We start from the raw sequence: 144,179 nt of genomic DNA on the forward strand, positions 1-144,179 counted from the left end.
GTCAAGTAAAGTATTGTGCACCAAAGTCATTTGAATTCATTCTTTAGTGACCTCGAGTGTGTGTAGCAAATTTAATCTCAATCCATTCAACAGCTTTTGATTAATTTCACTCTGTACAGACCGAGATTCATGTTGTTGCTAAAAACAAAAATAAAGCCCATGTTAAAATTCTGATGTTAGATAAAGAGATATGAGAGGTTAAACAATCCCTCCAAAAAAAGGAAGCCTGTTGATGTAAACCCACAAAAGAATAAATATAGCCTGATGATTTTTTGCTCAGGAATCTTGCATTATTTCTAAAAAAAATGTAAACATTTCTTTCCCACAAGGAGACATGCAATAAACAAGCCCACAAACTTCAAGCTACCTGCTCTCCTTCTCTCTGCAGATACAAAGAACGGCTCTCTGCAACAATGGCAAGCTCTCCTCTGTGCCTGCTGGACTGCCCGACAACTTAGAGGAGCTTCAGCTCAACTACAATCACATTCAAACACTACAGGACACCTCTCTCCTCCGTTACCCCTCACTAAACACTCTGAGCTTAGCTTGTAATAGTTTGGAAAAATTTGAATCAAACACTTTTCAACACTCAAAATTGTTAGTAAGCCTCAATTTAGCAAACAACAATCTTCATATTGGCTGCCAAGAAACCAGCCACGCATTAAAGACTCTACCCAGGCTTAGAGCTCTGGATCTCTCCGAGAATGTGCTCGAGGACGAAATGGTGGCCACTCTTCTCCAAAATCTGACATCCCTGGAGTACCTCAATCTCTCTGGAAACTTGCTGCAAAGACTGGATGAGACGTCATTCAGAAATCTTCACCAACTCAAAGAACTCGACCTACAGAGAAACATCATGTACGAGATTGATGGCGCTTTCGATGGCAATCCAAAGCTCCAGCGGCTCAACTTGGCCTTCAACTATCTGCTTTGCCTGACAGACTTTCATATGACCCAGCTGGTGGTCCTCAACGCCAGCCACAACTTTATTGAGTGGTTCGTCACCAGACCAGACCTTAACGACACTTTCCAGCTAGAGACACTTGATCTATCAAACAACAAAATGCTCTTCTTTCCTTTCTTGCCTAACCACAGCCACCTGAGGAATCTTTACCTATCCCACAACAGCGTTAGCTTTTACGAACACTTGGCAGACAACAGTACATTCCCGAACTCCACCACAACTGTTGAGTTCTACAACATGAAGAAGTACACGGGCAACGTGACTGCTCAGCTGTGGAACGAGAGCCTTTCCGGGGACATCTCCTCTCTTGAGATTTTGGACCTAAGAGGAAACCAGGTGAGGTATTTTCCTGAAGGATTCATCCAGAAAATGCCTGCCCTGTCTAGACTTCAAATGCGCACGAACTGTCTGGAAACCTTAAATCTAGCGTCGGAACAGTTCTCTGGCAGCTTGTACGAGTTGGACCTTAGCAACAACAGGCTGAACCAGATCGTTGCAGATAGAAGTACGCTGACCGCTCTTGGCAATCTGACGTACCTTAACCTTAGTTTGAACAATCTTGAGCGGTTACCCTCGGGTTTATTTTCCTCATTGCCAAGCCTCAGGTCAGTGGATCTCAGTTACAACAACGTTGACATTTGCCATGCCGAGGAAGCTGAGACCAGTACAGACACAAGCTCAGCTTGCGCAGATTGGAAAGACATTGCATCCCTAATGCAACTTTACCTTAAGGGATGCAACCTTACAATAATTCCATCGTCTGCGTTCACTGGGTTGTCGCTAACGCACTTGGAACTGTCCGACAACCCTGGACTCATTGTCCAAGAATCAATACAAAGTCTCAGCAGAACATTGCAGCATCTAGGTTTAGGAAACACTCAAATACAAGATTTAGACTTCTCCCATTTACACAGTCTTGAGTCTCTGAACATTTCAAGGAACTCTCTTGGTTATCTTCCCCCTTCACTTCTAAATCTTGACCTGAAAGTGCTGGATTTGAGGGACAACAGACTGTCCACTATTCCCTCTAGTCAGGCAAACACATTAGCCCCCAAACTGCACACTGTTTTTCTCACAGGAAATCCGTTCAACTGTTGCCAAACTGAATGGTTCAGGACATTTGAAACAACAAAGACAATCAATATGGTCGGACGATCAGACATTGAATGTGAAGATCTCATGCAAATGACACACAGAGTGGAGCGCTCCCAGTCATTTTTTTGTTTGGAGAAAGATGGGGAATCTATAATCTGGTATCTTCTGCTATTTGTACCCATCTGTCTTTTGTTTGTGGGCATTTTGATCATTGTTCTGCTCACCTTCAAGCCTAAAATGCTACAAAAGTCAATCAAAAAGAATTGTTTGAAGCCTACATCTTACTGATACTTTATAAACCTTAAACAAATGTGTTTTGTACAGTGTAGTGTTGACAAATGTAACTGAATGTATGTTGGCAATAAATTCAATTAATTGTAAAACTGTCTACAACAATGAATGAACAATTCTATGATATCTATTCAAGTAAGGGGGCATTAACTTTTTGGCAATGATGTGCTGTTGACGTGCGATTAAAAAAACCAGACCCCTTGCCCGATACCCTGATATAGCAATGTAGCTGTGTGTGTGTGTGTGTGTGTGTGTGTGCGCGTGTGTGTGTGTGTGTGTGTGTGTGTGTGTGTGTGTGTGTGTGTGAACATATGCAGAAGTAGTGTGATGCAAGTTGTTAAGCAGCAGAGGAAACATGAAATTTCCTGTTTTGCTAAGATGTGCAGGAACTGCCCAGTTCAGAATCTCGAAGAGGAGGGGTATGAGGTTTCCTTCCCATCAGGGGGACACAGATGCAACATATGCATGAACTTTTAGTGTGTCAGAACAGCTATCATAATAAACCTTACAATCCCTTTTTTGTTTTACAGTTACAGTTACACAGTATGTGTGTTGTTTCTCAGGAGTCGGAGGCTGGTATATCAGTGTGTCGCTGTGCACGGTGCAGAAGTCCTAACCAGAAAGTAACCAGAATACCGCTGTGGTGATGCTCAGGGTCATGGTGGTTGGGACATAAAAAAGAGAAACCGGAGAAAAGTTGTGCCAAAGCCAAGAAACTTCATACTTTTTACATATGTTTTATGATAAAGTCATCGGAGTCAAAACATGTTTCTTTTTGGTGTTCATCTGCAGAGCAGAGAGGATACGTTCTGAGCATGCACATGGGTTCAACTCAGGGCAGCAGCTGACTACAGGTGGAGGAACAGGCTTGTGAGTTGAAGGTTTCTGTTTGAACATCTTTAACCAAAATTAAGTGAAGAATAAGTCGTGTAAACAATGACTCATCTTGCACTTCTGAATTAATTTCAACTTGAAACCAGTGTAAGTGTACGTGAAGCAAAAGTACCAGCAAATATTGCTGGTACTTTTGCTTCAATTGCTGGTAAGGTACAAATTGAGGTTTTCAGTTTCTATCAGGAAATTAACAGCAGGTTCTGACAAAGCGGCTCAAGCGTCTGATCCTATTGGGAAAGACTTGATGTCAAGAATTCATCATTTGCGGAAGGCCCTTTTCCACTGGTCACAGATTGTTGACCAAGGGGAATTTCATTTGATTACTCAGCTATATCAGGTCAGAAGTTAGAAGACAACTATATGAAATAGGTTAGAGGACATTCACACAACACGGCAGCCAAACTTTGATAACTTCGTATCTAACTTAGCATGGTGTATAAATGTGATTGCACAAGCCATATTTAGTGGTGGCTGGGGACAAAACATAAATATGAATTATATCACCACCCAGTCAACTTTGTCGTGTGGACATAGCACAGCAAATTTGCAAAGCACACATAAATAGAGCGGATTTGTTATTGCAAAACAACCAGCTGTGAGTTAGGGGTCCGCACTTAAAGTGAACAACCAAATATACACCACAATACTCAATGCAATGCGGCTCAGTGGTCACAGTTTCTCACAGAGCAATGCAAAAGTAAATGGGGAAGTGAAATTTGAGCTTAAGTGGTCAAATGTGATTCTTTCGTGTAGCATTCTGCTGGCGAGTACTGTGGTACATCTGAGCTAGATCTATACTGCCCCGCCTCCCCCCACAGCAAATATGCCTTATTTGATTTGATGCCCCTTTAGTACATACAATGTATTACAAGATAACACGAAAGAAAATTAATCTTGTCAGGCTTCAAGTAATGCTTTAGTGTCCAGCCAGCCAGTGACCGGACCAATCAGCGTCCTGTGAGGAGCTACTGGGCGACTGTTCGTTCTAAACAACAATGGCGGTTCCTTAAGAGGTTAGCGTAGCTGCAATAGCATCAGTTATAGCAGAACTGGAGCGTGTTTCTTTATTGAAAGAAGAGCAAAGAAGCTTTCTGCACGCTGGTGCCCCACCACATGCATTCCGTGCCCTCTTTTATTTATATATATATATATATATATATATATCTGCACAAATTGCAGCTGAGCCTGATTGGAATATCAGAACATCATTAGTATTGCAAGTATTTGGGCGTAAATCACCAACTGTCTGAAGAAACTAGCATTGCCATCCATAGAGCCTGGCTAAAAACAACAACACAGCCTGTTCAGTAGAGACAATTTGTCTTTGACAGTGATAGTATGGTGGCTACTTGTTACAGTGTGAACCAGCATCCTCAGCAAACACATTAGATAAGCAGCAGTTTATCTTCTCACTTCACTTTTTCACCCAGTTTTTTTTTTTTGTCAAAAAAAACTACTTGATTTTGCACCCAAACTAACTTTTTTGGCCCTCAAACTGACTTGTAGCTGTCAAAGGGAAAGTAGAATTGCCTGATTTAAAGTTGTTAATATGTGAGTGTGAAAGCCTTGTTCAAGATGAATCACAAAAAAACTGTCATTTTGCTTTTTTCCCCTTAACATCAAGTGAACCTAAAGGACGCCTAAAATGGCAGATGTCAACAACTTTTTTCTGTGCAACATTCGGAAGAAAATTAGGACTGATGAAAGAGGAAGTGTTTCTTTCTCAGGATCACTCATCTGATCTGTGAACTGGTTTAAGGCTTACTTCATCTTAGCAAGTGATAAAGAAAAGTCAGGTTTCAGAATACTGTGCAACTGAAAGGTCCACAGCTGAGGTTTTATGAGGTCCAATGTTAGCCGCAAATGACACTTAAGGATCTTTTTCTCCATTGTGCTTTCAGGCTTTACCTTTCAATATCGCACTCTTTTGGAAAATGGTAACACAAGCTACTGTAGGTCAAAGGTTAGTGGTTAATGTGATGCTGATGGCCGCATGTTGAAAAAACGAATTATTATCCAATGTAAGCTGACGTACAGGCAGCTTCTTAGTCAACAAGCAGTTTGCAAAACTTCACTTCCTCTTAACCCTTCCTGCTCTTATCACAGGCGACGATGGGCGCTTTGCACTGGACTTATTGTTTAGCCAGGAAGCGCTTCATATCAGTTGTTAACTGTGTGACTGCCTCAAGACTGCTAAAAGTGACGAATGAAAGCATTTGAGTGTGAAAAAAACAAGTTTTCGCTATGTTTTACAGGCTCATTTTATTACGGTCACTGTATAGAGTCTACCCAGAACAGGGTTCCTTGGAAATCTTTTAAATCTTCTGCAAATTAAGAGATTCTTTCAAACTGGGTCAGAGTTTTGAGATGTTTTCTGGGGATTTGTTTGTTTTCTGGTCCACAGCGGCTGGTACTGCAGCATGAAGATTCAATGGGAGTTGTGGAAGTCACTGGGGATCGGGCCAGGAGAGAGCCCAAGACAACTGGGTAGAGGGAATCTACTCTTCTGCTCACCAAATTCTCTTTGAATGAGTCAACATTGAGAAAATATTTTGAATCACTTTAAAATAGAGCTGCTTTTGGATGAAGCAGGACAAATCATCAGAAGAATAAGCGTTCATTCAGAGGTGTCATCCATGTCATAATAAACAGCCTTTTAATCATGGTGGGCATGACTTCAGTCAGAGTGCATGTTTATCTCCTTTCACAGGAAATGTCTCCAACCACTACTGTAGAAACCCTTTGTCGGTGTTAAAATGAAAAACTTTACCTTTTAGGCTCAACATTTTCTTTAATTAAGATCTACAGTAGATTATTGAAGGTTTGACATGTGCTTTACTGAGAACTAATGAGAAAATAGTTTTGGAAATTGACCTGTAGGAGTACTAAACATAATTAGTTTTCCTTGAAAATGGTTAATTCCAGTTTCCTCTTGGTTTTTGTTCTAGTGTTAGTATGTTAATGTTTAATCCTTTAATGACAGTTAGCACTACATCACTGGGTCTAAAATAGCAGCTTTCAAAGGTGTTCATGCATTACATGACATTAACTTTCTCTAGCTCAGTAACGTGTCTCAATCATAGGTCTCAATCTCACATCATTCTGCCAAATTACATTTCTTCAGTTGTATTTAACAGCACAAATTGCTTGCTCTGCCCTCTAGTGGTTCCACTAGGAATCAACAAAAATCAACAATCAAGACGACAGTAAATGCCACATTTTGTTCCCTCACTACTGAAAGTGTGTATGGACATAAATAAAACAAAAACTCGAAACAGACCAGTGTTATTTTCTTGTTTTAACTCATATTGTATATTTATTTTACAATTGTATGCCATCTTATCAGTTACACACAAAAACAAAAAGCAGCCATGGAATAATATACTTTCATCTCCCAGAATGCAACAAGGCTTTTTCTATTTTTCAATGTGAAGCTGAAATGCAGGTTTAAGGGAAATTGATGTTAGTAAGGTAAAAAGAAAGTGTAAATGTTTTTACTTTAAGGCTTTTTCTTCAAAGTGAACACATGTCGACAATGAACATGTCACTGTGTATTTATGTACAATACACAAGTCAATAATTTAATCAAAGACAACAGCTGTCTTCAGATAAATGAACTTCCAACAGAAACGTGGAAATGCTGGTTTCCAATTGTCAATAACTTAAATAGAAGTATTGGGGTTCAATAAATGCAGAGGAGACTGAATAGACCGTCTCAATACGGCTGGTGTAGCTGCAAACAAGGCTCATGGTTTCAGAGAGGTCGATTCACTGCGATAGGCACTTAACGATGTCTGGCATGAGAGTTTGGTAACTGCGCGGTTATCAGCAGGTAACAGTCTCTTATTCCGCCTCGCTCATCAATCAAATGTACTGGAACAATGTGTTTAAACTCGCTGTCCATGTGAATAAAGCTGACGAACAATACTTACGATAATGTTTAAAAAACAATAATAATTCTTTGGATAACCATAACAGCTACTGCACCGTAAGATTATCAATTATAGAATAAGGCTTAATAATCAGCATCACTCTCCAGTTCAAATTGAAGTGCATTTTTGTATTTAAAAAAAAAAGTGTCTGCTGTATTGTTACTTGAGAAAACTTGCAGTGAGGGAAGAGAAATACAACCCTCACATTAAAAGCATTTATGTCACCATCTGAGCTGTGTGTATATATATATATATATATATATATATATATATATATATATATATATATATATATATATATATATATATATATATATATATATATATATATATATATATATATCGTAAACAAAATTTGTATTTTTTTTTTTTTAAATGGGAGATGTTCTGGCACATATTTGCAGATTGCATGGCGTCAAGCACAAAAGCATGGAAGCATGTTATAGAAATGTACTACAGTTGCATACAAACACATCAGGGACTGGGGGTCCGGTTCCTTTCCCTTCTCTCAAATGTATTCACTCAAGCCAGTGTCTGCTGAAACTGAGACTCCTTTTCATAGAAATATAACTCATTCTAAAATGGCCAAATGGAAGGGAAAGTGAAGCCCGTCCCTGGAACACAATATAAATATGAGATCACAGCTGGTTACAGAGGCCCGGTGGTGGGGTGGGCGATCTCAGTTAAGTAACTCCAGGTAAGTGATCGGCACTTTGCCCATCTGGTTGCCACGCTCGCCCATCAGCCAGTCTGAATCCATGCCAGGGACGCTGCTGACGACGATCACCTGCAAAGACAGGGGAGGGGGTACATTCTCCGTTTCTATTAAAAACGTTACACTGGACCATGGCAACGTTTATTTGTCAAGGCACATTACTGACATAGCAGAAGCTCTCACGTCAGTAGAATTCGTTGCACTCATCCACTTTACTTACAATTTTCCGTTTGTCAAAGACACCAAATGTATGAACTGCTTGGTTACCAATCCCTGTTATTATCAAAGTCAGTTCGGCACGGGCAGACTGGAAAATGTGCCTGAATGTGAGTATTAGGGTGAATGAGGTAATGCTGGTTCATTGTTAGTCAACCGCTGGCTCGTCATGGACCGTTCGGTGCTTTTCCAGGAAAAGGGAGTGGCTGATGTTCTACTGTACAGGAACTGCTCCAGTGCAGTTTGGCTTCAGACTCCCAGACTTCCCAATTTTGTTAGTTTAATAAAGGTTGATTCTAATATTAAAATGAAACTGGAAAATAATCTACAATAAAAGACAAAAAAATGGAAACAAGTAAGAGTTGATGAATATGGAAACCTACAAAAAAAACCCCAGCTTCTTAAAATGTGTATGTTTCACTCCTTGTTGACAGTTTTTCTCCGCGGTGATGAGAGAATGGAGCAATGATTATCTCGGACTCACCTCATCAGCCAGCAGGGAAAGCTCACTGCTGCTGGCAGCATCGTAGTCGTAGAGCACTCGCGCTTTGCGGCTGCCGTTGGAGCTACGCAGCTCATTGAATCCGCCCGACGCCGTGGAGCTGCTGCGGCCCGCGGACACACTGGGCAGGGAGGCCGACACCGGGATGGTGGGCACAGAGTTGCTGGCCCCGCCCGACACCGACGACTGGTTGTTGTTGGAGAACGTTGAGGGGAAACTAGCGGGAGGAAGGGGGGGGGGGGGCGATGAACACTGGCAACTGCAGACTGCTGTGCCACCCTGCAGCAGCGCTGGGTGATTACGTGTTCTGCACTGATGCAGTAGATTATTTACCAGTCCCATTTTTAGTCTCTCTCCCCCTGTATGAATTAGATAAAGCTGACTTCTCGGTGACCTCATCGCTGATTAAGTATTCGTCACTTTCAACAGAAAAGAGAAAGGTTTATGTAACCCTACTTGAACTACTTAATCGCAAAAAAGAATGAGAAGATCATTCAACATCAATAGTTTTGTTGACAGAAAAAGTTTCTAAAAGTAAGACAATAATATAATAACTGCATTAACACTATATTAATACTATTCATTTTGAAATGAGCACTGCAGGTCCTGTTTGGAAAGTATTGAGACGAGTAATGATTAGGGTTGTAACGGTACACGTATTCGTATTGAACCGTTCGGTACAAGGCTCACGGTTCGGTACGCATGACGAACCGAATACGTTTTGGGGAAAAAAAATAAAAAAATGTAAAACCTTTATTTAACCAGGTAGTCCCATTGAGATTAAAAATCTCTTTTGCAAGATGTAAGTAACAATACAAGATGTAAGTAACAATACTACATAACATTAAGGAGCAGTTTTTGTTTTTGATGCTTATGTGTTGCTAAGAAGACACCCCAGAAGACGGGTCACTCAGGTATAGTTCCATCATTGTTCAAAGTCAAAGAATAACTTCATGATGTTAGTTGTAATGAATAAATATATTTTAAAGTTTCAAGTACATTTCTCTGGCATTTATAGTTTTCTACTGTACCGAAACATACCGAACCATGGCTCCACTGTATCGTACCGAACCGTGAATTTTGTGAACCGTTACACCCCTAGTAATGATCCTTGTATCTCAGAACAAAAGATGTCTCCTATGTGACATTACAGAAAAACTGCCCTCTAATGTAGTGCGATGCCAGTGAGCTTAGTTGAATGAAGAATGGATAAATGGTCACAGTGGTGTTTCACCTGCCCAGCTGCTTTTGGAGATCCACCATGTACTGGTAACACTGTGCGTAGTACGTAGACTGGGCCTCCACAAAGTCATTCAAGCAGCGTAGGTGATGTGCCTGGTAATGCACAAGGAGACGAATACTGAAGAGAAGAATACTGAAACTTTCACTGGTTTGTCTCAAACTTTTTTTAACTCACATTGTATAAAAAGGAGTTCAATAGATTTCTTAGCTTAATTATTGTTGTATTTAAAGTTAGATATGCATGATTCTAGAACAAACATTTTGTTATCTTTTAAATGGTAGCTCTACCCACTTCACGCACCAAAATCGGTATTCGTGGCAAAAACCAGCAGCACGACAACAACATCCCTAAATGATATCGGTTTAACGACTGAGTGATGATTACAGCAGACGCCTGAGAGAGGAGAGGGTGTGGGTGTGCCGGGCTGGGCTACGTACATGGGTGCTGCTGACGCCTTCTAGCAGCAGCCGGGTGATCTCTGCCTGCCGGTCAAACTCACTCTGGGTCATCCTCAACTCCTGCTCTGCCTGAGAACCAAGAACCAAAAGTAGACGTTTAGAGAGTAACATCACCGTTCCACTGGTGATGGAGAAATGATGATGATGATCCAAGGGAGCAAAAATCAAGTATACTGTTCTTATCATTTATGGCTGTAATCACAATGCTTTACAGAGCGAAGAACAGACATATGGCTTAAAAGTAAGAGTGAATGAACATGCATCACACTAACAAATTGGTTTGCTGATATTCTGTTTTTGAAAGGCTATATTATCTGTATTTGAGTATAAAGTTTATGTCCCGTGGTATCTAATATGGAAATAATCACAATCATTTAAGCGGAATATCAACATTTACCACACATTAGTCCATAAAAACGCATTAAACAAAATGAAAAGTCAACCACAAGAGAAGATAAAGCCAGAGTCTGTATATGTGCATATGACAGGATATGTCTTCAGCAGGTCAAGACCAGAGAGGACAGAGGCCCATCAAGGACAGACGGGGAAAAGGACAATTAAACAACTAAACATGATGTTTCTGTCCTCGTATTGAGCCAAAGGATTCCATGAGAGTCTTGTGGAACAATGGTTTGTTGAGACTCTCTAAAGTCCAATAAACATACGGTCTGGAGCTGAGACTGACGGGGACAATGGCCGTACTGTCTTGAACCCTCTACAGAGAGAACATTGACAGCGTTTGGTTCTTGTGGGACTCGTCTACAAGGATCCAAGGTTCTCCATGAGATACGACGGTACGTGTCATGGAGGAGATACAGAAAGCTCCGGGCAGCAGCTGTTCACACTGCTACCAGGGGGTTTGGTGTGTGTGTGCGCGCGTGTGTTCAATTCAAAGATAGCTCCAACATTCCACTCACCTCTGTCACTTCCTCTCCTCACATCTGCTGCTTTGCGTTGTGAAAACAGTGACACAGTAGTTAGAGCTACAGCTGCTGCACGGCCGCCGCCAACACACAACACATCCTCACACTCGGTGTGTGTTTGTGCGAGGGCGAGACGGCGGCGTGCTTTCACAAAAAACCACACTCTGTAGACGCTAAGAGGACGGTGACAATGTAGCACAGACATGTTTCTCATCCCTCGGCATTCACACAGCCAAACCACCTTGGTGTGATGGGTGTAACACCCGCCACACCAAGACTAATGGTGTGAATAAGCTGACACTGTTGATAAAACACACCTTTGTTTCTATGGATTAAAGCCACTCGAAAACGCTGCTGTTTGGAAAAGCTAAATGCTTAAAATGAGCATGTTGACAAGCCACAGGGATAACATGGCTCGGAATTCGCCAAAGGAATCACAGTAATGGATGGAAGTTGGGCTCACTGGGTCTCATCTAGATAGTTTCAAAAGCCACTCATTTACTCAAGACTGCAGCCAAATAGCTTTGCTGGGATGTTGCCCAGCGCTGTAATGTCCATCCAGGAGTCTAACATTACATCATATTGTCTCATGATTCTTGTAGTTCTATAATATCAGCAGCTTAGTTGGGAATTTGCCTCGTTTCTTTACTCACTGGCGTTCTACTCTTGATGCATGAGGGGAAATGCAAGAGATATTATCTTCCAACATTGTTATCTGGAAGACGGTCTCGCAACAAAGTCAGACCCTTCAAGTGCCAGTGTGAATCAAATGAAGGTTTCTTTTTGCAACTAGACGTGTAGATGAAAAGCTGCAGGTCAGCACGACTCTTGATTTTTCAATAGAAAACATCATGCATCATCTTTGTAGTGTTATATATTGTGACATGCATCAAGATATATAACTATGAATGCAGCAGTCGGTGAATACACCATATTAAAGCTTTATGGGACAATAAGCAAAGCTCAGCATCACTCTGTAACACCAATGGTTGCTCTTGTAAAACCATCAGCTGATCACATCATGTTATTTCTAACTTTCATTTAGTCCTGCATAATAACCTTCAGTATGTGAAGCTTTTGGAAAATATGGTGTGTCAAAGTCAGGAGGCTAATGTCATTTGAATGTGTGAATAGTAGTGATGGGCAAGTTAACGCATTCATTAATTAACGCCGACAATTATTTTATCGAGCGTTAATGCAGTTTTTTAAAATTATTATTAAGCGGACATTTTTAACACAAGAAATGGGCAGCGAGCGGTGTTTGTGTGGAGTCACTTTCTGCTGCTTTGCAGTTTTCAAGGTGTATATTTCAAATTGCATCTCTTACACACATGAAAATAAAGTTGTGAACACCAGCTGAATATCTATTATCAGAATCATTATAAATGTATTATAACTGCTACTGTGTAAAGGGAATACTGCTGTTAAAAAGCACCTTATTTGTTTAAAGCAGTGGTTCTCAACTGGGACCCACAATCACCCCTTAATGACAAGCCACTCACCCACTACCCAAATTATTTATTTTTATATATACACATACATACATACACAAGAAGTCTAGTAGTAGTAACGTATCTGTGTAGTAAACAACTGCCAAATCAAATAAAGAAAGTACCCATCAATTATATTTTAACAAATATTATTCTAATTTTTCAAATGCAACTGGATGGATTATAAATAATGCATAGAAATTCATGAATAAATGTTCTTCTCATTTCAAGTAAAATAACGGCTGGATTAAAAAATAAATTTCGTAACGAAATTCATTTTAGGAAAATTATTTTCACTGAAATGCCCTGCAGCTTTAAATTCAGTCCATTCAGGAGGAAGTGAAAAGGCCACAATATTATATTTTTCTCATCTTCTAAAAAGAGAATTTAGTGTTGGAAGAATTCACCTCTATGACTCTGGTCTCTCTGGCCAATTTTCTCTTTTCGAATTCGTCCTATGATTTGACTTTCACAACTCAATAGTCCTGCTCTGCTCTCTATATCCTCATCTCTCCCCCTTGTGTCACGGTGTGTGTACATCTCACTCAAGTCAGGAAACTCGTTAGAATACCCATATTTGATTGGATGAGCTGCATCACATGATGTGATTCACAACGCATTGGTCGTTGTTTTTCCTGCACCACTGACAAGTGCCGTAAATGCTGTAATAATTCCGCTGCATAAAATATGCCCTTCAAAATAAAATCACATTTTGTTTTTGTCAGTCAAAGGCCCGCGACCCACTGAAAACAGGTCCGCTTGAGTTGAGAATCACTGGTTTAAAGTGTTTGCAAACCAAATGTTATTGCACTTTTGTTCATACAGCAGTACTTTTAAAATAAAAGTGCGCAATACACTACTTTTGAATTCATGATTGAACTTTGTGCATAACAATGCGATTAATCGCAAAATAATCATGCGATTAAAAATTGTAATCGTTGCCTAGCACCAATATATATATATATATATATATTTGATCAACATTATTAGATATTTTCTGCTGTTTGTATAATATTAACTTTACTATGTCAGCATATTTGGCACAAACATTTCTTTAAGGCTGAATGTTCAATCTTATCTCATGCTACAAGCTGTGAACATTAATGAATTAGGCTGCAGCTTATTTAGAATTTGAAATAGGTTCACCAAGAGGTTGGAAAGACATCAGATTACAGTGAGTGAATTCAATACAGGATTCAGACTGAATAAAATGCAAAAACCCAAAACTTTAAGAGCCTAAAAAGACTTTGTTGACTCTATGCTGTTTGAAAAGTGATGCATTTGGGAGCGCATGCTGTTTGTTGCATCCCTGAAGCACAATGCTGTCTTTGAGGTCCCAAATACACGTACGGTTTCACAATTCTTTAGTGATCTCCTAGTTACGTCAGTTTGCCCCTGCCCCTTATGAATATATGGTTTATTTAGCGTTAAATGTTATACAACTTTATTTTTTTCTTTTTAAGGACACTAGTGCCCGTGAACAAATGTGAGCAGCAAAGAAAAAGAGAAACCCAGATGTCAGAAGAAAAAAGGGGAGACCATAGCAAGAAAACAACAGTCCAGAAAAAGGGAAGTCTGTGGTTCCCAGAGCTTCTCATGTGACTGTGTTGAAGTCACAAGAGACACAATGATCAGCTTCATGTTGTGTAACTCGGTGTGGCAGTCATGACTTGTGCAACTTCAGACAGAGGGGCTGTAGGATATATACGCACAGACAGATTTTCTTCCTCTCAAAGGAAATTGGCTAATGATTTTAGAGAATACAGAATTCACTAACAGTGTTCATTAATGAATATTAAAATGACCAAAAGGCATCCAGATGCATGGATGATGACGGTGTGCGTGCATGCGTGTGCGTGCTTACCGCAGCTCTAGCATCAGCCATCCTGGCTTTCTTTAGCCTGGTTTTAGCTGCATCCAAATCCAAACGTTTGACCTGCAGTAGCTTCTTCTCTTTCTGGACACAAAACACAATAAAACAGAAATCTTAGGCCTGTGCACTTTTTGCAGATGACATTGCGTGCATCTGCTGTCGTCCCATACTTTATGATAGAGGGTAGAATGAACATTAATGTTGTCTTGATTAAAAGGTCTAATGGGGACAAGTAACATCAGCATCGAACAGCTACACTGGGTCAAACACAGAAGGAAAAGCATCTGAATGTTCATTTCTTTAAGGATGCCACCATCACTCACTAAAAGGCTATTGGATGCTGTCGCTCCTCTTCTATAGCAGCTTCACGATGGTCAGCTGCAGAAAAGCTTAGACTCTGAGCTACAGGAAGTGGTGTGTTTGCGTTAACTAAAACTGAACGGCAGCTTCGTGAGGATGATAATGATGATGTAATGACCTCAACCCGACATTGCTGAGTCCTCCTAAGTACAAGTCTTTCTAATGTTTTTTAATCAACTTCCCAAAACAATTAGAAACCTTTGATAATGTATCGATAATTATCTTTTAGTCTAACTTCTTAACTAAACTGAGGATACAGGAGTTCAATATGATTTCTGATTATTAATGCTGCAAATTAGAAAGGGACCGTCATCAAGACACTCGTGCTGAGAGTCAATTCCATATAAAAGTTCAAAGTTCAGTGAAAAGTGAAAATGATTGAAGACCCGTAGCCAGCAGTCCAACTCACCAGGATGGTTTTGAAGTCTCCCTCTAAGAAGTTCCTGAAAGGTGTCAGGAAGTTGATGGCGGCACTTTGGATCAACTCCCGTTCGGCCCCGCCAATCTGCTTCTCCGTCTCACCACATTTTATCAGAGCATTTCCTGTAACGGTCAGCAGCACACAAACACACATTCACTCCCAACATAGCACTGGGCGGCATAATGTGGCACCGCAGTCTAAAAGGTAAGGCCTGAACTCGTCCGTTTAAGACACAGAGGCCTGTGGATATGCACAAAAGCAAGAAGCTGCGTCTGCCGTGACTGAGGAATGACACTTACCACGAAAAACTGTTGCAGGGGATTGAGGTGATGTTTAGCATCATAACATAAGAATGTTCTCTACAAACACAAAAAGACTCAAAGTATACACTTGACAGAATAATCTAAACCATTTTATGCAAAGTGATGTGCTTTACTGAATTTACCAGATTGTAAGTTTTACTGAAGATCATTTATCAAAAAATCTCATTGTGTAAATATGTTACGTACCCTACAATATATCAGTGTTGAGGTATTTGGTCAAAAATATCGTGGTATTTGATTTTCTCTATATCGCCCAGCCATATTTTCAATCATTCTATGCTCCATAAATTAGGAAATATTGTGGGGGAGGATTGTGTTTGTCAACCAACAACATGAATCATGTAAAAAATGAAATGAAGTTGCAATTAGCCACAGCCAAAGTTGACCAGAATACAAGTCGCAGTATGTCGCTCAGTGTTATCGCTCACCGTAGGCAGTGCCAGGACCAAATTCACCGCCCGACTCAATCATGGACTGACCCAGCAGGTCGTGGTTGTTCAGTCGCGTAGGGGCTTTTTTCTCCAGTTTCTCATACACAAACTCTTCTAGCCGGACATCTGCAGATTGCAAACAAGAGAACGTAATTAACAGAAGTCATAAGACCACAGCGAGGGAGCCAAATGTAGGCGGCTGCCTTGAGGGCAGAGAGATAAACGCATCAGTCAGCATTTCTGTGGCATGTTGTTTAGATGTACATTAGGTAAAAAAAGAAGAACAAATCCAGTTTAAAATATCACAGGACTGTAATCACCAGCTGGTCTGTGTTGTGTGCTGTGTTGTTGTGCCACAGCGTCATGGTGTGAACGGAGGAGGATACACAGCTGAGTTTACAGACACCCTACCTACTGATGTATGCCAAACACCACCTCAGAGACATTAAGCATGGCTTTTATGTGACCCTTGTAAACATGGAAATCCAGGCATCTTCTGGTTCAACGAGCTCCGCTTGAGTGTAGCTGCTATCATTTATCAAAACATATAAACTAGTTTATCAGTCTAGTCAAGTTCACCCCAGAGTCAACAGTGGTCTTACTTGGGTTGGGCTGCAGTAAGACTTCCGTCTGCTTCATAATCCTTTCTGTCCATAGCTTGGTGTTCTCAGCTCTGACCAACAGGTTCTCCAGATGAGCATCCAGCTCTGTCTTTTCAGCCTGGCCAAGTTTCTCTTCTGTAAACTGGAAAAAAGAAAATATCCGGTTACAGTGTCCACATAACCTTCCGCATGTGGGCGTCATGCGAGGCATGTTTGTAGGAAGGTGCCAACATGCGTTAGAAAGTTGGACGGAGTAACCAAAGAAATAAGCGTTAACGGTATCTGCTTAGCTAACGCTAAATGTTGATGGCTCTAGCTAACGTTAATGGTTTCTGCGGCCTGCTTTGATGGTTATGTTGGAATACGGTAGTGTTAGCTATAATAGAGACTGAGATGTCGCGGGTACTATTTAAACAACAGTCATGTAACCGCAGACAACTTTTAAGGATATAACATTGTCTCTCAGATGACAGCAGGCTACTTAGCAATACAATAACAGCCACAGGAGAATTAAGCTAGCTGCTTAGCATGAGAGCTAACGCTACCTGACTAATTAGACAAGCAGCTGACGTTGGTTAGCAACAACTTCCACAAACTAGACGGTCAAACTTACTTGTACCGCACGGCTTAGGAAAGTACCGGCGTCTGCGGCTAACCGCTTTACATTAAAATCCATGGCACCGCGGGGGTAATAAGCACTTCAAACAGCTAGCTTGTCTCACAGTCAAACTGCCATCCCTATACGCTGTAGCAACTTTTTTTTGTCGGAGTTCCACCCAGCTGTTAGTCCTGACAAAGATAATGTACGGACGAGATACTTCACGTCTACACCCGTATCTGACAGCTGAGAGAAAAGCTCGCGCTTGCGCATATCGTCACACGACAAAAAGGGAAAGGTGACAGCAGAAAATGATGTCAATACATTGAAACAACTCAATATTTAGTCAGTAATACGTGTTGCTGTTGTTTTTGGTCGACTGCCCCGCAAATACCCGCAATACCCTGGGCTTGTAAGAAACAACTTTTATCTGCGTAATATTTTCATGATACATGGGAGTGCTAACGGATTTTGTCCGGTTTATTGTCCCAGCATCTTTGACAATGGTTAAGAGGTCGACGCGCTCTGCTGTGCTTAGTTGTATGTTAATGAAAAGTCGCTTCCATTAGGCTCATCTTTTGTTGCATTCATGTCATGCGGAAATACAGGAATCGTGTTACGATTAAAGCGGAACAAGAAGTTGTGAAAATAAGAGGGAAAATCGAAATGTTCCACAATAACAGCATAATCAAGATGTGACCTTTGTGAACAGAGACAGTTCAAACTGAAGTTAATGCTATGGAAAAAGTAATCTAATTCATATTCACACGTTAGAAAATGAAAGGACATAAAAAGGAGTCATTTCACTCTACACGTCTATGTGGAGATGGAGAAATGTGAAAGAGGGAGGCTCATTTGTCCCCATAAGTTATGCATTTTCATATCATTTGCAGTTACGGCTAGACTCAAAACTTGGCGGTGTGCACTGCCAGTGAGGCAACAATGGAAGACAGGGAGAGATTTTTAGATCCCTCCCCCCTCCCCTTTAGACTATTGTCTATTTTATACCACCATAATGCAATTTAGGTACATGCAGGTCATTTGCAATGAGCATAGTGTTCTTCCAACATAATATCTTCTGCAACACTCGCCTCTTTCTTAGAAATTGTCCCGAGGAAGAGGACTTTGGCAGATTTTGGAAAAACAAAAACACTCTTCAGGTCTGGATGTAATTATGCCAGACAGAGCCTGCTACCTGCTGCGTGGGAGGATGTCAGGCAGAGAGAAATCAAATGACTTCCCCTCTGTAGGCTAGCAACGCACCGTCAGCTACAGCCTTTCTAGTCAGCCAAACGATGGCTCGAAGGTTTCCTCATCCACACATGTGTTCCTCTGTTGGGTTTGGGCTTCACAAATAATAATGCCGTGGGTTTTCCCCATCACACACATACGCTCGTTTCTTATTGCACTGCCAAGATGTCATGTAATACCAGTTTACATAAAAGGTATTGATTTACAATGGTAACCTGAAATGTTTCAGATTTGAACAAGCTGGAACTATTGCCTATTTATCATCGAGTATAAGCTGTAAAACAGCAAATGGTCTGCAACAGTAGCCCACACACTGCATTTTTTTAAATAACCACACTATGTCAAAGATATTATGGCTTTGGCTTTGCTTCATGCTTGGCTAACTTTCAGAATTGTTGGGGCGGGTGCTTTAAACACGTGAATATGGAAGTCAGCACTTTCAGGAAGGCCGAACAGCTCCTTTGAGGGAGGAATCGGTTGCTGTCTGGTTGTTCCATGTAGTAAATCTGTGTGTATCTGCTCTTTCACTTCACAATTACGGAAAGCACTCAAGGGTAAGAGAGGACCAAAACCAGCTGAAACTTCAGCAAAATTACTTTCTCATTAACGTATGTTTCCTGGGATTTGGAAATCCCAACTGTCCACTTTGCAGCAATGAACTAATGGAACAATGCATGTATGTCGGTGACATTTTGGTTCTTTATTTGAGACATTTGTTATAATGCAGCTGTCGAGGATAAATGAACTCCAGGACTCAACACAACATAAATACCTTGCACAGACTTTCACTTTTTTACATGACGCAACTTTGACAGAGCAAATGGTTTCGAGTTTCATTCACACAAGACTTTAGAATGTAACTGTCATGGATCGTCGTATCAAAGTACATCTGCAACTTGAGAAAGTCTTCTAGCTTCAATTATGCACACTCCATAAATACTTCATATGGGATAAAAACAACGGCATTTAGGGAAAAAATCAAAGCTGAACTACAATTGCAGCTTTTTTTCGACCAAATTTTCGGATAGCTCCAGCAGAAGAGGATATCTCAGTGTCCTCTTCCTCCAAGACTCTGGGACTCCCTGGAGACCAGTCTGAAAACACATCAAGACGACAGCTGAAAGGCAGCACAAAGCTTTCAGAAGATCTGAGCTCGCTGTCAAACTCATCACACAAGCATATTAAACACTTATATAACAAAATATAAGTAGCAACAAAAAATATCCATATAAGAAAAACAACAAATATAATCGTTAATATGAAAGGATTGCATTCAAGGTGATGAATATTGCACAATCCTGTGCAATATTCATTGCCTTGAATGCAATCCTTTTACGGTATGTCTTGTTTGTTCTTAAATGGATGATTGTATTGTTTCTCATATTTTATTTCATTATTAATCTTTGTTTATGTCTTTCTCTAATGAAGCCTCCCAGCGCAAGTATTTGATAGATTGTACTTGTACAAGCGTAGTGACGATAAACATCTGGAATCTTGAACAATTACAGACAACAATATGCTAAATTATAAATGTGAACCATGAAACACACATGGTTGATATCTTTGCCTGCTTTTAAATGATTCTTTTCCCATTGTTGATTTATTATGTGACCAAGTTAACTCTTGTACTCTTAGAGTAGCATTGTGCTGTCACACATTATTTGCATATATGTCTATTTCATTACAAAACAAAAATCGAAACACCTTTTCCTCAAATCACTCTTTAGAAATATAAACTATTATAGAAAAAGCACATTTCCGAACGCATTTCCTACTCAAAACAGTATCGGTGACTAATGACTATTTCATATGCCTGAGAGCCACACTCCTGCAGTACCTGTGCCCCAAAACAGGCTCCTATGAAGGAGGCTCTGCTGGCGGTGCATCCCCCGCACCGCATGGTGTCCCTGACTGCTTCATCCAGCTGTTTCAGCTTCAGGACTCCATGAAGCGCTCCCTGGAACGCACCAGGCAAAGCTAGACGCAAACCCAGATTTAGCAGGTTAATGCAGTTACTTCACCGTGCATTATTTGATTTACTTTTGCAATCTCATTATAATATAGGCTTGTAAATTAAGCAGACCTGGGCTGCACAATCTCACATGTACATTAAGCATCTCAACCTTTTAGCCCTGTAAAACCTGGGACACTCAACTCAGCAGGAAGGGGGAAATGAAAGGGAAGGAGGAGGGAGACCATTAGTCAGGAGATCAAAGGATGGAGGACCCTCCTAACGGATATGCTGACAGGGAGGGTACGCGAACCGTGCCAAGTCAACAGACCTGGATCCTGCTGCCACCGCCTGGCTTACCTCATGTGCTGGTGAACACAGCAGGTACGAGCTGTTGGGATGTCTTGGCTAGGTTGTCCTTCACCTGGTGGATATGCACTTCAGCGGAGATCCAGGAAGAGAGATAGACTGTATTGTTTAGTGTTCAAACATTGAGGCCCATTTTTGGATGTGGCTGCTTATTGTCATAACACACATTATGTATCTTCTTCATCTTTTCTGTGACATTATATATTGATTTTGAAAGACAAATGCTAAAAGACCAGAAAGACCATTTTGTGTTTCGTGCAGTTTTGAACATGCACTTTTCCCACGAGACCTTTTTGTTTGTGTGGTCTGTTCTACCTGCTTGTTTGAAGGAAGGATGAGAGTTGACAAAAGTAAATAGTTCCTGCTTTATACTGGTAAATACTCGGCTTAACCAAATACAGCAGATTTCACATCAAAACCATGACTGATTACGTTAAATGCAATGTACCCGCTGCCAGCAACTACAGGTCACCTGCCATGTTTTGTCACAGATATTACACTTAATTAAATAGTATGACATTTTGGGAATCATTCACCTTCTTGCTGAATGTTAAGTGAGACAACCAATTCTGCTCTCATGTCTGGGCCAGGAGTCAGTTAGCTTAATCTAACTTGTATTGCCATTTTTTGAAAATAATCATTGTGCTGAAAGTTAGTTAAAAATTTTGATCAACAAGTTTATTCGCTTGCACAGAGCTATGAGAAGGTTGATACCACTCCAATATCGATCCATTTATTGAAATATGAAGCTAGAGCTAGAAGCGTATTAGCTTAGCTGAAAGAAACAGTTAACCTGGTTCAACAAAAGCTCACTAATTAACACGTTATATCTTGTTAGCTCAAGCGGTTCTGAAATTAATATAAAAAATAAAAATTTACATTTTGTTTAAAATGTTTGAATTAAAACTTTTGGCTTTAGAAATGCCGGTGAGTTGATTTTCTTTTAGCTTTGGAGTTAGCCAGGCTAACTGTTTACCTCTGCCTCTGGTCTATATGCTAAGCTAAACTAATTCATATTAATTAGTTCATATTAATATACTCTTTTCATCCAACTCTTGACAGGAAAGTGAATACGATTATCTTGTTGCTATAATGTCATTATTGCTTTGAATCTCAAAAGGACCAAGACACATGTAGCCTTACCAACGACAGCCCCGTCCAGCTCCTGAGGGTTCTGTCTCTTCGGGTCGTTCAACTGAGCCAGAACTGCATCCAGGGCAGTGGGATCTGGACCATTCAGAATGAAATGCTCCAAAAACCTTACGATGTTAGACAGACAAACAAAGGGTAAGCCTCCCTCCACTCATGTCAACATAATTCTGCAGCTTGTGTGCATGACCAAAAGTTGATCATCTTCTTCAGAACCTTCTCTCACCTCGCTGCAGCCAGCGTCACAGCCACACACATGTTGTTGTTCTGGGTCACCCGCACGGCTCTCTCCACTTTCTCCAGCATCTCAGGACGGCCTGCGTACATGGCCACCACCGGAGCCAGCTTAGTGACCCCGTCCATCTGACAGTCCACATCACAGCCTCAAAAACAAATACACAAACAGAGATTAATGCCACCAACAAAAAAAATGTCTTCACGCACTTCTGATCTGTGCTCTTTACCAGTTTCTTCTTTGCCAGCATCCACATTTCTGATGAAAGCCTTTAGGCTGGCATTTCTCCATGGGCCGTCTATGGGGAGGATGGCTTTGGGACCTAACAAATGCAGCAAACAGCTGGTTTATATAGGGAAGTGAATGCATTTGACAGCTTCACCCTCATTAATAAGATAGAATCAGAGAGGCCTGGATAGGGGACAAAAGAAGGGAGGGAGGAAGAGAAACATTTCCTTGTCTGTCGATGCAGTTTATGTTTCTGTAGGTGGAGCCATTTTCTTTGTCTACTCCGTCGTGGTTATCACTGCCAATGATGGTGACACAGCTCGTCTTATATTATTCAGAGACATAAAGCCGTCTACAGTTTACTGCACCCAAAAGTGCCCTACGTGCTGTGGTGATATACAGCAGCACTGTAGTTATATGATATTCTGACCGTAAAAAAAGCAGCACCAATCCAAAGTTCTCAACACCAAGAACAGAGAAGTCTGACTGTATGGAATATCTTACAGGGAATTCCCCATCAGCTGGTAGGAAAAACGCTATGTACAGAGTTATCAGACAGTAACAGAGGCTCTCACATCTGTCTGGGCCAGTTAAGTTGATGATTAACACATATGGACATCACAATATCGACAGTTGCATGAGAGCAGAATGGGCACAGTATACCTCCTTTCTTCATGTAAGGATCATTGAGAGGCACGTCGTACACGGTTCCTGGGCCAAAGAACTTGTAGATGCGCTTGTTCAAGTCTTCCACATTAACATCTGCCAACACATGACATACTGTATCTTTAAGAAAACAGTCATTTTAGTTCACTATTAAACATGCTGAGGTGACATCGTCATCAGCCCCAGGAAGTCAGAGCACTCAGAGGAAAATAGTCGAGCACATAACCTCTGATTAAACCACACCATGTCCTTTTTAAACTTCAGCTTGGCTGAACGGTTCCCCATGCTTTCAGTGTTTCAGTCTCAGCTAAAATACTTGTCTCCTGGCTATCATTTACAAAATGTTCACTTGTGTCAGGAAAGACAAAGAGTACATCTTAAACATCTGAGAAATCTTTCAAATCTTTGAGGAGTCGTCCGTCCTCCTTGAAACATCAGGATTTATGGGAAATATATTCTTAATTTTACCAACAGTAACCATAATGATTAACTTTGATGATTTATTGGCAATCGAACAATGCTAGTGTAACACGTTGGCACTGAGAAAGTCATGTTGCTGCCTGTTTTAGTACCTCCACACTGGCTCAGTGACTCAAGCAGGACGTATGCTTGGTCTCCATAGCAGGTCTGCTCGCCAGTCGTCCTGCGGTAGAAAGGATTCGCTGACTGAGGCCGGAACTCAGGACAGGGCTCCAGATCAGAGAGAACTTCTTTGAGCCTGTCTGGATCGTAGATCCAATGCATGGGCTGGGCTGTATGGGTGGGGAACACACACAAACACAACACACACACACGAAACAGAGAGAAAAATAGTAAAACATTCGATAGCATGTTTTTGACATGAAACAGTGTGTCGGTGACAGATACCATGGAAAGGGAAATAGATGTGTGTTGTTTGAACCTGATCGAGAATGACCTGTTGGACATTCACCAACCAGGAGCTTACATTTGGGAGTACTCCCTTTATTATGCATCATTATATGGTGAGTTAAGAATTGCGTGGTCATAAAAAGGCAAGTTTATTGATAAAGCATTTCAGCAACAAGCCAATTCAAAGTTTAGGTTTAGCATTGCAGCTATTGCAGAAACTGTGCTTTCGTAACACTATGGGTGAAGTCAAACTGACTTACACAAGTTAAGGAAACGCCCGTATTTTTATCAGCATGTACAGATGTTGCTTATGCTGTGTGACACCTAAGAAAACAACGAAACAGTGTTTGAAACAGAACACTTTTAAAGATGTATGAAAGATAAGTGTGATGTATAAACTCTAGAATTAAACATGTATATAATATGAAACAGTAGAAGCCGTAACATGCTGTATGAGTAGAACTTAATGAGATGAGATGTAAGTGTAGGAAGCAGATTTGGTTTGTACTATGCAAAGCCCTGTTGCTCTAATTAACTCAGTCCCAACACCAGTATCACACAGTTTATCTTACCTGCTGCATCTGCTGCTGCTGCCCCAATAATGGCCCCAATGGCTCTGTCTGCCAAAGTCAAGGCCATCTGCTTTTATTTCAGACACGAGTACAGAATACACAGGAAACAATGTGAGGGTTTACTCGTTTGTTCCAACATAGATCGCCTGACATGAATGTCTGTCATTTTAATTTAATGAAATATAAATACAGCGCAGTGTTGTTGGAAATGGTCTAATGCAAGTTACGAAGATCATTTTGCACATTGAGTTTTATTTCAGTTTTAATTTATAAATGCAACATTCCGTATATCCATATGCAGAAGTCATTTTGTCTTTTTTGTTAATTCTTTTTTTTGTGAATCAAGCTTGGTTTCATGTAGTTTTCTACCTTTTATTTAGGTAGACAACAGAAGTTACCTTGTAAACGCATGCAACACAGCATTTGACTACATAACATCTGATAAAAAGGTTGAAGGATTATTCTTATGCATCCAATAATTTAACCTTAGACAGAACACACTTTGTATTTTGGTTCAGTTTTTTTTATAATATGCTTAGAATATTAATGTGTATGTTTTTATTGAATACACCAGAAGTCCTTGAAACAATGAGGTGCATCATAAGGAAGTGCTAGAGGACCTTTAATGTCAATAACGGGATAACTTGTTTATCCTTACCTTTGAGCCTCGTCTTCACCTTTTAGCAAACCACTTGAAGTGTTGGAAAATGTTGTCTCTGTGTCAGTTTTCTGACAAGGGGTGGGTTCCATCAGCCCAGTGATAAGCACGCACCAATGGTAACCCGAGAAAACTGTTTTGTATCGTATACAGGAGGGAGGCCAAATAGGTGGTAAGATAGAGGTTACAACACAGGACTACAGTTATGTATGTAATGTATGTAAGGTTAGGTACATTTTTTTTACTTTTAACATTCAGAAGGCAGCATCTTGTTTGAAGGATGAAAAACATTTATTGTGCTTCAGGCTATACTGTTGTGTTGCGAGGCTCAATGTTGGAGGTGTTAACTCTATTTTTGGGAACCTGCAGTATTTATGCAATAGTGTCTCATTAGGGGATTTGGCATAATCGTTACTTGCATACAATATATTTCTAAACTTTATTCATGACAGCCAAGCTAACGGCGCTGTGAGGTTGTGCTTATAGGCCCAGTGCTTTGAGCGATATGCTAAAGTAAGTATGCTAGCATGCAATTACAATGTTAACATGTTGATGTTCAGTGAGTAATGTTTACCAAGTTCTTGCTGTAGCATGTTAACATGCTATAATCTGCTAATAAGCATCAAACACAAAGCTGATGAGAATGTTTTGCAGATATTTTTGAAATATCTGACCTCACAATGGCGCTCAATGAAAAGCGAGTGAAGGTCAGGGCCATGAATGTCAACCTCTTGGTGGTGCTTGTGGAAAGGTAAAATCCACAGTCTGGGGACAGTGTATGTCTGTACAAAATGTCATGCCAATTGATCTGATAATTGTCAAGATATTTCAGTCCGGATCAAAAATAAAAAGTGAAAGTTAGTAAAAATAAATAAAATAAAAGGAAGAGAACATATAACTTGCAAGTATGTTGATCAAACTCAGCTTGTGTTGCATCTTGATACGACCGACTGTCCCAAATGCTTTTGGAGATGCAGAACTGTCTCCATGCTTCTTCAGACAACTTCTGCTTTGCAGGGTTTTTGAGGCCCTCTACAGACATAACACTGGGGGTCACCCCCCTCACCCACTGAGCTTGGAGCTCCAGCCGTATGGACTGTTTCTGAGCCTGACCTCGTGACTAAACTCTGACTGTTTTAATAAAACCATTAACGTCTTTTTTAAATCCCTCAACTCATTTATCAGTTCATTTGCACTTGACGAACTCTACTGCGACACCGGAGGGCAATTTACTATGTGTTGCTTTCAAAGACTCTTTGTCATTTTAATTCATCATGCTCTCTCTGTATATCTTCCACTCCATTACGTCCATCCTGATGGATCCCCAGCTGATCCCACTGTTCCAGGACTGGCCAGGCGCCACTTATCCCTGGCCTCTCATGGGTATCCCAGGCCATTGATTACTCTCCTGTCCTCCTAAACCAGCAAAATAGAGTGCTATGGGTAGGGTCAGGTAATCAATAGCAGTTAGACAACAATGAACAAAAGCTGATAAGGGGGTATTTAGTAATACCTCTGTGTTATGGTTGTGAATGTCATTCTGGAAGAAATCTGAAGGTGTTTATGCTACTTTATGTTTAAACTTGCCATGTGTACCAAAATCCTTCTCAAGATACTTATTAAAATTGTGCATCATTTAGGAGAAAAAAGGAAAGAGGAGTATGAAGGTCCTTTGATGAACATTAAACACATTACATTCAAATGTATGTAAATACATTAAGTCTCAGTTACAGCAGAGACATTCATTTTCATAGGACAAGTCCGCAGGAAATGGATTTGCATTTGCTTTCTCTGGCAGGGAGATAACATGCCCTTCACAGAGGGTATAAAAGAGCTGCACAAATAGATCAGCCACTGTCATCAGATCAAGTGACCAGCAGGGTGAAGCTCTATAAATGAAAGCCTGGCAGAATTTGCAAGAAGATATTGATGGAGTGTGTGCAATGTGGCAGTGCCCGCATGTTCGGGGAGCTGCCAGCTATGCTCATCTGACGGTGGGGAATGGAGGGGATGCCACTCTGTTTTTTGATGCCAAAACTTGCAAAGCAACAATAAAGAAGGCATGTGTATGTGTTGACCTGGACACAATGCTGTTGTGTACAGCAATGATGACTGTAACCAGAAAAATAAATTTGTCAAATTACGCATCTACTAGCAATGCTAGTGGCTCTGTTAGGCAGAGTGAAGCTTTGTGCTAAATGCTAACACCAATACGTTAACATGCTCGCAATGACAATGCTAACATGCTGATGCTAAGCAGGTAGCCTATAAGATTTAGCATGTTGCTGTACTAGCATTAGCTAATTAGCACTAAATACAAAGTACAGATGAGGCTGTTGAGAATGTCATTAGTTTTGCAGGATATTTGGTTATAAAACAAAGTATTGGAAACATTTAAACTTGAAAAGTCAGATGATCATGAGGACTCATCCTCGTGCATGCATGTATAAAATGTCATAGCAATCCAGCCCGATCTCATTCTCAGGTTGTCAAATACATATTGTCTGTATATAACACTGGACTTCAAGGATGGATGGGTCAAACAAACACAGGACTTTCACCTTGGAGACCACCGTTTGTGTCCCATAAGGAACCAAAAGTCAAAGCAATTTTAACTCATTTCAAGTAAGTCACATAAAATAACTCGAACCCAAACCACGATCTTTTACTACATCTAACGAAGAAGTTTTGTTGCCTAAACCTGAGTGACGCCAACGGAGTCCTAACCAAGCGCAATTTTGTGACTAAATGGGAATGGATACGTGGTGGGCAATCCATCCCATTTACCAATCTCAGCAATCGAGATTTTTTTCCTGTTCAAAATGTTTAGCCATGCTAGCTTGAGGGGTCTTGGGATGACACGGAGCTGATGGCTGCAGACTCTCCCTTCAATCTAATTGATATACCGGTACTTGCTTTTGTGTGATATCTTTTACTTTTTGATATCCTACATTCAATACCCTCTTATCGTTTGCCATCTTCTTGTTTTTGCTTTTCTTCAGTGAATGTTTTTTTTATCTCTTATTTGATGTGTTGTGTTGTAATGGTGAGAGAAAAAAAGCCTTGGCAGTCAGATCAAATCTGCCATATGTGCCCAGACATGATCACGCTGTTTCTTGGAAGCCCACATGGATAGTCATTACTTTCTAGTTCTGGTCATATTCCAGGTGAAATAACCCAGAAATAGGCCAGTCATTCATCTGTGCATTGATGGAAAATTGAAAGCAATAACAACATTTTTTTGATGCGAATGCCAAGGTGCCACGAAACATCATAAACTGGCGGAATTATTGGGGACGGGCAATTTAAAAAAGAACTGGGAGCATTGCAATTTCCCAAATGTATGATTGTGTTACACTCTTGTGTTTGTGTGCCTCGCCTCATCCCTGCACAGCATTAATCAGAGGAATGCTGATAATTGTCTGGCTGCATGGCTGTCCTTCTCGGCTGCGGAGAGAGAAGCTGAAACAGGAGAAGGGTGCTGAGAGGTGTGCCAGCATCCGGCTGCTAGCCACCTCTCCTGTCATCTGTGCTATGCCAGCCATGGCATCCACTTCGCAAGCCAGCGGAAGACAAAGCTGGATGCCGAGCCACACAAACTCCCTCCACTCCTGATCAGTCTTGATTTGAATACAATGTGGACAAACAAAAGAGTGGGAGACCTGACATCTCTGACATTCATCCAAATCATCTGCACAAGTATGAAGAGAAGAAGGGGAGATGACGACCTCACAGAAGGGTTTACAACTGCAAAATGCTGGAAACTAATCTTCACAGCATTGTTGGCACAGGCCTCTGTATGTAAATGTCCCGGTATGATTCATCGGCATACATTCTTCTTCTACTGCGTAGGGTCCTTCCTCTGCAAATCTTAGGGTCTCTGTGAATCTCGTTTCTATCTGTAAAAGGAAATGAATCTTGTCGGTGTGTAGTTCTCTTCTTCTTATCTTCCATCATTTCTGCACATACCATAAGAGCAGCCTCATGTAGCGCTGTTAATGTGATCAGCACACCCTGCGCTATATAGAGGATTATCACATGGAGGCAATATAAGATAAACCCAGCTTCAGTTAGACCATATATTGGCTCAGTCATGCCAATCATGCTCGCCTCTTAGCGAGATGATTAGCGGGGTTATGCATTTGGCAAGATGGTTAGAAATGTTAATGCTTTGCAGATGTCTTAACACGTATTCGCCTCTTTCTGTGGGAGTTCCTACAGTAATTAACGAAAAAGGTTCTCAAACCATATTATTATGTGGGTATATAATATTGTTACAGTGAACAGTGAGGCCATACATCATTTGTGATGTATGGCCTCTTCTTTAGATGTTTGTGTTTGACACAAATCTAAATGTCACACCTACAAATGTGTGTAAAACAGAAGTAGTTCTGTTTACTTTTCCCACAACAGAGGAAACAATGGCAGGGGCGGTGATCATAAACTGAAAAAGGCTTATTTAGATGGAGGAGAAACACCTAATTGGTCTTTAATTGTAAAAAGGGATAATATAAATTGTTAGGAGACAATCTGTAGGCTGATGAAGATGGGGGAGGAATAAGATACATATATGTCACTCTGTACTGCAATAATCCAGTCAGTAAATGCTATTAAAAACAACTTTCCCTCCTAAACCGATGTAGCTGTACACGTCCTTTTTTGTTATTGTGTCAAAATAAGGAAGCACAATGCTCTCAAAATTCCATTCCATTGAGTGTGAACACCACAAACCCAAATGCCAACTAAATAAAGATGCAAACCAGAAGACAGGTCTCTTAAGTCTGAGGAGCAGAATTACAGCTCACATACAGTACAAAGATTACGTTTAAACACAACACATCAGCACTGTTAAACACTACTCTACCAAAACCTCCAAAGTTAAAAAAAATCAGTACAGTTTCCTCCCACACACCATGACTTTCTTTGATTATTATTATTAGAGATTCATGCAAATGAAAGGTTCAAAGTTCTGGTAAAAAAGACCTGCGATACATCACTGAACAAACATGCAACCATTCATTAATATATGAAAGTACAAAGCATAAATAAAAATATATACCAACAAAAGATGTCACATTACCTGTAATTTATTGATACAGCATTAATTATAGAGGAGATATCTCAGAAACTATTTATAAAAGTATGCAGTGCATAGCCTTTCACTTAATGCAATACAAAGACTGTTATTGAACTGTTGACTATACTTTCAACTTACCTCATGATGACTAATGTCAAATGAAGACTTTCAATGGCTTCATGAGTCATAAATCATGACTACATCATCGTAAATGTCAAACTTTTTTGGAAACCATAACAGTAAAGTGGGTCTGTATCTCAGAGAGATGCACTCATTTGGTTTGTTTAATCATTACGGCAATAGACAGCACAGCTCTGTTATTCTACTCAATGTGCAGCTGGGATATTTGCATTCAGCGAGGAACTTGGACATGCTGCTTGATAATATAGGCTGTTAATAATTAGCATGTTCGTTGATATCATTTGAGAAATGCATGTTTCCCCCCCCCCCCCCCCTTCAATATGTTTTGTTCTATACAAACAAGTAGGAATATATTTCACTGTCATTTCAGATAGTACACGAGTCTGGGTGGCAAGCGGAAGAAGTGAAGAACTGGGTGAGGGGGAGGGAGGAGAGACATTTAGACACATTCAGAGAGAGCGAGAGAAAGAGAGAGCGATAGAGTGTGTGTGTGTGCGTGTGTGTGTGAGTGAGAGAGCGAGAGAGGAAGAGTGCAGGCAGAGCTCCATCCACAGCTTCAGTACACCGGACTGTCATCCTCCACTAGACCTCCGCCGTGGTCCCCTTCTCTTTTCATCGGGTTTTACAGTCGGCGGATGTAGCATGGAGACGATTTAAGACGCACGACCGAGCCGTCAGCAGTTCCACTTGCTGAAAAGAACAGATTATCTTGACGCTCGTCCGGCTGAAGTCAGAATAATGATGGAGTATTGGAGGCAATGTGCGCTGTGGTTAATAAACTGCAAGGTGCTTCCAGCTAACCACCGGGTTACATGGGAGTCTGCACAGGTATTTGACTTGGCCCAAACCCTCCGGGATGGAGTCCTCCTCTGCCATCTGCTCAACAACCTGAGACCCCAGTCCATCAACCTAAAGGGAATCAACCTCCGACCCCAAATGTCACAGGTAAGGAACGAAAGGCAAACCTGATATCTGCTGCTCGCTCCGTCCCCAAAGTACAACTGAGAGAGCGCAACCAGACACCATAAACAATGATGCTAGTTTAAAGTTTCCTTGCATGCCGGCAAGATGAGCATACCTGCTAGAACACTAATGCTATGATAACAATATATATATCAAATTCGGCATAGCATAATCCACAAGTTAGCACTTGGTTTTAAGAACATTTTCACTTTTAAACATTTGGTTTAGCGCTCGCTTACGCCCCCAGTGGTTATTTTGGTCGCGGAAAAACGGTGAGAAGAAGAAGAATTACAAGTCAACAAATGATATAAATTAAAATTATATTCACTCTAGTCCGTGATAGCCTATGGAATATGTGCAGAAGAAAAAAGGCAATCCATGCCTCTGTGAGGGGCTCATAGTTGTTGCTTTATGACGTGAACATTTCATACAATAAGCAAGGAAACACTAAATTGACAATGAATTTAACGGGATTTGATAGCATTGGGTGAAATGTATAAGTCATACTGTGAAATAAAGTTTGGTTTATGTAATTTTCGCTGATTACTTTACTGCACCCCTTTGTTGAGGTTACTTATAGTAATTTATAGTTGGCTAACAGTTACACATAACAGTTCAGTGAGTATGCAGAGCTTAATCTGCCCTCAGAGACCAGAGGTTAAGTGATGACAAGGCTTTGTAGGCTATCCCAAACAGGGAAGTGGATGTATCTCATAGGATTAACAACATGTATGAATAATCCGGTATTTTATGATAATACGCTATACATTTTTATTCACAATTCATGCAAGTACGTTATTAGTTTGTCTTGCCTGGCAGTATGACGGAACAAATGTAATTACAATCTCCTGGTTGTTTTTGTTTATTTCTCTTTTTTGATTTATATATCATATTTAAATGCATATTATTATATATATTTTTAAAATCTATTTAAAATTTAGTTTTTAATCTATATGTAGCAAGAGCTGTGGCCACATGGCTTCTGTTTGTCAGATGCCATCTGTTTCAAATACAGGACAGCCGGAGCTATGAGCAGATTAATATTCGCCTTCATAACAGTGAATCTGGTTGTCTGGCTCGGTGTCAACACACAGTGAGGTAGACACTCACCTACTGAGCCTGCAGACCTGCTCGATAAAAATTAGACTGTACCAGTAACACACACAGACAGTATTGTATGTAATTGATGCCCCAATGCGCTCATCTGATGCAAAGCAGGTGATTGAGGTTTGAATATCAGTACTATTGATGTTAGGCTTGTTTCCTGGAAAAAAAAGCACATCAACTCAATGTCACAGTGGGATGGTTACTATAATATGCAGTTACTTTCTTTCAAAATTGAATTTGGTACCCACTGTTCAACTTAGGGCACACAGGTCGAGTGCACAATTAAAAAAAACAGGATTTTAATGTCATCAATGGCAATGGAAATGAACTTTTAAAGGATCTGCTTACTCGTAGATTTCAGAGGCAACTAGATTGGGACTGTAAGACGAGAAGCTGATTGGTCCATTTACTGTTCGAAGTTTTTGCTAGCAGCAATACAATTACTGATTGAGAGTCATCAATAGGTCAGTGTTTGCTGTCAGTCATGACATAATAACATGGAACGGAGCTGCCATGCATAAGAGAGCTTGTGAACTATTATTACGCTCAGTGCCTGGCCTGGCCCAGAGTAGACTGGGTTATTTTTAGGCACAGTTTGTTTTATGCATGGCTGAATGGCTTACTCACACAAGGCACTGATGAAGCGAAATTTAGGGGTTAAATTAGCATTAGTAGTAGTCCCATGAACATACAAGGCGCACATGCAAGTTCACATGTGTCGGGCTTGTTTATACAATGTTTTTGAACTGCGTTTCCAAGAGGTCATCTGCCAATTGAATAGTGTCAAGGGTGAAATATTGTTCTTGGTAAAGTGTGAGGTTTATTTCGGTGGTCCTTGTCTCTTTGCCAGATCAACCACAGTGGTCATAATTTCTCATGAAATACAGCCGCTGCAGTTTCGTCTTTTGTTTATTGATTTTTACTGGGAATAACCTGCCAGACACCACTGTTGTGATAAATAGTTCAACATTTGTAAACATTGAATATTAATCGTTGGTTCAAGCACTTTACTACTTATGTATGTTAGTAGATCATGCGCTCGTGCCTTCTCCTTTCACACACATTCACACCATGTGATGCTGCATCAACTCCCTGACCCCCCCCCCCCCCCCCCCCCCAGCACCTTTCCTCCCTGTGTCTCCTCAAAGTTAAATTTACATAACTGAGGGCGGAGTCGCTTCTCCTTTTTTACCTGCATAATTCATGAGGGCCGTGGCAGCTACTTTATCATTGGCCAATAATAACACATGGGATGCCACTGTGGACTCACCCATGGGACCCATGCGATGGAAAGACAAAGGCAGTGAAGGGACAGAGCTACAAAGAGTCTGCCGGGCCTCCGCAGACGCATCTCAGAGGACATAAAGGGCCCCGAAGGGCTAGCCCGCTGTGTCGCTCAATGCTCTGGAGGGTTCACATGTGTGATGTTGGCATCAGGGCGGGCTGCTTTTCATTCATCTCAACCGTGTTTGGGTGATTTGTATGGGCTATATACAGTAAAGAGTCAGCTCTGTCCATGAAACAAAGAGCCAGGCAAAATAAGTGAAATCATGGGATCAGTCTATTTACTGATGAAATGACCTGTGCTCTTGTGGTGAAAGATGAAGAATGATGCATGGGTTTGTGAATGTGTGCTCTGTGCATGTGCGCATGACAAAGAGCTCAAAGTTCCAGTTCAGGGTGTTACGGTCAGTGTAAAGCAAACGTTCACCCTCTTTGATCATAGTTTTAACAGGGTTGTAATGACTCAATTACAAAGTCTAGACGCAGCACGACCGCAGAAACTGCTGCATTTTGCTGCATTTTGCTGCCATACAAGAGAATACACCACATAATCAGCAGTTGTTTTTTTGTCTCACTGTGAAAATCAACGGCTTAACGTTAAGAGGAACTCTGCAATGTTTGTCGTGGCGTAACGATCCAACCATGTGGTCATACATGCAGCATGCAGCCTTTCCATCCTTCAGTTTCTTGAAGCATTTGGGTCAAAGTTCTGCTGGATCTCAGTTTTTACTTAGAAGACTATAAATATATTCATAACGCTGCTTGTATGAATTGGTGTGTGTGACTTTCATTCGGTCATAATGCTGCTACCAAAAACGTGTGCTAAAAACAAACTAGCTAACAGGCCGGCACCATGAGCCAGCCATTGATAGATTCTGTTTAAACAAACACAAACAACTGCTTAAAAACACAAAACTGAACTTGTATGGTTTGATTGAAATTTTAATCTTGAAATTTGCCCCTAACTTGTTAAGCCTACTGTTGCCTTGTTCTCCATGACACAGGATTATAAACGGCGGATTCAGAGTTGAGCACAATGTGGCAAACCCACCGGCAGCTGAAAGCCTCTCACACAGACCAGCCGTGAGCCTCAACATGCACAGGAAATCAGGAAATGGAAAAGAGGAAGGAAGTGAAACTAAACATGCCCTCGATCACGCTCAGACCCAAGCGCTGTGCTGATGTCAGACACAATGAAGAGAAAAGCAGCCGCTCTCTTCTTCACACAGCAAAACAAAAACGCTTTTCTCTTCATTGAGCCAGCATCAAAGACTTCACTTCATTTTTTTGGAAAGTGAAAGTGAGAGAAAGACGGAGTAAGAGTCGGTTTCGAATTTAAACGAGCATCAAGCTTCAGAAAGTGTTTCACAGAGCGACAAAGTGCATCATGCACCAAAAAGACACGAGAGAAAAGGCTTCATAGATTTTATGCAGATTCAAAACCAACATAGAGATGCCATGAAGACTTAATCAACACATTTATGAATGAATTATCAGTTCATTCTGCTATACAGAATACAGTAATGTTAGGCGAGCATGTATAGCTCATACACATGCAGAGAACCACTGCCAATACATATGATGGCTTTATTAGAGCATGTTTTCAAGCACATGAATGGAAATGGTGTGGAATGGTGACTGCTCAATGAATAGCACAGTTGATTTGCCACGCAAGCTCCTTAAAACAAGCTGCACTGGAAGCAGAGCAACTGAGGAAGACAGTAGCTGTGCAATGAGAAAATAAGATAATGGGAAACATATTTTTATAAATTCTAATACATGTAGTGTATTTAAGAAAAAATATTAAATTATAAAACAGCTATAACTTTGTGATTTAGGCCAGCAGAGAAGGCCTTGCAGGCCCTGACAGCCCGCCACTGCCCGAGTTACTGTGGCTTGGCTCCCCTCCTTGATTCACTTTAAAGAAAGGATTGCATCTGTCAGTGTGTAAACACCACGTTACTGCAGCCGTGCTCGGCGCATCAATGCATGGCACCACAGCCCTACCGTTTGCAGCGTAATGCAGTCGCACCACGTTAGCTTTATTCCGTGCTGCGTTATGTACAGGGAAGTGGATGCCGACATTAGCGGCGACTCGATTGCGATGCACCTCACTTGTGCGCGAACACGTGCACAGAGCGAAACTGACCTTTCATTCCGTCACCAAGGAAACAAGCCTGCACTCACAGCCAACCGGTAACGGCTGTGGTCTAGTGCACGTTAAAGTATGGATAGTGTATATGCTGATTTTATTAGGAGATATTCGGCGGTGGAGAATGCACCTGCAATCAATGTTTATTGTGTTACTCGATTGTGCCGTGGATGGTTCAGTTAATCACTGTTGAGTGCTCTGAAAGCTCTGAGTAAGTCAATACTGGCTGTTGTCTTTACTGGCAAACAATCATCATCATCATAAGTGACATTTTAAGTGTAGACAGAGGCTTAGACACATCAAGAGGAGACCTCACAGCATACACTATAAATGTGAAAGTTTCAATATTCCCAAATGATGATTTCACCTTTGTTTTTAGCTTGGTGGAAATGTCAAAATGCTATCTAGAAGTCAGTGAGCAGTCAGGAATTGTAGCTTTAGATCCAGATGATACCAACCTACAACCATGGTCATAGCCAGCAGCAGTGTGTCTGCAACCTTTTACTGTCAGGTTCACTATAGTGGAAACCTGGAGCCAAGCGAGGGGGAGAGCACTGGATCAAGCTCTACAGAAAGCTGATTTAAAACATATAAAACCTCTATATACTGCTCAAATAGACTTGAATGGACCTGCCTTTTGTTTTTTATGACATATTGTGTGCATTGTGCAAGTGTGGGCACCCAGTATCGCCTGCAGATCAGTGTCCTCTTTTTCAGCAGGGACAGTTCTGCATTCTGCTGTGAGCGACTCAAGGTGGAAGTGATGGATGACTGTAGTCTATTGGAAATAGGAGTGTCCTTATTTGTGTAATGGAGACAGAGAGGGAAAGAATGCAATAGAAATAGCAGTGGCTCCATACATGTATGACAGATCACACACAGAGGACCAGCAAAAATGATAGGGCCATGTGCAAGTCTATACATTACTGGTATTACCAATATAGTGTATGCAATTTTATGATAAGGCTACTTTAAGGCTACAATTGATGAATTTATTCAGCAACGTTTCACTTTTAGCACTTAAGTCCAAAAATATCAGCACGGATTCTGTATCAGCCATAGCGGTCACACCCCACACCTGAATGGACACACACACACACACACACAGGTCAGACAGCAGTTGACCAGGCTCTGTCAAATGGCGCAGCGGAGCATTATTCACACCTTTTTAACACAATCTTCCAAGAGGAATAAATGAGGGGCGCAGAAGGAAGAAGAGGGGGGGATACTGCTTCAGTGTTTGAGCATTCGGTGTGTACATTTTATTTAGTGCACACTTTATATGACATTCAACCCTCCGATCTCCTCCACCCTTTTAAATACCTTCTTTTGAGCCAATCACACACAGTTGAGATTAAACAATTTGACCTACGTTTCTGTAGCCAAGAGGGTTCGTATCTCACACAGTAACACTAATTTAATTCTCCTATCTCGTGTGGGGGATGGAGTAAGTGTTGTGTATAAGTGGGGTCATAGGGGTTAAAACAAGGACTTAATGGCAAATGGCCTCTGACACACTCATTGGTGTTGTGGGGGAGTTACAGGAGAACGGAGCTGGCTCTTCCCTTATTGCCTTTATTGTGATTACATGAAAGGACTATACGCCTTTGTCTGTCATCTGGTCCTGTGATGGGGACGGAGAAATCAAAGCTTCCCAGAACTTGCATGTGCTGCGAGGCAGAAATATCAGGAGGCCAGTTTTCTGTCATCTTCAATTTATTCCGCGATTGTTCACTTTCAATGACACCATAGCTGATCTCGCAATTTGGGTAACCTTTATTCATGTTAATGTCGTCCAACAACTTTGAGATAAAGAAGTGAGGTGATCTCAGTGCAGCGGAACAGTAATTATTAGAAACGACTGGTATTTGTTTCAGCTTGAGAGTCTGTGTGTGTGTCATCTCTAGGTAAAATGTGTTACTGACAACACCTGCATTGTATGTTTGGCTATATTTTAACACACCATCAGTGATACTGACAATGGCTGTGATGCAGTTTTGTTGTTTGCCAAAGCAAAAATGATAAAAAGGTGAAGTGGTATTATTGATGTTGGGTTTTAGTGTGTACAGTACCGGTAATCGCTTTGGCAACATGACATCATTGTCTTGAACTTTATATGGTGGGTCTTTAAAAGAAGATCTGCAGCAAAACTACAAGAACCTTTTCAAACTGAGTCTTGTGGACACGGCATCAGTCTGTTCAGTCTGTATGGAAGTTAAATGCCAGAGAGAAATGCCAAATGCTCATTTGACGTTTGTCGGCTGTTAATGGCTAAACAGGCAGCATGTATTTGGTTTGTCAGGGCTTTTTTTTACAGCGTTACTGTTTTTGGCAAACCCACTAGCTGTGGGCCGTACATGAGCTGAAAGATGCTAAAACGCTCTGTAGAGCTGAGGTGAACAACAGAGTCAGGTGATAATGATGTGCGAGTCATGTGATCATCCAGTGATCCATTGTTAAAATAAACAGTTTTATTTGTGCAGCTTTTACATTTAGTCTTCAAAAAGCCACATGTTCTCATTTTCTTTTGGACAATGCTTCATTTCCCACAATTACTTAGCGTACTGAATGGAAGGATTAGCATGGGCCCCGCACAGAGCTATCTCCTGGAAACACAGATGACTTTCATGCCGGTCCTCTCCTCACCTAAAACGGGAGGTGACCCACGAGCCAAACTCCTGACAAAACAGAATAGTCCCTAACCGGAAACGTGAGACGATAAAGGGGTGATAAAGAGGCTGTCACTAACTAGCAGGGGATATTCGGAGTCACGAGAGTGACTGGAAAAAGTGAGTGGAAAGACTGCATGCTAGGTCAGTGTTTTTCAGTCATGTGGGCTTTCATTCCAACCAAACCAGCAGCTCACTTCACAGTTCATCAGAAGCAGAGAGGAGGAGCTATGAATTCAAGTTACCATCGTTTTTTTTGTTTTTTTCTAGATTAAAAAGCTGAAAAGTTGAAAAGCTACTGACCACTGTAAAATTTACAATACTCCATCAAGATGGTGTCTGGCCGGGCCGTCTGCTGTGATGACCCCGACCTGAGAGTCTGAGACAGAGCAGCGGCGCTTTCGTCAGCGCCAGCCTACGTGCCACCTCACATTTCCTGGTTACACAGCTGACAGAAGCACCAACATGACATGGATGTGACCTGATGGCTCGGACTGTGATGTGTGTCACCCACTGGTTATGACTTGTAGAGTCATATATGTCTTAAGGTTTATTACCTCAACATTGCTTAGGCATGGCTTCCTCTGAATACTATCCCTCTTTACTTTTCCACACTGCTGTCAGTTAACATGTAAAAGAGAGTCAGCGAGAGAGAGCCTTTAATTACCAAATTTGATTCTTTACACAGGCCTTTATTCCCTCTGCAAGAGATTCATCTATTTGATTGCCATTAATTGACGCTCAACAAGGTTTAAGCAGTAAGATGGCCGGACTCTGGCTGTCTTTCATTGTGTAAATCTGGGAGAGAACAAGAGCAGGATTTCATTAAGCTCCACAATACACACGGGGTCCATAAAAGGCTCCAGCTTGTTGCTATGGAGCTTTGACTTGTATCAAGGAATACATAAGCAGAAATTGGATACTTATTGTGGATACAGAGCACGACCTGGCTCATCTCAGAAACGCAGCAGCGAGATGGCTTGTCTTACAGGAATATTTTTCCCCTTATATTCCAGATGGCTGGCCTGGTGGGATTTTAAACCCTCCATACACTGGTCGTGCGTAAGCTGCACATTTTTTATCCTGAGTCGACGTGTGTGTTTGGAGTTTCCTGCTGAGGTGTTGCGGCATAACTTACACTTAATTCCTTATTTTACACAATGAGGTTATTTGCAGGTTTCATTGAAATGCAGAAATAGGTATACTGACAGTGTTGGTTATATTTGCCTGGGATTTGATACAGTTTCACTTGGTACATTTATAAATACCAGGGTTATCATCAGAGCCCAACCAATACTGTTCTAGGATTCTAATTAGTTGTGAAAACAAATCTGACAATAATATATTAATGGGTATTCATTTTAATTAATAAACACATGACATTTTTTAAGAATTGTGACTATACTATGTACTAAGGAAGGGGGAAATGTCTGTGCTAATGGACCAACCATATTTTGGGGACACTCTTTTAAGTACTGCAATTTCTGTATTGCGATTTCTTGTTTCTTACCCACCGACATATATGCTAATACCTCTTTGTATTATACCAGCCAATCTGTCCGCTCTGACTTTAGTTGTAGTAATCAGGGATGTTTTAAAGACTGGATTTTATTTCTAAAAAGCTTTAAAGTTTTTGACCCAAAAGTCTTAACCAAATGACCACTTACTAGCTTTTCCCAGGCCTTTCAACCGCATCATATTTCAGCCTTTGAAGGAATATTAAGGGTATATGGACATTTTGGGCTCGATTATTAACTCTCTTAAGGAGAGTTAGATGTAGATGGAAAGATTGATAGCTGTCTGTACGCTAAACATGAATCTACTGCCAGTTTGCTTAGCTCAGCATGAAGACTGAGACTGGCGTAAACAGCTAGCCTGGCTCGAGATATAACGAGTAAGCATGTTATATTTTCTTTGTTTAGCGCGTCTATAACCAGACAGCAATAGGGAGAAACAGAGCAATGCTCGCAGTGAAGAGCACAAATTGCCATTTTAACACTATAGGATGTACGGTGTTAATTACTGAGCTTTAGAGGAGCTGGTAGACAAATTGCTTTACTTAGAGAGCCAGGCTAGCTGCGGCCAGTCTTTGTGCTAAGCTAAGCTAACTGGTTGCTGGCTGTAGCTTCGTACTGAGTGGACAGAGTTGAGAGTGGTATTAATCGATCAAAAATACTTCATGCTTATTTAAAAAAAAACAGCAAAATAATCCTTTAAAAGCTATAATATAACAAGCAAATTCAAAATAAATTTGTGTTTATTACCATGAATGTGAAGGAAATGACTAAACAACATACATTTTTGGCATGTGCATGGGCTATATGCATGCAGATACAGATGTGCACGCACACACACACGCACACACACACGAGGCCATTCACATCCTGAGCCCCAGAGAGTCAGTAAAGCAGAAGAAAAGCTGCCAGCGGAACAGTTACTGCTTGCCTCATACTGCTACACTCTTGTTAATTAATACAATTCCCCCTCTACTGTCTCGAGCAGTGTAGCAGAGACACTGTCTTACATATGCGCTCTGTGAAGCTGCTTCCCTCAGATAATATACCGAGGTCCTTTGGGACTCTCCGGAGACTCCAGGCAGACAAGATGTGCTTGTCTGATAAAAGAAAGTGACGTGTACAAGTGTAAACATTCAATATTATTCACTCGCTGCTTTGCGCTGCGTCTTATCTGGAGCTCGCTGGCTGCATGGGGGCTTTTCTCTCTATTTGTGAAGCCGTCTGTAAAGCCTAATTCAATCGGAGTGGAAAGGCATTTCATATTTGATGCACGGACATGCGCCATGCAGACCAGTCCGATTTTGGGGCGAAGGTGTGTCATGACTAACAGAAGAAGTCCGGCAGCTTCTTCTCTGGAGATATTTGTATTTTCAAGATGACACTGACTCAATTATTGAAGGTTTTTAAGTTACGCTTGTCAAACATGGTTACAGTTAGGCCTTTGAGTATGGACTCCACATGTTAACAGTATGGCACAGGGTTGTGCTCTCTTTGAAAAACAGGAAAGGCCTTATGAAATCCACTTCCTGTAAACCCGTTACCCAACAAATAGAAAAAGGAGAAGGAGGTGATGATGAGACATTGTAATATGGAAACGTATCGCTGGAGAATTTGAAATCAGGTTAGATAGTGAGTGCTATCGATGCAGTTACTATACTATATGTGAAGTTGTGGACAAAATGACAAAAAAAAATATCCAAAAACATAAACGGCTCCAATGCAAATAAAACCGACTCTCACCTAATCTAATAATTTAGCCTTTTCTATGATTCAAAGAATATTTTTCAAAGCTGCACTGTTCAAAACTGCCTTTATATGTACAGGAGTCCAGTGTTTTCAGCAGTCTTTGTTCATTTCAGAAGCTGGGGCCTTGTACTGGTGCAGACAACGCCTCACGACCACGCAGTTGGTCTTGCAATGATCACCTCTGTGTTGGCTGTGATATGCTGTTGTCTTTGTACCGCATGTCAATATTGACGCTGATGATACTCCGTTAAAGTTCCATCATGCAAGCATCCCTTTGCATTTAGCCCCATTACAGGTGTTATGATTTCCCTGTGACAGGTCATCATTATAACTGTCTGCATTTTTTTGATAAAACATAGCTGCAACAATGCCAAACAATGTAGTTTTCAGTGTAACATGAATGCACTAAAAATGCACATTATCAGGTGAGGTAATTTGTGGTGGACAGTGATGTGGCAAAAAATAAAGAAAAAAACATCCCTTTCTGAAAACATCCCTTTCACCAGCACCCTGTTTTTGCTCCATCCTGTATAAACTACAGGAAGGCTAACTGGTGTAAGTCACAGATACTGCCGTTGGCTAACTACCATATGTTGACACCTTCCCCTTCACTTCTGCCTGCCACTCTTCATAAAGAGAGTGCACCACCTCAGAAAGCCTGACTTAATACTGTGCCCCCCAGTTTTCTCAGTTTCATTGGTGTCGTTGGGCAACATTCAGCGCTAACTAATGCATAATGTGGATAAATCGTTTCTGGATGAAGCCTCATTAGCATCATTAGCGAGATTTAGATTTAGGATGCAGACGAGGCAGAAAACACACAGTCAGTAAATTACCTTGTTTATTGGAGGAGTTGCTTATTGATTCATTCAATTTTCTCGGGTCAAGGTGCACCCTCAGCTGTGCCTGTAATTAAGCTTACAGTGAATAAAAGCTAGCTGAGAAAGACCATGTCATAACACCATGATGAGTTTAGATACACAATTCACCCCAGCGGAAAACAGAATTCCCTCAATTTATTATGAAAGCTTCTACATTTGCAGTTTGGTCTTTCCCGGGAAGTCATTTGCTATATTGTTTGTTTTTGTTTGTTTTGTTTTATGTCAAACAGATTGAAGACAAAATTATCAGTGTCAGCTGATAATTAAAAAGACATTGCAAATGCCAAATATATGTAGAGTTAATGAGAACAAATTGACCATCTCCAAACAGAGAGGTGAGAAGTCTAAATTGCATTTGTACTGCACCGTCAAACTGCAGTGACATCATACTTTAATAGTAGGAGAAAATATGATCTCTGCCTTTGTCTCCATGCTCTGATGAATTCTCTCTTTCTAATTACGCACCCTTCCATTGTCCTTCCTCGACAGGAAATACATCCTACTAATGAAACAAGACGCCCGCATGGCGCCTGTAAACAGCAATTCATCTATGTTTTAGAGCTGTGGTCCTCCAGTGTGTCTCGCTGGTCCTCAGCTGCACGCCCTGGTTAGACTTCCAGAGTGAAAGCTATACTGTAGCAGGAAGAACAGCAGCATGTGAGCCCATTCTGTGGCGTTAAAACCATACTGCTCTATGGAAATGAAAGTGAAATATAATCACGCATCATATCATTTTGCGCATGCCGTGTTTATTTCTCGGTCACTCACTCACAGATGAACCCTCTCCGTCTTCCCAACACAGTTCCTGTGCCTGAAGAACATCAGGACGTTCCTGGCGGTGTGCAGCGACGTATTCGGCATGAAGAAAAGCGAGCTGTTCGAGGCCTTTGACCTTTTCGACGTCAGGGACTTCGGAAAGGTAAGGCAGGGTTTGCTCCGTGACACAGAATGAGGCGGAGGCTTGGTTCTCTGTGACGACAACCCGGATCTGCCCTCGCTGTGTTTGCCAGCTGTCCCCAGAGACTGAACTGAATTAGCCAAATGTGTTTTCACGCCTACTCTTGTCCTTGTGTTGAAGCTATGGAACGTAGTCAAAATTATTCATAGAAGGGAGAAAGCTCCTTTATCTTGGACGTGGCTTTTTAAATTAGAATGCAGGTCTTGGTGCATGTATTAACTGTCTTTTTGGAGGCCTTTATCCATTTTGGATAGTCTCTTTTTGTACTTCACCCTCACAATGTAACAGCAACTTTAATGGCCTTCAGTATCATTAGTATATGTTCTTACTGGCATTGCTGGTGCTAATCAACACAGCCATGTTGCAGTCTTCCTCACACTCCTAAACTCCAAGCCAAAGCTGAAGTCAGCAACATGACCCAGCAGTTTAATCGCTTCCTCTCATTAGAGTGAATATGCCTCAGCGCGCAGACTTTATGGGGGGTTACAAGTCTGGCCTCGGGTTCATTACTTTGACAGGACTCTGCTTGTAGTGCTGTGAAACTGTCTGCAGCTCTTTGACAGCCCTGCTGCTGCCCTCGTGAAGTCCACAGGAGGTTTACCTAGAAATCAGAGAGAGAGAGCACGCTGCCGGAGGCTGATGCACATGATGTTAGGCGTTTATGAGACGACAGGGTCGTGTATCCTAGTTTTAGATGTGTGCATGTGTGTCAGTGGGAGACGTATTGACTGACTAGTTGTCATCATCCTACATCTAATGATGATACAATCTGTGAAGAAGGGGCATTTAGAACATCATGGGATGCTAGAAATACTTCAGTGACACCAGTAATAACATCAGTGATGTGTGGTATAATCAGCTGAGATGAAAACAATACACCGTATGCATTAAATCAGCCCCACAATAATGCAAAAAGATATTATCATCATATCCATCATATCAGAAGTGAAACTCTGACTGTGATAGCCGATTTCTAATAAAAAGATAAATAGTGGTTTCTATTTATAGTATTGCAACTTAAGGGGAATTGACTCATAGGTGCTTTTTGATGAATGGAAAAATACAATTAACATGTGTCAATTGAACTTCCCCTTTCATAACAAAAACAACAGGAAGCAACACTTCCAGAGAAACGTTTATTAAAAAGGTCGCAGCTTGTGAAATGAAGGCGTGTGAAATTGCCACAAAATTTGAGAGTGGCAAACCTTCGTTGAGTATGCTTCGATCGGCCACCTTGTCCTCCTATGACAGACCATTCAACTTATGTGTTCATTTATTAGCATCAACATAATGGCAAACATCATCTGTGTGTTCTCAGTAGAGCTGACTCTTGATCATTTTGGTGTTTATGAACTGAAAACACAACAATAATCTGTTAATATTCTCTGAAAAATATTCTACGATGTTACTATGACGAACCTCTAACTGGTTATGAAAGCCTCAATTTCATACTGATGTAAACGAGACCATCAGCAACAAGATTGGCTGTTTCTATATTACTATTCTTAGTACTTGTCATCTTCAGTTTCCGTGCAAAAAAGGAGAAAAAAAAATAGGAGCAGAGCTTCGCCTAGCTGCCTCGCCGGTCCACGCAACACCAACACCATGTCTCTAGAGTCCCAGGCTGTATTGCCGGGCCTGCTGGAGGGAAGGAAGGCACGGGAGAACCAGAACCAGGACTGAGCGAGGCAGACTGTCAGACCCTGCAGCAGTAAAATGAGAGATTTTCTCAAGGGACTCTGGTGCTTGGAAACACTACCGCTTTCGAGCACATCGACCACCATAATCAATACAAAATGAAAGTTCTTTGTAGAAGCTTTAATGAAGGCTTTGACTTAATGATATGTTAATACAGTCCCTCAGATGACCTCTTAACGATGTAATGTATGAAATAAAAAGCCACTTCGAGTAAAATGCACTGCAGAAAAATATTTCGAAGAACAGAGTATGGAAATGAGAAAGGCTTTAGATATGGTCAACAGCACCTATTTTTATCCCTCATCTTTGCTGGCGTGCCGAGCTGAATTAAGAAGCTGAGAAAATTAAGTCATCTATTCGTCGTCTATAATTAAAACACATTGGGACCGCTGGCAAGTTCTTTTTTCCCCTCTTATAGGGAAATATTTTCAGAGAAAATCGACAGGAGAGCCAACGGTGGCTCAGTGAATTACTGCAGGATATTCAAATACAAATCTTCATTCTCACTCCTGAACTAAAAAAAAAGTACTTTGTAGATTTGCTCATCCTTGTGACTTTGCATTCATGTGCTTTTCTTATCAAATTCAGACCCTTCAAGCATTTTAAAGAACCAAACGCAGTTATGAAACATATATATATATTTATAAGCATATAGTTACTCACAAAAACCCGATGTGTGATCAATCTGAGGAACTTCACAATAATTAAATCCAATCAACTCATTTTTCTTTGCTGAGAGTTACATGACTGAATGCTACATATGAAGCCACAGTCGGCTAGCTTAGCTAAGTGTAAAAACAACCACTGTTTGACATGGGACTTTTCTGCCAGACTATATTTTTCCACAGATTTAACAAATAATTTTTATATAATGTGTTCATTTGTGAATATTTGAGGTGCTGGAAGGCAGATTTTGTCGAGCCATGCTAGGCAAGCTGATTCCCCTGGTTTCCAGTATGCTAAGCTACGCTAACTGGCTGCAGCTTTCTAATAATAGACATGATCTACGACAGTGGTATCATTGAGTTTTTCCCAAATGTTGATCTATTGCTAGGCCTATGTACTTTTATTGTTTGTGTCTGTCTTTTTATGTATCTGTCTGTGTGGACCCCGAGTCTGAAATAAAGTCTATCTGTCTGTCTGTCTGTCTGTCTGTCTGTCTGTCTGTCTGTCTGTCTGTCTGTCTGTCTATCCATCCATAAATCTATCTATTGCTTTCATATTTTACATTTTCTTCTGTTGTTTAAGCACTTTGTTTTACTTCGAGTTCCGTGTAACAAATCTGTGTTGAGAATATGACATTCAAACTCTCCTTTACGATTGATTACTGCGCCCCCAGACAATAAATGCTCGATCCTTCTTTAGATAGCTCTTATCATAACTTGACACTAAATGGCTCGATGTGCAATTGCTCTCTTTCTCCCTGACCAGTTTCAGATGAGGAGATAAACTCTTTTCAAGCACAGACTCATTTTCACTTTTTTTGCAATAACTTCCTCATTTCCCTCAGTGATTTCAGTGCGCTCAAGCGCAACACTTTGACGACTCTCTTGAGTGAATCCCACATTGCCCAGCGTGAATTTAACATCTCTGAAATTAGACAGCAAGCAGGCCCCGTAATCCTCGCTTGGCTGGCTCTGCAGAGGCTTGGAGTGAGGAGAGGAGGGGATGGGAGAAGCTGCCACTCACCTACAGTTCCAGTTTTTATTTAATTATGTATTTTAAAAAAAATTGAAAAGGCAGACTGCTACTGAATAAAACATCCATGTTGCCTGTTTATCTTACAGTTGGTGTGTATTGTTCTGCCTGCCGTTATACGGGACATGTTTTGAACTGAACTCACATGAGGCAACCTTAACCATACAGCCAGAAAATTATTCTCGACTCCTCCACCTTAAAAGCTGGGAGGGAATTCAGCAGTAAAGGACGGGTCCCTGATGAGATTCGGGTCGTAGAAAACATGACCGGCCTAAAAAGGAGACTGTGCGTTTGTATGTGTGAAAACACTGATACATCTGACAAACAGCCCTTGCCTTGTTGGTGTTCTGAGACTCGAACTGAGGCCGCACAACGCTGCAATGGTAGGGAAACTGGCAAATACAGCAGGTCTGTCTGTAGCCCTTTCCCCTCAGTGCAGGAACATCTGGTTTGCACATCTGTCTTGTAGACACACGGAGGGTTGTGGGCTCTGTAGGGAGAACAGAAACTTGGTTGCACAGGGCATGCTTATGCTGATGCACATAGATGGTGGTATTTAGAGAAGATATTGAGAGCTATGGTATCCTACAGGATAGAGGAGGAGGCATTTTGTGGCTGTATGATGAAGGAGATGAAACAGTGGATTTCACAATAAGCATAGATAGTTTTACTCTACAAGACACAATATCTACATACAGTAAATAGACCCTCTGATCTCGTGTGAAAACATCATGTATCCTTGGTTGTGAAATGATTAAAAAATACGTGCTGCCGTCGTCATCATCCCTGAGAGCGAATGACTAATTGTCTCACTTCTATTTTATTGCTAATTCCAGTCATCTCGTATCAGCTCCTTTCAAAAATAGAATCAAAGTGCTGACAGGAGTTTTCCAGTCACATGACGGGCAGTCGCTTAGTACTTGGAAAAGTTGAGTGTCATGGACTGACCCGCTAAATAATGCAGTATACTTCAGCTATAGCGGCACACAGAAACCCGCAACAGTAGCACATCATCTTTGCAGCTGTGCTTGTCATTTGCTGATTGGGCGTAGTGCTCGCTGACCACTGAACTGCTTCTTAAAGTGACACACTGCGAGAAGAATGTCCAGCTTGATGAATGAGATTCCAAACAGTGTGTAACAGTATCATAACCACTAAACACACAATGTAGTTAATACAATAAAGTAATCTCAGATAATTATGGATAATGTTTTCTTTCATGCTCAAGTGAAGTATGCATGTAAAACAGCAATCAAAAATTAAAAGAAACTCTTGCTCAAAATTGATGCATGCTCATGTTCTCAGCCTAACTCACAGTAAGAAAGCAAATAAGCGTATTTCTTGCCAAACTATTCATTTGAAGAATTTCATAGTGTCCTGTGAAATCGTATACTTTTTTGGTCATATTTCAGTTTTAAATGTGATATCAGATACTGAAATGTCCATAAAAACTATGATTAAAGACCCTACTTAAAATCGTAAAGACGGGCTGTGCACATCTGGATGATTGATGAGCACTGTGGGCTTCATGTGGGCTGACTCCTACATGGTGGAGTAACCTCAGATCATCTGCTGCGTTCCATTCTGTGTAGACTATGCAAATGTTGCTGCACCGCAACTTCCTTTAAATGGGCCAGGAGATGCCACACCTGCACGTGTTTAGCCACACATTATGTAGATAATCTGGCAATAAGAGATTGATTGCGGCACACTCTTGTTTTTGCAGCTGCTTTCTAGTCGTTCATCTGCAGTGAACTCACCCCACGTTTACTGTAGATACTGTGCGGCGGTTGCATTAATCAGACGCAGATGAAGGCTGAAACGTTCCTCCCAGACTGGACTTGTTTTGAAGTATTGCTTTGTTACAGTAAAACCTGCCTCTACACAGTTCTCTAAGTTAAACTCCTTATTGGAAAAAAATCAAAATCAATGTGTTAATATTTTCATTGAGACTTTTGAGGGGACTGCTGTTATTGAGAGAAGTTCAGCACATCACTCCGAGGAGCAAACATGTTTTAAAAGCTATTCTCTATTGACCTCTGCATACCCAGTGGGCTCTTCTCTATTGCCATATACTACCACTGGCAGTTTTAGGTGGATGAAGACGCTGATTATTTTGGTGGGGGGGTGGGGGTGGGGAGGGGGAATGGAAGCCCCGGGGGAGGGGAAAGCAAAGATGGAAAGGAAGAGGGAGACAAACAGAGAGGGTTTATTGATTAGGTCTTCCTCCTCAGTTGACTGTGATACATTTAACCACGGAAACCCACATAATACTGATGCATCTCCCGAGCAGCCCTCCCATCATCTTTGTCTGTCCTTTGTCCTTCAGCCGTGCTCTCCCCAGCAGATCTGTGTGGTCAGATATCATATGTCTGCTACAAGCTAATGGATACTTGGGGTGTGTCTTTTGTACTGCATGGCTAAGCTGCAGTAACAGTGCAATCACAACCGGTTTGGAGACAGGATTGCGATAGCTGCCTTTAGGACTAAAAGGGTAGTGGATGGTCAACATTAGGATGATGTTGGTCTTTTATTAAGAAAAATCACATATTGGCCTTTAGAGGTTCCTCCCAGACCAGTGTTATCCTGGAGTGGATTACCAGAGATGTCTTTCTAGTGTGGTATAAGAGGTTTAACGTTACAGCCTCATAGGTGTCAGTAGGTTAAACCTGCAATTACATTTTCAAAAGGAGCTGTGAACCCACTTACTGTAGATCTATTAGTCTGGCTTGTAGTGCAAAGCCTTACTTTCCCATCATTGGCAAAAAGCTGTTTCAATTGCCTTTCTATTCCGAGAAAGCACGAAAGAAGATACACAGGAAACACTGAATTTATGTAAGTTTGTGGTGTTTTGGGCACAGAAATGTGGCCTTCAAAAATCCTCACACTGGTAGAAACTTCTGCAGCTGTGCACAGCGAGTTTGTTTACTTGGATGAACAAATGCAAAAACAATCTGTTTGATTTTATCGGCAGATGTCTGCACAACAGACCTGTCTCTGACGGACGTTTGGTCAAATGCAGGCGTAAGCGTTGACATTAATAGTCGCTGCATTCCAATTGTATTGTGCATGCTGGCTCACTGGCACACCAGTATCAGCTACACTTTGTCTGCCATGACGAATTTGGCAGTCTGCATTATTTCTGGGAGCTGAAGTAATTGTTTCTGATCAATAATACAAAGGTATCGTCTTCAAGCATGTAGCTTGAGCAAGGAAGTCACCGGATGTATGTGGAGCAGACTGTAACATTCATTCCTCTGGGTTTTTTGAGAGTCTGTAATCCGCATTGACTTGCTTTTTTTCTTTTTTAACATGAGAAAAAACTGAGGTTTAAAAGGTATCAAAGGTCAGAATCAAATCTGCATACTTCCACTGTGATTCAACACAAACTATATTGTCACCTGAGTTCAGTCAGCACTGTAGAGAAATCTCCAATGTACTACTACTGTAGAGTGATGTGCTCTAAAATCACAGTGCATTTACCTCGACCTCCAATGTTTGTGCCTGAAAAAGCTCCCACGCTTCACTTACTTGCATTCAATGCATTTGGAGTTATTGTTGTGTCCAGAGCAATTCGATTTAACTTGCTCCAGCTGTTGTGCTGAAAGCTCTATGTATAATCCATGGACTCCCAGTGACTGACTGCATGACATCAGCTTCCACTGGAATCACACTTTTCATATCAACTGGCTTTACTTGAGCGTGAATGCATGCACACACTTGCAAAAAAACAACAACCACACACACACACACACACACACACACACACACACACACACACACACACACACACACACACACACACACACACACACACACACACACACACACACACACACACACACACACACACATACCCAACCCTTGCCGGCTGAAGATTGCTCGGTCGGAGAGCTCTGTGCTTCCCTGTTTTCCAGCTGCAGCTGAGTCGGATTGTCTCTTTGATTGTTTCAGGGTGTTAGAAAAAAAATCTTCTTTGATGATTGCGGACATCTGTTTATGCCCTGTGTGAGTGCGCTGGTGTGAGTGCCGTGGCAACCATCACATAGGTGATACATACACACTCCTACAACGGCAGAAAAGTAGGAGAGCGTGTGGGGTTGGTTAAGAATATGACTATAACAGCTAATTCCTGTCCAGTTGTGACATATGCAGACAAAAAATGTTGTTTTTAAGGCGTTTGTTGCTTTGAAAGGCCTCTACATTGTATTTTACGCTGATAACCACTAGGTCAGAGTTAGCAAAGGTGATGTTCAGCAACAATAGAGCCCTATTTTTTAGGCAGTCAAATCTGCTGACAAAGCCATCATTCACCCCTAGCGCCCCCATTTTTACGTACAGCATGCAGAGCAGTGAGAGTGTTAGCGTGACTTTTTGGACCACCTTTATGGGCCGCAAAAAAGTTAAAAACAATCACCGTTCCACTTCAGGTTGGGCTGAACTGATACATTGGTGAGGCATTTTATCTGTCATGTTTTCTTGCAAAAAAACACAATGAGGTTAAAAGACATGCTCACAAGCTCGCCTTACTGTAAGGGTTTCTAGGAAATGAGCTGAAATTGGAGAAATATTGGCACTAGTACGGCCGGAGTGAGACAGAGGCTATTCAGTCATATCCCCTTGCGTTTACACATCGTACAAATAGGCATAGCAATTTTTCTGATGGGGATTTCTGACATTTTAAATGCCACATGGATCTTTTAAATGCGAATTATGGGAATAAGAGGTTTGCGTCTGAGCGTGTCTGTGAGTGGCTAAGTGCTGGTGTGTGCATGTGTGTGTGTGTGTGTGTGTGTGTGACAAGCTAGCAGTGACTCCCCTGAGGACTGACTCATCTCAAGTCTCAGTAAGCAGCAGGAAACAGGAAGAGGAAACGGTCACCACAGAGCCCCTCTGGAGTCGGTTCTCTCTGGATGAGTGTGTGTATACTGTATTCCGATTTAACTTCAGGTGTAATGGTGCATTAACACCAGTGTAAGCACTATCCGTGTGTGTGTGTGTGTAGGTAGGTACAACATACTGGCAGATGTGCTCCATTCCTCCTCGGGCTGTCGAAATCAAAACTACGTCCCCCGTTGTGTTCTATTTCTCACCAGGGCCTCATGGGATTGACAAGTCTGTCTTTTTTCTGTGTTTAACCAACACAATTGGACTTCCCCTCAGTTATCTTCGGCTTGTCTCCATGTTGTCCTGTCAGAGGCTCTATCAAGCATCCACTCTTCCTGTGACCGGGCCCCGGCCCCTGGAAGTGGATGTGTGTGTGTGTGTGTGTGTGTGAACACGACAGAGAGTGTGTGCAACATAGAGGGTGTTTCCCAAAGTCAAGGAAGGATCCTTTTATTAAAACGGCTGAATTTCCAGGATGACACGTCATTGAATTCTATCGAGGACTAAGTTCTTTATGCAGAGGATGCATGTTTTCTGCACTATGAAAACACGCACAATCCTATGTGCACAATGCATTTCCTGTCAGTGACAGACTCCTTCATTGAGCTGAGTAGCATAAACAAAGAAGCCAGCAACAGCAGAGAGAGACCAGGTGTAAAGCCGGCATATTTTGACATTTAACCTTATAAATTAAGGGTTTATTTTCACAAAACCAGAGTTGGTGATTGTTGAAATGGCAAAGAGACGAACCAAAATGGGTTTAACGAGTTGTATGTAGTTTCTGTCAAGTTTGAAAGTGTGTTTTACAATCGGTGAGGTAAACATAGTGTTCTTCGATGGCGACTGGTGGCTAAATGTTTATACCTACATCCGTTCTTTTTTGCTGCCCTTTTTTATTCTTTATACATATATTTTCTTGGTTATTGTAAATTTGTGTTTGTACATTGAGAGCGGAGTGGAAACCGGAGACAAATTCCATGTATGCGTAAGCACACATGGCCAATAAAGCTGATTCTGATTCTGATTCTGAAAATCAATATTCCTACTGGAAATGGTAATGTACTGAATTGATAGAAATAAAGTTAAAAAGGAGGAAGCAAGGAAGCATTCTTGACTTGAGAAACACCCAGAGAGAAAGAAACAAAGAAGCATAAAGGGCGCTCCGGAAACTGAATGGCTGAAATTTATTCTTGCCACTTTTGTGGTCTACTGTGTGTTTGTGTTTGTGTGAGAGAGAGCGAGAGCGAGTGTGTACATCCTTGCACCATACCAGTTCAAAGGGAGCCTCCCATTGAGTGTGTAACACATAAAAACTGCAGGTAGTCCTACAGTGAAATGATTCAAAAGGAAAGTGCTCCTCGTGGTTTTTTAAAAGTCTTTTCAACTGCAAACCATCGAGACAAATGAACAGGAATGCAGAATACAATATAAACATGTGTTCCATTGGAATTCTTCACCATTTCATTTTCAATTAAAGATAGATTCCGTGTTGTAGTAACGCTCCTTTGAGATGCAGTACATGTTGATGTTGTCCTGCTTCATTATTGATTGACAGCACTAGGAAATAGTGCAAGGAGATCGGTAGCTCTGCTTGCAGAGACCTTAGTGTGCAGGCTTTGCATCTTAAAGTGTTGCTATTGAGGTTACCTGGTTACAGACATGCCAGGTATTTATAGGCCACTGCTGAGTCTGGGCCAGCCAGAGAGCATGTGAAGCTAAGCCACCGTGGTCAGGATCAAAGACTACAAAGACTGAAGTGCAGCTCTACACACCAGCCCTCCTCCCCTCGCTGTCCTACTTTCTGACAGTTCCCCCCCCCCCCCCCCCAGCTTCAACACTGAGCTACCTGGAACTACAGACCCACATCTCACTGTGACTAAATCATACAGAAGAGGGTGAGACTGATGTATTGGTATTGCAAGGCTGGTAAAAGCCTTTTATTAAAAATGGCATCTGGTTTAGTCAGTGTTGTTGACCTGTTATTGACAGGATATGATGCTGTTTGATTCATATATCAGAAAACACACCAATGTAATCAAATAATGTGCCATTTATTACTTCTACAATATTTATCTATGGGTTGACCGAAAGCTGAACTCTTTCAAATGTATCAACAAATTGGATTCCACTGAAATATGTATCAATATAGCATCGGTTTATTGACAGTTATTTTCATTGTCTTCTATGGTCTAAATGGTATTTTGGAGGCTTTTTTCACCTTGACAAGAAGAAAACATGGGGTCTTGAAAAGATCAACTGAATGTTTGTTGCCTGCAGCTTCAATTGGGATGGTGGGAAATATTCTGTACCTATAAGCTGGGAAATAACATTTGGTGGCTGTAGAGACAACAAAACACATGATTTATTCCAATAGAGGAAGGTATCATAAAAGTCAACACAAATCATGTAAAATCGGAGTTACGGAGTTATGGGGTTTATCCGCCAGAGCATTTTGGCAGTAAGTGTATTTACCAAAATGCAAACTATTCCTTATGAGGAGACTCTTCTCTACTGGAATAAATTATATTCTTTGTCACCTCAGTCGCGTGATGTCGGTTTTTCCAAGTAACTACAAAGATTTCATCGTGAGTTTGTGTATTTAGCTTACTTTTGGTAACAAATTTGTGGATCTGAGACTGAAATGTCAGAGTTCCGGGAGATATATTTTTAGGACGATCATGGCTCAGGGCTACTTCAATCCAAAAGTAACAGCCTCCAACGTGTCTGTAAAGTTCTACTAATTGCAGAGTTTTTCAGCCCACCAAAACATCAGATATCCGATATCTTCATTGCTGTTTCCGGCAGCCATAACTAAAGGTTTTAGGTGTTGGACTTCAAAAACACAGCAGACAAACCTCACTATGTAGTTCAGTCTTACAGAGCCGTACAACTTTGATCCTGCTTACTGATAACTGTACTCGGGGCATTTAGAGTCAGAACATGAATTGCCCACAGTCAATGTGGGAACCATGTGTTGAGATGGAGCAATGTTTAGATTCTGCATGTTTATTTCACTCTCTTCAGTCCACTATCTCCCTGCGGCAAGGCTCCCCTGGGCACCTGCCGGCTTCATCTAAAGGAAGAGGAATGAGGGTCATTTTTTTTTCAACAAGTGCAATCCCTGTCTGACACATCTTTAAGAAACTTTTTTCTAAATCTTTCATGAGGTGCCGAAGGCAGCATCTGTCATCTCTCCCCACCGTGGCTGAGCTAACAGCAGCGAATGGGATTTCACAGGGACGTTTATGTTCTTCTGATCTCGCTGAGATGTTTTTCTGTAATGTTAAGATCCTGCAGAAGACATACAGACGGCCGTATGTATGTCAGCGATGCTTTTTCCAGATGCTGAAGGCTCACACCATGAGGGGGGGGGGGGGGGGGGGGGTCTTTTCTTCTCTGTATTACTTCCCAGAGGTGGAGGTGGAGTGGGTGGATGCGCTGTCATCCAAAGTGGGGGCATTTCTAAAAGCTAATCTCCAGCCTCCACATTTTGCTCAATACATCAGAGCCCACCTCAATCAGAGCCCACCTCACATTATACCAACTGCTATGCGTTATATAATATCCAAAAAGATGCAGTTTTGCTGAAACCACATGGGTTGTTTGGGAAACAAAAGTCAGGCAGTAGATGAAACATGTATATAAATACATCGTGGAGAAAGGAAGCCTCGTGATTATTACATAAAGATAGGAGAAACATACTGACGAGGATCACAGCACTGCAGCATCTATCAGTTGAGTTAATGAGAATGAATCCACAAAGGCCACTGTATATTTTAACGAGAGAAACAGCTATAATGAGACCAGTCTACCTTTTACTGGAGGGTTTGGCATGAATTTAAGGTGATAGTGAGAGATTATGAAGCCTCATTTTAACAGCATTTGGACACAATGATATACAGTGGAAGTGTACCTATTAAACAGACCCAGCAGCAACCTCTGGGTCCGAAAGGTGAAGCCAATGCGGAAGAACCTTAAACTTGAATTCTTTCTCATGGTCTTCAGGAGGTGGCTTTAACCCTTTCACAGTGTGTTTTCAGCTCATGAAATTTAATTGTAACCATTTTGGTGGCCTACAAATATCTGACTCAGCGCTCGGTTGTACTTAGCTCCACCCTATCGTGTCACTTCTGGTTGCAAAAAAACAAGATGGTGATGGCTTCAAAATGACAGACCACAAACCACGGATTTCCAATTATTATAAACAGTACATGCATGATTTCCATGAAATGACTTCCAATGTCTCTCTTTAGACACAATCTTTAATGACAGATAATACGTGTTATCCATCACAGCTCATGGCTTCAGGGAAGTGTTAATCAATATTAATCTCTCCATCTGGCCTGAAGTGTAATATTTAACATCAGGTTTATCTAGTAGTGTTTTCTGTGCTTCTGCACACGTGTGTAAATGACAATGTCATGCGCATACAAATCTTTGCAAATATTCAAGTACTGTAATCAAGATTTGAGTTTCATAGCAAAGCAAGATATCCCCTATTTAACAAAAATATATATATATTAAAAGGCACAACGAGTAGGATTTGTCGATTGCGGTTTGAAAACATTTAAAGTTGGCTCGTCCAGGGTTAGGGTGCTCACAAGCGGGTGAAAGCCAACCCCAGATTCACTCTGCTGAGGCTTATGGGAATGTCATCAGTTTTCAAAGGTCATAAAATGTCATAAACCAAAGTAGGAAAAATTAAAGCTTTGGAATGAAACAGTGATATGAATGCTTCCTTCCATGTTAACTTCCATGTGATTTAAAACGTGGAGTCCATGCAGTGATCAGAACGACCATAAACTCTACCCTATAGTTAAACATTCTCCCCCAGTTGGTGAAACACAATTAACCGCTATTTCATGCTTTTGCTTTCAATGCAACTCTAAGCTTTTTTTTAATGGACGTAAAATGCTTCCAAAGTCTTATATTTTACTCTGTGATATTAAATCATCGAAGCGAAAAGTCACCCAGAAACACCACAGCGAGACTGCACACAACCGCATGACTAATGTGACGAATCTGCACGGTAAGATTGAAACAGTGCGTATTTGATTGTTCATGATTATAACGGGAGCTCCTCGGGGTATGCTAAGTGACGCTAACCCACTTATGCCATATAGATGTGACATGCTGGCCAGAGCCTTAGCGGCACAGAAGTGGGAAATGCATGTGTTGCGTAGCAGGAGTGAGGCGTGTTTGGTTCGTGTGGTTCGCTCTCTGTGCTTGTTCGCAGCTGTTTTTTTAGCCAGTTTGAGGTTTCATCACTTGGTTTTGATGTCACGTTTTGTACATCAAGAAGATTTCCCACACTTACATCAGAATTTTAATGAACACAAGTGAGTGGACGCTCATCTCCGTTGCAGCCCTGCTTTTTGATCTAGTGATCAGAGCAGTGGCTGTTTACGTATTAATCCTGCCTACTGCATTTTTAATATGCTAAACCAGATAAGAAAACATTGAGCAATAACAGCCAATAAAGAGGATAGTTGACCTCAAATTTAAAAGACTGACAGCCATGATTCAAAGGATTGGAATATTGGACTTCTCAATTCACTTTCCAGGCTTTTAATGTCTGGAAGCCAATAATACAGATGACTTTATGTTTATGAACCATGGAGATTTGGATTTATGGCACCGTCTCTTTGAGTATTTGCCTGTTATGGCTCTGGTCAACACTATAATCCAGCATCGACGGAGGAGAGCAATAAAATGGCTGACATGTAAACTACCATGATGAATAGCGGTGCGAGGTACAACAAGATGGATAACCCCGCTTCAGCCTTTGTTTACCTATGGCCAGGTAGTTATAAATCACAGCGCAAGCACTGCCAAGCCGGAGATGCTGTATGTTGGCCAGGAAACTACAATGTCTGAGCTGCTGGGACTTGTAAATGGTGGCGCTACCTGTATAGGTCCTATCTAAATATATCAGAGAAGTATGTTTCTCACGAAGTTAAGCAGCAAGCCGAACAGATAGATTTATTTTATGGGAAAAGCAGTAGAAGACTTCTTCATCCCAGACTAAGTGCAGTTGCTTTCCTGAGTGCAACTCAGTTTTGGCTCTCGTGAGCACTTCTGACATCCTGGCTTTTCTGTCCTTTCAACGAGTTAATTGCATTCGCCGGCTGTCCAGGTGTAAATGAGGTCCTCATTAGATGGCTGCAGTAAAAACCAGCAGGCTTTTTAAACACGTCTACTGTTGGAAAGAAGAAACACTTTAAATCATTTATCTTCTAAAATAATTTATCTTCTTAAAATATTATTAGAATATAATTTCATACAAAAAGTTTTAAATTAGAGGTGTATTCACTGCCTCCAAAATGTTTTTTTACGGCTGTGGAGGAATATTCCCTCTTTAGTGAGAGGGATTGAAATAGTGCCACTATCATAATGCAGCTGTTTTCAAAAAAAGTAATCATAATTAGTTATAAAAAATACAAAAAAAACATACTTAACCATTTAGTACAAACAGGAATTATGCAATACATGCACTGGCAAACAACCAGTCAATTAATCTATGAATTTCACCAAGAAAAAAATTTAATACTTTGTGGAGCTCTCTTGCAACATCTCACAATTTATTAATATATTTTTCTGCACTTTTGCAGCTCTTCCATTTGAGAATTGCACTGTGGGACAATCGTGTCCACCAGCACATGGATCACATGGATTACCTCCTCATATTGACACCTTTGAGTTTACGTAGGTTTAACACACAACATACTCAAAGCCTGCCTAGATTTATTAAGTATAGAATTTGCCCATAGCTTCTGTATTTCCTCATACTGATGGCATGCTGTAGCGGTGTAAATCCCCATAAATGATTTCAGCATTTAATTGTCCCCTCTTGTCAATCCTTAGATCCCATGGGGTGAGGCAGGGCCAAATAAACCTGAAGTGTAGCGGTCCATGACTGACAGCAGCATCAAAGGCTCTGGGAAGAAAGAAACAAAATCTTAAAGGAATGTCCATATGGATTTTCACTGACCGCCTTAGGACATCGTTTACAATGCAGACAACCCACTCAAACTCGCTCTTACACTTGGTAGCGGTCTTGGCGAGTCTTTCATGTCTTGGCTCCCCAAATGAGTCTACAAGGAGCTGAAATGCGCAGCTTTTAAACAGCATCCTGATAACTTCACTACATCGGATGTTTGAGTGACTCTTAAAAGCAGAGTTTATATTTTCGAACTGAAACACCCTCCTGGGAGACTACTCCCCCCCCCCCCGTTTGCCTCATTTCATCCTCAGTTAACTGCAGGATAGTGTTTCGGCAGCGAGGGAATGAGATCGTCATGTCAACGTGATGAAACAATGGAGACTGTATTGCCAATTGGTTTGGAAGTGGGCGGAGAGATGAGGTTATGTCTTTAGCATGGCTGCCACAATGGATTCAACGATGATAACAGAAGTGGACACAATAGGGGGGACGCTGTGGGATGCCTCTTTCTATCTCTGAGTGAAGGATTTTCCTCAGTTATCAGCAGGCTTATATTGAAGAAAAACATGATCATTGATCCTCAGTCTGTGATGAATATGCACACACACACACACACACACACACACACACACACACACACACACACACACACACATTCTTTCTATTGTACTCGCATGTAAGCTGTTCTGGCAGTGCTGGGACAAGATCAGTTCAATTGTCACCAACTACTTAAGCTTTGAAAATAGCTTTTTATTGTCCTGTGTCATTCTGAAATGAGTTTTTTGAAGTCTGAAGAATTAACCCTGATGATGTCATAGTGATGTCATCAGAGTTATCGTGGGCTTGAGACTTTTCTTTTCAATTCTTCAGTGTTTTTGACAGAAAGCCTGCGTTAAGAACTCCAGATGTGGAGTTTCTGCTCTACTTTAACTAAATCTGTCCCTTGTGGGTCTAATGAAAGTGCACCACTGAGTTATCCCTTCAACAGTTCCATGTTTTATGGTACAGATCTGTTTTGCTTTTATAACTTTTCATGCACAAACATAAACGTACATATTCATTCATATAATACAGTGTAGTAACACCATTGCTTTGACTTGATTGTATCTTTGTTACTCATTGTTACAAAGAAAGCCTGCTGATAGCCACACACATGCTGTATATATGTCACGTATGCATATATCTGTGTTTGTACAGTGTGACTGGTGGTAGACTACTGGTCAGTTGTGAGCGGCCTGATTCAGACTGTGTGAAATACAGCTGGAGTCACCTCACCTGTCAGCAGAGTGAGGATTTTTCAGATCAAATGTGTTTGTGCATCAAGACCTCAAGCCGCGCGGGAACATCAGTGTGCTTGCGGAGTGCAAATGTGCCATCACCTGGCTGATGTGCTGCCCTATTAACGTGGACATAAAACATTCAGGGAGCGCAGGAGTGTGTGTGTGTGTGTGTGTCCTGAGGGGCTGCAGTCTGTGGAGGTTGATGTGATTTACCTGGACAGCAATGATGCCCTTGCTTTTGACCTTAACCCTGCTGAGATGAAGTTATTCAGAGGGAGAGCGATAAAGGCCTATACTCTGGCTCAAAGCATGCAAACACTGTTAACTTTCCTTCCAGCGGAGCACACCACCGAACTGAGCTGATGTTCAAGAGAAGGAGTAAGAGTGTGACATAGTTAGGAGGACAGGGAGTGTCTTCCATTGGGACGGATTCTGTTCCAAAAGCACAAGTTTGTGAATCATCTCAGCAGTTGGAACCCTAAGCGCAGAATAAACTCTCACTTATGCTCCAGTTATCACATAGCAGGCGGTTTGTGGCACGTTTCACTTCATGTTTTATAAATATGCAGGCGGTGCTGTGTCGTCCACGAACAAGAAACCCCCATAGCTACGAGCAGCCACGCACAGCTGTGATCACATTACTTCAGATGACATTGAAACAATGGATCTTTGATTTCACAGAGAAGTGAGGCAAAGCAGGCCCCATATCACTAGCCGACGATGTCAGACTTCTGGTATGATGACATAAACATGAATACAGATTTATGAAAACATATCCATTGGTCTTTGAAAATAAGTGAGCACAGGGAAAGTTGGCTTCTGAACTTTACTGCCATTCAGCCTCTGACTGTATCTGAGTGGGCTTGTGTCATTATTTTCCTACAGTTTTTCTCATCCGCCCTAAAACACGAGGCCGGCGTTTACAGATTTATTATTTTTTGCGGACGGAGGTCCAAAGAAACCCAGAGAAAAAGATATGGCCTGATATGGCCTGAGGTAAACCGTTTCCAAGGAAGTAAAGCAGTGTTCGATAGGCAGAACAGTGGACTAAGTGAGGCAGGCAATGAAGACTGAAGAGAAAATGGTAAACGCGTGTCGCATTCCAATCAGCTACACGCCTGTGTAATCCAAACACACTAATTATGTATTATGGGCGTTAATGAGCCGTGGTACTGATTGCCAAACATTAGCTAGTTTCTCTCGCCGAGACAATCAGGCTTTTATTGGCTGTGGTATGTGGATTGCATTTTATACACCGGCTGCATCTCTCAAACAGATACACACACACACACACACACACACACACACACACACACACACACACACACACATTCATGTATGCATATAAGCACCAATAACAATCATCAACCTCACGTGTGAAACAAGCTAAATTCACACACACCAACCTGCATTGTATTTGCTCCCTCCATTGTGTATTTTAATGCAAATGTTGCTTTTTTTAATGTGAATTTAACATTCATTGTTTGCCGCTAGGCCCAATAACAGAGAAAGATAGGAGGCCGTTAAATGTGCATATGTCCTTCAGTTCCAAACTGTTTCAACAGCAAACATGTTTGAAAGTGAGTGAGAGAAGTGTGTCTTTTGGTGTTCTCCCTGAAACACAAACATCACTTTCCTGACTTCCTTTCCTGCTTTTCATGAATGTTTTATCGAGCCTGGCCCTCAAAAAACGAGATTCATTCAGTAGGCAGTGAGCGTTTTCAAAGCTTGATGAATGATATGCAATGGAATAAAAGACATTGACAGATTATATTTTTAAACCTAACAAACCGTTATAGTTTTTTCAAAGGTGTTGGCAAAAAGCCAAGTTGTAGCTTTTAGTTCCTTCACTGATGCAGCACTTTCTTTCAGGCTAAACAACATAGAACATCCTTACATTTGACACCCGTCACACTCATCCTCTTCAGGGTCTTTTGTGCAGAAAACTAAAGCAGTAAACTCAATATTCTAATAAACGGAACAGTATGCTAAGTGTGAGGGAGGGCTCCAGTCTTTGAAAACACTGCTCCAAAGCATCAGGTGGGAAACGTCCCTCAAAAAAAAAAAAAAGGTCAGCGAGGGCTGCAGATGATGCTAACACCATGTGAAGGTGCTCTCACACCTGCTTGTTTGCTGTGGTCGGATCAACCACACCCCCATTTCCTTACTGGTTTTTCTCATATGTGGTGTTGAGAAAACCCTAAAGCAAACAGCTGATCTCTGGTCAGCCTCAGTTAGAGAGTCACGGATGGCTTTCATGTGTAACTCGGAGTGGTTTGTTTTCAATACATGCATTATGTGTAAAAATGGCGCAGGGACAAAGGTATGGACACAGAGTGACTATTGGCTGCAGCGTTTATCAAACTCATTTTTGGCAAATTGCCCAAGGCTGCAGTGAAAAATGACAATATTGCTTTTTATTTAGGATTCACTTAACGCCCCAGATGAGGTAATAAAGCTAAGTGGGTTCGGTCTGTTTTCCTCAGTTAAGCACCATTTTCCGCACTGATTTCAGAAGTGGGTAGGTGACCTCAATTACAGTCTGTAAACAGGAATGAAATGTTCCTCTTCTTGCTTTGGAAGGCAAAGCCACAGAAAGGAGGAATACAAGCAGGAAACTGGGACAGCGTACTGGGTCATGTGTGAAACCAATAGAACTGTTGGCATGTCATACATCTAAAATGCATCACACGTGAGGTGCCTTCTACCCTGAGACACAGAGTCTCAGAATAGATAAAAAGGAGGTGATCAGATATTAGAAGTTGTCTTTGTTTGCTTCCTGAGGATAGAAAGTTCTCTGTGGACAGATGAATGTGGCCAATATTGATCTTTTTGAGAAAAACACCATTTGTATATCAATGACAAAATGAAGCATGAAAGAACATTTTATGTACAGTAGTATATTATCTGGGATTTCAACAGAAAGTTTTTGCAGTCTATCGTATGATTACACTTCAAAGTAAACAGCTTCATTTTCTGACTTGAACTTGCACTGTCTATCAGTTTTTGAACAAACACTTGCAGTTTTAATTGATTGTAGGTTTAGAATTTCACTGAAAGCAGAGAGAGTGCAAGCACACGCACACACATACGCGCGCACACACACACACACACACACACACACACACACACACACACACACACACACACACACACACACACACACACACCATACTGCTTCAACTGCTCGGGTGTGCATCATTAGATCCAGAGGTTTTGCAGCTTTGCGAACATCAGGGATAATCTCTATTTGTTTTGCTTCCCAGCTAAAATGATTGCCTCTTTGAATTTAAACCTCTCATTTCCCTTGTGGTCATTTTCTTGACATTTCTATTAACAGTTGTGCGACCGCGCCAGTGGATGTAATACACGTGAATCTTCAGAGACGCCTCTCGGTTGTCTGCAGATGGTCAGTTTTGTTGCGAATGAGTGTGACTCATGTATCCAATGAAGCCAAAAAGCACTCGAATCGTCGCCCAAACTTGCCTGCCAGCTAAAACTGGAAAGCTTCCAAAGCTCTGTTCAGCACACAGTGGATCTTCAGCTTTTGGACACACTGTGCCTGCCAACTGCCCTCTGGATGTCATGCCCTTCATTTACTATTGGAAGGAGAACTCTATCAACTCTGTCTGATAACTGGGAGAGGATTAATAACTGGACGGAGGAAGATTCTCTTTGAGTTTTAGATGATGAAGTCAGTGCACTCACTCACATCTGTCTTTGGATTCACCATGTGTTCCTGAGCATACACTGTATGTTGAGTTGATTGTGAATGCACTGGATTGGGACACTGGTCTTCGAGGTTAACTGTCCGGGTGCCATAATCCAGTTGAGAAAATATCTGAGTGGATAAAAACGTTGCTCAATAAGCTTAAAAGAGTCGATTAGGCGTTGCACTGATATAACACTGTCGGTCTCAGGATGGACAGTGTAAACAAAAAATGTTAAAATTTATGCAGCATTTTCAAATTATTTTTTCATGTCAAAACCTGGGGCCTATATTACCCATGATGCAAAGTGACTGCCAACAGTTCGCTCTGCAATTTGTGTGTGTTATGCTGCCAGCGGGGTAGCGTGGTCTCGAGCTGCAGTACTACTCCCCAACACCTGTAAACAGACAGCAGCGAGTGCTTTGGAATACTTGTTTTTGCCCTGGGTTTTGCCTCTCGGGCTACATACAGCCTGCTGTACCTGATTGGAGGAGGTATTTGGGGCTGAATGGAGCTACAATGCAGGACCTGCAGACACCAGTCCTGAAAAATGTACCATGAAGTTTACTGTTTGTACTATATGAGTGAATATGGGAAGTGCATCAGCCAGTTTTTTTTGTGACTGAATTAAATGTATATAAATGCAGGTCTGAAACATTAGCGCTACCTCGTCTCATGATGTGTAATCACTGCTGCTGAACTTCATTTATCTCTGTCACAAACATGACCCTTATGAGCTTATGCTCCAGACCAGATGTATCTACGGTTACATCTGTGATGTGTGTGTTTAAATGCGAGGTTGCAGGCCCGTTTTCATCGGCACGTAAGCACGTTATGTCAGCGGACAGATGACCCACAAAAAAAAGAGGCTCTCGGGCTGTTTTCCAAGGTTGCAAAAAAACTGAATGAGCAGAGCTTCCCAGTCGAGCGTTGACTCAGATTCTGTATGAAGATTCGGCAGGTGAGTTTAACGCTGATTAGTCAAGCAGGTCACACACACCAACACACGCAGAGAAGGGGTCAAGGGCACGGCCAGGACTGAGCGCAGCGGCGTGAAATTACATGTCATGCTAATAGCAATCATGTCAGCCCACGCGTGCATGTGGTTAACTTCACAGCACGATCAATTACTGATCGGCTCATCTGCTCTCTGATCTGCTGCTACTGTACTGTTGACTTTGTGTCCAATGAGCCATTCTTCTGTGCAGCGACGACATTCTCTCTCTCTCATTTAACACCTCCCTCACTGTTCCCCTCTCGTTAAATATGTCTAAATATGTCTGAATGGGTTTTGTGCGTGTTATGATTTTAGATGCAACGCAAAATTTGCTTACATGTTAAAACAAACCCAAATATTATTGTATGATTATATATATGAAATGCTTGTTTGTTGGCTTGCACAACTGAATTAGCTCTGATGGAATGTAACTATCCGTCTGTTGTTGCACACAAATAAATGACACAGTTACGGTATGTGTCAGCGGCAGAGTTGGAGTGTTTGAGAATGCTGCCCTCATGTGCCCCCGCTTAGAAATGCAGCACAATTGGAGCACCAAGGCCCAAACAACAAACCCCATCAGTCCCAAATCTTGCTTTCCATCCTGTAAATGTTCTTTGTGATGTAAATAATATTCATAAGGTAACTATAATTCTTATTTCCATTGCAGGTTATGGACACACTCTCTAAACTTTCCCACACAGCGATTGCACAACAAACTGGAATCAGGTATGTGGAAGTGAAATGAGTCCAATATAATGTGTAACATGATGATACAGGATTATACAACACAATCCACTAGGTGGTCTATGGCAGAGTATATAATGACGATGCTCTTTGATTCCCTTTAAAAGGCCCTATCCATCTGAAGAGAGTGTTGAAGATGAGGATATCTACAACCACCTGGAGGACCTTATAGAGTACGTATTATCTCCTAAACACACTCATTTGCATAACACACACCCTTCTCTTTTACATACTTGTGAGGATTTTCACAAGAACTTCATTTGAAAAAGTTATTTGTCAGTTTAGTCCCAAGTGTCCCGACCACATAAAGAAATCTACAGGCTGTTTTGTGGGCACAGGAAACATTTGTTCCCTGGGTGTTGACTGGAAGGCAGCCACCTCCTCCAAAGCTGTGAGCCCACTCTTTTATTAGTGAGCCGCAAGTCGTGTTGGCTTGATCCTTTTTTTCAGCCAGTTTTCACACCTATTGTTTCTCACACACATATGAAAGTGTTGCAGGTTTAAATTATACATTTACACATATACGTATACCTTTAAAGCCTGTTTAAACTTGAGTGAATTGTTTTAGGGACATCAAATTAAACTGAAAAATTGACTGAAATGTATTGTTTTCTAATAACATTTGAACATAAAGTCTTGCAGTCTACAGGCAAGCCAGATGCCATGCACTTAATGATGAGAGCTAAACATCTTCTGATTGGTGTTTTCGACAATTGTATTCTGAAAGAATTTCATCAAAACAATAAATATTAAAACTGAATAAGGAACAAAAGTCACAATACATACTGCAAACCACTCCTGACACAAAGCCCTTTATCTAAATGTTATGCGGCAATAAAAACTGAATCCGAAAGACAGTACATGCTGAAGTGAATGTCTTCCTACAGCCACCAGTGGAGTCGCCTTTTGATTCATGATACTTATAGTTATCTTTTGTTGGTTAGAGTCAAATATATCTTCCTGGACCTAAGCACAAACCATTAGCACATCTGGAAACATCTAGGGATTGGTTTTGACTTGAATTTCAAGGGCAAGTAGCTTGTGTGGCGATATAAGTCAGCGGAGACAGATAATCTTACAGTAAAACTGCTGTTGGGAAGGCCAACACTGACACGGTGCTCTGGTCTGTGTTCAGCGCAGACAGCTTCTGCAGTAGGAAGCAGCCCACTAGTCAGTAGTAGTGAGGAAAACAGCCGTCTGACAGCAGCCAGCAGTGGTTGGGAGCTGGAAGTGGCAGCCCGGATGACACTGAACAGAGCCGTGTTCACCTCTCAACTCCCATCTGCTCAGTGTCCAGCAGCAAATGGAAAACAACTAACGTACCCATTCCATTGACCATCTAGAGCCAACTGTATGAACTCTTAACACTAGTCGTCAAACGTCATGATCAAATTACATGTTTTAAGGCCAATTATGTGTTTAACAGAGCAATGATTCAATTATATAAAGAGCATGTTCTGTATATTACCTGTCATGCTTCTTTTCTGATTTATCATTGGCTTAATTCACTTTGATGCAACAGCAGCTCAGAGACAATCTGCCTCTTGATCCCTTGAGAAAATCTAATTATTTAGAAGATGCAATCAGGCAGCTTCATGCTCCACAACAAAATGCCCAGTGTGTGGCTGGAATAGATGTACGTGGAACTTTTATTAAATGTGGAAATTGTAATAAATTAAACAGCTTGTCCTGTATATTTACATACTAGAGTGAAAGTTCAAAAGTACTTTTAAAGCCCTTTCCAACTGAAGCCCCGCCCTCTTCAAACCAGCGAGATGAGCAGAGAGAAATACAGAAATGTGTCATGAGAAATAAGCAAAACGGTTAACATTTTGGCAACTCTTTTTACATTATGCAGGACCCTCTCACTCATAGTAAGAAGTGGATTAAGAATTTCCAGAGCCTTTAAACTCTGAATCTTTCAATAGTTAGAGCGTCTTTATCTTCCGTAACATGGTGTATTTCAGAGTGAGCCAGAATATGAGAGCTGTTTCTTTAAAGCCACAACTCCTTCACCCTCCAACATTGTTCGATCAGGAATCTAAAATTAGTATCAAAGCGTTGATTCTTTTTTTTTTTTTTTACTTTTATTGTCTTGAAATATATTTGGTTCATGTTTGTTCTTGTATTCATTTCAGGGGTATCGCTCCACTTGTACAATGAGTGTTATAGTATACTTGTTCTTTCTATGCAAATAAGTACATCAGTCCCTGCTGGTCAAAACAGCATGCTAGGTACACATACAAAAAAGTGCGTTACAAATAAAATGCATTATTATTATTATTATTAAAAAGGGCGAGAACACACATATAAGCACTGAGTCATGTCATGTTAGGCCAGTTGCTAAGGTACAGTAATTGGCTCAGATGTGAGCAGTCAGAACAGGCCTATGGCGTCACACATAACAGTCTTTACTCGTGTGTGTGTGTGTTTTTTCTGAGCCACTTTCACAGCCATGGATTAAGTGTTGTCCCCAGCTAAGAAGATTTGTAGTAAAGTATTAAAATCCACTTCTGTTAAACCAGAACTGTGTGTGATTTTGCTTGAACCTTTCATGTGGCTGTCATGAGGGGTAAAAACCATTACAGTAAAACTCAAACAGCTGTCTGACGTAATGTGATGTCGGTATCATATTCTGTCATCTGTGGTGCAGCGAGAACGGGGTGGAGGATGAGGAGGACCTGTATGACTGCGTGTATGACGATGAAGATGGAGGCGAGATCTATGAGGACCTGATGAAGACAGAAGCCATCCCTCCTCCGGTTAGTCGTCCGCGCTCTGACTTCACTTCTTTACCATGGCTGAGATTGCCACTTAACGCATTTAGTTACCATCTGCATTAAAGAAATAGCGTGACATTTCATGAAATATGCAAATTTGATAATTCGAAAATTGATACTACTTTCAATTCTGTAAGATAACTAAATGTGAAGTTATAGAGCCAGCGGTCGATTAGCTTAGCTGAGCATAAAAGCTGGAAGCTAACACAAAAATCTGTCTACCAGCACCTCTAAAGTTCACAAATTAACAGAATACAGGATATCTTATTCGTCAAAAGTTTTTCTTGGAGTTATGCTCAACTATTTCTTGGCCGGGCGCTGTAACTCAGGCCAGCTTTTTTCCCCCACTGCCTTCCAGTCTTTGTGCTAAGCTAGGCTGCTAGCCATAGCTTCATATTTAGCGTACACTGTCTCACGGCTAAATCTGGGCATTGAAGTCCAGAAATAACTCTCATGTTGCCTTTTTTGGGCTGCTAGTGCGTGAAATTGCCTCTTTCGAGCTTTATGGTACCAAGTTGATGAACTATTGGTATTTAAGTGAAAGTCAACAGAAATGTAGAGACCCTTTTAACCTTACACGCAATGTAAATTCACATTTGATATTTTTTAAAGGTTCGGAATTACTAAATTATTTTGTATATTTATTTACATTATAAATGCTTAGTTAAATAACAAATGATGGTACCTCCTACTCGTATCATAATTGGCAGACAATCTAGTGAGCATGTGTGACTCTGACCTTGCTCTTTAGGGTTGCACAGATTACATCTGGTTGCAGACTCAACAGTTTGTCAGCCCACAGCGCTGACACATAGTAACAGTCCTGTATGTGTGTGTGTGTGTGTGTGTGTGTGTGTGTGTGTGTGTGTGTGTAGGCGTTCCAGAAGCAAGCAGAGACTGACATCAGGAGTTGCTGTTTAACAGAGATCAAGCAGACAGAGGAGAAATACACTGAGACCCTGGAGTCTATAGAGAAGGTACTGACTCACTAAAAGGGCTCGTTATTGTCACTGAACATTTTTGCTGTGTATTTATGCAATTGGTTTTGTGGTATAGACCTGAAAAGTACTTCACATGAAAAAGAAAAAATTGAGAATTCATTAAAAAAAAATCTACAAGAAATTGAAGTAGCCCAACAATATTTTTCTTCTTTCCTGTCAAATTAATAATCACGCATCACCTTCGATTTATCCCCTAACCCCATTAGAGATTCCGACTCTCAGGCTGGGAAACACTGGTCCTACACTGTAAATGTAGTGTGTTTAGAAGTTGAAGTCTGAAAGAAACCCCACCTTTCCTGTTAAATGAAAGGAGGGATATGTACTAACATCATGACTTACAGGAACAGTTCTAAATGAGCAAGAAATATTAATGTATTACTGCACAATTTGTGCAGTGAAAGCATGACCAGAGCACTAGAAATCAAATTGGCCTCCTTATCACTTGCAGTATAACAAACTGCAAAACTGACTGACTGTAATTTGAGGTATAATGGAAAAAAGAATGAGTAGTGTAACAAATATGTACTCCCAGAGAGAAAATAATATAATTTTATTTTTGAAATGAGTAGTGGGTAATGATGAGTATTGCCAGCACCAAACCATAAGAATAGACCTTTTGTCGTGGATGTTTTCCGCCTTACCCTGCACTTCTACAGAGCAGTGGGAAGGAGGCCCGCCGTCTCTCACCCCCCCGGCCACAGCTACTTCTCCCTCTTGTGTACGTTCACGTCTGGAAAAAGACCTTGCTTGCTGTCCCAGCGGAGTACCGAGTAGATGACTTTCGATATGAAGTGGATGGTGGAAGTTAGATTGCGCTCGCCCACTCCTTTCAGATGTAGAGGTGACTATGCGGCGGGAGTTTTCTGAGAGGAAATCATTAAATTGCAAACTCTGAAAATGAGATTATTGTCGTGACCCAGACAGTCCTCCTTGTGTTTGCTGACTGCAGCTCTTTGCAACAAGGCCCCATAATATAATAGCTTCTCGCACAATGTTTTTCCCACTCTTACTCTGGAGGGGACGAGCTTCATTCTCTCACGTTCTCTCTTCATCTCTGCTGCAGCACTTTATGACGCCCCTCACCATGTTTCTATCCATGGCCGAGATGGAAAAGGTGTTTGTGAATATCCCGGTAAGTCATTGTCTTTACATGGTAACGATTCAACCGGGTGGTCAACTCAAGGTCACCAAAGCCTTTGTTGATGGCCCTTTTTCATTGAACACATGTTGTCAGGTCACAGTAGGACAGTCACAGGTTCCACATTTTTCCAAATTGAAACCCAACTGTCCATGCGGCATTAGAAGTGCATTAAATACATTCGAATTAGTAGCAAGACGAAGAGTCTACAGGCATGCTAGCTGACTGTACCTTTGGGGAAATGCTAATGTCAGCATGCTAACATGTTCACAATGACAAAGCACACTGTTTGCCTGTTACACATTACTGTTATAAGAGAACCACAAATTGAATTACATGTGTCGTATCATACAGTCTGCATTTATTAAAATGTTTAGTTTCAAATGAAAGTTGAGCTGAAATGTACGGAGCCCCTAAGCGGACATACGGGGGGGAAATAATGCATAAAAAAGAACAATACTTTTCCTCCGAGAAACTTTAGTGTTGTCACACACACTTTTTCATTTAGGGTCCTTATGACTGCTGTTAGGAGCTTGGTAAATAGCGTTTTTCGCTAACTGAAGGCCCTTTTCCAAAGAGTAGTCTCTAAGTAGCTGGGATTGAGGTGGAGGGACTTGATAAAACCAAACATTTCCTAATTTTGAGGATTTGCTCCTTTTGTTTGCCCGATGTGACAATATACCAAATATATTTGGGTTTGGGGCTGTTGATTGGATATAACAAGCAATTTTATATCATCAATTTGGGCTCATCGAAAATTGCTTACTTTTCATATAGACCTAGACCATTGGATTCATCAAGAAAATATTCTGCAGATTGATTGATAATGAAATAAGTCCAGATGAATGAAAGTAGCAGAAATGTGATGAACATCAACATTAAAGGATCTTTGCTGCTGTGTTTAAGGACCTGGTTAAAGTTCACAAATGTTTATTGCTGGAAATCCAAGAGTCAGTCCACCACAGAAGTGCCCAAAACCTTTACCAGATCTTCATCACTTTCAAAGAGAGGTAGGCCATGGACTTTGTAACCTCTATATATTCTCTTCTGGTGTTTACATAAACCGTAAATATATTATGTAAAGGTCATAAATGGTCTTTTAAAGTCTTAGCTATACAATTTTCAGCAAAGTGTAGGTACCCTGGCTCTCTGTCAATTATTATAGTTGCATGCGTTTGATCTGTCCCAGGTTGCTGATCTATGGGAAGTACTGCAGCCATGTGGAAACAGCCATCGGCAGTCTGGATGAGATCAGCAAAGACCGAGAGGATGTACGCATGAAGCTAGAGGTAAAAAGTGTTTGGTGTCAGTCGATGATTATTTAGTGTGACGTGTTCTCATCACCTCAGAATAGTCAGAGAATGCCCTCAAGTGTGTATCTGAGGCATTGCAGGTGATGACACCATGACTGACAGAATACATTTTTGTAAAATGATCTATTAAGCTCTAATAGATTGCTCCATTAGACTCCTACTTTTACTGTACTCATTTATAAAAAGTGAAAGAAAAAGTTCAATCCAGCTCTTTTTTTTTTTATCAGTTAACACGTTCAGGTTACTCTTGATAAACATGCTGGCTTTCTTTATGTGGTCTATTAAATATATATGATTTTTAAGATAATATATTGATTTTGTTTCTTCATTGTCGTCTTTCAGGAATGTTCAAAAAGAGCTAACTACGGCAAGTTCACACTGAGGGATCTGCTAGTGGTTCCTATGCAGCGAGTCTTGAAGTATCACCTCCTACTGCAGGTACAATACTCTAACCTATCCAACACGATTTCTATACTAATATAGTCATAACTTGTCATGTAATCATGGTGTAAAGCTGTAGCCTTCCAATTAGTGCTGTGAATGTTGGAAAACCAGGTAACTCAAGACAGGCATTTTCCACCTATTCACCTGTGAATACACTGAGCATGTACTATCTATGGTAACATAACTTTTTGTTTGTATCATTCGGAGACAAATTAAAAAATGTAAGGTCTACAGACATAAATTAAATAGCTTGTGATTTCTATTGAAATAATTTTTCAAAATTTTGAGTTGATAACATTTTTGTTATTTACAGGAATACATAGACTTCTAATCAATAACTAAAACGTTTTGAAGAAAATCACTTTTTATATAAATAGACTTTATTTATTACATTTTTCTGCTGTATTTGTATGTATATAAAGTAAATATATTTGTTCAACAATGAACAAATATTACTATAGTAATATTTTGAGTGATTAACATTCAAGATTTCTACATTTCTATAGGCACTTGACCTAATATTTCCATCAGAACTCATTTTTCACATCTGTATATAATGTCAAATCGTAGCAATAGTAGTAGGTGTGAATGTGAGCGTGAATGTTTGTCTGTCTCTATATATGCCCTGCGATGAACTGGCGACCTGTCCAGGGTGTACCCTGCCTTCGCCCATTGTCAGCTGGGATCGGCTCCAGCGACCCTGAACAGGATAAGCGGTTTGGATAATGGATGGATGGATATATAATGTCAGTCATTGTCATTAAATGAGCAAAGCTTAAAACATCAGAAGTATTCACTCACTTTATAGATGACTGAGCTTCATCGGAGAGTTTTTGATTCATCAAGGCAAGGCAAGGCAAGTTTATTTGTATAGCACATTTCAACAACAAGGTAATTCAAAGTGCTTCACATGAAACCATTAAAAGCATAAAGGCAAAAGTAAAGGAGATTTAAAACATACATTGAAACAATAATCGATGTCTCCCTGAGACATTACGCTGCACGCAATCAACCATACACTGCCGCAATTCTGCAATTACTCGCACACAAACCACGTCTGGAAAAGATCTCTGCCGATCTGCGTTTTATAGTGTACGCCTTGCACGAACTCGGTCCCGGAGGAAATGGCGATATATTGGGCAGTCCTTTTAAAACCATTAAAAGCATCAAAACATAAGGCAAAAGAAAAGGAGATTTAACAGCAATTAAGAACAGTGTAAGAAATAAAATACAGTAGTAAAATGCAGAAATGCAGGAAATTGATTAATATATGAATTGAATGTGGTTCAATTAAAGGCAGCAGCAAACAAAGGTCTTCAATCTTGATTTAAATGAGCTGAGGGTCTCAGCAGACCTGCAGCTTTCTGGGACTTTGTTCCAGATATGTGGAGCAGAAAAACTGAACGCTGCTTCTCCATGTTTAGTTCTGACTCTGGGAACAGAAAGTAGACCGGTCCCAGACGACCTGAGGGGTCGGGATGGTTCATAAGGTAGCAGCAGATCAGAGATGTATTTTGGCCCTAAACCATTCAGTGCTTTGTAAACCAACAGCAGGATTTTAAAGTCAATTCTTTGTTGGACAGGAAGCCAGTGCAAAGACATCAGAACTGGGGTGATATGATCAGAGGTTCATCATTGCCAATCAGACTTTATGAGCAAGAGGACTCGCTGTCACTAGGTGGTGGTGTTGACCACGTTTGGTTCCCGTCCCCTGCCTTCGTCCTTCAGGCTCTGAGACTCCTGTCTCTATTTCTGTTGCAACCTCTTTTTGACTCTCAGTCTGAAATGACCCGCACATAATTGTCATTTGATCAAGCCAATTAAGAAGTAGAAGGGAGAAAATAGATAAGGTGGCAGACAGGACAAGACAAACTACTAAAGAGAGACAGACAGTGAGAGGTGAGAATCCAAATTAGAATGTGAAGCTGACCTGAAGCTGTGGAAACTCAGTACGAAGTCAGAGAAAAGTTGTTGGCAACATTTTATTGTTTCAAAATGTCTCAGAGGACTTTAATTCTAAAATACATTTTGAATTGACTACAAATAATATTCGATGATAGTACAATATGTTTTTATGATTAGAATGTTGAAATATTTACATGCATTTGTAATATAGCTACGTTATATAGCTAGAAAAACATTTCCACAGAGTACCTCATGCGTATACACATATGTGTGTGAGCATGGCCTATTCTTTTGTCTAATATATACACACACATACACACACACACACACACATACACACACACACACACACATACATTCATGCAGTTGCACACACTAGACAGTTATCCCACAGGATACTAAGGTTGAAGGTGGTCTGTGTGTGTCATATGCAGTACATTAATGAATAGAGAAGCAGCAGCATTTCTCCGAATTAATGGATGTGTATGAATGTACTGTATGTGTGCGGAGGTGAGAGGAGCACCTCTTCCTCCTCGTCATCCATTGGGAGGGCTTATCCTCTGTGTGTTTTGTCTTAATGTTTTATTTTTGAATTAATTGTGAAGGCTAACGCTGAGCTTCGGCAGAGCAATGAGAACAGGATGGTCGGATTCAAGAGGCTTTATATGAAAGCAAAAAAAACAAAAAACCCAAAAGGAAAAGCAACTGAAAACCTACTTTTCAAATTTGATTACTACTGAATACTTAATGTTGAAATTTTAATAATTGAAATATTTTATTTTATTGCTATTTTTCGAGCATTCAATAGTTACATTTTACAATTAGGTATTCAATTAATATGGCTTTTCTTTGCTTCCAAAGGTATACAGTACTCGTTTGATTTGCAGTACAGTATGTATTGAATATTCTATCTGAGAATCCTTATAGGATTAAAAAAGAAAAAAAACATGTAGCAACCTAGGTAACTTTCCCACATGGTGACAGCCAGAATCTATACAACAAATGTGTCACTTCCTCTTGCTCCCAGAGTTCCTCTCTTGGTGGTTCTTTCTTGCTCTTTTTTTTGTCATCAATCTTTCTCTCTTTCTTCCTCACTGTCTCCCGCTCATCACTTCTCTTCCCTCATGAACACACCGCCACACTTCCCCTCAATGAGTCCATCATGTATGGTCCCGACTATCAGTGTGACCACTCCCTTCCTCTGTATCTCTGTGGATGTGTGGAGGTGGGAGCAAGGCTTGATAAATGGGACTCTGTCGCCTTGCTAGTGATAATAATGCCCAGGTTGAGCTTGACTGACACCAGGGATTTGAGCAGTGCCAAGCAGTCATATATATCTCCCTTAGCGGCGCAGTGTGTGCGTTTGTATTTGTGTGTGTGGGGGGACACAGTTTATATGGGCCTGTATGAAGGACATGCATGGCATCCTTCCTTATCCTCCACTGCTGAGGTCTAGATGTCTTGTTTACGCTGCAGTCAGGCACTGGCAAGCAATTTCAGATACACACTTTCACACACACCTCTGCTATAGATGACTGCACACACACACACACACACACGTACACATACACACACACACACACACACACACACTATCTGATTTATTTCAGGACAGTATTCTTTTCCATTTCATATCTAGAGCTAAAGCATTGTGTTCTCATGTGTGGAATGTAGCTGTAGTGTATGTAAGCAGCAGGATGTTTTTTCCGTTTATAATTGTAAGACAGCCTCGCTTTCCTCCTTCCATTTCTATCTTTAGGTGTATAATTTAAATTATGTTAACGAGTCGGAGAGACTTTAAATCACTTTTACAATGTGAAAGAGGTGCTATTATGTGACACTTACATATATTTTGTGTGTGCTATTCTTTTCTGTCCACTAGGAGCTGGTGAAACACACTCATGATGCCACAGACAAGAGCAATCTGCGAACGGCACTGGATGCCATGAAGGTATATCATGGGTTTATGCCCATTAGGGCTGTGTATTTGCAAGAATCTGGCAATACGCTATGTATCATGATGCAGGGGTTACGAAACAATGTAGCACATTTCTTTTTTTATGTCATTTTTTAGAAAAAACAACTTAATATAGAGGAGACACAGCCATATGCATACAATCTAAGTACAAAAAGTTTATATTTGTTTGCAATCAGAACACTTGGATCTGCATTTTATTACAGTGCACAGACAATTGTGTTCATATAGATTCGAGAAAATATGTGAAAATGATTGAAAATGACCTTTAAAAGGAGTGCTTTATTGTTTTTCAGTTTGTTGGGTAACTTACTGCTGAAGTCATCCATTCATTAAGGCGCTGTAAACCATAATAACCAACATCATTAATATCTGTGTGAAATATTGTCGTCCCTCATTCGAGTGACATGTTTGCATCCTGCAATTGTGTTTGCTCACAAACTAACACGATCATGTGTAAAAAGCAATATTACACTTCATCTTAAGACATTGCATGTCCACAACCTTTGACTGCACATGAATAAATAAGTATTCCAATATGATTCAGCACATATAAGTCCTGCTTATTCTATTGCCCTGAAAGGCTGCTTACTTGCCTATTGTCAAATACAGTGTCTCATTAGAATTAACAAGGCCACATCAGTAATGGTTCCTTTTGAAGGAGAGCAAAACAGCACAAAAAGAAAGAACACCTTAGCACAGGAGGGAGAAGAAATGAAAGGAAAAAAGGAAAGAATTTGTTTTTTGATGATTTATTTACAGGACTTGGCTCAGTACGTCAATGAAGTCAAGCGGGACAATGAGACAATGCGCGAAATAGATCAGTATCAGAAATCCATTGAAAACCTGGTAAGCCACCTGTTTCTTCCAAATAATTAGATTCTGATCTCCTTTTTGCAGTGCTTTCTTTCAAATGCATTTAATTCCTGTCAGATCCCACCCAATCTGTTCTGTCTCTTTTTCTGTAGAATCAGCCTCTGAGTAACTACGGGAGACCCAAAGGTGATGGCGAGGTACGGGTGGCCTCGGTGGACAAGCGAGCTAAACAGGACAGGTGAGATGTCAGGTTGACATGCTGGTTGGCTAAAACACTGACTGACTGACTGCAGCTTAATCAGGCGCTGTAGTTGGAAAACTGCCAGAGTATGTGTTGCTTTAAGCCAAAGTGAAGTTAGAAACTTAACCTGTGTGTCTTGGAAGTGAAGGACTAAATAGAGTGAAGTACACGGGTATTTAGTTATGACCACACAGAGTTCCAAACAAACAGGTTGATAATGTTAAATTAATCTTATTTATTGATTTTATTATGTTAGAAATAATGGATATTGTAGATTGATGTTAGTGTGTCGCGTAAGGGACACAATGATTTCCAGAAATGCAGTGGGTAGAGTAACATGAGTATATGCTCTCAATGACTTCGAAAATGTATTCTTATTTAATTTCATTGATTTGTGATACAGGAAAAGATTAAGAGCAACATTAGATGTGTTATAGTCAAACTGGCCTGACTCAGTTGAAAGTGGTTCACATCACATTTCTGTTGTGTAGCACATACAAGTCAGAATCACATTACAATACATAATAAAAACAGAGATACAAGACACAAGAAATAGCTACACACATATTATCATTATCATTGTCATGTGAGGACTTCGGTGGATTGAGCAAGTTGGTGTGTGACATCATCAGTGGTTGCGGATATGTCCTTCCATCAAATGGTATTCATATGGCATGTATAGCTGATTGAATAATTGCATGCTAAATTGATCTAGTGATGCATTTCTCCCTTGTTTTGTGTCTTGAAAGTAGAGCAGTAAGTGTTTGAGGGGAATTATTGTTTTGGATCTGAAAGTAAAACTGAATGGCTAGATTATTTGTGTAGTTCTGGAAAGTCAGGGCATTGTGAAAGGGCAGTGCAGGGGTGAGGCCTGTTGTGAAGTGGAGCTTCTAATCACGACCAAGGCACGTCTGGTTTTGAACACTTTACTTCCTGAAACTGCAGTATTACAACTGTTACAGTGAACAGTTGCACCCGACATATGGTTTTACTTATCATCATCAATAAGACACGTACCATGCTACTTCTCGCTCTTCAAAGTAAAAGCACTTCCTCTTTCATGCTATTCACAATAAAAGTAAATCAGGTCAATTAAGCTTCTCACATCTACAGCTTAACAACATAAATAGTGTTACACAAGCAACATGAACCATATTAATTATGTTATGCAATCAAAACAATTCACAACAAGGCCAAAGGGGCAGGTTGCCATGGATATTAAAAGCTCCTTTGTACTGTTTTGCTGTTGGTTCAATGGTTTCTTTTGTCGTGAGAGACCAAATTGGGGCACAGGAGGATATACTAGGGGTATAGGAAAGGATAGGAGGCAGTTGAAAGAATGATTGCAAGATATGTGTCAGAAGCAGAGATAGTATGGGTAAGATATGGTCTGATCTTCTTATAAACATAACGTTTCTGTTTGAGCTTCTTCTACAAGTTACAAATGCTGCTCCGATAAGTGAGATGTGAGTCAAGGGACATTCCAAGTTATTTGTAAGTTTCTGTGATGGTTAGGGATGATAGTGTTAGGGCTGGGTGATAATTAAATATGACAATTTATCATCTTTCAACTGTATCATTTCGTGATGAAATCATTTATCCAACTATTGTGAAATATGATTGTGTTATCTAACTGATAATGACAAGCACATACTGTACAAACTCAAATTTCTCAGATAATCTGAAAATGTTCTGTTAAAGTTCTTAATTTAAAAAGAAAATACACAGTACTTTTCATTTGTCCAGTATTTAATTCACACAGGTGTATAACAAATGATGTGGGTATTTAATATAGACAGTTTATTCATTGAATTACTATAAAACACGCTATATTATGATATATATATTGTTATTAAGATATACAATGACCTATAGTGCTAGAAGATTTTGAACATATCGCCTTGCAGTCTTTTCTGCTTCAGTCATAAGACATGGTTCTCTTCAAATCACAGGCACATCTTCCTGTTCGATGCTGCGGTGATCGTTTGTAAGCGGCGAGGGGACAACTATGAGATGAAAGAAGTGATCGACCTGCACCTCTTCAAAATCACCAACAACCCCACATCAGACAAGGAGAATCGAAAGGTCCACACACACAGATATGGTTTCTATTGAGACACATCCATCCATCCATCTATCTATTATACGTAACTGCTTATCCCGTTCAGGGTCGCGCGGGGGGGGGGGGACATGTTGACATATCAGACTCATATCACGCTTGCAGAAATGCACAATGACACGTGGTTAACAAATGATTGCTTAGGTTGAGGCAACAATACTACTTGGTTAAGTTTAGAAATAAGTTGTGTTAAAATAATGACATAACAATGCGACAAAGTAACGCAATAACTGAACTACCGTAACTGGGCAACAACCATCCTTATCAGACTTTCTGATATAATGTTACGTAACAAGCGCAACAACTTTACCTAACAAGAGTGAAGTCAATGTTTACTCTCGGTTTTACACGGGACATGAACAGCGGTCTCCTGGGTGAAAGTCCTGTTTTGACCCATCGGCCACACCTTCTCTCCTTGCTTTGTGGACTTCTTGCTTGTAATACTTTATCTACTCTTGTTCACAATGCCGGACAGGGGCTTAAAGTTGGGCGGCCCCCTACTTCTGGCACTCTTGGTCTTGATCTCCTCAGACTGCATGAGTAGGTCTCCCAGGGCAATTACTCCTCCAACATGTACATGCCAAAGAACATGTTTTTCATGTTGCACATCTTGCCATCAAACTTGGAAAAGCTATTGGCACACCCTTCAGTCATTTCAGTGCAGCAACACATCTTTTTGTGAAAATTTCCCTTTCGGTTCCAAGGCAAGGCAAGTTTATTTGTATAGCACATTTCAACAACAAGGTCATTCAAAGTGCTTCACATAAAACCATTAAAAGCATCAAAACATAAGGCAAAAGAAAAGGAGATTTAAAAACAATTAAGAACATTCATTGAAACATTAAAAAACAATGCAAGAAATAAAATGCAGTAGTAAAATGCAGAAATGCAGGAAATTGATTAATATATCAATTGAATGTGGTTCAATTAAAGGCAGCAGCAAACAGAAAAGTCTTCAATCTTGATTTAAATGAGCTGAGGGTCTCAGCAGACCTGCAGCTTTCTGGGACTTTGTTCCAGATATGTGGAGCAGAAAAACTGAACGCTGCTTCTCCATGTTTAGTTCTGACTCTGGGAACAGAAAGTAGACCGGTCCCAGACGACCTGAGGGGTCGGGATGGTTCATAAGGTAGCAGCAGATCAGAGATGTATTTTGGCCCTAAACCATTCAGTGCTTTGTAAACCAACAGCAGGATTTCCAAGAGAGTAATTCAATTTCACTGTTGGCGAGGCCACAAAGATGATGTTTTAACTCAGACATGCAGCAACAGTAGCCTCAATTAAATCAAGCTGAAGTTGAAAATAAGCAAAACAAGTAGTTTTCTTTCCTGCCGGGCTTGCGCGCCACATGTATTGCTCATTTGCTGTTTCAAGTTGTGAAAGCAGACACATAGCGCTAATTTACAATTTCCCGTTTTTTGTACTTCCTTATTGTAGTGCACACTGAAATGAGGACTGACAAAATATCCCAGTAATTCTGGCAGCCAAATCGTTTATTTCTACAGTTAACACCTTTTAGTCCACATACATCACAACGGAGAGGAAAACTTTGAATTGTATTCGTTTTTTATTGGAATAAGGAGGCTTCAGTTTCTCAGGTCTGATTGGTGGTTATCATAGTGTGTTATCACCATTTTAAAAAAGCAATAAACTGTGGTGATTTACAGTGATTTTACAACAGCTAAAACAGCTTTTGATGAAATGTTATTTCACCAAGACTAAAACAATGTAGCGCGTGAATTCTACTTTTGCTCTTTTACTGTTGTAATATACAGCATGCAATAGTGTAACAATAATAACAGTACATATTTCTCAACATTCTGTGAAATAATAAGAACAAAACAAGCATCTCATATAACAACCAATCAGCTATAATGGAGTGAAGTCTTGCACTGTTGAGTCCATTATTGCCTCTTTATGACGAAGTCAGCAAAGCTCAGCAAACCACATTGGACTCCTGACCAACCAATTAACAGTGCTACTTCAGCACAATGAACAGCCATAACAATTTATTCAGTAAAAATAAAAAAGTATTTTATCAGCACCTGTACCAGCATCTACACCCCACGGCTGCCTTTTGTGCCCTGAATCTCTAATGTGCTGCGAAAATGAGCTACATGCAAAAATCTTTCCAGCTCATTACACAAACAAAAAAAATAATCACCAGAAAAGACTCTTAGATAATTTGATACAGGCTTGTTCCAGCACATGTTTTACACTGTCTTGTTCATTCACCAGCATAACACTGAAAGTATCAGACTATAGCAGTCTGCCTCCTCCCAGATGATGTTATCATTAAATCCCGCTTTGGGCCTGACTACACACACACGCACACACACAAACAAAAGATGAAATTGCTATGTGTAATCTGTAAAGTGTCGCCTGTAGTGACAAACCAACAGATAACCATTACCAGACTCTACTTGGCTAAATGGAGCATTACAGGTCATTGTTTTGGTTCTTCAGCCCGCAGCTTTGCTTTTGTTTTTGGTGCACTCTCATGCATTGTTAAGCAGCAGTTGTTGTCCAGAAAAATAAATTGCTCTGAAACCCACAGTACGCTACCTGCACAGCACCAAATGGCATTGTTAGCAGCTAGCTAGTGAACATGCAGAGGATTTAGCAGCGAAAGAGATAAATATTATCCTCTGGAGTTGGTGGAGACTAAAACAGAGCTAAAATGAAAATTAATCTTGGATTTACAATCGCCAGGTGGATAGAAACACGACTCCAAATGAATTCTAATGTTGTTCAGTGTCTGCTGGATGTGCAAATAGTCAGCTGTATGCTAAAAAGTGCACCACATCAATTAAAAAAGGTGATAATATGTAAGTGTTCTCAACATGTTTCTGCGCCACCCAAATGGCCCAAAAACTGTAATTGCAGAGTTCACTTGGGCACATTCACCGACATGTTGAAAGGCACGAGCAAGGGTCAGATTGATTATATTTAAAAGTCAGGTAAACGAAGCAATGCTTTACATTATCCATCTGGATGTGTGATCCTTTCAAATTCCAAACATACACCAAGCAAAAAAGAATATAACTGACAGATGGACAAACACCTTCTCCTTCTTTTTACAAATTGGTTGCTAGAGATATCTCTGCTGAGCGTAGGTCTTGGTGTCCACTGGGAATGCCTCTGTAGAGCGTTGCTTTCCTTTTCTCTTTTCTTTCAATAGAAAAGATGAGCCTCTGCACTTCCCTGACAGCACTGTGAGCTTGGCATGTTTTTAGCCTTTAGAGTTGAGTGCTAGAAGTTCAAAACCCCACCTAGGAGCCATAGAAAGTGCATCTCACAAGCATCTGTTTAGTGAAGCCATCGAAACAAACAGTGGCGCGTGTTGACACGGAGGCTAATAGACTAATATTTTGCCTTTGAAGTGGGTAATGGGGGCTGATTACAGGCCCACTGGTCTATGCATGCTGTCTGATGCCCAGCGGTTATATGGCACAGCAACCTAACACTCTCTTCCTGTGTTCCTTCATGCTCTCCCTCTCTGTTTTGTCTCCGTCTGTCAGTTCTGCCCTTCAGCCTTTGAGTTTGCTCTCCCCGAGCATCCCTCTTTCATTTTGCATCTCTTTGTCTCCTTCAGCTCCTGCCCCCTCCTGCTCCGTTTACCTTTCACTCGAAACCCTCAATTTATTTGTTCACCGTTGTTTTATTTTCTGTCTGAAATGCGAGTGTTTTTCTTTCTTGTTGCAGTGGTCCTACGGATTCTACCTCACCCATAACCAGGGCCAGAGCGGCTTTGAATTCTTCTTCAAGACCAAAGAGCTGAAAAAGAAGTGGCTGGAGCAGTTTGGCATGGCCATGTGAGTGTGTTTTTTTCTGTGAGCGCACGTGTGTGTGCGTTCATGCGCCACAGTGTGATAAGAGAGTGTCTTTGTCTCGTCTGCCTTTAGTCAGAACATCAAAACGCACACATTGTCTATCCTGTTATTCAAGTTTGGCTACTTGATGATTTATGAGGCACGAGGCACGTGCCACTGTGACAAAAAGATGAGCAGATTATAAGTCACACACCTACTTTCGACCTGACACAAAAATACATTTTTAATCCAGTTTTTTTATAAACATTGAGCACTTTATATACTCAGAGAACACAAGTGTTCTCAGCCTTAACAGGAAGTGAAGAAGAGGATTAGGAAGATGAAGCCGGTTACGATGTGAGACTGAGAAAGAAGGGGCTTTGGTTGATTAACTTTTGGGGCTGATTTAACTAGCTGTGAGAATAGAAAGTTGTTGCCAGACAATCACACAAAAGCGCTCCCACGGCGATGCTTAATAGCGGATCTGCGAACAGCAGTGAATGAGCACTCCATCCTTGAGAGTCAGAAGAAGACTGAAGACAGAAGTCCGTAAAATTCAAGCGGCTGCCTCTTAGCAGACTCCACAGAGTTGCATCGGACATCTTTAAAAGCTTCAGCATTCAGAGAAATAGTGGAACTGGAAGACGCCAGTCATATCTCAAAGTCAAGTCTGAAGGAAAAGGAAGCTCAGGTTTTTGTTGTTGTTGCCATAAGCCAGGGCTCTTTAGACTCTCTGTTGCGGCTCCCTGAGGTCCCCAACTGGCTCACCGGATCCGGACCTAGGAACTAAAAACCGATAGATAATTCGGAATTATACATATTGGGCACCGAGTTTAAACTTTAACCGGCGCTTCTTATTCAGCCGTTACAGCACTTGTTCGGCGGTGCAGGAAACACACCGACCAATGCATTGCAAATCACATCACGTGATGCAGCTCAGCCAATCAAATATGAGTATTCTGACAAGTTTCCTGATTCGAGCGATGTGTACACATACGTGACACACGGGGGAGAGACGAGGAAATAGACAGAAGAGCAGGGAAATTGTGCCGATCGAAGAAGTTATCTCAGATGACGTTCTCCAAAAAGAGAAACGTGTTCAGAGAGAATATAATTTATAAGCAAGAATGAACAGAATCGTATATGTTAATTATTCCCACAGGCAGATCCTCTACCCCTGTCAAGCGCTTTCCCCTGCAGGTGGCTAATCATGATTTTCAGACCCCGCCCTCTGTAAATTATCAATGGATAAATCCAAAAAAAGAAAAGTCACGGAGGAAAATAGAGAGTTTAACTCTGCGTGGACGTCTTCATTTGCTTTCACTGCCAACAATGCTGACTTACCTCCATGCTTCCAGAAGCACACAGCATGTGCTGAAAAGTGTCACGCTGGAGATGAGCGAAAAAGAGCGATTCCTCAGCTGCTGCAGAAAACTCTCCTCTACATAAGAGTTTGATATTATTATATCAGGTAAAATTGCAAAAAAATGTCAAGAATTGTCTTTATTCTTGTTCTACATTTTCATAAATACAAAAACTATAGTTTTTGTATATATAATGTAACTATATATACAACTTTATAAGCTGTGATATCAAATAGCTTTTGCGGCTCCAGACAAATTTTATTTTGTGGAAAATAGGGCAAAATGGCTCTTTGGATAGAAAAGGTTGCCGACCCCTGCCATAAGCTATAGCAACGTATTCAGTATTTTTCAGTGTGATTATTTCTATGGTATGGAACTTATAGTGAACAACAATCTTCCCTAGAAAGCGTAGATATTGGCTGATCCCAGTACAGAGGAGATGACACCACTGAAGGTGTCTTTTTTCTTCTTTAACACTTCCTTCCATCGCGGCGCTGTTTGTCCTATTTTCCATGTCGTTTGAGTTCCAAAAGTAGCACCTGTGCATGTTAACCAAAACGCTTATGCAACAATGTCATCATGTCTAGCTATCATAACACTGACAAAACAAAGGACCGACCTCTTAAATTTGAAGTAAACAGGCCTTTGTGCTACAGGAAAACTTGGGCCATGCTGTCTTTTTCTTTCTCCAACACACACACACACACACACATTCATCCATGTCCCAAGGGGCCAAGAATACTTCTGTGTTCACTTCAAGCAGACCTTGCCTGTCTATTTGCAATTCTCTCCCCACTTCAAAGAGTCGTATCGAAGAGTTTGTTGGCTGCAATTATAAGTGGACCTTTTATTTATTGATTTTTTGCCTTGAAATTCATGTTTTCATCAAAGACCAAAGCATTTTGAAAACTGTAACAAGACAGACAACCAGCACAAATTCGTTTTCATTCATTCATTTTGGCTCATCTGTAACTTGTATACAACTTACAGCGCTCAGTGTTTGTGATGCAGCTTTGGTCCAACTGCTTGTTCTGATTTTGAGTCATTACTCCTCCATTATTTGAAACAGATGTGTTCAGGGGCACAGAACAGTACACACAGTTCAATATTGTCATAGTTACATATGATATATGGAGCTTTAATATTCAACCTGAACCCTAAATATGGAGACATCATGTTATGATTTTTTTATTTCATACCACAAGTTACTGTATATAATATCATCATGTGCTAAGGGAGGTACAGGAGCAGAGACTCTATTGGAAACTCACTGGTGCATTTCAAGCACACTCTCAACAATTTAGCTGACACTGCATTTTGAATGCCAGAAACAAGCATATTTGCAGAACTCTTTTGAAATCTTTGTTTGCTGCTTACCCACTACTGGATTTGATTTGGCAGCTCACTTTCAAATCAGACAACAATGGAAACCAGTTATCGTTTTTGTGTTATCTTTGACATTTTCAATTCCATTTGTTGAACATAGAAAAAGTCCCTGCTTGAACTGAATTAGCATGTAGTAAAGGTAAAGGTGCTTTACTGTCGTTTACTACTTATCTCGACCAAGCTTCAACTTCCTGCCAGTTGATTCTTAGGAAATCAGTCGAATGGTTTATTTCGAAAATGTGTTCTAACTACTACTACTACTAATGATAATAATAGTAATAGTCAAAATAACCTGATCATTATCCAATGTTTGTTGTGTGTTTCTCTCGTTTAGATCCAACATTCATCCTGAGAACGCCACTAACAACTTCCACGAGTTTAAAATGCACACCTTTGAAAGGATCACCTCCTGCAACTCTTGCCACATGCTGCTGAGGTAAGAGGCCGTTTATTATTCACACACACACACACACACACACAAACACCCACAGCGGAAGCAGCACAAAACCCTCATCAAGGCCATCGTCAGACATAAAGACTGAGGACGAGACATGGACCCTTTCCCTTCAAACACCTGTCAGGACTCCTTTGAAAGACCTCCCCTCCTCCTATTCCTCTCCTGTGTACCCTAACAATCTATTCGTCACTTTCCTTTTACTCCTCTCTTCCTCTGCACATGTGCCTCAGTACACAAAGTTTCTTTTGAATTCGCTGAATGGTATCGGCACCCGGAGGACTGCGGCTCATGGTCTTTCTCACAGTGGGAATGACTGAGTGGTTTCACCGACCGAGGACAGTCAAGAAAAAAGTGTCTGTCACACTTCAGCACTATTTGAAGGCAACGCACTGTGAATATACAGAGCCAGGCGCTGAACATTTTCTCAGGATAAGAAATGAGAAGAACAAGAATAATGCAGGGAAAGTATCAAGAAGCAACTGAAGTGTCGTGTGTCATTGATTTCTTGATTAGTTCTCAAGTTCCTTTTACATAATGATTGGTCCCTTTGACTGGTTCATTATGACTATTCTGCTAGAGCTCTTTGTTTGCAGTGCCTGTAAAGGAACAACGGATCAACTTGAAAGGACACAATACAAATTGAACCCCTTATCTAGCCGTCACCAAATATCAAATTACTTGATGAATCATAAGTCTAATGAGTCAAGTGTTATTCTGTGTATTATTAAATCTGAGATCGAGTATACTCATGTTTTCAGATAATCTATGTAAGAGCAGAGGCCTTGCTGAGGTATTGTGTCATGAATCAGAAAATGAGCAACGTGCCTGGTAAAGGTTTTCTTTTAAGTTTTAATTTAAAAGGGAATTCACCTTCCTTTCATGTTATTTCATAAGAATCGTGAAGGATTCATATGAGCGGTATCCTAATGGTTTAAATTCACTGCTCTGACTTCTTCCACCAGTGCAACATACACACCCTGCAGTTCTGAACTCCGCAAAAATATTCCTGCACGTTAATGCCATGCCAGTTTTCTCAAAGACGTTAAACAGACAATTAGCTGGAGAGCAGAGCAAAGCTGCCTTTACTATCATGTCATTTTAATTAGGACCTCTGAGATGGTTCATAAAAAACAGAGCAACACACTGCTGCTGCTTCAATCTCTGTGTGTGCACACACACACACGTCATTTACTACAAGAATATCAGTATCTTCTTTTGTGAGCTGAAGCTGTTTTTATGGTCTTTAGTTCCAATTTAAACTTATTAACTTTCACACCTGTTGTGGCCTTGGTAGAAAGTATTGAAATCTGGCTGGCGTCCTTGTGCTGCTGAGCTGGCTAATGTGGAACCACCTTCATTTGAACGCCCAGGGCCTCGAGGACCTCAAACACTTAACTATACCTAAAGCAAGCTCACTTCAGTGTACGAACATGCCCGAAATGACAATACTATCACACTGCGTTTTAGCAGGGATGTGTTAACCATCTCATTTTAGCATCTTAACATGCTAACATTAGCTGAGAAGCACCAAACCTCAAGGTACAGCCGAGGCTGATTGAAATATCATTCCTTAGTTTTGCAGGCATTTGGTCAGCTATTTTTGACTTGATGATGGCGCTAGATGAAATGTTAAGGGGTCACCTAAGTCATTACAATTCATCCAGATGGCAATCTGTCCAATGGTTTTTGAGGCATTTCACTCAAAACCACAAATGTCCACCTCATAGTGGTAAATACGGAAGTCAGGGGATCACCAAAGTCATTAGGATTCATCATCCTGGAACCATGAATCCTGTACAAAATATCATAATTTGCATAATGGTAGATATGTCAGTCAGTGCCACGCCACTAAGGGGGCTAACAACACAAGATAAATTCACTGTCGGTTTCCAAACTTCTGTTCCTCCTGTGATGTCAGAAAATGTAGCAGCCATTTCTACATAACATTAAACCTTTTGATTGCAACTTGGATCCATACTGTCCTATAAGCATCACAGCAATGTTGCCATTCTTTGCACTGATATGCCGTTACTTGTGTCTATACCTTTAAGCAATCCATGTGATGCCTTTCCCTGTTCGTCTGTCTGCAGGGGCATCTTTAACCAGGGCTACCTGTGCTCCAAGTGTGGTTTAGGTGCCCATAAAGAATGCCTGGGCCGCTTTGGCAGCTGTGGAAAAACAGGTAACACTCCGCTGCTTTACAGGCGCAAATAAAACCAAAGTCTCTCGCTTTATTGCATAAACTCATATCAGTCACATCAAGTCTGCAATAAGTCTGCAGTTAACAGTTTGTCCCTGAACAAAATGATTTTGAGGGACGCATTCAATTTAATCGTATGAACACAACTGCACGTTTATGCTGTAGCAGTATGAACGTAATGACAGGTGACGCACATAAATCCGATGTTTGAGTATCTCATGTGACTAATTATGATTAAGAGGGAGCTTTATTGCCCGGTTTAAAGCTACACAGTGACATGCTGAACAGAATCGCACCAAGTGGAATTGTGGAAATTAGGGGGTTTGCTCGAAATAAATAACTTAATAAGTGCCCTGATTTCGACAAACCAAGGTCATCCAAGTATTCGATCAGAATTGCAGATATTCATTCAAAAGCTCCCCCGCTTCCCTGGGTGGTTTTGACACTTCAGAGCACCTTAAAGGCAATGTCACTGTGTATCATTGTACCGATCCCCAAAGCTTCGTGGTAGTTTTACTGAGGAGTTTTATGAAACTCCTAACTTTTTTTATTATGCCCCTGTTGTGTATCTGTCACTCAGCTCCCTGTGCAGGAGCACTGACAGCTCTGAAAGAAATGGTGGGAAAACTTCAGACATGTGGAATGAAAAGAAGGCCTTCAGAAACCAGCTTAGCATGTCCTCTCTCTCTCTGTGTGTGTGTGTGTATGTGTGTGTGTGTGTGTGTGTGTGTGTGTGTGTGAGAGAGAGAGAGAGAGAGAGAGAGAGAGGTGAAAAAACTAAATTCACACTTTTTGTTTGTGGAAGTTTTTTTCAAGTCTTGAAAGTGCATGCTTGTGTTCTCATGACACCAAAACTCTGCAAAATGTTTTTTTATAAAACCAAGCGATCTCGCTGGTTTTACTCGTACAGCCCGTACCATTGCGTGTCACAATTGCGTGTGTTTGTCTGTATTCCTCGTGGCAAGCTGCCAGCTCCTGTTGGACCTGGCATCTGTCATGGTGCCAGCAGGTCGCAGAGGCAATAAAGCCACTGGCAGGCCCACCCTGCCACAGTGCGGACCTTAGTAGATTTGGGCAACACTGGCGGCAGGAGAGCTGGTGAAGACCGGGATGTCGGTTTGAATTCCCCCTCTCATTACTCCACACAGTGTCTCCACCCTCTGCTGGTACAGGGAATTGTGCAGGGACGAGGACAAATACTTTAGTATGAGCGTAAGGAAAAAGTAGAAGCACGAAAAAAGATGCTCAGTTACAGTGATAAGAGGCATTGTAATGTGTTGGTTGCACCACTTTTTGCTGATGTCCACAGACTTGACAACAGCATTGAACTTTATTCACTCTCTAGAAAGCCACTGCAGAGTCTGCATGTACAAATACTGTCAATGCACAGGCAGGGCTGCAGAAACACACAATCACAGCATCACAGCAGAGGGTTAAGTGTGTGTGTGTGTGTGTGTGTGTGTGTGTGTGTCAAAGATAAGCCATTGTTTACCTAAATTTGTCTCTGTTATCAGCTGCTGTTTGCGTAACAGGTCAAAGGCCTGCTGAGAGTCGTGTGTGTACAGTAGTAGTAGTAGTTGTAGTTGTAGTAGTAGTAGTAGTAGTAGTAGTTGTAGTTGTGTGTGTACAGTGCATATGTGTCCATATGCCTGCTAGTGTTAGGGGGCGTGTGTGTTTATGCAATTGCTCTGTTTGCACAGGTACAGGAGTAGTCATGTTTGTGCGCGCACACTCCCACTAAACCATCCCACTACACACACCTCCCGCCTCGTTACCTCCTCTATCCCGGCTGTCAGGTAGTGGCAGCACAGCAAAACAAAGCGAACCACGGTCAGACATGAGCGTCCGCCTTCTCCACTAATGAGAGTGTTGCCTTGTACCAACGAGTGTGTGCAAGTGTTTGCGTGCACCTGCTAACCAGTCATTCACTATGCCTGTTCTCAAACTTCTTTCAGATCCTGGCTCCGTCAGAACTCAGGTGAGCTGCTGCTGTGTGTGTGTGTGTGTGTGTGTGTGTGTGTGTGTATACTGTCTCTGTCTGCCGTTCGCCTCCTCTCCAAAGCTTTGCTGCACTTTGAAGACTGCTCTTTCCTGCAGCTATTTGCCAAAGAGACTCCAATTGACTTTACTTACTGCAGCCATCCTGACGCCACAAACAAGACTTTCTTTTTTTGCAGATTTTAACCTGTGGTGTCCCTGCTATTTTTTAAACTGCTGTGTACTTTACTGCTACAATGTTAAAAAATATCCCCAAGCAGGAAATTAGACTGGGCTAACAACCAAAAGCAAATAACTGTAGCTAAAACGGCATTGTGCAGGTCAGACTTTTATGCAGAAATGATCCCATCTCATCAGCAAAAAACACAAGACTGTCAAATTGACAAGTGTCCCTGTTGCTCTGATTTTATGGAACTTTATTTTGCTAGGTACAGTCTTGTAATGAGAAGTGTTATTTATGCAGAAAACATACAAAACAAAACATGCAATCTTTTTTTTAAAACAGCAGAAACTTTGACTAACTGCTTTGATGCAATGCATACAAAACGACTAAATTACTACAGAGTGTTGAATGGTTGTTGTAGTCGTAATAGCAGTACTACTATTTTGTGTGGAAATAGTTAAGAATATCCCACTGGATTACAGATACTAGAACCCAAAAGCACAACTCGGAGACAAGATTCAGGTATAGGTTTCTTTACTTGGTAAAGGCAGGGTCAACACCGGGAGGTCAGTCCAAAAGGCAAACAAATCCAACAAGGGGCAGGCAAAAATCCAAGGTCAAGAAAACAGGCACAGGGTCGGAACAGGCAGATCAGAATAGTACGCTATATAACACTGGAGAACTTGGCAGAGACACACAAGACAATCTGGCAGAGAACAAGTGCAAGTGAAGGGACCTAAATAGTGAGGGCTGATGAGGGAATGGGCTGCAGGTGAGGTGGGTGTGGATGACCAGGTGAGGGGAATGAGAGATTTATCGGGTGTGCATGGTAGGATCTGAAATGACAGGAGAGTTCGTCAAATAAGCAGACAGGATGAAAATAAACTAATATGAAGGGGAATTCGTGACAAGTTTTCCACCTATGCCAAAACGGTCTGTATTTGCCTCTAAAAATCACACCAGTGTAACTGCTCTCTACAGCTTTTAGATATTTCGGCTGCAGCGGGACACACATTATAGTTTGCCTGTGGCGGCAGTACATGCGATATTGGTTTTAATATGTTATGAAGTGCCGTCCATGTCAGGCCTGTTGCATGTGGGCTTCATAGGGGAAATAGCAGGCTGGGTTATAACATGAATTCTGTGTGTGCAGCAGTTGAGAGGTTTATTGGTAGGACTGAACACATTCAGCTCACTGAGTGTAGCTAATAATTGATTTCGTTTTTAACTGATGAATGGACGAATGATCAGTGGAGAACAAGATGTTTCTGTCTAAAGGTGCTTGTGTTTGTTCGTGAACATGCATGTGCCTGTTTCAGTGTGTAACTCTCTGTGTGTATTTTTTTCAGTGCAAAGATCGAGATGCAGGTGAGAAATTCAGAGCACAACACTGCACCAGACATCCTCCCACCTCCCACTCTGTCTTCTCTTCCGCCCCTGAAATCAGTTTCTTTCTCACTGCCGATGTTTACGTGCATAGAGACAGTTGCTCCGAAAACAAATGACCAGATTTTGTAATGTAATTCACTATATGCACTTATACTGTTTATTAGCATGCTGCAAGTACCAGCTGGTATCAACTTTGAAAACATTGACACATATTTCCCTGCAAAATAAGGACTGGCCAAGTGTTTTTAGTTAAATCTTTTTGAGATGATTTTCACATAACTCATCTATCTAATTGGCTTTATGTTATAATTATGATTATTACACCTTTTAGTGCTGCATTTCATTATTAATTAATCAGATAAATATCTTTCCAATTCCTTCTTTAATACAGAAATGGTAAAAATATATGTTCCTCACAATTTCAAAGAGCCACAGGTGACTGTTTTACATCGCTTATTTTGTCAGAATAATGGTCCAAAACACAAAGAAACTGCATTTATAATGCTGGAAAACAGGGAGAAGTCTCTGTTAATGGACACTTTGTTTAAGCCCTCTACATTTTTCACGTTTGTGGTACTGTAGATGCAGTATTGGCTGTGAATGTGCACACACATAAACCTTTTAGTTATACTTCCCTCTATCAGGTTGTTTGTCTGGAGTGGCAACAGGTCTTTACATGAATTTCCACTGGCATGGTGTCATGATTGTTTTTCCTGGTGTCAGAGGCAATCTGGCTCAGTCAGAGAAGAAGGTGTACCTAGTAGCTATTAACTGATTGTATCATTGCAGCTGAGACTCAATCTATATATGAAGGTATCATGTTAAGAGTATAAGTGAAATAAAATCAAAATAGATTACATAAAATAGCATTTTAGTAGTAAAGTAAATGCAGTAAAGTAGAGGCATTGTATTTCTTCCTCCATCCTTCTGCGGCTTTCTGTCCCTCAATCTTTCTCCAACGGAATATGAGTAACATGCAGCATCCTTTCAATTGTGTGTGTGTGTGTGTGTGTGTGTGCGCGCGTGCGTGCGTGCATACACCACACAGAGGGCCTTAATCTCTCATAAACCTGGCTTCAACACAGATTTTTCCACCCCTCCATCCATTATGCTGCAGAAAATCATTTCTGACTGCAGATGCATTAAAATCAATAGGCATTTGATTGCCCCGGCCCTTGGCGTTTCATAATATTTCGACGCGGCTCTCTTTGTCTGTTTTCAAAAGTGCGCTAACCCTTGGCTTGTCCTTGTGTGGATAGGAATGCAATTCGTGCCCCCAAGACTCAATTCTCCATGGCCCTGTGTCTTTAGAAGTCCTATTCAGGCAAGCTAGCACATGTCAGGCTGCCAGCCTCAGTGCTACAACACTGGAACAGACCCTGAAAGAGAAGAAAGCCTGATATTGATGTATGAGCTTTCAATACAATGTTGTTGACGTCTGTATGATTTGCCTTAAGCTTTACCCTTTTCTTCATGCACTCACTAGAAGTTATTTTTCTCACATTGTGTTCCTGCACAACACTATCGCCACACAATACAGAGAAAGATTGCGATACGAACTCGGCATTTGTTTGGCATGGGTGGGTGCTTCATAACAGACGAGTTATAATTCAATTTCAGTGATTTCTTGGTGAATAATGGGATCAAAGTTCGCCATTGTGCAAAATCAAGTAGTGCTGACTCAGGTCATTTCAACAAACAAATTCGGTGTGATTAAAATGTACTTCTTTAAGTGCCAGTGAAAACCCTTACTACGATATTGTAATATATTACCTACAGAGCATGCCTCAATTAGTCCGTGCACTGGATTGTTGCAGGTGAGGGAAAGTTATGCATGGGCGTGAATGTCGGGAAATATTGACAATATTACCGATCATAGTGCCGTATGCTGAAAAACAAGGGAACAGTTTTCCTTTTCATTTTTTATTATCAATGCGATTAGGACTCGTTTTTATTCAATTTCAATAATGGAAAAAAGTTGATTGAATTTTCCTTATGACTTCCCCCAGCAGGCCAGAATAAATCATACAGCAGTAAACAGTGTCACTCCTGCTTATCTCTTATCTAAGAACCTGATAACCAGCCATGCACCAGAGTGCACTGGTGCTTATCTGTAATATGATAATGAGTCCAAATGATGTGCAAGGGCAGTACACTGGTGACAAGGGGTGTGTGTGAGTGTGTTTACACATGTATACTCCCTCTCATTACCAGCTATAATGGGGCCATGTATAGTTTAGTGGAGCAAAGACGCACTTTTAGAATGGCAAACATGCCCTTTAGACCTGAGGCCAAACAGTGCATCCATATATATATATATATATATATATATATATATATATATATATATATATATATATATATTAGGGGTGTAACGGTTCACAAAATTCACGGTTCGGTACGATACAGTGGAGCCATGGTTCGGTACGTTTCGGTACAGTAGAAAACTATAAATGCCAGAGAAATGTACTTGATTTTGAAATATATTTATTTATTAAAACTAACATCATGAAGTTATTCTTTGACTTTGAACAATGATGGAACTATACCTGAGTGACCCATCTTCTGGGGTGTCTTCTTAGCAACACATAAGCATAAAAAACAAAAAGTGCTCCTTAATGTTATGTAGTATTGTTACTTACATCTTGCAAAAGAGATTTTTAATCTCAATGGGACTACCTGGTTAAATAAAGGTTTAAAAATGTATTTTCTTTTTTATATGTACGTATATATATATACGTATATATATATATATATATATATACGGTACGTATATATATATATATATATACGGTACGTATATATATATATATACGTACATATATATACGTATATATATATATATATACGTATATATATGTACGTATATATATATACGTATATATACATATATGTATATATATGTACGTACATATATATACGTATATATATATACATATATGTATATATATGTACGTATATATATGTACGTATATATATATATATATCACCATCAAAGGGTTTGACAGACGGGACTCTGGATGTCTCTTTCTATCCTTCCATTAATCAGAAAATGTTCTATAAATCAGGCTTTCAATGATATATGAGCAGACAAGAAAATAAGGACAGAAAGTGGAATGTTTATAAATTAAATACATATATTTTTTGGTATAGTGTAGTTTCAGACACAGTGAATACTGACGAGGCAGATTAGTTTGAAGCCCAAACAGTACACAGGAGCTAACCGTGTCCCTCTTGCAGGTCGGCCCAAGATGCTGGTAATCAGGAACTACTTTGGTGTGCCGAGCCCTACATCTGGTCCAGCGCTCAGCATCCAGACGGGTGACATCATCGAATTAATCTGCGCCGACCTTCACAGCCCCTGGTGGCAGGTCAGAGGTCCCACTCTTAATCAAGTATTTCACAACACACACAAATAGACCTCGTGTATTTAAATCTCTCATTTCCTCCACTGTCACACCATCTAACCCTCGTACTGACCTCATATTCTATAACAGGGTTCGAGTGATGTCGGTCAGCTCTGCGTTTTTTTATATAAATCAGATCTTTATGGCCCACTCATTATTAAATGGATTTTGCACTTATGTCCTTTGTATCAACTTTCTCATCAGTTAAAGATATGTTCATGTAGACATCTTACTTCAAGTTGGACATGTTATACAGGTGCCGAGTCAAAATAGCATTCCAGTTGTGTCTCTGGCTAAAGACAGCCCAGGGTATTTGGATTGTTCTTGCCAACAATCTGCATGTGATCATCTAATTCCTTTTAAAGGTGTATACTCTCAGAGGTAATTATACACACAGCAGAGCACCCACTTTAAGGAAGTAAAACTCCAACACTGGAAAAATGTTTGTTAAATGCAAAGTTATGTCTCAACACGCGTGATTCAAACCCCAACGGAGGAGGAAAGATCCGTCAATTCTGATAACTTGTTGTGTATCATTCACATATTGTGTGTGTGTTTCAGAGGCTGAATCAAAGTCATCATAATTATAATGGGATTTTACCCGAGGCCAAGGGCGTTGTAGATTGACATGAACGACTGTACTATTGTTTTATAATCTGACATGTAATGAGGAAACCAACCAATCTCATAGTACTAAATACAAGACAGATGAAATCGATAAAAAATTTCAATTAACCCTGCGTAAAAGCTTAACTGGAGGCAGCTACAGCCCCGCAGTCAGCAAACATTCAATATCCATCACCTCTGTAGCCAGCAGACCATAATCATTTCAGTTCTGGGGATGCGTGGAAAAATGGAATCGATCACTGTAATTTCATTTCATTCAACAGCAACCATCTGTTTCTTCTGTCAGTGTTAGCAGCTAGACTCATTATCACCCTGTTAGCAAGGATGCAGCAGAAAGCAGGGCTTTCCACAAGGTCTGATAAAATGTCCTGAGGTAGCAGGGATGTGATGGGTGACGGCCACAAAACCATCGAAATGGGCGAAGCTGGCTGTGTGCTCCTTGTGCCTCCCACATAATGGCTGAAAACACACAAAGCAATCCCTCAATCACTGTCATAAAACACTTTTTAACCCCTAGCATCCCTGAAATCGTCAAAATTACATTTTCAAATCAAATCAAAACAGTGTGACAGTCAACAGGTAGCGTATGTATAGTATAGCCTGATGGTGCTGCAGCTGCTGTTGTGGTTATAGTTCTGAGAACTGTACAAAACAAAATAACACATTTAAATTGTGTGAAAAAAACAAAACTCATGTCTTTTAAGTCCAATTGGCCACATATCGTCCATGCAAAAGCCCTTTTTACTCTCGCTCGGCTAATAGTCTTTACATTGGGATAATGTAATATTAATTAAAATAGCTCTTCTAGGCTTTGAAAGAGTTCTTGTATTCAATAATCATGATAGAAAAGTAATTGGGACAAATTGGCAGTAAGGCTAACTGATGTCTCTTGATACATTAACAGGGCCAATTGTTAAACAGAAACGCAAGAATGTATTCAGAGCGTATCGCAGGTAACAGCTGAGCTTTGGGATTTGCAGAGCTGGACTTGCAAGTCATACACAAAAATGCATTGGACATATCAAATATAAAGCGTCAGAAATGATGTATTGTGTAGGAAAATTGATGATGGACTTGTAAAGTGAAGATGTGACAGTGGTGAAATAGCAACAGCAGATTTACTGAGTATATAAACAGACACTCCATGCATGCTGCAGGTCACTGTGCATCTACTCCTGCTCAGTTCAGAACGGTCGTCTGCATATGCACTAAACTCCTAATCTGAATCATTTTGAGCCTCAATTTCCTTTTTTAGCTATGGAATTCATGACTGGTTTATTGTCCCTTTTAAATCAAATATCTTGTCAATGCACAGAACAAAATAATCATCGTCAACCCACAGTGCCTGAGAAGACCTTAACTGCACTTCAGCCTCTTTGTGTTTACAGACTGAGTTTCCCCACTGCTGATGAATCAAGGCACTGAGTTGAAAGAGTCATCACCATGGGAGGAATAAGGAACTCTTCCTCTTTCCTTCTTCCTGCCAGCCATCATTTTCAGCACTGGTTAACTAGGGCTGGAAATTTACACTGCTCTGTGTCACGGGGTAATTGTTTCTGAATAATAGAGACAGAGTCTGCCAGATGTACGTAACACAATTATCTCTCTGCGGTTTCAGGGCAAAATGCTGACGTCGAAAGAGGTTGGTTTCTTTCCAAGCGACGCTGTGAAGCCTTGCCCATGTGTAAGCAGCATTCCCTTCTTGTCCTTCGCTACATTAGAGCCTGCTGTAGCAGCTCATGCTTGCCTACATGTTCTTACTAGCAGGCCAGCGATGTGAGGATGTTTGGGGTTTTGTGAAAGGACGGTAAGCTATTTTACCTGGCATGAGAAGAAAAAAACAGCCCCCGGGTTTTTATGTTCTGCGCACGAGGAGCTTGTGTTGTCTTATGAGATAAAAGTGTCTGTCTAATTCACTTTATCATTGAGAAGCAAAGAAGAAAACCATGTCGTATAAAGGAACGAGCAGTACTTTATATTGTACAAACTAATCTGGAAAGCTGAGAAGGAGGAATCGTGGTTTGCATCGTCTTCACTGTGTTTCAATTGCTTGTTTTTGTTCACCCTTCTATAAATCTCCGCACCACTGGACTGTCTCGTTCCATTTGATAAAATAAAATTCACTCTGTCCAACTGCTTCAGGAATACGAGCCGTCCCGAAGATAACAAACCATTATCACCGTGTCAACACATGTTTTAAAGATAAGGAGAGCATTAAGCTCTTATTGGCGTTGTACAGTTTTTTTATTTTTTTATTGAAGGGCAAAACATCAGCTTGAAAACAGTACTGTGGAACTGGCGCCAAGTACTCCACTGTAGTGGTGCACGTGGTATTGAGCCTGGATGAGTTCAAGCTTCATGAAAAATAACAACAACACACTTTTGCTCTTTGCTCCAGGTCCCAAAGCCCGTCGATTACACCTCTCAAGCTTGGTATGTCCACACAACAGCCGTCTCAGTCTGAATGTATGACTAAAAGAAGGTGAAAGTCTTTACTCATGCTCAAAAAGATATTTATTGGATAAAGGAAAACACAGCACATACAGATGTAAATGTACAGATACAGATGGTCACACAAACCAGCTACAGGCTGAAAAGCCTTTTGGCCCAGATAATGACAAAATATAAATTGATTTGAATTTCACACACACACACACACACACACATATCAAAGCATTTACACAAGGCAGCTCTGACCTGGACTTGTATGCAAATTGAACTGCTGCCACACAGAGTGTCTGCATACCATTGTCCTTAACAGTCAATAACGTGTCTTCTTTTCGGCTGTCGTGTTGTAGGTTTGCGGGGCCCATGGAGAGGCTCCAGGCAGAGGCAGAGCTCATCAACAGGGTCAACAGCACCTACCTAGTCCGCCATCGCAGCCGAGAGTACACGGAGCACGCCATCAGTATAAAGTAAGTGTGACACTCCCATCAAGTCATTCAAGAGCCTCATATACAGAAATGGTCAGTGTCACACCCTCTGATTACAACTAGCTTCTTGGATTTAATTGATTCAAATGAAATACTATCATGAATGAAAATGATACACAAGTTACATTCATAATAGGAGTGGCCTTTAAATCTAATATCCGTTTTTCAATGAGACAAAGTGTTGACAACAAAAATGGACAACACATAAATGTGTCTATTTAATGAGTAATACTTATGGTCTTGTCTCTGGTCTGGTTATCAACAATCATCAGATTTGATTGTTTCACTTTAACATGACAGTTTTCTGTCTGTCTGCGGCTGCTCTGCCTGCTAGATTCATCAGACGCCTTCAGCCAAACCACACTATTGACCAGATGTAACTCCCGGCTGAACAACACAGTTTGACAGACCCATTTATAGCTCCTTTGCAGTGTTGGGATCTAAAGGAGCGTGTTTGGGTTATCAGCATTTAAGAAACTGAATTCTTGACATCAATAGGATTATTGATGTATGTAACAATTATTAATGATTATTAATATAAACGGGGCACCACCCTGCGAACAGGGACCAATAACCAAACGATAAAACTAAGTCTCATAATTAGTAGTCACTCATAATGTCAATAGTCTGCGTATGACTATACATTCAGTGACAGTGAAGGTTTTTAAGTTCGAGCACAGGCTACTACATACAGTCTTATCAAATACATATGCACAAGTAATCACAGACGACTGCTCCTGAAAGTATAACAGAGTTTATTCAATCAAAATAATAAATGATCAAATCAATTAATATTGCAACCAACAAACGTTATCATACAATTTTATATGCCTAAACTAAAGAATGAATAAAATGGATGAGAGTGTATGTCTGTGTGTGTGTGTGTATGTGTGTGTGTGTGTGTGGGTCTGTGGGTGAACAGGAAGGAGTCTTACAGCTACAGCTAGACTACAAAGATGGCGGCGTCGAGTGACGCTGGCCAAAGGGGAGGGGCCTTAAGAACTACAGCTAGAAACTACAAAGATGGCGGAGTCGAGTGACCCGGACAAAATGGCAGTTAGGCTGCTGTATGTACTCACGTGTGCCTGGGCAGCACGTGATGTGAGGCACTCGTTTGAACGAGGTTCCCCAGGGGTAGAGCTAGGAGCTACTGTGTGTGTGCGTGTTTCGTGAAAGGAGGAACGAGAAAAAGGAGCGAGAACTCGAAGTGAATCACGCTTCGGAGTGCGATGTGGTAGGGAGCCTGCTTGCTGGTTCTATCATGCATAAATATACCGCTGTCGTCTTCGAACTGCCGGTAACTTATGCCGTGATAAACCACGCACCTCAGATCACTCACCGAGTCGAGTTAATGAAAAGAGAACTTCCACCCGGAGTGGAAGACAATGAATGAAAAGAAATCAAATAAACAGTCATAGTTGATACACAAATACAGCGGCGCTTCTCTGCGCCGTAATGATTGCGTAATACCTCAATATCACGCGACAGTAATTTAAACACACAAAAACACGGGAATATCAACATATAAATGAATGGCCTGAATTAAACTTAAGTTAATTTAAGCTAAGCTATGCCCAAATGCCAAGAATCTTACTTGTAGATGCTTCGTTGCAACGTTGAAGGGTTCGTGAGCAAAGTTGTTCTTTTTCTTCGAGAGGAAGGGGGGGGGGTGCTTCTCAGCGCGGCGTTGAGCTGGCGCTGTTTCGGTCTGTCGTGGCGCAGCTCGCTCTGGAGCAAACGCAGACGTGATCTGTCCTCGCGGCAGGGAGGGTGATCTAACTTCGGCTGACGGCGTGGTCCGTGCGTCTTACCGGGAATCGTCGGTGAAGGAGGGAGGCGTTGTCGTCTTTCCTTCGCCGGAATGTGTGCACCAAAAGAAAAAGAAACAAAAAGCGCTGAACTGATCGCTGAAGCAGATTCGTTATCGCGGGCTGTTTCATCCTGCGAAACGGCTTGTCAGGGTTTGAGTAGGGTTGAAGGGCCGTTGCTTCCTCGTGGCCTCCGTCGTGCTGGAGGGGGGGGGGAGGAGAGGCCGATGTGTCTTCATGCGTCCAGGACGAAGGTCCGGGCGAAGAGAGAGTTGTGTGCTCCCTGTCTCAACCGAGGTCGACGGGAAAAAGCTGGATTCTCTGTGGCCTGGACGGGGGGGGGGGGGTCCGGGCGAAGAGAGCGGTTGCGTGCTCCCTAACTCAACCGAGGTCGAAGGGGAAAAAGCATAGAAGTGGGGGCAGCAGATAGTTTTATAGAACAGAGGTCGAACCACAGGGGTCCTGGGGTCTCTTGGCTCTCGGCCAATGAGATTGCCGCGGTTACCATGGTTATTTGGGGGGGGGGGAATTCACACCTGAGTGTGAAATCCCTTTGCTCTCCTCAAACTACAAGTCAGGATGAGACCTTTGCTTGAAAAAGCGAAGGCCTGATTGTCTTTGTCCACAGCACATGTTTAAGCCATATGGCCAGACCCCAACAGCAGGATGATGTGCTTTCGGACTCTGGTGTCCCACAGTGATGTGTGTGAATCTGACCAAACCAGATGCTAATCGTGGAGCAGGATCTCTGGAGTTAAGGCACGGAGCAGTATTCCTTCTGCTTTGGCCTTAAGCATCCCCCCAAAAACACGTTATTACACACAGCCATGTTAATCTTGGTAATAACAAATGAACAAAGCTAATTTCAGAACCTTGGGGTGTCAGCGACCATATCATTGTTTGACACGTATCCCTTTGCATAAGATAAATGGCATCAGTGTGAGCGCAGGCAGTGAAAAGACAAGGAGCCAGCACGCTTCTCTCTGAGCAAGGACAACACTCCTTCAAACTCATGCAACTGTTTTTAGCATCAGTCAGTGCCTTCAAGTTTATTCTGCAAGTTGAATTGCTTGTGTGCACACAGACGGCAGTAGTCCGAACAAAGCAGAGAACAACTGTAAGACTATTCAAGGTTATTTAACCCCCCCCCCCATAAAAGAGAGCGGCAGAGTAGAAAGAAACGCTACGTTGTGGGAACGACATTTAAAAAGAATTAGTCACAAATGGAAATGCCCCCTGCCCTCTCCTTCAATGTGAGTTTCTCAGAGTAGAGCTGGCAGAAGATTTTTTTGATGATTGTGTCCAAATATCCAAGAGACCCCAGTTCTGTACAAATTAGGCTCCAGCCTTTTGACTCACTGTGGAGAGTTCTGGCCACACACAGTGGAGTGGATATCTTCATGTCATTACAAGTTCACTTTTAACATTGAGAACTCTGAAGATGTCCTTGAACTAAACAAGACCAAACTGTTTGAAATACAACACACTATATCTCAATGTTTTGGGAAATAAACCCAATTGCTTACTTGCAGAGAGTGAGATTGATAACACTCTTGACTACCAGGAGACAGTTCATTTAGCTTAGCACAAAGGCTGGAAACAAGAGGAAAGAGTTAGCTTAGCTCTGTCCAACGGTTAAAAAACGATGTAAAAGTCTAATTTGTCAAGTTTGTGAGTAATGCACTTTAAAATAGTTCAAACAAACAAGATACTAATTGTTAATAGGTTTGAAAATGCCGGTAGACTGATTTTGTAGCTTTGGACAAAGCACCGTTTCCAGTCATTTTGCTAAGATAACCGTCTGCTGGCTGCAGCTTCATGTTTACAGGTTCTATATACGGGATTTAGAGCATTAATACAGCAGCAAACAACTATTGTCTATGTTAAGATATAGCACAGTAATGGCCATCTGAGCAGAGAATGTCCCTCTGTGTGTGTTGTAATCTGAGCTTTGTTGACAAAGCCTGGCCGTGCATGCCTTTTTGCACATGTTTGTGCATGTGAGCGTGCCCCACTGATTAGCTCACGGCCGGCGATCTGCGCTCATACATCGGTTACAGATGATAACGCCGTCCCTACAGGCTGTTAGCACCATTAGCTGCGAGCCGCCCTGCTCAGCTGTCCTCATCTCGAGAGCTGTCGAGAGGCAATAGAAATGCTTTAAAACGATTATAAAGCAAACACACATGAGAGTGGTATTGGTTTTTTCATATACCTCTTGGCAAAAAAAAAAGAACTCGAGATTATTCTCAAAATATCAAACTATTCCTTTAACATCATAAAACCCTCCTAGCATTAGCGATATGTTTTTTGAAGTTCATTTTACTTGAAATCAAGACTTCCTCGTGTCCGAGACCTGACCCAGGACCAGAGTCGAGTATACGTTTTCTTTGGGCAGGGTTGGGCCTTCAGAGGAAAAGAGGGAACTTTCTGTTTGAGTCTGTTTATCAGTCTAATTATCTTCAGGTCCGGTTGATGCACGTTGAGTATGTTTTCAACAGGTTCAAGCAGTTGATACTGCTAATGTCTAACTTTGGAAACAGGGTACAAGCAGATTGCTGCAGTTGGCCCTTTAACAGTTGAATAATCTCTGATTCAGCATCACTGTGAATGACAGACATCTTTTCTGCTCACGCTGACCAAAGCTTTTACCCGTCCAACCACAGAGTTCCCATCAGCCACCCTGTTATTGCCAACACAAGTATGCGGGTGGAGGGGGCTCTTACACACATGCACACATTCTCCTGACCACCCATCATTCATGTGTCACAAACCTTCGGGACCCTATGCATTACAGAGAGGGCCGTGCGCTCCACATGGGCCAGGGGGGCCGGCCACCGATCGATGGCGGTGATCAGAGACGGAAATTAGACTCATAACTTATTCAATGGCCCACAGGTACAACAACGACGTGAAGCACATAAAGATCCTGACCAAGGACGGCTGCTTCCACATCGCAGAGAACAAGAAGTTCAGGAGCCTATTAGTGAGTCTTTTCAGCCTCTTTTATTTGTTTCTAATTCCACCACTGCAATTCAAAAATAAATCATCATGTTCACTTAATGAAGTGTCAAAACCTGAATTTTATTTTAGCAGTGTGCACAAAAATAGCCATGATTAGAGACGTGTTTATACTGGCCTGAGGGCTTCAGCATTATAGATAAGTCCAGTGCATTTTGGAAAGGTTCGCCTGCTTTCTTCAAGCCAGCACAGTATTTTCTCAGATTTGCTAATAACAGGTGTTGGAGTGTAAAAACAGGATTTTGTTAGCATATTATTTCACTGCTTTTTATAGATTCAGAAACCCTGATCTGAGTATTTCTCATCTATAGCAGGTTAAAAGCAGGAGGAAAAACAAGATTCCGTTTTCAAGCAGACTCTTTCTTGATATGTAAATTATAGATTACAGAGCTGAAATGGGTGATTTATCTGGTTTTACAAACTTAATAAATAAATGTCACATGCACTAAACAGAAATGCAGAAGACTGCCTATCTAGCTTACTTATTTTAATATGTGTGTGTGTGTTTGTGTCTCCAGGAGCTGATTGAGTACTACGAACACCACTCCTTGAGAGAAGGTTTTCGGAGTCTGGACACCACACTGAAGTTTCCTTACCAGGAACCGGAGAACGCTGCTATGCACCGCCTCAACCGGTCGGGTAGCAACAGTAAGTAGATCTGAATAGGCCCTAAGAATAGGAACAGTCCAACACTAAAACACTTTATATGCAGTAATGGCAGCAACTGATAATGCAGCAACCGGACAATTAAATAAAAAGTACTGACAACAGATAAACTACATGTTTCTCTGAAATGAAATGAGCTCAAATAATGTATTCCTTTAAATACAAGTACAGCTAGAGTTTAATAACCCGTTTAATCGATAAATCTGTATTTGTACAACATGAGCTGGTGATACATAGCACTTCAAACTCGATTTTTTGGCTAAAAGGTTGTTTTAGTGGGACAGGAACTGAATTACAATCTGGACAGTTGTTGGCTTGGATTCATTAAAGGCACCCTGTGGAGTCTGTGACCACGAGGCTTATGAGGTTTTGATGAGTGGGTTCATCTACTGTTTGTATCTCATGCACACTGAAGTGTTCTTGGAAACATAATACTTTAGAGGGTACCTTTGAGTTTCCTGTGTCTTTATTTGGCTTCGGCTGCAAATAATGATTATTTTCTTCATTGAGTAATCTGTTGATTCATTTCCCAGATTTCGTCTTTAAATTCTGGACCACTAATCTAAAACCCAAAGATATTTACTTGGCTAAATATTAGTTTGTCTGTGTGATCTGTCACTTTCACTCCGCTGATTATTGTTGCTGGTTTTTGTTTCAAGCTGCAACCGGCTGCCGTCACTGGCTCTGCTGATTTCTCACATCACTACTCCTTTTCTGTGTCCTTACCCAGCATCCTTTCCAGCTCTCTAACACGCGCTTTAATTCACTTGGCAGCATCTTCACAGACTTAAAAGAGCGAGGTAGCTATTTGTTCTCAAAAACAGTCTGGTTCTCCTTCTGACGTTAATTTGTTTTCACCAAACTGTCAAATGGTGGTTGGAGAATCCACTGAGCATGTTTTAGATTTGATAACACTCTCTGCACGCTTACTGACGATCAAATCGATTTGAGTTGCAGAGGAGAGAGCGATAATCTGGTAGAACCTTCAACAAGTGAAAGTTAATAACATTTATTATCTGAGTTATAGTCATATCTACCAAGTGGGTGTTACAGGAAAGACAAATACTCATAACTTCCTTTGTTAATTACTTTTTAAATATTTCTTTTCACTTTTAATTTCATGTGTTATTGTCATCAGAGTCATAAATACACTTGATGTACCCTATTATAGACATAGCATATATATATATGTATATATATACACATATAAATAATACTACAACAGTTTTTAAATGTTTTAATGCAAAAGTAGAAGTAGCTCTTAAGCATATATAGTTTCTTTTTTTAGATATCTGGTCATTCAGTTTTTATTTAAATAATAATTTTAACATCAGAGATGTTGCATTTCTTCAATCAATGGTTTAGTTTATACGTTTTATTGGTAATCTAAATAATGTTTCAAATATTTCAAAATACAACATGATTTAAAGTTTGAAACTTGCAAAATAAGAACATTCATTGATTAGTTAACAATACACCATCACTTGAACATATTGCATAGCCTGAACTAAGTGACAGTCACAGATTGATTTGAAAATGAAGTATTATTGAATCAACAATACAGTTATTACACAAGTGTAATTGATGATAATGAACAGGAAGCTCACCAGCAGATTCTTGCTATAATTCAGCTGTCATCTGCGGCAATCATTTTACACTTCAGACAGCCCAGAATGTGTTAGCAACCGCGCCTCGAGAAGTTGTGTGGAACTTTTTGTTCTTGTCAATGTTGTTGTGTGCTGTCTGGCAGTTGTTGGGCTGAAGATCTCAGCTGTGTGGTATTTCCTACCTGTGTAAGAAGGAGCTGTTTGCTGTGTTTTGTACAAAGCTGGCAGCACCTCGATAAAACAGCTGCCGTCACCAACACTATCTGAGGAGCACAACTGTGCTGATGATTATTTATGCATGCCGCTGCTTTTTTTCATTACCCTTAATAACCTGATTTCTCTCAGCATTCAGGTGTAAGACATGCTATTTATCAGGCCTGATATTAGAGAACGAGACATCCAGTGAGGCGGTTTCCCTTTCTTACTTGTGATAGATGTACACGTGCAACCTTTTGAATGCCATGTGAGGCTCACAAGGAGGACCATTTGCCTTTGACCAATCAAACTGTGAATTATTAAGAATATATGCGCAGAAAGTGCAATATTTTATAAGTAAACGCACACTTTTTAACATTCCCAAAAGTCATTTCTAAATCTTCTGCATGGTTTCTTTGTTGTGTGTAACTTTGAGCTTGAATTTTAGAGATGATGTTGGGGTTTGAAGTGAAGCAACAGGTGAAACAGCAGAGCATTGTCAAAGTGCCAATTCTGTAGAGGATATAAGATATTTCTCTGACAATAACAATAGTTGTTGGTGATGAAAAGTGTTTCAAAAGAACATTTTAAAGACCTTAGAGGGGTTTTTTTGGGAAAATAAATGTTAAATTATTTGTAATCCCTGGTTGTATTGGCTTGTCTGTTAACATCAGCTGGGAATACGTTTAAAAAACCCTGAAGAGAGGCGTAAACACTCAAGTAGAAAGGGCTGTTTGCCCTGTAAAACAGCCATGATCACCCCACACCAGCTGAATGTTTCAAGCAAAGCCAGAAAAAAAGGTATTAAACCGTTTGTGAGCCTGCCAAAGCAACACTGTTAACTGTTGGAAAATGTATGACTTATCGCAATCAGTGGCAAAATGAGATTTAATTGGAACCCGTATGCCACTGCGTGCAATGGGGAAAAGAACAACAACAAAAACTGACAATCACATTCCAAGCGGGAGAAATGTGAACAGATTGTACAGAGCTGTTTGCTTGTTCCAGACGAGGCCTGTTGTTCAAACGAGACAGCTTCAATCCAAATTAGTTTTGCTCCGGTGTGGTCTTCTATCTTGTGAGCGGCTCTCCTCCTGGAGTGCAGACGTCATTTTCTCTCTTTCACTTCTAAATGACTCTTTTGTTTTCATTTCCATCCTCCTCGAGCACTGCTGGAAGACTGCTAATTCATGTTCATGCTTTCTTTCATGTGCTTTTGGGCAGTTTCGCAGAAGGAAAAACTGATTGATTGATAGTTTTTTAAAAGCCAATGCGCTAAATACAACAGCAACAATACCAGAGTTAACCCAAAATATAAATGACTTTGTGTCCGTGGAACAATCTCAGCTGACATCGTGTGTGGGACTCTGGGCTGCTGATTGGATTTTAGCTCATCTTCTACAATGCATGTGTATGTGTGTGTACCCTCGATCTGAGTCTCCTCCATTCGTCACCCAGCTCCATATTGTGTATTCCAGTGTGTTACACAAATCAGATTGTGCAAAAATGAAGCATGTAAAATGCAGCTGGTGTTTTGGTGGCTGTTTGAAGTGGAGGGCGATCCCTCTTCATATTGCTTGTACCTAGACACCATTAGGGGTTGCTGAGCTGTCTCTCAGTGCGCTGATTAGTATTCATTTTGAAACCCACTGGAGCTCTGCTCTCCTTTCAGCATATCAATAAACCTGGCAAGTTAACTTGCCAGCGGTATTGTTGGGAGCGGCACATTTTTCATAAAGTTTGGGCATTCATCTGGCATAGTGGGGATTACATTTTCTATTCTTGGTGGCAGAAATAAGGGGTGGGGGCATTTGTATTGTGACTCAGATTTAAAGCACAGCTTCTTTAAAATACTAAACTGTATTAATAATTGCACGGTTAATTCAGTGTAATCAATACATAGCAAATAAAAATATATTAAATATTCTCAATTATCAGCTGCTATTTGTAACTTCAAATAGCCTACAGCCATGGATTACGAGACAACTGACATGAGAAAGCCCCCCCCCCCCCCCCATCTTTCTGAAATCGTTTTGCTTTACTTTGTATTTGTTTTGCATCTCCTTGTAGTCACATTATCTCTTTGTAGTGGTTTTGCTTCTCTTCCTGGCCAGTTTGATTGTCTTTGTAGGCATTTTCTGTCTCTTTGTGGTCATTGTAAATGGATGAGTGGTCGTTTTTTGCTGTTTTGTTGTCATTTTGCATCTCTTTTTATTGTTGTTTAGACCTTTCTTGTTGGCAAATCAATCAGTCACTTCATACAGAGACCCCGGTCCATTGGGTCTGTGCCCAGTATGCTCATTTAGTCATCCATCCATGATACTAATAAGCCAACTATCATCACCGTCTGACTTCTGCATCTGTCTCACTATGTATTTTGTATTTTCCATTGCCCAGACAGAGCAAATACTTCCTGCATCAGGAATGGGATGTTTTGTTCACCCCACTTTTCCAAACAAAATCAATCATTGGCATCAATTTAGCCAATTACCTGTATAGATATATGCTGCATAGTCTGTTTCTACTAATAAATACCTTCATAGCATGAGCATTTTCCACTGACTTTACTTGCGCCATACTTTATATGTTGACATTCCAAAATAACCCAGTGGACTCAAATTTATAATACTTCTATTCCCCAGAGCAAAGCCCCAACACTGGCAACTCTAAGACATTGTTGGAATCAGATGAGAGATAGAAATGCAAAAGCAGTGGGCCTCCGGTAGGTTATTGCTTTGTTGTTTGAAAGGTAAAGGCACAGTTAGTCCTTCCAAAGTAGAGAGATCTGCATTGTGGACATGTAAGCTTCAGAAAGACGACACAGAACAACAATTAGGACACCATAGAAAGTATACGATAATAAAATAATATGAAATAAAGCAAAGTTATTGTCTCATACATTATCAAGTTATACATGTCTGTCAGAAGGAATTTGTGTGTATCTGCAGTTGTGGCTGCATTACAGCTGAATAATTGTCTTTATAAATATGCAAATAGAAATGTATTCCCTATGCTGTGATTGTGAGACAGCTCGTGTTCCTCTCTATGAAATGCACAAGTGAAGCTGTCGTCTGCAATTAATGATGCAGACATCCTTTTAGCAAACTGGAAACAAGGTGTCATCACTTCCTTTTTCAACAAAATCTCAGCAGTGACGTGTAGATGGACCTTCAGTGTTTCACCTTTAAGTCATTCCAACACCAGAACGCAAAATGTGCATTTTCTAAAAAAACTTGACATTTGTGAGACATCACAAAAATGCTTAAAATGTTTTTGATTAGAGTACCACTTCATGCCTTCAATTTATAACAGCCAGGTTTTGTCGATTTTGGGTTCCATTTTTAGAAGTACGAGCATTTCAATCATGGAAATTCTGTTTTTATTCTTTGTTAAACAGAAGCGTTGAAACGTTGAGTTTGATTGTCCATATTTTAATTAAATGTTTAGATAACTAATCACAGTGCCCACATAAGGCCAACCAGTGTTAATACTTGTGGGGGTATCAATCATGAGAGAAAGAACTGCTACCAGTGGCTGTGTAGATAAAGTACCGCTCGCTGGAGCTCATCCTGTGCCTGTCATCATTTATTTTTTATCAAAATGCAGCTGTGTTCTTTATACCTCAGAGTTGGGATTTTGAAAAACATGTTTTTTTCTCCTTTGCTTCTCTCTCCTTCTACATCTACCCCCCTCCCCCCATACCTGCCCTCTCTCTGCCCCCTGCCTGGCCTGCCCTGCCATAGCCCCATTGCACTGCGGCCTCTCTTTTGTAACTCCTGCCGGCTACAGCTTTGTACCGCCTTCCTCTGCACCCTTCTGGTCAGGTACAGGTATCGCTTCTCGCTCTCTCTGCCTCTCTGACGCTGTATCTCTCTCTCTCCTTTCATGTTGAAGGCTGCTTCGCATGCTGGCTGTAGCTCAGTGCATTCACATCATCGTCTGAATCTCTGCCTTCACAACTGCCGTTCGGCTTTTCCATTGCACCATTTCACCTCTTCCATAAGTTGTGTGCACATATATGCCATCTCATGTGGAGAACAGGGACTGTTTGTTTTAGTATTGCATGTTATTTGTGCACGTGAATGTCAGAGTGAGGCAGAAACTGCTGAAAAAAGGAGTGGTGTTTGAGGTGTTTTCAGAGGCATATGTGGCTGAGTTTGATGTGTGTTTGCGTGTGTGTGTCTGTCCGTCAAAGTAAAGGTGGAGGTGTCCAAATACACAGAGCTCCTCTATATTAGATATTCTCTCCCCGCGGCCAGGTTGTAGAGGTCTGACATTCCATTTCCACCTGTCAGCTTAGCCCAGTCCGACCCACCAGTCAGTGTCTGGAGAAGGTAGAAAGCCGGCAGGGTGGGATGGAGCAGAGGTAACTAGCTAACCGTCTCCACAGCTGTCTCTCATGCTGCTGTCTCCTCGGCAGCATGTCTAGTCTCACACACACACACACACACACACACATACGGCTGTCAGCACACTGGACCCGACTAAAGCAGTGCACTACACAACTACAAGAACTTGTAGGGCCTCACTTCTCTTTTAGTTAGGCTATGTAGAATGAACCACTTGCACAGGGAGTATAGATACATATCTTATGTATGTTGTTTGTCAGATTACCTGCAAAATTCCGAGAAAATAAACGGCAAATTAATTCCCTTGAACATCATTTCTAACTTAAAATTACATTTAAATGAGGTTGCACCACTTAAACTTGGATATGGCTGAACTAGAACCTTGTACATTGGTTTTTAGGAGACATTTGTAGAGTCGTACAATTAAAGGCAAGGCAAGTTTATTTGTATAGCACATTTCAACAACAAGGTAATTCAAAGTGCTTCACATAAAACCATTAAAAGCATCAAAACATAAGGCAAAAGAAAAGGAGATTTAAAAACAATTAAAGAAACAGTGTAAGAAATAAAATTCTGTCGTAAAAAGTAAAGGAGATTTAAAACATACATTGAAACAATAATCGATGTCTCCCTGAGACATTACGCTGCACGCAATCAACCATACACTGCCGCAATTCTGCAATTACTCGCACACAAACCACGTCTGGAAAAGATCTCTGCCGATCTGCGTTTTATAGTGTACGCCTTGCACGAACTCGGTCCCGGAGGAAATGGCGATATATTGTACACTTTCTAAATTTGAATCGATGTCTCCCTGAGACATTGCGCTGTACGCAATCAACCATACACTGCAATCAACCATTAAAGGCAATCAATTTATGTTAGGTAAACAGGAAGTCACTGTAGCGTCACAAGCTGTACTACCAAAAATAAGAATGTCAGGAAGGAGACAAAACAGAGAGCCAAAGTCATGACAACATGCTCAGGCTAGCCCCCGCTCCACCTGTGTTCCACCAGCTTCTATAACTCAGTATTTGGAAAAATAGTTGAAAGAAATGCTGAATTAGATGTTGCCATTAGAAACTTATTTAGATATATATAATGTAAAAAAATATTTCGTACAGTACAAATTGACAGATGTTTGTTTCAATTGATAAGAAAAAGAGAAGGGGAATAGAAAGATGGTGGGGTTTTTCTTGTTGAATGAAAAGTTATCACCCATATCATCTGTGTGTCACGTGTTGTCACTGCAACTGATGTTTTAAAATGTCTTTCAAACGCATCTTCTAGAACCTTGAATGAACTTAAAATCCTACATTGTTTTTGAATACCTGCCTCTCTTGCTCTCTCTTTCAAGTGTTTACTCCAAAAGTGATTGGTGTGGCGATCGCGCGGTACGACTTCAGCTCACGAGACACTCGGGAGCTCTCGCTGCAGGAGGGTGACGTGGTGAAGATCTACACAAAGTCGGGAGCCAACGGCTGGTGGAGGGGCGAGGTCAATAGCAGGGTAAGTGGGCCGTCTTAAGATGCCGATAAAACACAGCCTCCCATCACCAAATACAGGGGGGAAATAATCTTTTGCTGATATTGGCTTTTAGGTTATCCACTTCAGCTAAAACGCCTAGAAAAGTCCCCTTGTTTTCGGGTGAAATGTTGTCGTGCCCTTTTTCCATTGGTTTTCATTTGATATATGTAGCTTTACACTGCTTTCATGTCGAGCTTAAGTGATATTTCATCAAGGCAGAATGTTTCAGAAGTCCCATTAGCTGTGCTCACTTAGATAGTTTTGTGTATTCATTCTGTCCATTCAAACCTTAAATCCAATTTTAGCTCGCGCTAAAAACTGCCTCTTTGAAGAAGTAATTTTTGGCAGATAGTCTTGTCTAAATGTGAATCGTGTCTTCCAGGTAAATGTAGTCGTTTTATCTTTAGTCTGTCATGGACACCTTCCCAACGTGCTTTTGCCTTCCAAAAGCAAAAGCACTTTACAATCAAGCATTCAGCATCGACAGAAGCCTGCTTCTAAATGCAGGAATGTATATGTACTGACTCCCACTCGCTTGCACTGCATTTTAGCATGGCGGAGAGTGATAGACTGAGTGACAGATTCAGCCTGTGTGTGTGTATGTGTGTGTGTGTGTGTGTGTGTGTGTGTGTGTGCGCGCTGCATCCCTCAGTAATGTGTCTGGGCCGTGAGTGTGTTTTGTAAACAGCTGTTGTAAATGAAGAAGCTTTTCTCTTTTAACTAAGCCTGATGATGTGCGCTTGATGCCGATCTGCTGAGAACTAAAGTCTGTATCGCCTCGAGTCTGTCGAGAGCTGTTAGACTCTCTTTAGAGCCTTCAACCGGGAAAGGCAATTGCTACTGCTGGCTTGAAAAAAAAATGGGCTGATTCTGTCAATTGAAAAGCACTTCAGGATTATATCACTACAACCTTTCAGTATCCGTTTGATGTAATCGCTCTTATTATCATGAAAATGGTCAAAACAAAAAAAGATACTGGCACAATATATCAGTGATCCTAGTATGTGCATAATAATTTGGCTTATTCTAATCGTACAAAATGACCGCCAGCATGAAATGATCTGTGTCATTAACTGGAATTATTTATTCCATTTAATGACCATTTAATCAGACTAAATGTGTAAAAAAGTTCAGCTCAAATATGCTTTGGGACCATGTGGGGGATGCTAAGACATTAAAAAAACAGTTGCCAAAAAACTGTAATTGATGTTAATATTGAGTTTAAAATATTAATCAGTTATGTGTTCCCAAAAATGAAACTCCATGGCTTACTTATCATATTGATTTTGCCAACAATTGAAAACAGTAGCAATAAATGTTCCTGTATGGAATCACTATCTGAAATAGAAAATGCTAAGTGAGTACACCATAAATTACGACGATGTGATTACTAATTCCCATTCCCCCCCCCCAGGTCGGCTGGTTCCCATCCACATACGTAGAGGAGGGCGAGGAGTGAAAGGTCCAACATGGGGACAAGATAAAGATAAAGGAAGAGCAGCAGCAGTGGAGTAAGCAAACTGTGAACGTAACAGTAACAAACAAGAGTGAGCTTCTGCACCGCTGCTTGCCCAAGTGTTACTTTTCAGAGCAAAGCAGGCCGCTTCTCTCCTCTGTGGAGTCCTGTTGCCGACAACCATCCCAGAGGCCTTTGGGAGAGGAATGGGGGCTGCAGTACGTTGCCGATGCAAAGATGCCCCATCATTTCTGGTTGACTCTGTGTGGCTAAGTGACTCTACCAAGTAGCAGCTTGCCTGTCAGCGGGGCACAAGCCCTCGCCAGACAACCCCCCCACCCCCACTCCTCCCTCCCCAACTTCATCCCTACATCCATAATTCACTCCCTTCCTCTCTCTGCATCAGCCAGCCACCAACTCCCACCTGTTCCTGCTTGCCAAGTCTGCCGTCGCCAGTCTGTCAAAAGTAGATTCTCAAATGCCACTCCTCCATTCATGCACTCACCTGTCCATCCATCCTCCCCCCCCCTACCGTGAGAATAGAGTCATCTGAGCTGGAAAAGACCCACACTTTTTCTTCTTCCTGTCATCCCCTTCTCTCTATGAAGGGATTTCAGTTAGTTTTGACCTTGCCTGTGTGTTGCTTCTACTAATGCAGGTGGTTATTGATGACTTGATGACCCAGATTCACACACACACACACTCACACCACCCACCTCTCCTCCCCTTCAGATTATGATCGCCTCACACGTGCTCTTACAGGAGATGGAGGAGAGGCATGGCCTCGGATAGCATCGCTGCGCAGTGCCAGCAATTGATCGCTGTTGTTCCTATTTTCCTCCCACCTCCTACATTCTTTATCTCCTGCCCAGCCTCTCATGTTTTTAGTTGTCTTGGCCGTCAGCGATCCTCTGCTCTAATCGGTGGCAGCTCTGTCGACAGGAGCCCATTCGCCGAGGGTTTATCTCATCGGAGGCATTAGCGGCTTGTCGGGGAACAAGCCACACTACCTAGAAGCCACCTGTCCCCTTAACACAACAAGAAAAGAAAAGAAAGAAAAGTTCTGGTATGGGTCTTTTACTACAACTGATATTTTAGCTGCTATTTCACACGCGACAGTACAATTTGTGCAGTCAAACTTGCAATTTAGGGGATTTATTTTGGCAAGAAAACATTTAATTTTAAAATATATTCATGCAGTAACACACACACACACATCAGAAATCTTTTTCCACTGCTTATATCTTCCTGCTAACTGTCCTCCCTCTCACCACCTCTCCTTTCCTGTGTGTCCCCCCCCCCTGTATACATTATGCACACTGTCTGCTTAATCCACAGTGAAAGAGGATTTTCCCACATTTGAGGGAATAGATACCTTTACAGCAAAACATGCTGCACAACACACGTAATGTTAACACACGTCATAGTCACAGACAGAGTAAGGAGGTGGTGTGTGCAGAATCAAATAGTGTCTGGAGGTGAGACCGGAAAATCCCCAGCATTTGGCTTTGTGCAGCGATGTTTTAATCTCAGCCAGGATGTAGATTATGTCTTTCATAAAGAGAGAGAGAAACAAACTACATGTTACTTACATGTTTGAAATATGTACATATTGATTTTTTTAAAAAATTGAACTCGTGTTTGTGATTTCTGCTCACACAACGAGCAGAAGGCAGGCAAACTCTTCAACCTCGTCTTTAATGTCTCTCTTTCTTCAAAGCTGTTCTTTGGTTGTGTTTCTCATGTTCCCCCTCACGCCTCAGATACTTTCACATACGCCTAAGCACGGCATTTTAAAAAGCATCCGTCTCTTTTTCTGCGCAGGGAAACTAATAATGCAGTGTACATAAAATGCAGTATCTATCAGTAAAACACACATTGGGCTCGTTTTCTAAGGGGCAGCATTCTCTCGTTGACAACTTAAGCGAAAAGGTGTATCAGACGTTGAATGAAGTCAGAACTTTCAGAGCTAACAGAGAAGTATAACTATGTGGCTAAATTGTGGATCCTGCCTCTGGTAACGGCCCTCGGGCCATCGCTTCCATTCCTTTCATCCCCCCCTGTCATGTCTTCATTGTGTCCATGCCATTGGGAATCTGAGTATGAATTTAGCGTAACGATATGCTTTGGTATGCACTTAATGGAGCCATTATGTTTGCACATCCTTAATAACCCCCCTGACAGACCTGCCACTCCAAGCCATTATGATATGTATGACAATAGATGTTTTTGTTCTCAGTCATATTCTTTAATAATACTGGACGGAAGAAATGTGTCAAAAAGAGTCATATTAATGTATTTCTGCATTGTGACGTCCCCGTTTCCAAATGATCAACAGTGTCATTAAGTGACCACTAGATGGAAGCATCCTAAACACATCTCTTCCTCTCCAAGCCAGTCACCTTCAACTTGCTTAAGTTTGGAGATGACATCATCTGATTAGGAGGGGTACAATATTCAAAGGAGCATTTAGCATCAGCCTCAGACTTGTAGCTCTGAGCGAGAGGAGACACCTTATCGACAAAACCAAACTATAAATAGAACACAAGTTTTCTAAAGAGGTGAACAGTCATGGAAAAAGGTTTGTTTTGTAAATGATCTTTCGACCAGATGTTAACATATTCCCTGACTTTCTTTCAAAATGTCCTGATGTTCGAGGAACTTCTTGTCTCGTAAGGATGATAGTTATCCTCCTCTCCTGCTTCCTAAAGTCTTGGGAGAGACTGGACAGGCAGAGTAGGCTCTCTCTCTCTCTCTAATCGCAGACTCCAGTAATCCACTCCCGCACTCCTCCTCCGCCCAGATGAACTCTGACAGCGAGGCCATTTACAACTGCAGGCCTTCCTCCACTCCGAGCGAGCTTCCAGATTTTCTGTTGTTGTTGTTGCGCGCAGGAGGGACGTGAGGAAGGCTCAAGGGTATCTGTGATCTAATCATTACACCATCTCCTCACCCCAACGACCCCGCTGCATCCATCTCTTCTGTCGGCTACTCTCTCTCTCACCTTGTCACTTCTCTCTATCGCTCTCTCTCCATCTCTCATCCAATATCTGTCTTCTCTGTTTCTCTCTGTATTCTATCCCTCACCCCGATGCTCTGGAAGCTGTTACTGCTGTACGTTGGCGGGAGGAGAATAGAAGATTCCGTATCATCAGGAGAGAGAGGTGGTCTGATGCTCTATGGACAAAGACCACAGCAAATCGAGGACAGGTTTTTATTTTACCGCACATTCACGGAGAGAAATGATGCCAATTAGAGAATGAATAAGACACTCACTCGCACCGCTGATATATCTTATTATAATGTGCACTGTGTGCACAGATTATGTCCATATGCAGAGGCACACGTGTACGTGTGGAGAAACATTTTGACAGGATTTAGGGCTGGGTGAGTCTGAACCCAGCAGAGGCTTTTAGGATCCAATCTTCTTAACCAACACCAGAGGACAAATGTGAAGTAACCTGAACAGAAACATACGAAAATATGTCATATGATGCTGGGCTGAAAATCCATCCTGAATCCATTGACAGATCATCCACACCTCTCTGTGTTATGTTGCCGTCAGCGCTCACTGTGTTCTTGCTCCATGTCCATGCTCTGTTGTCCCTCTGAAGCCAAAGATGTATGCCGTACTTACTGTACACTCAGTGTTGTGTCTCATAACCACGGTACCCGACCGCTGTGGCCTAACTCTAAAACTGTGCAATCTCGACTGTGTAGCGTTACCATGTATTGTTGCTGTACCACACTGTAAAATATGTACATAGCACATAATAAAGACATACATTGCTTCTTCTAAGGAATTGTTATTTCATATTGCACAATGGGATATTTTCATCAGCAGTGTTCAAATGTGTCAGCTCTCTATGAATATTCACCTAAAACTATTTAAAAAACATAGGATCACGTAGAATGTGTGTTTAAATCATGATTTTTGACACATTTTGAGTTACATTGAGTCTGTTAGTTGTAGGTATCGAGATTTAAACCTTCCATTTGGTTAAGTACTGTCCTTAAGTAGAAATTTGAACCTGTACTTATTTCCCGTTTCTGCTACTTAACACTTATTCCACTATTCAGAAACAATTCCCAATGAGTTCAACTTTTGAAACTCTGAGTACATTTCCAAGGACCGTGACATTAGCAAACCCCCTGAGACACATTTATGATTTGTGATACTGGGCTGTATAAATAAAATAGACTCGACTAATTCACTTGAAGCGCTACTTGTAGTAGTACATTTATTATGTGATATTGCTACTTGAACTCTAGTTAAGGATCTGATTACTTCCTCCACCACTACAAACCTGACAGCAACATGATCATCGTGTCAAAGCAGTCAGCGTACAATTTATTTCATTTGTACGATGTACCATGTTATTTGATATATTTCATACTGAAGGCTTGTGGATGCTCATTCAATCAGTGCACAAATACATTAAGCATCTGGAGAAGCATTTTGTGCTGGGTGAAATATTTAATGATGAGTCGGTAATAAATCACTTTGGGTTGTTGAGTCTTGTAACTTTCAAATGACACACTCAAATGAATAAAACCTTTCATTCGTAGCCATAATGAGACTTAACAGACATTTTCACACATGGAAGCAGCCTCTAAATAGCTCTTTCGTAAGATGGACTCTAATAATTAATAATTCAAAGATTGTGATTTTTAATGTTGACGTCATCAACGTAATTAGCTAAAGGAGCCCACTGATTATAGTGACCAACTGTCAGTAAATCAAAAGAGTGTCATTCAGTCTCTGGCCTTTTTTGTGTGGTCAGTCTCATCCCTGTTAGCTCAGCATGCATAAGTGACTTCCTGGATAAAATTAGGAGTCCTTGAAGTATAGAAGTGCTCATTAAATGGCTGCTGCGGTGTGTTACTGCCCTGTTTTGTGGCTGTTCCCTCCACAGGACTTAAATAACCTGCAGCCAGTAGGGTGCTGTTTCTCACTGGCTTATTGGCTAATAGGTGTGAATGAATGTGGCCGTTATCTGCTGCTATCTGCCGTCAGCCATACCTCTAAATATAGTGAGTTTAAATGGATGCAAAAAAAAGGTGAGTGCTAACAGTACTGTGGGTGTGTGAAAACATGCAGTGAGTAGTTGTACAAGTGTGTGCAAGAAGCACACCATATGTCTGTGCTCACTGCTGGTTCCTAGTCAAAATGATTGTGCACGCATGTGCAGGTCGCGTGTGTGTTTGTGTGTTTGTGTGGGTGGTGGTCTCCCCGGCCATCTGGTGCCCGGCTACCTGCCGTTGCTGGAGCTCGACTGAAGCTCGGAGACGAAAAGGATCAGTGGTGGCGGGATGTAGCAGCCAGTGCTGCTGGCGCTGCAGGGGTGAAGAGAGACTCTGCACTAAATAACCACCAGGCGGGCTTTTCGCCTTGGCCGGGCCTGTCTGGATCCACCACCAGTCCACTTCCAGCTGAGGCTGGTCCACCAACGTGACAGATGGCTGGCGAGAGCCGGTGACATCAGCCCTCTTCGTCGCACTCAGAGACCGTTGGGACCAACTTTCCGGACTGCTGCAGTGCTTTCTGATATGAAATGGATTTGAAGATGAGCAAGGAGTTCTGTGCTGTTGAGACTGATAGAACGAGAAGCTCTTGTCACTGATCACATGAGAGAGCAGGGGTGGCTGATAGTTATAGTGAGGTTGTTCCCAAATCAGAGAGTCCCAGGCACAGTCTTCAGTAGAAACACTGAAACGTTGCCAATGTGACAGATTCCGTAATGTAAGTCCAATGGCTCCTGAGCGCCATCTCCCAGTCGCTAAACTTTGTCAATTCATCAGAAATAAGTTTATGTTTTTGATGATGTCATACACCTGCACGTTTTCCAACTCACATGAATGTTTGACACCAAAATACCATTTCAAATGAACTTGGTCGACTAACTCAAGCTCCATTTCTAAATAAAGAAATAAAAAAAATGATCATACTCGTACATTTATGTTCGTGCTTTGTTCAAAAGTTATGTTCTCAGAAGATCAAACCTGAAGTTTTATTGACGTAAAATTTGTCCTAAAAACTCAGTTAACTTAATGAGGTTAAAAACCTCATGACTTAAAACATGTTTTATTTGTTCTCTAAACTGCAATGCCAAATGTAGTTACACGTTTGTTTGCTATTTCGTTCAGATTTTACACAAATTTGTTTTGGAAAGAGATTTTCTTTCAGCCTTAAAATGAATAAAAACCAAAGGATACCTGTATGCATGGTACCTTAATTGTCAATTCTGATGTATAAATATTACTCATACCATAGTTAACTGTCTAGAACATCGTAAAACACCAGTGAGGACCATGGAAACCAAATGACCTGCAGTTAACTCAGCATCTCTTGTTTAAGTTCAGCACTGAAGTCATTTGTCTATTTTTCCCTCCATCTCCCTTTTTCCAAATCCCTGCATCTCATCTAATCCGTCATGTTTTGACTTCTTCGACTGCACTCCATATATCCTGGTCTATTTCTCGCTCCGTCTCGCTCGTGCATGTCTCTGGGTTTATTGCTGCCTTTTGGGGCCATGAGGGAGCCATCATCATTGCCAGACGGTATGGCTTCTGTGTGTAAATATCAAGCAGCACTCGTTCCCCTTTGTTTTCCTGGAGACTATCAGCACTGCATAAACACTGAGGTGCCGTCTACGGAACACACCGAGACAGCTCATAATCATAAAACACACAAAGTCCTCGATTCAGAGACACACGCACACACACACTCCTGCATCGGCATCTTTCTGTACAGGTTACAGCGACATTATTCTAGCCTTTCGTTTTTTCTCATACATATAGTTATGCAGTCCTGAAGTGTTGATTCAAGTGAACGTATGTCCTCTACAGCCCTGTGTGCATGTTGACATGTCCTGGCATTTCTCAGCAGCGAAGTGTGTGTGTGTGTGTGCAGCGTGATTGCATTCATTCCAACTGGCACTGGCATTAAATGAAGGCATACACTCATGCATACTCTAGTGCACTTTTCAGGGCTGTTTTTTTCGTAGAAATCCACACATACATACATACATACATACGTACAAACACACGCGAGCTGTACAGAATGTACAATCACACAAACGCACGTACACACATGGGTAACAGATGGTGGCACAAACATTGCCTTCAATAATAATAATTTGCGTCATAAACAGTTAAATATGTATCCTTTAATGTGCTGAAAGGCTGACTCCAAGTTTCATTTAGCCACAGTTCACTTGCAATATTTAACACATTCTGCTCATATCTTCCTGAGAGGGTGCAGAAAGACTTAACGGTGTTGTCCTTCCCAATTCACATTCAAGGTCAACAGGTACCAGTAGCAAACCTGCTGCACAGCTGAAGTTGAGTGAGCTCAGGACCATGAAACGTTCAGTCTGAAACAGAATCACAATCAGAATCAGAATCAGAATCAGCTTTATTGGCCATGTGTGCTTACGCATACATGGAATTTATCTCCGGTTTCCACTCCGCTCTCAATGTACAAATACAAATTTACAATAAACAAGAACATATATGTATAAAGAATAAAAAAGGGCAGCAAAAAAAGTAGAACGGATGTAGGTATAGACATTTAGCTATAATATAAGTATAAATATGTATCCAAGAGAAAAAGTGTGTATATATATATATATATATATATATATATATATATATATATATATATATATATATATATATATATATATATATATATATATATATATATATATACATGTGAACATCAACCTATAGACAATGGCATTAGTTGTAAGTGGTGGTAATAGTGTAGTATAACCTATTTATTGTTCATGAGAGCGATGGCCAGTGGAAAGAAGCTGTTCCTGTGTCTGGTGGTCTTGGCGTACAGAGCCCTGTAGCGCCTACCAGAGGGGAGGAGTTGGAACAGCTTGTGTCCAGGGTGTGAGGGGTCTGCAGAGATCTTTCCAGCCCGTTTCCTGACTCTGGAGGTGTACAAGTCCAGGATGGAGGGCAGGCTGGAACCAATGATCCTCTCCGCAGACCTAACAATCCGTTGCAGTCTGTTTCTGTCCTGCTTGGTGGCCGATCCAAACCACACAGTGATGGAAGAACAGAGAACAGACTGGATGATGGCTGAGTAGAAAAGAATCAGCAGTTCCTGAGGCAGGTTGAACTTCCTGAGCTGGCGCAGAAAGTATAACCTCTGCTGGGCCTTTTTCCTGATGGTGTTGATGTTGGGAGCCCACTTCAGGTCCCGGGATATTGTGGATCCCAGAAACTTGAAGGTCTCCACAGCAGACACAGTGTTGTTGTGTATGGTGAGGGGGGGCAGTGTTGGGGGGCTCCTCCTGAAGTCCACTGTCATCTCCACAGTCTTGAGCTTGTTCAGCTCCAGGTTGTTCTGACCACACCAGAGGACCAGCCGTTCAGCCTCCCGTCTGTACGCAGACTCATCACCGTCCCTGATGAGGCCAATGACCGTTGTGTCGTCTGCGAACTTCAGGAGTTTGACCGTAGGGTCCTCTGAGGTGCAGTCGTTGGTGTAGAGGGAGAAGAGCAGTGGGGAGAGCATACATCCCTGGGGGGCGCCAGTGCTGATGGTCCGGGTGCTGGATGTGATTTTTCCCAGCCTCACCTGCTGCGTCCTATCAGTCAGGAAGTTTGTGATCCACTGACAGGTGGAGGCTGCACAGTGAGCTGGGAGAGTTTGGATTGGAGTATTGCTGGGATGATGGCGTTGAACGCGGAGCTGAAGTCCACGAACAGAACCCTTGCATATGTCCCTGGGGAGTCGAGGTGTTGCAGCATGTAATACAGACCCATGTTGACTGCATCATCCACCGACCTGTTTGCACGGTAGGCAAACTGCAGGGGGTCCAGCAGGGGTCCTGTGATGTGCTTCATCACAGGACACACACACACACACACACACGCACACACACACACACACACACACACACACACACACACACACACACACACACACACACACACACACACACACGCAGGCTTGATAAAAGTGTCTCGACAGAAATCACATGTGCAGTTGATATTGCAGCAGTTACATTCAGTTGGTGCTTGAAATAAATACTTGGGTGTGATGACACCTTACAAATTCCACACCAGTTCTTTTTTTCTCTGTGCATGAATTGAGATTTTAAAAAAAGTACTGGGAGAGTGTGGGTGTGTGTATCGTACTGTGTCCTCATCATACTGGGGTTGCAATGAAACATAGTGTACGGTAATTATATTTACGTTGTATTATGACATGTATGACAGCATAATACTCTTAACATTATATGACTGAGATGTCATTTGTGCACATCATTAGCAGATGCTGACATATAGTGATGAATTGTATTATTCTGTAGCCATTATATGTGTGTATTGGTTAGTTACCTCTCTATATCGTCGTTGGTATTTTCAGGGGCGGAGTCCGCCATTCCAGTTCGAGGACGAGGGGGGAGTGTCTGATTAGAGGCCATTACCATTCTTTTATTTCTTGACGAGGACTAGTCCCAAACAGTCAACTCTATCTCAGAATCGGCCTTGCAAGATTAGGACTGATTTGAAACAGAATCGGCTTTTTGAGAATGCTGATTATTAGAATGTGTTTAATTACAGTACAGTCCTGTCATTTAGTTTAGAGCTTAAAAAAAACTATTTTAAGGTTGCAGTATTCTTTAAGTTTGTTTTTTAAAGGAGCAATCATGTCCAGGAGCGATAAGTGTAACGGACATAAGGCTAATTACTGGACGTTTGTATTAGAAAAGAAAATGTACAAACTGTCTCTCACAGTATTAAAAAAGTGAGCTGTGTGTTTGTTTTTGAGCTACAGTAGCTTGGTGAGCTGTATTAAGCAGGAAAAACATATGGTCAGACATATGGTTAACAGTATGGAAATGTGTCATCTGACATCGCAGCAACTCAAGGTGAAATTATTGGTAACATTAAGTTCAAATTGGGCAAATGAACTTAGACTGCCCTTTTATTTTCACCCCTGTATTTTGACTTGTGCTCAAGTGAAAATTCCAACACAGCCGAGGTGCTTCCATGTGTCCCAGAGATTCCTCCCTCCCCTGTGCTTTGTACGGGAGTCTGGAGCTCACACTGATCCACTCCGACATAGCAGAGAAGACAGGGGGAACTATCTCTGTGTGGTAAGCTACTGTCCCTGTTACATTTCATTTACCCCTCTGTTCCAAATGCATTCGCTCATCATGCCGTGTTGTTGAAGTGGGACCGGAAGAATTTACACCTCCAGTGTTACAGAATCTTCTCTGCTGAAACTACTACCACGGACAGCCGATATGACGTAGCATTTGCCTGACGTATCAATGATCTACATGACGATCACATTTGTAATTTGGCATGTTAACTGCCTGAATGTCTGCTCTTGTATTTGCCCCGCTGCAATATACGGCCCATGTGAACTGTTTTGATCAGTTGTACAGTTGGTGGGAGCTCAACACATTTCCCCACTGCATCCTGTCGAATCGCTAGATAACTTTATTTTTGGTGCTGCTTGGAAGCTTCACATCCATTATTCATCCGGACTGTTTGTGCAATGCATAGAAATTGCAGTTTACCTTATGTTTGTGTGCATGTGTGTTTAAAATCGACAGCATCGTGCTGCCTCTCTTCAAAGGCAGAAGAAAGATTTAAACTTTAAACTATTAATCATATATATGTTGAAGAACCTTTTTCCTTCTTGGGCTTTTTATTATCATTGTCACAGACCTTATATACAACCTTAAAAACACATTTGGTCAATGTAAAAGGTACAGCGTGAACACATGGATAAACAATTCATCTTATTTCTTATTCAGCTTTGTTGTCCATTTGAATAATGAGCCCATTTAATAATCTACAATTAGATACATGTGATGCAGTCAGAGGCTGCAGAGATAGTAATTACGGCTAAGCTAGGTTAGTTGATTACTTGATATTGTGATGTTTTTCTCTCCATCTAATTTAGCTACTGCGTTATTATTTACTGTATACGTGGTACAACAAACGCAACAACGAAGAGGATGCGAGCATTAACATTAACTTTTCAATAACAGGAAACAGGTAAATTAGCTTTAGCTAAGGCTATCACACCAGCTAACTGTAACTAGCCAGAATTTGTTTTTTACATGCTGTCCTCACATAATGACACATTCATTTGACCAAATAGTTGTAAACATTTCAGCTTTCAAGGACAATACTTTGCCGAATATGTTACGCATACTGTATAAAAGCAGTACATGAGAGCAATAATGACTCGTGTGTTTATGCTCTTCAAACACACAAAGCTTAAATGCAGCTGTATAAAATGTGTGGATGTGTCTTATTTAACACACACATGACTCCATACTGTGACTCAAAGCATGACTGTGGCTGGAAGGAGTTCAGCCGTTAGTATGACACACAGCTCTCTGTATTATATGCAGACCCCTATTTCCTCCCCGTAGCAGAGGGATGATGGAGATGTGTGAGGCAGAGCTTCTATTTTGGGGTCTTTGAGTCGGCCTCACTCTTTGCCTTGCCTTTCTCTTTCCCTCCTAACCTCAACTGGCAATCGTGCCATTCGCAATGTGCCCATTCCCCAGTGTCCCCTGAAGCACCTCCAGATGCATTCAGCTCCCATTTGTCATTCCTGGGAATGTGGTGGCGTCAGCAGTTATGTCCCAACCTCCACTGATGGCACCACACCACCACTACGAAGAATTTCAGCCCCGCCTGAGGTCACCCTACTCCCTTATTACAGTTTTATACCTTCAGCATGATGGATAATGATGATGTTGTTGCCCTATTTAGCCCGCTGTGGCAACCACACTCACGCATCAACTGCTTATTCAGTTGCATTTCATTTATGTGCTGGCTCACTTCTTATAGATCTGTTAGCTTCACTCGCACACTCAATGCCAGAGATGGATTTGTTGCACAATTTTCCCTGTTAAACTAATAACCCGTTTTCTTGTTATTAGTGATTGGTGCATGCAAACATTATAACTGAGACAGAGTCAAGTACCAATGGAATAAACCACACTGGTACAATACAATGCAACTTTCAACTACGTGTGATGTGAGTACTGTGAACTTCAATATGTGACAAAGCATGGGTCAAAGGCCCTGAACCAAAATATCTCACTTTTCAATAGCCTTGGTTAGTCAGTTTTGTACATCTTGAAGTGCATGAAAGTTAGAAGATGAAGAATATCAACTCAATCTGATGGGAAAGCATATTAATAGCAATATATTTCTGACATTTCCACGAGTCAATATGGCGCATATTAGCGCCGCTTTCCACGACACGTCATTTTACACCATGTCATCATCTTGAAACTGTCGTGGTTATATTCAGAGAGAAAAACTACATTGTTGGCCGCAGTTGGGTTTAAGCAATGAAACCACTTAGTTAGGTTCAGGAAAAACATCATGATTGGGCTTAAAATAGCTACGTGAACTAAGTAAAATACATATGGAAACAACAAAACGAGAGAAAAACCGTTGTCACTAGCATACCATCACTAACATAATGTTGTTGTTTTTAAATAACACCATGGGACACCACTCTCGAATACCGGTCTCCTGGTCTGTTTAGACACATGCCTCCCATTCTGCCCACAACAAGCGATCTGTCTCACAATTTATATTATGCCACTTGTTAAAGGTGTAGCTTATTTACATGGACGCGTTGACATTGCAGTCAGCACAGACTACATGACGTACAAAATGACAATAAAGCAAAAGAGCGTTCCTCTTGCACACTTAATGACTTATATTCAGCCTACAAATTCATTTGGGAACGTAACAGTGGCATAAGCAACATAAGCTCATGCTAAAATGTAAGTTTGGGATCAGCATATAGTGACAAAGATACTGGGTAACAAAACCTTCTCATGATGGAAGGTGAACAGGCTACAATACTGAACAAAAAAAGTATTATTAAGTTCCTACCAGAAGATGTTGTTTTCTTTGTTTAACTGATTCAATTCTGCTCACAAAACAGGATGTGATTTGTATGAGAGGCTTTTTACATGATGAAGAAGACCATCAGCTGGTGAGAAGACGATGAGGCCTCCAGCAACTTGTTGAGCCTCATTTGAAACAGCTTTGACAGCCCTGTTCTCATCCCCCGCAGCTACAACATCCACCTACGGAAACACAAAGGCCCAGTGCAGCACACGCTGATGACGATCTAATACATTAAACTCAATTAATTACCATGTTTAGCATAGTTCTGGAGTTTAACAAAGGTCTTTGTGGTAGATGTATGCATCACAACAATTATTCATTTTGATGAGCAGGGATTATAAATGAGGCAATTAACGTGCTGTCAGATTGGAGGGGGAAAGCCTCGCTGCTCCTTCTTTGAGTTCTTTTTTTTTTGCATGTAAACTTCAGACTTGAGTGCAGCGGTGGCGGCTGGTGTCAGGCTGTCAGTGGGGAGAGCTGAGGGTCGGCTGGCTGCTGGAGCGACCGGGACAGCAGTGGACAGTTGGCCCCATCAAAACGCAGAGCGGCTGAGTTGTGGCGTCCTTCTATCCTCTCAGGTTAGCCCGATTTAACTCAACAGAAGACAAATGCACACTCAGGATGTTAAAGCCCTCCGTTCTACAGATCACATGGGCACGCACACAAACAGACAAAAAAATACACACACACACTGGCTGCCAGCAAGTGAAGTCCCCAGGCGAGAGCTGGGGCTGCAGAGAGGGAGAACACATTAGCCTAATAAGGGCCATCTGGTGGCCATTCATTAACTTGACCATCCTTGAAGTCCCTGACCCAAAATGTCATTTTTCACTTTGCAGAGGAATCCGTTAGGTGACAAGATGAACTTGGGCCAAATTACCAAAGATGGAAAACACGAGTGAAACAGAAAGTGAGAGAACAGAGGGAGAGGTGGGGTGTGAGGAGGACTGGTGGTGATGGTGGTGGATCTGGGAGAGAGAGAGAGAGAGAGAGAGAGCGAGAGAGAGAGAGAGAGAGAGAGAGAGAGAGAGGAGAAAGAGCAAGACTGATGGAGAGTGGGGCCAGGAAGAGAAGTTAATTAGTTGATATTGTATACTCTGGGGGGGGGGGGGCTGATCTGAAGCATTAGTGACAGTGAAATGGAAAAACTCCTTTTCACCCATTAGCATATCATCATGAAACACAGATTCAACAATGGGGTCCAAACATTTGACAAATGTATTACTTTTCCCATTGAAAAAAACACATTTATTTTACTTCATGGAAAAGCCTACAATTACTTTTTGACACCTCAATAATAACAATAAAGAAAACACTCATCTTGTCCGGCCCAAATAGCCACCAAGACACAGAAAAGGCTTTGTGGAGACGAATGGTGGAAGGATTACTGAGGAGACACTGTGACAGATATATGCCGTGTATCTCAGACCTTGACTGACTCATTTACCATGATAAGTGATTCTTGAGTGTACGCTTGCACACGTGAGCTGCCAGCCCCTTATGCGCGGCTTTAATCAAGCTTTCTGATTAGATGCTGCACAGAGAAGCACCTTCCTCTCCAACACCCAAACACTCCACAAGGTCATATGCAAATGCACGACGACTTCTTACCGCTTAAATTCTTCCAAGTGGTAATGTCAGGTGTATGTATTTTTTATAATCCTTGGTGCTAAGCAGTCATTGCTGTTTTTTTTACTCTACAGTTCCCACAGGATGTGTTTTTATCTTAAGCATCTATTGCTGTCTGTGGTCAAGGTTATTGAAAATGAATGGAACCATTTTTGGTACAGCAGGTAATATAGTTTCATCATCAGGATAACAATATTGGCTTGGAGCTGCCGGCAGCACTGTACTGGTATGTTGTTCTTGGTACAAGGATGTCTTCTGGGCCATGTGGTGCATCTTCACATTCCTTTCTGCAGGTCAACTGTACTTTTTCGTGCGACTCCTGCTGGCTACTCTCGAGACGCTCAAAAGGGGCCGTGAACCCCTGTTTGCTTTGCATTTGCATTGATACAAACACATGTATAGTTAGTGGATACATTTGTTGAATTTCATAAATAGAGTGGTTGCCTTCTGGGATTCTTAAGCCATGCTCTCTGAACCTGCACTACCAGTGCTTTGAGATGAAAATGCAAACATGTTTGTGCTTAACAGGTGCAGTGCAAACCACTTCGTGATCGTTATTACAGTGATCAACCGCTTATGTGTATCAAAAGCTTGGGACCAAGACTAGATTAGTGCGGCAAGGGTCCCTGTGCACTAAAGCTCAATTGCAAGCACATGCCCAGATATATAGTCGATCCGGGTTTGTTTGGGATAGAGTTATTGTTCTGTTTAAATTCACTTATTCTCATATAGAAGTTTGCTGACAGTGTTCATTTTTGATCTTTCATGCTTAACAACATATTGAAAAAAAATGTGTAACTACTGTAATTCAATAATATTCAGCAAAGCTGTCAGTTTCATTACTTTGTATTCATGTAATAAATACACAAATGCCCATAAAATGGTAATCTGCAGAAGAAATTATTAATGTTAATGTTCTTCTTTAGCTGCTACAGCTGAGGCTGATGGGAATGTCATTAGTTTTGTAAAGTATTGGACATATGTTACCTGCTGCTTCTGCCCATAAAGACAAACTCTGTTTACAGCTGCTTTAACTCCTGCATGGCCAAAATGCCTGAAGGCAAGGCTGACAACGTTTCATGCCGCAACAGGCCCAATAGACCTGCATCACGTACTGTGCTGTGTTGCTCTGTCTTATGTGTCCGTGTTCTGTTGGCGTCCTCTTTCTGCTCCGCAGTCAGTCATACATTTGTTTTCCACTGTGTGAGAAAATGGACATGTGGCCTGACAGCGTTTTGAAAAGTGTCAATTGACCCTTCCTACGTCTCTTTTGGCTGAGCAAGCTTGAAACCCTGCAGAACCTCAGTCAACCTTCCCATTCCCTGTTATACTTTAACATTACTATGTAAATCCCATTACATTGACGTCACAATCTTTGTAGACACATTACATTGTATTTATTTTATTTATTTCTTTTTCAGGGACAATGCACACTAATCAACAGTTACACTGTAAGTGAGCCAGAGTTAGCCAGAGAGGCTCATTTCCATCTGCTGTCCCCGGCCAGATGTTTCAAGGCAGCCTGTAGCCTCTCACCATTTAATCACAGTTACCATGAGGAACTTTCATTTTGTGTTTTTGACGGTTCCTGTGGACATAAGTGGTAGTGTTTCTGAGAATTCTACTGCAGCAGGGTCTGACAGTCGGCCTCACATATTCCTGATGCCTCCCTTGCGTACAGCTGGCCCAGCATTCCGGCCCGGGCCTCCAGCAGCGAGGAAAAGCTCTGCTCCTGGCCGGAGGTGGAGTCGCTCTCCCATCTCCCGCCGGAGCTCTGACTGCAGGTCAAAGGCTGCAGCGAATCTGGATCTGGGTCTGTCAGAGGCGGGCTGGTCGCTGCTGGAGGCTCCACTGGAGTCTGTGTTTCTGGTAAACATGCCACCCCGACGGAACTTTTGGTTTTATTTATTTTGATACGCAACAAACAGCAACCCAACAGGAAAATTGACCAGAGCAAAAGTATATAATCGTGAATACATCCTTACATCGCTTACTCTAGTCCTTGCCATCGGCTTCTTCAAGCTACAGTCTATGGCTTCCAGAAACTGTACACACTGCGGCTCCCCGCTAAACGTCACTAAACGTCACTGTGTTTCTTTTTGTCATGCTTGTCCGACCAAGCAACAGTAAGGTGCTAGAATTTAAGGAGCGGAAAATTCACCATCAAATTGGGATTTTTGAATGTTTGAATGGTCTGGTCGATGAACAGAAGGGTGAGTATTAGTCAAAATACAGGTGAATATCTTGTGCTGCTAAAGAAGGTATTAAGCTACAATTTCCAGCAACATGACTAAACCAGTCATTGTTTAATGGTTTATTATGTGGCCAGAATGGAGATCGTTTCCAGCACACAAGCAGGGGGATTATTCTTTTCACATTCATCGCGGTAAGGTATATTTATATCTCCATCACTGAAGTCGCAGCAAAACAAAGCTGTGCAGAAGACTTTAGAGCAAACACGCCATGCATAATTATTTCATACACACCTTGGGGATACTCGAAAGCAAAGAAAGGTATTTTCTGCTGCTCAGAGACGGCTCCTTAATGAAGGTCTTCCTAGGCAACAATCTAGGTTACCGACTGCATTCGCTCATCAGCACCAACCAGACAGAGGAGGGATTCTCACCATGGTTGGACGAGAGTTTCAGGAAAAAAGAAATGTCTTACTTATTCTCTCATTGTCCCTTTTCACTATGGGCTTCAAATATTTGAAAGAATGTCCCTCCGGTGTCAACACCTCCAGCGCTGTGTCTCTAAGACACACTTCTCTTTTAATCTTCATGTATGGGACCATTTTACTCATGCATCTTTTTCAGCATTGTCCTCTATGATAGACTCACTGACGCAGGCTGGATGTGGTTTGCTTAAGGGTGCTTTAATTCCAGTAGATGAGAAGCAAAGAGGGAGGTTTTCATTTCCTTTCCCTAGTTGCTGCCGCTGAGCTGCCAACCTAACACACTGTGCTACCCAAACCCTGGAGGTTGCCCAGTGGTCAAGTTGCCACACTGAAAGGCCTTTTAGCCATATTTGTCTCTTTACCGTCCAATGAACGCCTTTTGTTTGATTCTCTGCCAAAGCCTTTGCTGAGATATTCCCCATCAGGAGGGCTGGACCACAATACGGCTGATTATCCCATCCTTATTAAAAGCTGCAGGGATGCCAGCAGTGGAGCAAACTGTATTTACAGCACCCAGAGATGCTCTTTTGTTCTCCCAATAAAAAGGCAAGGAACCGGAATGTTGGCTAATGATGGCACAGATGACCATCTTGGCCCTCATTTGTAGTTAGCAGGCAGCATGAGGCATCATTGTCTCCCTCAGACCGCCACCCTTTCACTCCCATCTCCCACTACATGGTGTACCTGCAGGAACATCAAAGATAGCAGGAATTAGCCTGCCTCTATGATGGTGAACAATGCCACAGTGATAATAAATCTCTAACCACCATCTCCTTCTCTATAAAGTGAAGGCAACAGTGAACATTGATAGAACTGCCTTTAAAAAGACAGCATGTGAGTGAATACCTGGTTTTCCAACAAATTACTGTCAAAACCAATCTGCCCTCAACATTATTGGTGACAATAATGTGACAAAGATGACTGTCAGTAACATCTTTCATTCATTTAATTAGCTGGTCAACAACCACTCTGAGATCAGAGGATCACTTTATAGTGATTAATGCCATCTAAACAGGAAATAAAAGACCTGTTGAAACTTTTGATGGAAAAAAATCAAACATCTTTTGGGCACGTGTGCTTTGTGACTTTATATTTGACCCCGCGTTTGTTCATTCTATCAGTCGATCAGGATGTTGACACTGTGGTTGCACTCTGCGTTTGTCCATGGCACACACGACATTTGTGGAAAATGGCCAGTGTGTACTCAGGTTGATACACACACCACACAGTGACACAGAAAACAAACAATCTGTTCGTCCAGATCTTAGCACTTCTATATTCAGTCATGTGTATTATTTTCGACTTGTGTGACGTGAGCCTGTGGGTCAAACGTCCCGTCACATTCCGCCCCTGAACACAACACCTTTCGTAAAGTTCTGCTTTACACACGCGTGTCAAAGGTCTGTCGGAAGTGACTTCTGGGCCTTTTTGAAGGCTTGGTGCCAATAACAGAAGCACACGGCCCAAATCCTAAATGTAATCAATGTACAGCGGAAGAACTAGCATTGTCTTCGTTCAAATCTCATATACTGTAGAACAGAGGTAGCCAACACGGTGCGCCTGGTCGCCCGCAAGGCATGTTCTAAAAATAGCACTATAGGTCCCCATGGATCGCTGTCTAAAAATTGTAGTTTCTGTTCTTTTTTCCTCAAAAACGCTTGTGTTCATGTAGATTTTAAAAGGAAGAGGCCGCCGCACCGCACTAGGTTTACATACCCGTCTCTGCTTATTCTAATACAACAAGTATTGGAAACGAAATCGAGAGAGAGAGAGAGATTACGTAAATATATATACATATACATTTATTTATATTTATTTATTTCTCAATGAATCTTTCTAGTGGAGACAAGAGCCTATTGCAATAAGGCAGAGGAGAGTTAACAAACACAACAGCAGCAAAACAAATGTCAACAAACGTGTTTATTAACTTGCAGTAACACATATGCACATACTTTATATGTTTTTGCTTGCAAGGCAGTCACCCTCCCCTGCAGGATTATTTTCTCCAAAATTGTCCAAATCACATTGAGTAAATGATGAAAAGAGAAACATGTATCAATAATATTCACACAATGTCAGGATCCAGGATCCCTGTCTGACCCGGTGTGTGTTTCCCATGTGCTCTGTGGTTGTCCTCTGCCTCCAGACGCCTCCCATGGCCACACCCTTGATTGTGCACAGCTGAGGACACTCCAGCCGATCACCTCCTGCGGCCTGACACACCAGACTCAGGTCCCACTAATGATTCCCCTGTCTCGATATAAACTCTGGTCCTGCAGTCTGGGGTTGTCAGGTCGTACCGTCTTTCACCCGCTGAAACCCCGTGGCGTCCTCTGCCCTCCTTGTGTTCTACGGATTACACGCCGCCGCTCTGCCCTCCTTGTGTTACACGGACTACCCACGCCGGCAAGCTGCCAGCCTCCGGTGTCGAGCCACGGGACTCACACCGTCGATCTGCCTCTCTGGTGTCGGGCCACGGGCTCCACACCTTCACACATTCTAAATAAAACCTGTTAATATTAACTTCTGTCTCCTGTGGTCTTGCGTTTGGGTCCTACCTGTGAACTCCCGTGACACACAAGGATACAATCTTAGAAGATTGACGAATTTTACACAGCAGAATATACACAAATTCATATAGAAATCATTTACATGGATGTCTTATTGTGGGTTTATATAAAAGAAAAAGGTGACAGTCACAACAGTCATCTGTGTGACAGCAACAATCACACATCAGAAGTGTATTGTCCTCTCTACTGGTTGTCCTATTAGTAAAGACTTTATATATGAGAGCTAATTTCACTGTAACCTTAAGTACAAGATGGTCAAATGGACTAATGTCTTAATTTGGAGACAGTTACGGGAGTGAGGGATGAGGAGGTAAGGAAACGAGAACACCAGGGTAGGGAGTGAGGGATGAGGAGGTAAGGAAACATGAGAACACCAGGACACACATGAGAACTCTGTCAAGCTACATATTATGCAAAGTGAACATCTTTTCTTCTACATAGCTGTCCTCAGTCTCATCTGCTTAACTTGGTCATGGAGGCATCAACATGTAATAGAGATGTTAAATTAACAGTGAAAACTCATCATAGCTTAATTTAACATCAGTATTCATAATTACACTTCATGTTTACTTCTCCTGATCTTTACCTCCTATAACAAGGTCCATAGGGGCATCTCAATAAATGAACATGTTATATTATATTATATAAGTGTTATTGACTGATTGTTTTCGTGTTGGAATACATGTTAAATATTTAACTGCCAAGTAATAATGCGTGTTTGACACTTAATTTTTTTGCATTAAATCATACTGGGATGTTTGCTGAAATTGATAGGATGGCCCTACCTAGAACATTTTCCACCAGTCTTATGATAAGACTGTATACTGACATCAGTCATTGAATGCATGCTTCTCACATTGTTACACCATGCCTCTGACACCTCACATGTCTTTGTCCATATCGACACCTATGCTGCTGAAACCGGAGTGTCTCACTTCTTAGAGCAGAACAGAAACTGGAGGTTAGTGTTTTCGTTTTGAACGAAAATCCCTCCAAAAATAATGCACCCAACATTACTATCGCAGTCATTTTTTGTATTTTTTTTAATTTTTTTTAAACAGATATGACAAACGTGAGGACCTGAGTCTCAAGAATCTCGACATGGAAATGTACACACACCTGCTGATGGAGGCGAACGTCACCAAGATACAACTGCTCCAGGACACGCATCGGCCTCTGGCCTTGGTTGAAGGCTACAGCAACATTGCCTTCAACGTATTTCACGTCCCACCTGTTGGTGTGCGGTTAGTGAGAAAAGCTGTGCTCATGGAGAGAAAGACTGCAACCGGACAACAAAGAGGGACTTTAAGTCAGCATTTCCGATGCAGGTGAACAACACTTATCAATACAATAAGCATTTTGTTACATATATGGTTTCATGGAACAGAAATATGGGTAAACATGGTCCATTTATACTATTTATTATCGTGGGAATTCAAATTAAAGACAAGACTTGTCATATATTGTCATATTATTTCCAAACGTTGCCGCTCAACAAGACTAGTTTTGGGGAACACGATGCAGAATTTGACCAATTTGACCGACATAATACTGTTATGCAAAGGGGGTGGTATAGCGCATCAGCTGGTGCTAACTGGTTCAACAACACAAAGAAGAAGAAATGCTCCATTCATGAAACAGGACTTGTGTAGTGACAGTCCACCGACCCTTCTGCACTGTGTTGTATGTCACTAGCTGGCATTGCTAATTAAAGCGTTCTGGAGCTTTTCTATCTTTTTACAACAACCAAATGAACCGAACAGCTTAAAGTGGTCCTGTGGACAGAAACTCAAGTCCTCCCTGTGGACTTTTCCAGCTCTTTAACGGTCACCTTTGGACTCTTCATTGCCTCTCTGATGAATGTCCTCCTTGTCTGGTCCTTGGGGTTTGGCCCTCTTTAAGCTTTGTTTTGTTGTCATATTCTTTCCATTTTGTACTAACGGACACTGATGTTGAGCAGCTATGATTTTGACCACCAGTTAGTTGCAATAAAAATGTTGCACGGTGTTTAATTTAATTCCTGAACTCCAGAGTAGTAGAAGTTGGGTTCATTTCACTCTCTATACAGATGATGAACCATTTGATCCGAGCCACTGTCTTGGAGTCAGTAGCTGTGTCTCAATTCAGGGGCTGCATCCTTCGGAGGACCCAGCCGTCCTTTGAGGACCGCGAAGGCTGGACCATGCGGTCTCCGAAATGAGACGGCCTACGCTACAGAGGACTTCCTGTTTCCTGCCTAGAATGCCTGCTCAGAAGGATTACTGTGTACAGATATTAATATACTGTAAAGGTTTTAGTTGTAATCTGTTTTTCAATCATATATTCAATAATTCATTCATAGTTCTTTTTCATAATATAGTTTTTCTAAATTAATAATCAGTTAATAATTCAATCAGTTGCTGTGTTAAATAACTAATTTTCAATAATTTATAGTTCTTGTAAATAAAATGTATTTATCAATAACTTTTTTATTTCATTCACACACCTATATACATACATATATATATATATATATATATATATATATATATATATTCATAAATGTATATATAAATTATAATAATGATATGAATTAATTAAGTTCCCACATTGTTTCCCCCTTATTCATTCACGTCACATCTTGATCCCTTGCACCTACATGTATGTGTCATTAGTTCTGTACTAGTTAACAATCAGTCAAGATTTCAATTATTTATGATTTAGTTATAATTAAATTGGCAAGAATTATGCTACATGTTGGGGCAGTAATCTAAAGCTTTCCCTATTTTATTTATATCAACATGTAATATTATATTTATCAATCCTTAACAGTACTAACAGCCTTTGAGTCAAATGAAAATCAAGAAGATATAAAATGATCTTGCACAATATTTATTGTATATTAATTGTCGTACATTGTCAGATCTTTGAATTATATCAGAAATATGATATTGTTTCCAATACAAAGACATATTTAGAAAGTTTGTCACACATGTATTTGTATTGTGCAACTCTGTAAACAGTATACATACAGTACATACAGTTTACATGAACATACTGTGTTCTATGTGACAAATGCATCTGTCTCCTTGACTTGTGAGCAGATGCAAAGAGCTGCTGACGGCTTCCTGTGTGTGTGTGAGGAGCTTCCCAAACCCACCAGCACAGAAGAAGCAGATGGAGACAAACTACGTCCTCTGTGCCGGTGGGGACGGGACCCTCCTCGTCCTCTCGGCTGGTGGGTGGAGCGGGTGGTGTCGGAGGGGGGGAGGGGCAGGGAGGACTTCACCGTACTCACTGGGTCTCAGACTCACTGGGGTGCTGAGAGTGGTTCAGTGGTCTGTGGTGGGTCTGGGTCTTCCTGGGATGATGGATTTGGTTGACTTTGGTCCACTCTCAGTTGCCCCAGGAGTGAGAAAAAAGCACAGAGGAGTCCTGCCCTGTGAGACACAAACACAAGAGATGAATACTTTTAACTCAACTATACAACCTTTACATTGTTCAATGATGGAATCTTAATACTGATACTTCTGTCGTCTTAATGAGGGATTACTTACTCAGCCCACTGAAAGAAAGGCGACCGCCGCTCTCCATCTGGTCCTGTGGTCATCCATCCTTCTCATCTGGTCCTGTGGTCATCCATCCTTCTCATCTGGTCCTGTGGTCATCCATCCTTCTCATCTGGTCCTGTGGTCATCCATCCTTCTCATCTGGTCCTGTGGTCATCCATCCTTCTCATCTGGTCCTGTGGTCATCCATCCTTCTCATCTGGTCCTGTGGTCATCCATCCTTCTCATCTGGTCCTCTGGTCTCTGTTGTCTAGGAGATCCAGGATGTTGCTTCCTGTGTTACAGCCATCGATACCTGAGTAAAAGAGACTTGGAAAACTTTTCTTAACGTTAGTAATTTTTACCATACCTCTGTCTGATACAAGCCAACATATGGAGGTCACAGCAGTACGCCATCAAGACCAAACTTAAATTGTATCAGAGCAGTGTTTTATCCACCCTATTGTACGGTTCTGAATGCTGGAGAATGACACAAGAAGACCTCAACAGACTATCAACCTTCCACACCAAGAGTTTAAGACGAATACTGCACATTTTCTGGCCAAACACCATTTCAAATAAAGAACGTTGACCCAGATTTCCCAAAATGTGGTGATTAGTAGGCTACTAATGCAATAGGATTAATTTAAAAATGTGAAAGAGTTGATTTTTTTAAATTCTACATCACTGATCATTTGTATAAACATGGGACAGAGTTCATGATTTGTTCAAAAATGTTACGAAGGTAGTGGTTAGTACAAATGAGTCATGATGTGACAGTTAACTAATGATTTCATAAACATATAACAGGTGCGATTTTGAACAAAATACACAATCATTGTTAATTATTGTGAGGAATAATTAACATTGACATGTGATCAGTCTCTTCACATATATTATTATTTTTAAAAGGTGATCTGTGCAACTTTGTTATTCATGAAGTTTGTATCAAACAAGTAGCCCTTCGTACTGCTCAGTACCCTTGAAGTAGCTCTCCGTTTCAAAAAGGTTGGTGAGCCCTGCTGTAGAACATAAATCCATTAAAGCACATGACACCTTCCTGTTCTAAAAGCCTTTAAACTCACACTGAATTTAAGTTTATTTGACATTTTAACATGACATTTAAAAAAGCACAGGTGTAAGTAATAAAATAAATGATGGCTAAAATGAAGAGATTTTGCATTATAAAGTTTTGTTTTGTTAACAGGATTACATTTAGTAGCCTACAAATATTTCAGTTCTAGTCTACAATATGAACTTTAAATCTCGAAGTGTTGAACGACACAAAACCGCCGTCTTAAATCCTAGAATATCATTTTAAACAACTGTGCCATTGCACATGTCTGCGTGAAAATTTGGCAGATCAGATCTCACAGCCTGATCGCACAAATTGTGTTGTGTCATATCAGGATTACTCCTCAAAATACCTCTTATACCTCCAGATTTCAGTTGGTTTTTATCTTGATATCAAGTTGTATCAAATGCTGCAGTCTTCATTGATTTCTTCCTTTCGTCTGAGTCATAGTTTGTTGTCCTGTCCGCTCTGTATATACAGCTATAACATTACCAAGGAATTTCAGCCAGCATGTCACTCCGATTACAATTCCATTCACAGAATAACCAGTTACATTTGGCTGTGGTTCCCAGTAACAGGTGCATCATTCCATGGCACACGAAAAAGTTGTCTTTGTCGCCAAACTGTCACATCAAACCCTCTCTACCCATGTGATGGGGGCTGGCGTCACTCCCGACTCTCGCTGGCACGAGAGCTGCATTTGACATCCATCAACCACGTTGAGCCACGGTGGAGTTTCACTCGCTTTACATCTCAAACATTCCCTGCTCACAGCTGGAGAATCATCATGAGTGTCAAGTATTTTAAAGTACTGAGGGAAAAGCACAAAAAAAGCTTGAATCCCAATTGCCTAACTCCATCGTACGATATTTTCACTTCAGCGAGATATCGCCCCTCGGTCTCACTTCTCAATCACTTTGTCTCCCGTGTGTTGCCTCAGTCTGCCGATGTGACGGGCCCAGCGCCGAGTAAACACTGTGATGATATAATGTGTATCACAAGATGATGAAGAAGTCTGCACAGCCATGGCCCCGCATACAGAAAAGACACGCGTCTGAACATTTTTTTTCGAGTAAGGGTCACAATGTCATTTGCACACTACGACACAACGCAACAAACACTGTCTTTGTGGAGCCAAAGGACTCTTTTCTGAGATCGTTGTTTTGTGGCGTCGTTGAATTGGATTGGTATATATTGTAAAGTCACGATACCTTTTGAATACAAGTCGAACTTAACTTACTTCAAAACATCAACATCATACTCGGAGTGTTTCTTCTTTGTGGCAATAAAAGGCTGTCTCCCTTTAAGAATTACCTGTGTTTCCAAACACTACGGGAGCTGACTATCTGACATTTCCCCCATGAAAAAAACAGCAATATGTTCCAGCCAGGTAAGGTTCCCAGACGTGAAATACTTAATCACCAGCAGGGAGACGTATTACCCTGGTAACATCACTGTGGAAACTCTCAGGTGTCCTGGTCTCCAAAGGAATCTGTACCTTTGAAAAATGGAGCCTTGAAAGTATTCATTAGTTAGCGAGATTACCCTGCTAATGCTAGTTTTATTTAAAAGGAAAAGAAGTGGGCCAGAAAAAAACCATAAAAAATACTTTTTACCTCAAAAGAACCATTTCTAAAGAAAAGTCAAACAATTTCAGTGAAGCTCTGTGAAGGCTTCTTGCTGAGTCTCAGCTTTAGGATCCATTAATGGACATACTGTATGTCTCGTTTCAGTGTGGAGAAACCACTCAGCACCCGCTGTAGGAAAAAGAAACGCTGATCAATAAGTGCTGTGTGCGGTTCAATAAATGCATTGATCATCACACAAACAAACACATCACAACCGTAGCGGGAATGAGAGTGGGGCAAGGTCAATACCTCTCAACCCGACCAAATGTAAGTCTGCTCGGGCTTGTTTTTCGCTTTCCCTCTAAAACGGGATCAGTCATGAACAGCAACTGAATCCACACTGACATTGAACGTTCAACATGTGAGACGTGTCTGCTGTCACTTTATTTTTCTCAAATTAGGAGGATTATATTCCATGATTATGGCAGATTGTGCCAGATTATGGCAGATTGTCAAAACATGCAGAGTGAAAGAACGTTATCAAGCACACACATTTCACATGACAGTCAAGTGACATTATGAATTGCTGTCAACTCAAATCATGACTTGCACACGATAGATGAGGGTAAGAATGCTGGGAGTTTTTATTAGAGGTTAGGGCTCTTCAATACACAGTTCTCTTCAAACCACAGCTGTCCAGCCCAACGAGAGTGAGTCAGGGACAACAAATAGAGCCATCGTCTGTTGAACTGTCTATTTACCAGTCTTCCTGAGTGAAGTCCAGGTTAATGAGATTGAGACTGTATTCTATCATCCAACAGCTTGAACAGTAGTACATATAGCTATCGTAAACGGGAAGAAAGATGTCCACCGACCCCCTTAGGTTTGGGCTGAGCCCTGAATGTGTCCAACATCTGGCTCCGCTCTGGTCTTTATGTCTTTAAAGTGGCTATAATCAATATCCTTAGATTAACATGACGATTTGTCTATGAAAGGTGTCGCTTACAGTGATAGCCTGGCAGATAATTATTACCCGAACCCACAGGCCCCCTCGTCTCCACAGCGTTTTGTAACAACTCTCACTAAATATGCCACTGCCTGGACACGGTTAGCTTAGCTTAGCATAAAGGCTGGTCCTTGGTTTTAGGTGACACATGAAGTGTATCCAGGATTTGTTTATTCCAATCATTTTTACAATTTAAAAAAAGTCTTTGTGTGTTTTATTGTGTCCTCTGTGATGCTTTTGGCAAAATATCCAACAGCTGATGTATGACTCCAAAACAAAAACAAAGCATGATAAATATCCCTCAAGTCTGCTTGAGAAACAAGGACGCATCAGATGGCAATTTGGCTCACTAGCAAACGGGAAAAGCCTCAAAAGACTCTGCATGATTGAGGCATTTTGTTTACTAAACAGAACTGTCTGAAATAGATGAGAAAATGGACAGTTTAACATCTTCATTGACTGCAAATGGAAACAACACAGTCCACCTCAAAGTGTAAAGCTTTTCATTTCTTTGGAGGTTTGCGCTCATCAACACAAGAGACGTCCCCCACAAGCTCTGAGTTGTGTTCCTGGATTCGACACTCGCCTTTTATCTGCACAAATCTGCCAAAAAGGATTGACCCCTTGAGCTACGGTGGCTTGTGAGTGACACATGCGGTTATTACATTTCAGGAGAATTCAAGCTAATTACGGCATACAACCAAAGAAACATTCATTGCCTCCGTAACTGAAATGCCTTTGTTGAGTCTTTGATTCCCCACAGATACGTTCCACAATGTTTTTGCCACAGGGCAGGAATAAAAAAAAATAATAAAAAAAAAGCCATTTCCACAAAGCACATTACAGGGGGAGATAATCCAGTGGCAGTGCAGGGTTTGCTCTGAGGTATTTTGGTGATGCTTCATGGTTGGGTCAGCCAACAGCTGCTGGAGGTGAGATATATGGGATGAAGTCCTCTCCCCACACGACATCGACTCTATTTGAATTCTCCACGCAGCATGGTGCATTGACACCTGGGCTGAACACATGGTTAAAATTAGGGCCACTGCAGGGGACCTTGACAAACAAGTGACTTTGACTGAATGTATCAGGGCGTCCCTGGAGTCAGACAGAGGTGGAGGAAATAGAGTTTTGTTTTGTTTTAGTTTGTGTTATGGGGCGACCGTGGCTTACTGGGTAGAGAGGGCCTGTAATTGGCAGCCCACTGCTCCCTATATATACAGGGATGGGTCAAATGCAGAGAATCATTTCCCCACTGTGGGACTAATGAAGGAATGTTTCTTTCTTTCTTCTTCTTCTTATCTGTCAGTCATCACTACCAGTTTTAAAATGCACTTACATGTGATGCAATTATAAATGGTAAATCTGCTTGAGAAATGTATGGTATGGAATTAACAAATATTGTCATCTTTATTATTATCACATTATTTGTTAAATATGTTTCTGCTTCTATACAGTATAGAATAACATAAAATATTGAAGAAAAAAACAATACTTCAAAATTACTTTTGCAAAGAAATCCCAGCACTTACAGCCAAAAACCAAAAATCCAGTCAAATAAATAGTGTCTTTTATTGTCATTTCAGTAAAGGTGCTGCGGTACACTGAAGATTTTTCTCAAGATGAAGTTTGTAATTTAAATTGTTTTGGGGATTTGGTGGCTCTGACTCAGACCCAAACAGAGATATGGAAACTCAGAATCAATCAATTTGGCCTCATTCAACCCAAACCTAGGGGTCAGGGGGCATCCTCCCCACGTGGAGATTCTTTTACCCACTTTGGGAAGCTATATGCACTACGATTCAAACCATTTGGTAATAAACCACCTAAACAGCATCCTGTAGATCCAACATCCTATTTTGTATCCAATTGTTCTCCAACTGTCTTCATCATTCTTAACCCAAAACACAACAAATGTCAAGAATGAATCATTTTCCTATGTTTGTTACACTATGCCGAAGTGGAGTTCACAGACTGAATGAGCTGACAAATCTGATACACTTTAATTCATCCCATAATAATCAGGGCTGCTGTAATTGCAAATCAAATGGCCCCAACAATGGCAAGTAAATGTGGTATTCAATACTCTGATTGAATATTCGGCCAACAGCTGAACATTTACCCAATTATTTCAGATTTCTAAGGAATAGCATACATTTCTGTGCTGAGAAGAAAGCAAACTTAACAGCATATGGCTGTGCTTGCATTCTCAGTAAATGAATACTGTCCTATTGAAAACGTATTAGCTTTCAGTGTAATAAACAGTCCTAAGTTCCTTCATTTCCTCTGAGTTAAACTTAAAGAAAAAACAAAAGGGTGGAGAGTGTTTCGCCGAAGCTGCGGCTTGAATATTTCAGGTTATGGATGAACTGTCGGGTGTCTGACAAGACCCACTATATAAACTTTGAACACAGGCTCTCTAGAAGACATCGATAGTTGTAAATATTTAATTCAGTGCCTCCGACAACGCGTGCCACTGAAACAAATCTTTACCAGATTGAATTCAAGATAAATAGCACGGAAATATCACCAGCGCTGATGCACAGCTTTTCATGCCGGTGTTTTGTCAGGGTGGCCTTGTTGGGGGTTTGTGTTCCACAGATCACATGTAAGGTTATCCAACGTGTCAGCACTCCTCAAGCAGCACCTCAAGTGTCTGTCACATATTATATGTGCAGATGTGAATTAGATAACGATACAGTAAAGGCTATTTAAGGACCTAGAGTTTTTTTATAAAAGTCGTAAACTATGGTTTCTGAACTCTCACGTTGCTGCTGTTGGTTCAAAAACTGCAGTATTTAGTTCCCACCAGAGAAGAGATGCAGATCCACATTGACCCTCCTCTGCATGATGCTCAATACTACGGCAAACTGCACAAAATATAATAGGAAACCAGCAAACACAGCCTGAGATCCTTTTTACTGTATTTTAATGAAATATGAATGTATCCTCAGCATGCTGTACAGCTGTAAGATGAAGGAAAAAGTAACCAAGACAAAAATTGTCAAAATGATACGCTGGTTTCCCTGCTGCTTTAAAAATGAGTTAAGATGTACGTTCACTGAACTTAAGAAAACAAGTCCAGTAAACGTAAAATATTTAGTTGATTCAATAACTGTCACAGTCAGACTAGTTATCCATTGAATTTTCAATTGACACAAATAACTTCTGTTGTGGCGAAAATGACGAGAAGAGACGACGAACTGGATTTGCAGCCAGCGGGAATCGTTTCATGCATATTCGTCAACATCACACGAACTTGGCATATCGAAACAGATTCAACACCTTACTGTCCTCTGATCACTTTTATAGTCAAATTTCACGCCCCTTTTAGCTGTGTTGCATCATTCAAACCAGTCTGTTGAATCAAA

At 41.2% G+C, this 144,179-nt stretch overlaps 4 protein-coding genes across 6 annotated transcripts in view; 2 read left to right on the forward strand and 2 right to left on the reverse strand.

Moving 5' to 3' along the window:
* nrros (negative regulator of reactive oxygen species) overlaps nt 1–2,413 on the forward strand; it is a 5,373-nt gene extending 2,960 nt beyond the window's left edge. Inside the window, exon 3 of the mRNA XM_079292599.1 lies at nt 389–2,413. Coding sequence (XP_079148725.1) covers nt 389–2,347 — 1,959 coding nt within the window. The 3' untranslated portion in view covers nt 2,348–2,413. The remainder of the gene's footprint in view (nt 1–388) is intronic.
* A 4,132-nt stretch (nt 2,414–6,545) lies between these two features.
* sh3glb1a (SH3-domain GRB2-like endophilin B1a) lies at nt 6,546–17,550 on the reverse strand. Its single transcript, XM_079292261.1, has 9 exons — nt 17,347–17,550; nt 16,734–16,875; nt 16,129–16,257; nt 15,366–15,499; nt 14,588–14,680; nt 10,290–10,379; nt 9,844–9,944; nt 8,592–8,826; nt 6,546–7,963 (listed from the first exon to the last, which is right to left on the reverse strand). Exons 1-9 carry the CDS (start codon nt 17,407–17,409, stop codon nt 7,856–7,858), a joined length of 1,095 nt encoding a protein of 364 aa, XP_079148387.1. The 5' UTR covers nt 17,410–17,550; the 3' UTR covers nt 6,546–7,855.
* A 1,718-nt stretch (nt 17,551–19,268) lies between these two features.
* LOC306794245 (crystallin J1A-like) lies at nt 19,269–25,331 on the reverse strand. Of its 3 annotated transcripts, none has more exons than XM_079292262.1 (10): nt 25,281–25,331; nt 24,623–24,692; nt 23,753–23,932; nt 23,178–23,276; nt 22,516–22,608; nt 22,278–22,434; nt 22,046–22,161; nt 20,894–20,971; nt 20,420–20,559; nt 19,269–19,676 (listed from the first exon to the last, which is right to left on the reverse strand). In XM_079292262.1, the coding sequence occupies exons 2-10, from the start codon at nt 24,687–24,689 to the stop codon at nt 19,572–19,574; spliced, it is 1,035 nt and encodes a 344-aa protein (XP_079148388.1). In that variant the 5' UTR covers nt 24,690–24,692; nt 25,281–25,331; the 3' UTR covers nt 19,269–19,571. The 3 variants fall into 3 exon arrangements, with proteins under 3 accessions (XP_079148388.1, XP_079148389.1, XP_079148390.1); XM_079292263.1 differs by having other exon boundaries at nt 24,623–24,689; nt 25,281–25,314; XM_079292264.1 differs by lacking the exon at nt 23,178–23,276.
* A 5,905-nt stretch (nt 25,332–31,236) lies between these two features.
* vav3 (vav guanine nucleotide exchange factor 3) lies at nt 31,237–114,161 on the forward strand (the record flags this gene model as incomplete). The annotated part of the gene is made up of 28 exons (XM_079292259.1): nt 31,237–31,443; nt 43,620–43,736; nt 65,659–65,717; nt 65,843–65,908; nt 68,389–68,497; nt 69,391–69,492; nt 70,580–70,648; nt 71,561–71,664; nt 71,844–71,943; nt 72,310–72,405; nt 76,199–76,267; nt 77,054–77,140; nt 77,260–77,345; nt 79,301–79,433; nt 83,173–83,282; nt 86,364–86,465; nt 88,577–88,668; nt 90,642–90,664; nt 92,197–92,215; nt 95,477–95,607; nt 97,889–97,954; nt 98,669–98,703; nt 99,069–99,185; nt 103,910–103,997; nt 104,551–104,680; nt 110,244–110,324; nt 112,207–112,358; nt 113,791–114,161. The coding sequence occupies 28 exons, from the start codon at nt 31,237–31,239 to the stop codon at nt 113,833–113,835; spliced, it is 2,595 nt and encodes an 864-aa protein (XP_079148385.1). The 3' UTR covers nt 113,836–114,161.
* Nucleotides 114,162–144,179: the final 30,018 nt, after the last annotated feature.

The sequence above is a fragment of the Melanostigma gelatinosum genome, assembly GCF_949748355.1.
Source record: "Melanostigma gelatinosum genome assembly, chromosome: 20".
NCBI lineage: Eukaryota > Metazoa > Chordata > Actinopteri > Perciformes > Zoarcidae > Melanostigma > Melanostigma gelatinosum.

Bases quoted from the DNA above. Each gene is read 5' to 3' on its own strand.
- sh3glb1a (XM_079292261.1), bottom strand. From the start codon at position 17,409: ATGGATTTTAATGTAAAGCGGTTAGCCGCAGACGCCGGTACTTTCCTA. The intron at 10,380-14,587 runs GTAAGCACGCAC...CTTGGTTCTCAG, and splicing joins TGGCTGATGCTAGAGCTGCG to GCAGAGCAGGAGTTGAGGAT. The intron at 8,827-9,843 runs GTGAAACACCAC...TCCTCCCGCTAG, and splicing joins CTCCAAAAGCAGCTGGGCAG to TTTCCCCTCAACGTTCTCCA.